The sequence below is a fragment of the Danio aesculapii genome, chromosome 4 (genome assembly GCF_903798145.1).
Source record: "Danio aesculapii chromosome 4, fDanAes4.1, whole genome shotgun sequence".
NCBI lineage: Eukaryota > Metazoa > Chordata > Actinopteri > Cypriniformes > Danionidae > Danio > Danio aesculapii.
In genome coordinates, this window is record NC_079438.1 from 45,359,378 (window position 1) to 45,503,556 (window position 144,179).

Sequence of the window (144,179 nt, forward strand, 5' to 3'; positions counted from 1 at the left end):
AACATTTAGAAACAACTACCTGAGATTTGATCTCTCTTCAGGAGTGTTTCACTGCTAAGGGTCAGTAGCTATGTTTCCATCCATCAATTGTTATGCGCATTTGGAATATTTCATGAAAGATGCTAAATGGAAATGCCAAGATGTGAATACACTTTGAAAATGCGCATAAAATGTTATCCGATAAAAATATTTACATAAACTACAATGGAAACGCATTTACTAAACAAATTCCAGCATGCGATTTTGTTTTAACACATCATGTGATAACAAAAATGGGTTTGACTGGACGGCATTAATGGACAAACCAGAAACCAGTGGACCGACCACATTGCACAAGATCTGAAATGTTGTATTGGTCAGTTTTTGTTAACCTTCAGTTAAAGTCCATCATCAAAGTGTATTTGTTGTTATTACCTTCAAGATCCAGAACTGTCTGAGCGGTCGCACCGCCAAAGGCCACTGTGAAGTCATTGCGTTTCAAAGCGCAAGTAATTTATGATATAAGAAAAAAAAAGGCCCACCATGGCTTCTCCTACCACAGCAAATTCCACTTTTCTATTTCGATATTTCTATTTCTATTACATTTTTGGATGTAAAGAAAAGTTTTGTAAAGTTTTTTCTGGGAATAATATTTCTAAAAGAGCTGTTGACATGGAATTGAACCAGATTTGGGTAAAAACCCAAACAATATAGACATGAAAATAAAACAAAAAAAATCTGAAAAATGAGTTCTGTGTAATAACAAAGGAATTACACAAGGAGAAAGTACTGAACAACTGAATGCATTTAATACTATATCGGAGCTTAAAGATGCTTCTCATATGGAGAATGAAGTCACAAGAATTGCTCAGGAGTGAGTTCTTTAACAGAGTTTAAACATCTTGATGGTTCTGTGGGTTTCGTCTGTCAAATCTGATCTTTAATTTGTATTTTACACTGGGTTCAAGTCAGGTGATTGGCTGGGCCATTCTACAGCTTGATTTTCTTTCTCTGAAAGCATCTAAAGCTGTGTTTTGGATGATTGTCTTGCTGAAAAGTCCACTCTGGTTTCATCTTTATTATAATGTAGATGTTATACTGAAGCAGCTAATATTAATTTACAATAATAAAGGGCAGAGAGTTACTGAAGAACTACTAAGAGATTTCAGCCGCTGTCTGGGCTTTCACTGCCTTTCTACACATTCCTTTCTTCATGTGTTCAATACTTTTCCCCTGTGTCATTTCATTTTATTACACATATCTTAATTTGTAAACTAAGTAGATTTGTTTTCTTTGCATATTTGGATTTCTTTGGTTGTTACCAACATCTGGCAAAAAAATTAAGTCAATGGCACCTAGAAATATGTTTTCATCTAGTGATGAGATGTGATACTCACTTTTCCTCTCTATTAAAATATTAACAAACCATTACGCCATTATAAAATCTAATTTCAGATGTTTAATGAAGAACATGTTTTACAATTCAGAATTCAAAATGTTATTAATCATTAATAAATAGTGATACGGTGAGCTACAGTTATTATTAGAATTTAATATATAAATGTGCATAATAGTATAAACATAATACATAAATTGATAATCAATAGTTAATAATTAGAACACCTTTATGCAACTTTTAAAGAGGGATAAACTGTTGCCAATTTCTACAATCTTGGCACAAACTAGACTTTTCACTATCATGGATTTAAAAAAAATATATATATACTTTATAGCATAGACAGCTAAAATATAGAAATATACAACAGAGAACCATACAGAGAAGTATACAACCTTATCTGCCTTTTTCCTTTTTTTAAAAAAGGAAATTCAAAACTAGAACTATCCAAGTCCCAAATTATTCAAGTACCCACACCCACCTACAAATGTCTGAGGATGAATGAGAATCAAATGAGAAATCTATCAAGAATCCTTTAAATGTACACAACATACACAATGAAACTATATATAAAGTGTAAATACATAAATACAATTCAGGGAGAATACTCAGACAACCAGACGGCACTGTACAACATAAGACAAATTTACCCCTGAAAATCTCAGTCAGAATCTAATGAGGTCAAAGAGTCAAAAAAGGTAAGAATGGGGGTCCAAGTTTTATAGAATTTATCAGTAGAGCTCTGAATTAAACACTTACTAGAGAAAGCAGAGGCAAAAGCTATAAAGAGGGGGAGAAGTATGACACTTCCAATTAACAAAATGTGTCTTCTCGCAACCAGTGAAGTAAATGCAATAACATCAGATTGCTGTTTAGAGAGAAGAGGAGGTAACATCATAGACTATTTTAATGTCAGCAAGGCTCAAACATCTGCGCTCCTGAAACCCAAAATGTCAGTTTGGGCCAGACTGACCTCTCTCTCTCTATCTCTCTCGGTCAGATGTGAGCTCTGCCGAGTTAATCTGCACTTCCCTTTTCTCCCAGCATGTGTATAGTCTTACCTTTTATGCCCCACTGTAAATAGGATTAGTGTTTCAGTTGTCTGTGGGATACATAAAGGCCTTAAAGCGCTGTTAGGGGTCCTTGTCTGTGAAGAGCAGGTGGAAAAAGGGAAAGAGAGAAAACGATCTACAAGCTGACTCTAGGTTTTCAATTGTGCGAGGTGTGCGTGTGTATGTGTGTCGGTTTGCGCGCAGACTTGAGATGAATAGGGGAGATAAGCCCATGAGATTAAAATGTATGGCAGAAAGGGGTTTCTGCTGTCATTGTGTATGTGTGTTTGGGGGCAGCTCTGTGAATTAGGTCAGGGGCCCAGGCCGTCTGCTGTCGAGAGCCGCGGAGCCGGTTCTGTCAAGGTGTCAGAAAAGTGATGTTTCTATACTTTAAAGCTGCAAAGTGAAAGTCTCAGTGCAAACACGTAGAGTAACAAGGTATTGACGGACAGGACTGACTAGACGGCTGAGGAAAGTCAGCTGGGTAGCATTAGCCTGTCAGCGTTCAAGCTAATGCGTCGAACTAATTGCACTTTGAGTGTGGAATTCGGGATATGCAATGAGCCTTTGATTGATATGAATCAAAGTTCTGGTTCTTATTGTAAGTCTTTCCACCAAAAATGGCATAAGTGCACTTGAGCGAGGCAATTCACTTCTGGGAGCCTCATGAGTGCAGTAAATCTCACTTTCCAGGCTTCACTTTTCTTTGCACATGGTGACAAACAACTGGGGTGCTCTTTGCCCCGAAAGAATGGTGTGTCAAGACTTGTCACATCAGGTCTGAAGTCACTGACATGAAGTGTAGTTGGTTTTTGAAAGTCTTGTCATTGAAATCAGGCCTGGTGTGGTAGGTGTTGACAGTCTATAATTAATTATGGACAAGTGTGCATGACATTTGGGAGTGTATCTTACTTGAAGTTCTAAAACATAAATAAATGATGCAAAAATTAACGACATAATAAGACAAATCTTGTTTAATTTTTTAAGTAATAGAAAAAACCTCTAGGTGCCATCTGAAATCTTCTTCTAAAATGAGCATTTTTCCGAGAATCCTATATTTATGTTCACTAATTTCACAATAAAGGCAATGAAAATAACATATTAATTGACATAAAAGAGAAATTACCCAACTTCTACATAGTAGCCTAAGAAAAATGATAATTTTAGGAGGAAAAATTCATATGGCACTTAGAGGTATTTGCATCTGAACTCTTCATATATATTTTTTGTATTGAAGTTTAAGCGACACCAGTGGTCATTAAATCCATGCGAACTAGAAGTTCCTGAGACTTTTATTCCAGTGTGTCAATGTACTTCCAATTGAAAAGGAATATTATATTGTTTACATCCCTCAAAATAGTCTATACTTGCATTGAATTTCTAGATGAGTCTTTAAATATGTGCTTCAAAGACAACAAAATAAACCCAGAAGAACAATGAGAAACAGCAGTTAAGAAAGCATCTGATCAGCGAGTTGGATATGTTTATGGATAGTTTGTGATATTTTGGCAACTCAAGATAACCTATAGATGAAAATTAGAAATATTTCAGTATATCTGAAGTAAAATAAGTGTAACTTCTTATAAATATACAATTAATAGTTGCATGACTACATTTTGTCAAAAATTGTCCATATGCTTTTCAGCAACAAGTAATTTTATGGAAAAGATGTCAATAATGGAAGGATGGACGAATATTGATTTGATTTGAATTGATTTTCATTGTCATTTCAAGTTTGACTGTCATTTTTTTTTTGCTAGTATCCACAATAAAACAAAATAAGTATTGAATTATTTAGTACATTTGTAGTTTAAATTACTTAAAAGCTTATTTATATTCATATTTGCATTAAAAATTCATATATATTTATGTAATGTTGCTAGTCTTCAACACTAATATTAAAACGGACATCTGAACCACTAAAACAAATATTTTATAGTGTATAACCAACAATAGGAACAAGCACTCTCATACATTGTAAAAAAATATCATCAGGTACTCCTGACAGCATGTTTTAGGTCATTGTAACTATTAAACTAAGTTAATCACGTTTTTACTTGATTTGATTAGTTACGCAGGCTATTTTAAGTCAGTTTAACATAATATAAGTTCAATGGACTCATAAGGTTAATTTGATTCAGCTTAAAAATTTAAGACAACCAGGATTTTTTTAAGTGAATATTTTGTCCTCATTGTCCCTTTGTAAAAAAAAAAAAAAAAAAAAAAAAAAAAAAAAGGAATTCTTGACTACATGGCAATGGAACCAATCAATGATCGCTTTTGCGCATTCATTCGTCCCCTGATGTGTAATTTACTTTGGCCCTCTGGAAGTGAGAGAGGAGCAGCAAGAATGCGAGTGAGTGGAGGGACCGGTGGGGGCCGCGCGTCTCAGCCAATCAGCGGAGAGAATCGCTCATGTCATTTCAGCGCACTGAACACACAGGCTCTTTAACTGACTGCACACTGCATGTTTACTCATCGCAGCTGGGATTCAAACTCGCTTTCTGCGTCTCCGCTATGCTGACCCATTGCTTCGCGATATTTGGATACTGAGCCCCTCCACGTCCTTTGCAAAGACCGCTGGTTTACTTTCTGACAGCTGTACTGGAGCAAATGACACCAGTTGTGAATATTTTCTAACAGCGCAACGGGAATAAAATACCTCACTTCGTCACCGTAAGTATTTTTGCGCATTCTCTTTAAACATTTCATGATTTCTTTTTAAATAGTACGATGGTAAAATGTAAAACATCACGGTGTTCAAAAAATCTGCATCATTATTTTTCTACTGCGTAGACATGAATTAAAGATAAACAGCTATCACAGCCTAACAGAAAGGACAATAAATTGGGTGAACCTGCGGGTGTGGGTCAATGAGAAATGGCAAAATATGTACTTAACCACTTGCTGTCAAAATGTTTTTAAAACAACAGTAATGACCGTGACCAAAATTACGGGGTGTAAAGTTGTGCGCTATGTTTTATGGGTTTGATTTCACACGAAAACTAACAGACTTTCTATGTTGGCTGTACTACAGTGACTTTTGAAAAAGACAATAAAAAGTTAAAAGGCCAACAATATATTATAAAATATGCCAACAAACTCGACAAATCTCCAGAGAGCAAAACCGCTCAGGGCTCTTACTTTTGCGCAAATTATAATTCAGAAACTGAAAACATTTCGCATGACATTTTCATGTATTGAATTGGACAACTCTACACATATGGGCATCACTTAAAACTCTAGTAGCCTAACACAGGACTTCTACCAACTAGTGCGTAAAAACGCACGGTCGGTTCCAGCATATGGGTTTCTATAGTGTGCGCCCTGCGGGTCTCCAGATGTGTGTGTGTACACACACACTCAGCTGTTCCTTGTCACTCAGGTCACTACCGACATTAAAGTTTCTCTCTTTCCTGACAGTCAGGGCGCCGTTTGTCTTTTGACATACAGTTCACCAAACCGTGACCCAAAGACTCGCCTTTTCCATAATAAAAAGCAAAGAATGTTAGTTAGATGTTAAAGACTCGCCTTTGGGGACAACCTCCAAATAAGGCAAACGGGACTTAACCTTCTCAAAACTTCCTAAAAGATTTCTAAGCGCCCACATTTGTCTTATTGACGGACATACTCTTTGAATACCTTTCGTGATAGGAGTGTTTTAATAAAATGTACTCTTTGCGAGTATTTTATTTAAGGGGAGAAACTTGCTGTACATTAGGTGTTGGTGTCCCCTAGCGGTTGTTCTGCTAGTAAAGATTTGCCTGACCGTTGCTCAGCAACAGACACAAAGAAAACCTGTTAAATTACAAGATATGCCCAAATTTACATAAGCTACATTCTAGTACAGACATTTGGGGACCTATTTTGGATGAAGTCAGGCTCAAAACTCGCTTAATATATTTTGTATTAATTCTTTTATGAATATATACATTTTTGTAGAATAAAATGTTGTACATAATCATGCAAATTAAATATAAAAATACCTCTGAGTCTGAAAAACATTTAATACTTCAGAAAACAGAAGTGTTTCGGTGTAAGTTTAAGTTCTGCTTAAAATGGTGGTCTTTGACTCAGACCAGTAGGAAAAAACTCTTTGAGAAACAGATTTTAAGATATGTATTGCATTTGAAATCTTCAGACATGCAGTAAATCAAACACTTAAAAGTGTATTTCGATGTTTTCCCCCATTAAACTAAAATAAAACACATTTTAAATGCATAAAACCCAAACATCTCAAAATAGACAGGTGTGGTTTGCCTGCAGGATCTTGCCTTAATATCAGTACATCATTTAAAAAATGTAGCACATACATATTTACCCCCAAAATTTAATGTCATTCTTTTATCCTCATGTTGTAATACACTTGTCGTTACATGCAATAAATAATAAATAAATAAATTTGAACTGTAGCAACACGAGGCTGCGTAAATAACATCAGAATTAGCTTGTTGGATGAACAACCCTTTTAGCAATGCCAGGTATTTTACAAAAGACTCCATGTGGGAGTCAATGACAAACCAGTTAACTAGACCCCTGGGGCTTCTCAGGTGACTTGAGTGGAAGTGGCAGATTTCCAAATGTGGCACCGAACCGAGATCTGAGATTGTTATGAAAAGACTCAGTTAATAGATGAGCCATTACGACCACATGTGAAGCTTGGTTTCAGCTGACTATTAGAGAGCAGAGTAGTGTTTATCCTCCTGGCTTGGTCTAAATATTTCTAAGGACCGTTTGAAGTTGTTGTGCAGCTGACTATTATGGAAATAGTTTCAAAATGTGAGTGCAAGAGATCAGGATGGCATTAAAGAAATAAGAGTGTGCATATGTGAATTTCTATGCCTGTTTATATATGATGTATAACATTTCATCAATCAGATCACAAGAGGATGAAGCTAAATACAGATCTAATATGTTTTGAGCTTGTCTAAGTTTAACCACTCCACAGGTAAATGCATTCAAATGAATGGTTTAAGATTAAATGCTCGTCTGGTTAAACAAACGATTGAAATTTTGATTTAATTTGCATTCCTGTTGACTTGTTAGCTGTATAACATTGTTTCAAAAGCACTAATAAGTCACACTGAGCAAACAATGTCAAATCTGAGGAAATATAAGGGATAGTTCACAAAACTGCTCACAATAATTAAAAAAAAAAAAAATCAAAGGTGGAAATATTACATTATTTAATCACAGAAAATGCATTACCAGCAGTGGAAACAAGTGATTTCAGATGAAAAATCTTTGTCTAGAACAAAAAATAATGTGAAAGCTGCATTTTTAAAGCAGTGTTGTTTAGAGCCATGTTTGCAACTCATATCATATGACAAATAAATTAGTCTAGAATGTGAAACAGAAGGATATTTGTGTGCGAACAAGTGTCCGTGTGTGAGTCTGATCTAGCTGCAAGAGCGACAGAAAGAGCATTTTTAACCCCCGGATCCTGGCCGACAGGATATGCTCAGAGGAGTGCTTGTATATGTATCTGTGTTGATTTACTAGCGGTCAGCAGAGGCGGCTCACAGTGGCCCGTTTATGCTGGGAGGCCCTGACGTGTGCTAACCTATGCAAATCAGCCCACACCTCAAGCACACTTGGCAGCTTTCTATCTGCCGGCCTTTAAACGCTGCCAGGCATCATGGAGACGACGGCAGAGACAAGCTGCTCTTTAGTTGCGCTGAAAGAGTCAAGTAGTCAGAAGCTGATACAGGCCAGCTGCTATTTAAACTAGCAGACCACCTCTTGGACAACTGATATTTCTTTAGATAGCAATGAGAGAAACATTCAAGCGAAGCCAAATAGTCGAAAGCAGAGGTGAAAGTCAATGTTAGAAGCTCTTTGGGACAGTATACAATTAATGATAGCACTGTTCCTTCGTGCCCACCCACTTTTAAAGGTCCCATGTAATTAAAATTACAATTTTTAGATGTTAGTTTCAGTCTGTTAGTTTAAAGGATATCTAATAGCTAGTGTGCTCCAAAATTTGCGTTTGGAATATATAAAACTGATATAAACATCCAAAGCTTTGCAGTTTGTCACTTCCGCCTAAATAGATCAACGATTATTTTCCCGTCACCTCATATTTCAGTTTGTCATGAAATCTTGACCAATCAAATGCTCTCTGGGATATGACATGCCCCGCCCCCTTCAAGACGCTTCTCATTTGATGCACTTGAGCTAAACCATTAGTTATATTTCCATCCAAAAACGTGAATTAAATCTATGCGCAAAACTGGAATATCGCATAAAAGACGTGTGAATAAAGCAGCATTTCTAACGAGCGAAAAAGAACAAAATCGTCACTTCCTGATTAACTGCTACCAAATATCAAAAGCAAAAACGGAATTTGCTGTGGTAGGAGAAGCTGCGTGAATCTTTTCTTTATTAAATAAATGACTTGCACCTCAGAAAACGATGCCGATAAGCAATGAATGCGTGGGGGCGTTTGAAGACATGAGATGGGGAGCACAAGTTCTCTTGACAGTTCTGGAGGTCATTAATAATATATCACTAATACTGAAAAGGTTAGGGCGTTTTAGAATGACCAAAACAGAGTTTCAGATGTTTTACAATGTGTTCTGCCTGCTGGTTTGTGCATTCGTATACATTTTTATCATCATATGATCTCTTATAACAAAACACATGGCCTTTTTTCAATGAGCATACTGAAATTTGTTCGGTAAAAGTGTTTTCATCTTAGTTTGTGCGCATTTTTTTCTTATTGAATAAAAAGATTATCTTACTAAGTTATTACATCCATTTTATATGCACAATTACAAAATTGATGCGCATATCCAAAATGCGTTTAAAAATAGGTGGATAAAAACATAGCATAGGGTAGAATTTGGATTGGGCCTAAAGATCAATGGTGAACTTTGCTTACTGCGACTCTCTTATTGGTGGAGATTTTTTGTACATTTTTTGTACAGCATCACGGGCAATGCTGTTTTTCTGCATGAATTCTACTGTTAAAACATTATTCCTTAAAAATATATATATAGTTTGTCAGAAATCTTTTGAATGGTGAAGTAACAAACCACCCAAAGCCCCTTTGAAAACAAAGGAAAGCCAAACTGCACAGAAACTGAGAAAATGGAAATAATCCACCATGACTGACAGCTCGTAGGTCAACACTCTTGTCTGGCTCAGAGTGGGAGATGCTCGAGTTGTTTCTAATTACTCGGTGCCTGAAAATGAAACACAAATGTCTGGCCTTGGCTTTGCGCGCGAAACCACATCGTGTTCATGAGCATGTTGTGGAACAGCGGCTCGATATTAAAACACATCACATCCCAATGATCCAACTTGAAAGAATACATAAGGGAGGAGACAGAAAACTGAGTTAGGAGGATGAGGTAAGTCAATCTTTTGCAAAGCTAAAGAGATCAGAGCAAATGATTCGATTTCCTTGTTTAGTTTTTTGTAAATGCAAGTGAGAGCAAGTTGATTTGGCACCGCAGTAATAATTACCCACAACAGGCAGTATCAGAGCGTGAGATTAAAGGCAGGTAATGATTTGGCTCAGTCAGACAGACGGCTGCCGGCAGCTGCCTTATAATCAGAGTGTGAAGATGAGAGAAGGTAAACACGTGCGGCAGACGTTCAGCAGCCGGCCGCTTCCGACAGTGTGGAGATAAGGCCATCTCAACCGCTGCAGAGGTGAGCACACACTCATCCTGACAGCTGAAAGGCGGCACGCTGCTTCAATTACCGACGTTTACACTGAGAAGTTAGCACAGATCAAGGCTCCCGCCGACATGATAAATTATTGGCATTGAGATTAAATATACATTTACATTTGCACAACTGTAACTGTTTTATAAGCGCAGGTGTGATATTTCATAAAGAGATTTCTTGGCTTGTGTGCATTTGGATCTCCTGCTTCTGATTAGCTTACTCTCATGTCAGTGTTTTCACATTCCCAGACCTTAAAAAGCCGACGCAGATCGAGTTGCTGAGCAAATTTAATCAAGATGCCTGCGTCTAAATTGCATAGTGAAATCAAATAGGCGAGATATGGCTTAACACATGTTTTCAGACACATCTTAGTCATGATGGCAATATGATTTAGCATGCAACATTCCACAATCCTGTTCATCCCATCTTGTTCTGAAGCTTAAAAAATAAATTGTGGCACAATTTACAAATCCAAAGAAATTAAGGGTGTAATGGCACACACAACATGAGATTTCCACATATACACTACCTGACAAAAGTCGCCTATTCAAGTTTTAGCAACAACAAATAATAAATGACTTTTAGTTGATCATTTGGTATCAGAAGTGGCATATATAAAAGGCAAAGGCCTCTAGATTACGCTCATCTTACCCCAGACATGCTCAATAATGTTGATCTCTGGTTACTGGGCTGGCCAATCCTGGAGAACCTTAACCTTCTTTGTTTTCAGGAACTTTGATGTGGAGGCTGAAGTATGAGAAGGAGCGCTATCATGCAGAAGAATTTGCCCTCTCCTGTGGTTTGTAATGTAATGGGCAGCACAAATGTCTTGATACCTCAGGCTGTTCATGTTGCCATTCACTCTGCAGATCTCTTGCACGCCCCCATACTGAATGTAACCTCAAATCATGATTTTTCCTAACCAAAAAGGCTGATTTCTGTGAGAATCTTGGGTTAATGTGGGTTCCAATAGGTTTTCTACAGTATTTGGGATGCAGTTCAACAGATGATTCATGGGAAAAATCTACATCTGCCACTTTTCCAAATGATCAACTAGATGTCAAGTTATCATGTTTTGCTCTTACAACTGGGTTCCACGACAAGACTTTTGTCAGGTAGTGTACACTGCTATAACAATCGGAAACAAGTTGTTTCATTGACATTTTTATCTAGGTTGAAAGACTTCTTTCAGATTTATTTTGTGCTATAACTAGTTGTAAAGAGCATTCACTCGCAATCCACTCCTGTTGAACTGAGGCACCAATACAATGATCTGTCATTCCATATTAAAAAAAGTGTCAGAACAGCCTTCATTTGATTCATTTCTTGGAAAAATGGCCAGAAATTAAACAAGGAGACTTTGTTTCTGATTGAAAGTAATAACCAATATATTCTTGAGATTATTGGATGGAATCTATGCTATGTGACGTCTACTTACTAGCTCATTAGAAGTGAATGATTTTTAAATGGATTTGGAAACAGTTATGGATCAAATTAAAGTATGTAAAACTAGATTACACTAGATTTTCAGTCCAAACATGGAATGGGTAAAACAGCACTGCATACCAAATGCAGCTGAAAAGTAGAATATGATGTTTTTAACCTTAAAGCTGCAATGAAACTGTTTCCCCCCACATTTATATGTACATTCATGGTCAAACGTGAGTGTGGGAACCTTGTACACAGACAACTCTCTTTGCATTTAACATATTTTACTTTAAAAAAAACAAAGAGATACATATTTCTCCTTTAGGATACTATAATAGCTTTTTCCGCATAGCATGGAAGACACGCTTATAAATTTTCTGTGGTTTGCTAATGAATGCTCGGGGCTTTCCAGCACACCAAACAGAGATTTTATTGTGTGTGCTTGTTTGGGTAGTAAAGGTATGGGGGTTTAATAGCTAGCATTCGAATCAAGTTATAAAGAATCATTCTGTGTGCTAATACGAACGAACCTCGGAAACCAGATCGTTTGCTTTTCTTGGAAACGCAAAATGTCAGGACGAGATTCATTATCTAAACTAATTCAGCTGTGAAACGCAACATGCGAAGGCTTGTTTTGGAGGCTCATCCTTTCTGCTTGCATGATTTTCACGCCGTGCAGCTGCTGAAATTCACACTATACTGTATATATATGTATGCGTATGCATGCAGTTTGCTTTCCTGAGAAAATCCCAAAACCCCCCTCAGAGGTTTTTACCTTTCAATGACACGCTCCTCAGAGAGACTTGATGAAGATTATTATCCTTTCCAGTCCCATGATCCATTTCTTTCGGGCCTAATGAGCTGAAATCTGTTTCTCTCGAGTATCTGCACACAAAAAAGAGGAACAGATTCATTTAAAAATCAGGACCAAAGTAGAACAAATAATCATTATCAAGTGACAAAGATGTGCAGTATCACTTGACAATAACCACATGCCCACAAATAGATTAGGCTAGAGAGGAAGCAAAGCTTCAGCCCAGCTTTAAAGGACAGAATAGCACGACTTTGTCTGAGGGGCCCTTGACACAGACAGGCATTATGCGAGGATTACTATATCATCCCATGGTGTTCAATTACATGTCATCACCACCACCCCAAAACAGCACTATCCTAACAGGTTTGAATAACCTTGCAGTGGAGTAAAGCACAGCCTTGTTTGTGAGTAAAGTAGGATCTGTGATTAGCAGCAGGCTTGTCATGTTACCAGTTTATGAATTATGTGGATTGAATAACAGCGTATATGTGTTTTAAGCCCAAACAATCAACCTGCCCCGGGGGTCTAGTGTCATTACTGTTGCATACTCCCCTCTTTGAGTTTTTTTGGCTTGTATTTCCCTGTTGAGAGAGGAGTAATTACATTCTTAATGGGGATGATGCAAGATAACATTCACAGTTGCACAATTTATCATCAGAATGACTGAGGTCTGTGTTTGGTAGGTGGCCTTCGCTACCCACATCGCTTAATAACACTTGACCATATATGCAAAAACATAGAATAGCTGGACACACTTGATTTTATTTAAGACTAGCAGTGTTTATTTACGTATTTTGACATACAGTTGAGTACAGCCTAATGTATGATTCAGTTTTTATGCATATATTAGGGTCTGTGTACTGTATACATAAATTCTGTCATCAGGAGAGTGTTAGCATACTGTGCCACAAACCCCGGTGCTTTTTGCGATCTTGCCTGCAATGTGCACTTCCTAATTTGGCCACAAGGTGTCAACACACAGACTTTTCATTAATAGTCAGAAAAAAATTGGAGACAGAACAAGAACTCAAGAGAAAAACTATTGAAGATGTCAAAAACAAATAGAGATGTTTGACTTTTGAACAGGAAAATAAGCGTTAGATATGAATATAACTTTGTAGAGTGCAAGTGTCGAGCGTTAGTGCGAGGCTTTGCGTTCTTCTGTCCATTTTAAAAACTATACTTTGGGATTAAAAAAGATTACAAAAATGTAGACATGAGGATAGGGTACTGTTAATCAGTATTGAATAAAAGCAGATATGAATGTGAGCTTTGAGTCAATTGTAAGAAACGGTGCAGGTTTTAATTGGGCAAACGGATTGGGCACCGATTCATTTTATGTTGTTATTATTATTATTTTTTTAAAGTTCATAAAAATTAAATGAAATAAAAAAACATGAGGGTGAATCATTGCAAAAGCTATCAATAATCTACTTGAATTTCCATTTCTTGCCAGTTTTAACTATTAAAAATATGTTTCTGCATGTTTTTGTGACATATAAGGACCTACATTTGTATAATTGCATGAACATGACATAGATATTACAGGAAGAAGGTGACTTAGGAGGACATTGCCCCATGTTTACGTGAATTACCATTTCTGGCCAATTTTAACAATTAAAAATGTGTGTCTGCGTGTTTTTGTGACATATAAGGGCCGAAATTTGTATAATTACATGAACATGACATAGATATTACAAGGAGAAGGGGATTTAGGAGAACATTGCCCCATGTTTACATGAATTTTAATTTCTTGCCAATTTTAACTATTAAAAATGTGTTTTTGGGTGTTTTTGTGAAATATAAGGACCGGATTTTGTATTATTACATGAAAATGACATAGATATTACAAGGAGAAGGTGACTTAGGAGGGCATTGCCATGTTACCATGTTTAACCGAATCCCTACCTTTAACCGAATCCTTAAAACAATGTTGCCTATTTTCCACCAACAGTCAAACTATGTGTACACCTTTTTGACTGTGTCTATCAGTGCCTAAATGTGTGTAATGTGTAGTTTCCTTTACATATTTATTGTCTTTCACGCATTTTTGTCTTTTACGTATTTATTGTCAACATTGCTAATAGTATATTGTTGTGTTTTTGGAGTATGGCGTTGTATTTTGCACTGTCTGGAGCCAGCAGAACTTTTCACCCATCATAGTACATGTTCCCATTTTTTAAAAAGTTAACAAATCATACAGAACGTTTTAAACAAAAAACATAGAGTAGGGTGGTTTTAGGGCAATAGAAAGTACAGATTGTACAGTATAAAGACCATTATGCACGTGAAATGTCCCCACTAATCATAAAAACAAACTTATGATTGTGTGTGTCATAATATCAAAACTTAAAGACAAACTATCAGTAGTAACAGCGGAATTTACTCCAAACACACACCTGTTCATGGCAAATCCAAAAAATAATAACTTTGAAGTTGTCTCTTTATTTTTCCAGACCTATAGATGACTTAATTGTGAGCTGAAATCAAATTATACACAGTCAAAACATACATCGGCAATTTAGTATTTAAATTTAAACGGGACTTGCCACTTGACTGAAGTCAGTGCCATCTTTGAAAACACCTATTCATGTGAACCTAAAACCTGAAACAGTAAGGTAATTTGCTGCTTAAACAAGAGGTCTTTAATTTTAATTTTTATTTTTTTAAAATGATAACTGGAAAATGGTATATGCAGGGTTGTGAAAAATAGATTTAAATGTATTTTAAAATAAAATACAAAATACTTTTTATTTTAGGTGTATCAAAATAAACTACAAAATACTGCAGCCACAAATGTATCAATACAATACTGAATTTAAAAAACTACAAAATGTTTTTACAATAGCGCATGAAATATCTTAGCAAATCTGCCATCAATTAGACTAATTCGATAAATCCCTTCCCCACTGAACTGACTTCATGAAGTAAACAATGTTTAATAGCAAATGTGGCCAGTAAAACTGCCATCGTCTCTGTACAATGATTATTCAACCTCTCAATATCTTTAAATAGAGTTAATTGCAAACTTTTTGTTCACAGAAATATATTTTTTTTCTATTGAACTCCTCAATACTCAATGTAAAATCTATATTACGCGTTTTTAATTATTAAATATTTGTGTTTTATATGGTGCGGCATCTTAAGGCGTACATCTTTCCTCTTCATTGACTATACAGTGGACTTACTGATCAACTACTGCCATTTGAAACAGCCAATGAAGTATTGTAGGAATGGCCACTGTAGGACTTATTTGGTTAGTTTTAACGACAAACATTTGGCATCAGTAATTCATCCAAAACTACTATTATTTGTACAGGATACTCTTTCTCCGAGGATTTTTTCAATTCTACTTTAAATGGTCAATAACATCCAAAGCACCAATCAGGGGGTGCATTTATATGATGTCTTGATGTAGATTTCTTACAAAGTATTTTACAGTATTTTAAAAATGCAAGACACTAAAGTATTTTGATATAAAATATTAAGCCAAATATTAATATTAATATAAAAAAATATTTTGTATTTAAAATACATATTTGATATACATGTATCATAAATACTGCCCATCCCTGGGTATATATTTAGCATTAGTGTAGCAGTGCAGCTGGTTATATAAATGGTGTGTGTTTCTTGCATTCAACTTGACAATTACATTGAATGATCATTAAATCTCATGAACAAAAGTTGTTTACTTAAAGTCTGTATTTCACCAAACGCGCTGCTAGAATATGCTGTGCTATTTTTATTACAACAGAGAGCTTCGTCAAGCACATTAAATCAATGATCTCTTCATCAGCACCTGGTTAAACTGCATGCCAGGTTTCGGAGCCAGGAAAAACCAACTAATGAACTAGCAAAACATATCGAGCTCATTGCTTCAACATGTTGCAGTGTATCCTCGCTAATAAAAACAAATCGCACGGACTTGTACCTCTCCTTGTTATTCCTGTCTGTTGCGCTTCCTCTGTGTGTCGACCCGGGAGTAAAATCTCTTTAATAATCGCAGTCGGCAGCATTAGGAGCAGATGTTGTGTGTTCGTTTGGTATGAAGCAAATGATTGTAATTAGGAGATGCAGAGGTTCGGGGCCATTGCGCTCTGTGGAGTTCGAGGAGGCCTGTGTTTTGGGCTGGGTGGTCTTCGGGGTTCTATACGAGGCCCTCAAGATGTTTTTTTAGACCACCTGTAATTATACATGATTTTGTGGTCGCAGGACTTTAAAAGCGTTACGGGTATTCTCATTATGAGTAATGAAGACGCAGGTGTGTAGCATATACACATACATTTACATCTTGTCTTGTAGTCCATTTAATTCTGGTTATAATCATTTCTCTCAGTATGACTGGGTGAATCTTAAAAATCCAGAAAGTGTATGGGTCCAGTTCCACCACAAAAATCAATCCATCAATCCATCCATCTATCCGTCCATCCATCTATCAATCCGTCCATCCATCCATCCATCCATCCATCCATCCATCTATCTATCTATCTATCTATCTATCTATCTATCTATCTATCTATCTATCTATCTATCTATCTATCTATCTATCTATCTATCTATCTATCTATCTATCTATCTATCTATCTATCTATCTATCTATCTATCCATCTATCTATCAATCCGTCCAACTATCTATCAATCCGTCCATCCATCTATCTATCAATCCATCCATCCATCCATCCATCTATCTATGTCCATCCATCTATCTATCAATCCGTCCATCCATCCGTCCGTCCATCCATCCATCCATCCATCCATCTATCCGTACATCCGTCCATCCATCCATCCATCTAATCTCTATATAATCAAAGAACATAGAAAACATTTTATTAATTCTAATTTTATAATCATAAAAAAATTTATCAAACATTATTTTTACAGTCAAACTGATTGGAAAGAGGAATAAAGATATTTTATTACTTTCAAGCACAAAGAAGTTTTATCGTTCATATCATACAATTATATAATTGATACTAATAAAACAAAGTAACAGTATTATTGTAATTACTGGATAATAATAATAATAATAATAATAATTATTATTATTATTATTATATAGTGCTGGGCCAGGAATAATCACGATGAATTGCATCTAAGTTTGTTTTGTCATAATAAATATATCTAATACACACACATTCTGTATATTATGAATATGCAATACACACACATACATAGAAACCAACTATACACAACAATTTTGTTACATAGATATTAAAATTTATATATAATTTGTATCACATATATTTTAATTCAAATATAAATAAACATTCAATATATGCATGCATGTCTGTATGTATACACACATAATAAATATACACAATACCCACACGTTATGTCAAAACAAACTTTTAATTTGGATGCAATTAATTGCCCAACACTATCTATCTATCTATCTATCTATCTATCTATCTATCTATCTATCTATCTATCTATCTATCTATCTATAATTTTTTTGACAATATGGAGACAATCCGTCAATAATGTCTATAAGAATTTATATTAATCATCTTATCTTATATAACTATGTTGGGATGAAATGAGACCCTGGGCATTATTGTCGCCAACAATTAAACTAAAATTGATGGTTCTGTGCACATCTTTCATGCCATTGTTGAACTTGTAAGAGTGTATATGTCCTGCGGGTAAGCCCACCTGTGTCTGCAGAGGTTAGCGTGACCTCTCCTTTTTTTTTTTAAAGTGGAATGTATCAGTTAACAATATCAAATTAGGCAGGTAAAAGAGGGCACAGAGGCCAGTCATAAAACAGGGCCCATTATAATCTAAATGCATGCACACACGCAGCTGGATGCCTCAAATGAACGCATACATCATCATCACTGCAATCTCCAGCACATTATTCTGTATCCTACAGTCACACCTAAATGCAATAACAGTATTTCAAATTGTTAATTACAGTATTTTAAAGTCAACACGAGTTCAGGTCAGGTTTCCAAGCTGAATAGAAACTCATCCGTCCGCAAAACACAAGATCTTTTTAGCCTACGGTACTTGTTCTTTTCAGTCTGCTGCGATACATATAATTTGTGAGGCAATCATCTAGAATAAATGTTGTTTTTACTGCGCTACGGGTTGAGATCTATCAATAGTGGCTTATCTTATACAATATGCTAGAAATCCTGGAGAGATTAACATAGGAAGATGATGTTTTAGAAATTCCGGGACCGAGTTAGTCATTTGAAACGGTGGCTGGTGTCTAAAGATTTTCAATTTGCTTGTGTGAAAAGCTTTTTATCACTCAGCGTGTCTGCACACATTACAGTGTGTTTGTAATTCCGGCTAATCTGGCCTCCTTTCCTCTTTGCGAACTATTCAGCGACATGACTAGAGCCTTTTTATTGGGCTTTACAACCCTGTGAAGGTGTCTTGCAAACATTCACCGGTGGGCTGTAAAGTTTTGGCACGTATAAGTTTTCCGTTTTCTTTTATGACCAGATATCTCACACCAGCTTGTGTCTTTTTACTCTTGCGTGAGTCTGAATATTAACACAACGGTGAGAAAAGCAGTCGTTGATGGATGTAACGTTTTGACCGTCAGGAACAGGCGAGAGACTTTAAATCGCTTTCATCAGATTGCGATGCCTGTACGGCTGTTCCCAGGTGTGAATAGCCGATTCAATTCAAATTCAGACTTCAGTGGAGAATTCAGTAGCGCTGAATGTGAATGGACTGATAAAGGGTGTGAATAGGGAGTGTGTGATTAGAGGGAAGGTAAATGCTCACTGATATGACCTGTATGGAAAGGGATGAGGTTGAGCTTTAGAAATTTTGATAGTTCGTGAAGGGATAGTTCACCCAAACATTTTTATTTGCTCATCCTCAAGTGATTCCAAACCTTTGTGAGTTTCTTTCTTCTGTTGAGCACAAAATATTATATTTTGAAGAAAGCTGGAAACTGGTAACCACTGACTTTCATAGTTGGAAAACAAATCCTATTGAAGTCAATGGTTACAGGCTTCCAGCTTTCTTCTCCTTTTGTATTCAAGAGAAAAAAAGAGAAATGATTTTTTATTTTTGGGCAAACTATTCCTTTAATGCTTGTGCATTTAAACTAGGAGGTGTTTAGGGTTACAATGGCAGCAATTTTACTTATTTATAACATGAAATAATTTGTACTGAATTCTTAGGAAGTGTTTCTATACCTTCATGTCTCACCTAAATGCCATTAAATTGGGAATTGAAAAAAGAATTGAAAAAAAATAAACCTCTGATTTTGACTTTGATGCAATTTAAAAACAATAAAAATTTCCTTTTCAAAAATCTCTCTCTTCATTTACAGAAAAAAAGATATAATTTGTATTATTATTCCAGTGCTTTCCACACATAGACTTTACTTGGGTGGCCGTTTTTATTATTATTATCAACCGTTTACACTTTTTTTATATCCGCCCTATAGCCAAACATTCGTGATCGATTAACTAGTGGAAAATCTCCTCTCACCCTACATGTTTCCTACTTCTCGTTGTGTGCGCGCAAGAACTGTCAACATTCCCACAGACAATCTCACGTGCTCTGCAGAGACACACAGAGATGTAATTTTTTAGGATTTAAAAATGCATCTGTCCGGGGTTTCTAAAATTCTCCAAAAATGTCAGAGATTGGACTTTCGGTTTCGCTTTCTAAGCAGTCGTCATTTTTATTTTAAGCCTGATTTACTTTCGCTTGGCTTTGCAGCCGCAAGAGCTAAACAAGTAACGTTATATAATCAATTTTTTTTCTAAACGATAAACTTCTATACACTCGGAGAGGACTGGCTGCAAAACATGTCCACCATAAGAAATGGTTAATTAACTCATTTGTCTTATTTACTTATCTACACTTTTTATTCTTGTAATTATTATACTTTAAGAGATTTTTATTCTATAGGTGTTTTTATTCCTTTATGTCATTTATTTCTCATTTGCTGTATATATTTTTTTAATTTGATGTTTTTTTTTAAATATATTATTATTTTTACAGGGTTTTCACCTTTATAGTATAGGACAGTAGAGTTTATTGACAGAAAAGTATGGGGAGCAGAGAGAGGGGAAGGATCGGCACAGGACCACAAGGCGGCAATCGAACTCGGGTTGCCGCGAGTACCGCAGTGCATGTGTCGACGCACCAACCACTACACCACTGGCGATGACTTTAATTTGATGTTGATATATATTTTATACATATGCTAACATGCTTTGGCAATACTGTACAAAATGTCAGCAGCAGATTTTACTCGTCAGTGGGTGCATAAAATAATAGTAAAACAAACAGTGGAATTCTTTTTTTATTTAAAAAAAAAAACCCCAACAACAACAACAAAAAAAACTTCAACCCATTGAAAAGAAACCGTGTATAATAAATAAAAATATTGGTAAAAATGACTGTCGCATGTCGGTAACCGTGCCGTGGGTAAAAGGTTGAAACATGCTACCACAGCAAGTATATTTCAAACCTGTGGAAAGCACTGTATTACATAAAACTTTGTTAAAACAAAGATATAGTTGACTAAAAATCTGACCTGCATTTCTTCTCTCTTCCTTTTTTCCACCTTTTATGCATTTTGGCCATTCATTTACACAACAAGAGTGTTTTCTGGGCCTGAAAGTGCAAACTTTTAAAAGGGTTTTAAAAAAGATCCAGAAAATGACAAGTTGTTTTCTCCATGTAAACTACTAAAACAAGATTTTGTGAAAATTGTGACGTCACACAAATGTGCATTATGTGCACTAAAAAAAAACATGATAACGTGCACTGGCGTGAAGTGTTTCTTAACAGGGACATGCACACCTATTTTGCTTAGAATGCATAATACAGCATTCTCATTGATGCAAACAGTTGTTTTGACAGTGCTGTCATCTGTTTGCATCACTTCTCTGTTTAAGCAACTGTAGTAAACATACCCTAACTTTGAGTTAGCAGCTCATTGCACAAACCATGCTAGGAGGAACTTGTGTAATGAAAATTGATTACACTGTGATGTTTGCCCTGAATAATTTGTTTTAAAACAGACACTAGTAGGTGTTCATCCCACTGCAAAATTAATCATTTGTCGGAAGCCTGTGCTTGATCTTCAAGTCATCATTTTACACGGCCGACCACATTTCTATGAAACATAATGCAATCACATTGCAAAAATGCTCAGACAGGGAAAATATGTCAGAGCGAGTCTGTGTCAATTCACAGCTATGCCCTGAAAGGGTATCCCATGCACCATTGCTTCCTCCTCCGTAATCCTCAGTGTTACTCAAATCAAAATTACTGATCCAAAAAAAATAAAAAGCCATCCAAGAGGCTGACTGGGGTTGTCAAGTGTAAACTGTCCCACATCAGAAACACTCTGATGTGTTGTTCTGACAGTGTGAATGAAAACGCATACGGCGTGAGACACTCAACATTGCATCATTAACAAATCAATAGCACAATCACCATTGTGGAGATACTTCGCCTCCCCCCAAACCCCAAAAAACATCAGATCAAAACCTGAATGCAGAGGAAATTTCCATTTAAAAAAAATTTAGCTTAGCATTCAAAACCCCTTCGATTTACACAAACATGACCTTAGCTGTTTACAAATGTAGTTCTTGCTGTAATTGGAGCAGCTGCGTGCAAACAATTGTGGCATGATCCATTAGTTTGATGCCTTGTCATTAACACTGGAAGGAAAGAGCGAAGCTAAAGATGAGCAGAGGGGACGGGGTGTGTGCAAGGGTTATAGGTCACCGAAAAGAAGTGTCATTAGTTAGGTAGCACTGACATGTGAATGCAGCAGAGCAGCATCCATTCTTAAACACTTGTCAATTGGTGTGGCAATGAGGTGAAATATGCGTTATCGCTTATAATGGCTGGCCAGGGGAAAGTTGACCCATTTTACAATGGGAAGAGGAGGATGTGAACCTTAGGTGTTTAGCACGTAGCTTCCCTTTCCTTTAAGATAGCACAGAGGTAACTGTGCTGAGTAATATCAGGAAGGGTTGTGGTCTTCCTCCAATCACCAACATGTTGAAGAACTTGCTTTAGGAAATGATGGGAAGAGTGTCTGATAATTGCGGTCGGTTTCGGTCTACATCTGGACAAACATTCACAAGGACGCGTCACTTCTCCTGGAGAATAACATTATTCTTTATGCAGCTCGTCAGTTGGTTTCAGATTTCCCCCTTCCTTGGAATCAGCATGGCATTTTCTGCCATTTCGATGGTGTTCCTGATAAACATCTCAAAAAAGTTTCGAATAAAAGGTTATCTTTTGTAGTAAAGTAGTTCTTCGCAATTTCTGCCAACAACAGATGAATCCATCTTGGTTGGCTTGTTCTCTCATCGCTGTCTAAAATGACCTCTCGGCTCTGGAAGGCGCTCAAACTCAAGTTCTAGGATGATTTGGCAATTGCTCAGTCTAGCAATTTCACACAGGCTAAATGTGGCATTTCAGCCGGATCGTGATGAAGTAGCTGTGACCAAACAGAGATGCGTGTGAGGAAGGTCCAGCTTTTGTGTTTTTAGATGACAAAACCAGCACATTTATAATAAGATGCTTAGCCAGAGTGGCATCTTAGAGCTCTCTAAGCAATCCATAAAAGCACAATATTTGCATTAAGGCATTTGGGAGATTAAATACAATGACTTAGATTTTTTTTATTTGAAATTTATAGGGCTGTAAAAAAACAACACAAGTTTATAGTATTTTCTGATAAGTGTGGAGGGATGGCCAATTATATTATGACAAAATTATTAAATTAAAATTATATCACAAAAATTTCTGTAATTTAAAACAATATTAATGATGATCATTCATAGACACAAAAAAATGCATATTTATATTATTTTGTAAGCATAAAGTATATTTATAATACATTGCTAATTGACCTAGCCTATATTGCACTGTTGAATACTAGAAAATAGCATTCTGTAGGTGTGTCCCAAATCGCATACTTATGCACTATTCTACGGCATTTTGTAGTATAAATAGTGTAAGTAGTGCGTTCACACTGAAAACTCTAAAAAAAAAAAAAAATAAATTAAAATGAAGTGTGTAATGTTAGACACTTCACACATTCTACTATCTATGTAGTAACTATATTACAGTCATTTGTTCTCTTATCAGTCAATAATGTTAAGAAAGTTGGTTCACATGGCAAATAAAGTTTTTTTTTACCTTAGTTACAACTTACATTTACAACTGATTTACTTTAACTGAAAGTTAATTTTCGACTGTCCTTTTCCTGAAAACCAATTAAGGTCTTTGTTGAAAACATTCCAGGATTTTTCTACATTTAGAGCACTTATTTGATGTTAAATGTTTTCAACCTCCAGACTGTAGCTTCATGAAACTGCAGTTTTTATTTTATTTTTTTTTAAAAGCTGTTCTTTTCCACTGTAGAAAGAATATAAATATACTGGATGACAAAGGCATGAGTAAATTATCAGTAAATGCTCTTTCTGGGAGTTAATACTTCAGGATATATGCAGGAATCCTAAAGGTAATTTCAATACATTTTTAAGACTTTTTAAAGACCTTCTCAGAATATTTTAAGACGTCATCGCCACTTCAAGTTCTAATCAGTATCAAACCTTTAACTTAATAAACAGTTGTTAATAAAAAGTTGTCAGATAAGAAAGAACTCAGATAATCTCAGAAGAAACAAAGCTTGAAAGAATAAATTAGGCGGTTGTTTTCAGAGAAAGGCTTCAGCTACTGTTTCAACTCGTCTTTCTTCAACCAGGAGAAGCAAACTTACATTTTCCCATTTTGCCGTTTATTTCGCTCTATGGTTTCGCTACATGTGTAGAGCGTCACATGACCTTTCTGCATTTGTCACAAATTACATCACATCACCCGGACGGAGAAGCAAACACTTTGGACAACGCGCTACAAAAAATGAAGACCTCGTAAAACCCTGATTAAGACTTTTTAATATCCTTTAAGTGCCTTAATTTTCTCATAATTGGTTTATCAACTTTTAATACTTTTTAAAGACCCCGCGGACACCCTGTACTTTAAAAGTTAAAAATTCAATTCAGGTTTCTTATGCTCAAGCGTGCCTAAATCCAACTTAAAGACTATGAATAAGCAGCAAATTCTTAAAGTTTTTTGATTGTTTATTGAGCTAAACATCATAGTTAACGATTTGTTAATAGTGAGAATTGTACCTTAAAATAAAGTGTGACCAAAACTAATGTACAACTGATCGCAAACGTAGTTAAACGTACATTTTCCCCTCTCCAAAAGTAACACTAGTCACTCAACTTTAAAACCACAATGCCTCGCTGTTGGATACAAATAAGTATTGCTACAGATTGCACCTGAAATGTATTTTCTGTAAGGTACAGGCTTACATAATTCATTATGCAAATCCCGTATCTGATTCTAAAACGCTAACATATATTTCCTGAGCACTCCCTGTTCTTCCTTCACATGACAAGAGTTGCTGAAATAACAGGAACTCTTGGCCGCAACAAGCCCTTGATGTAACTTACGCAACATTCAATGTCAAATGAAGTCCTCCAGGATGTACTTGACTTTGAATGCTTAAGGAACAAACAAATGGCTGTGCGGATTGAAGAGGGTTTTGCTGTGGGACACGGACGGCTCTCTTTACTACAGGAATGTGGACCAGGGTTGTTTTGGGGTTGGGGGTGGATTGCAGTTTGAAGTGTAGGGGGAGGGATTGAGTGTGAAGGGGGCTGGTCTGAGACGGTGTGACTACAGGAGACATGCTACTTGGCACACACATTGATGCATTCATCTCAACTAGCAGCATTCACACAGACCGTCCAAGCTACACTGGAATTTACCTGAGATCATTGTGGACATGCTGGCTAGATTCTTCTTCCTCTGTTGTTTGCACTAATTTGAGGCTTTTTCTGAATGGTGCAGGATGCACTACGCAAAGGTAAGATGCTTCTTGAAATAGAATCAAGTCTAAACTAGTCTCGGTCTAAGCTTTGGACCTTTGCAGGGAGCACTAAAACACAATCGAATGCATTGAGTGACAAGTATTTGTTGACAGACAGGAAGCAGGAGATGAAATAACATAGCACCAGGGTGGTGGGATCAAAATTGGTCATGTGGAAGAAGATGGGGTAGGCGTTTGGATTATCCAGGGCCCCATTTACACCCAAATTTTGAGATTTGTTTTAGTGTACAGCTGTGAGGTACAATCATTTGAATCAGAATTGAAGGTAGTCTAAATGTAAAATTGGGTAAATTTGAGATTTTTATTTTTTTGGTTTCAATTTTTGCATATTTTTTTAGCATTAGACATCAACAATTGGTAACACTTTATTTTGATGGTCCATTTGAGTATTAGTAGACTGTCTGCTTAAGATCTACTGATACTGTTTCTTCAACAGACATTTAACTGACTATAAGAAACTGTGCAAGTACATATCAACTTACATTAACCCTAACCCCAACCCAACAGTCCACTTAAAATCTAATTAGAATTGGTTGGCATGTAGATACATTGTAACTTAACTTCAACAAACGGACCATCAAAATAAAGCGTGACCCAAAAATTATAGTAATAACGTTAGGAATTTTCATTAATTTTGGAGTTTTATGCAAATTTTGTAATTGGAACTTGCAAAATTAATCAATTTGAAAAAGTAGAATTGTAAAGAAATCTTATATAAATTTTGATACAACATGAATTACAAATCTATAATTGGTAATTAATAAATCTACATAAGGAAACATGCCCCATTTCGTTAATACAATTACAAGGGCAGGTGTAAGCTACAGCAGTTTTGTTAAATCTCCATTTTTATCTAAGCATATATGACACAAAGCATGACTGAACATTTACAACGCATCTTTTATACTATTTAGTTAACAAAAAATACTCCAGTAGAGTATTTAAGACCAAAATAAATGAATAAAGCCTGAATTATTCCTATATAAAGAGTTAAAATATAAGTTTTTAGTTCTATACACTCAAAATAATTATGTTTGCTGTTTATTTAAGCTACTTATTTAAAATGAGCTGAAACACCACAAATCTTTTTTTTTTTTTTTTTTACAGAAAATGTTATTGTTTTATGTTCAATCCACTTAAATTTGTAAAAACTAATAAGTTAACTTAATTCCTTCATGTCGTCCCAACATATTTTGCTGCTTGTTCGAACTACTTAATTAAAAAAAAAAAGAGTTGAAACAACACAATTGTTAAGTTTTCTTTGGGACAACCAATTTTTTTATGTTCAATCCACTTCAATTCTTAAAAATTAATAAGTTAGCTGTCAGTTGTGTGTAACCCAGCATCTTTAGTGTATTTTAAATAAGCTAAAACAACACAATCCTTAACTTTTAAGGGGACACATAATTGTTTTATGTTCAATTCACTTAAATTTGTAAAAACTAAGTTAACTTAATTCCTTCATTTCGTCCCAACACAAATCGATTGTACTGGATGTGTCAATTCTTGGCAAACCTGATGATTGCAGCACATCAAACTCAGTTTACATTAGACCAGAGAAACTTTTACATCCTAAACTTGACAACAGAGCCCTATGAAGCCCAGGCTTGTTGAATCTCAGCCTCAGGTGGAATGGTTGTAATGTAAGCCTCAGTTAATCCAGGCACCAGTCTGTGTTTACTTCATAAGTGTTTCATTTTTGACACAGTAACTCGCGGGCTGGTGCTGAGTGCTCACTTTCCTGTATGAGGTGCCAGTCAGATCAGCGGCATACATCTGGAGTGTGTTTACATTTCTCTGCTGTTGTGACTTTCTTTTAAAAAATGTCTTTTTTGCAGTGTACGAAGGTTCCTTTGAAAACAGGGCAGGGTAGATCCGTTTTGTTTTTGTTTTTGCCACAAAGCCACACATTGTGTCAGTGCCAAAGAGTGACAAGGTGTAACGCGAGTGCTTGTGTATGTTGGCCCTGGAAGCCACAGCAGGCATTTCCTACCCTGCAAGACATTTTTAATGAAAGCTGGGGGAATAAGCACTAAGAGTTTGATTTGCATCTACATATGCATATTATATTATAATAAGGATGTTTTATTTGATTTGTTTAGATTGATTTTGGGGGGTAAACTATCCTTGACAAGTCTTTAGCCATCTATTCCTTTCTCCTCAAAAATCCATACATGGCGACTCTGTCTGACTGATCATTCACTCTCATTCAGGTTTGGTAATTACATTGAGAGGTTACTGGTCACTGGTGTGAGAAATGAATTCGCATTTTAATTTGACTGGGGTCATTGAAGGTGAGCTGGATTGTGATTGAGGCGATACAAATAGCATTTTCCATTAAGAGAACAGGGAAAATGTTATCTGCCCCAAGATTTCCCTATCCATTGATGCCTCTTTGTATTGCAAATCTATTACCTTTGCTTCACAGGATAACTGAAATACACAGTAGGAACTCGTAATATGCGCAAAACAATAAAACCATCACCTACACCTACAATGGACATTCAGGACCTATGATAAAACATTTAATCAGGGATCTACCTCATTACTGGATAAGATTGTTTAGGACTTTCCCTGTGACTCGAGGGCAAGCTGAGAGGGGATTCATAAAGCTTCAACCTCAACCCAAACAGGGGCGTTCACACACTATATCGGGCTCATTTGCAATTCAAAACAACTGAAGCAGGAGAGTTCTTTTCAACACCTTGGGACCAAAGGCATTTTATCTGACAGAAAGTACTCTGAAGTGCTTCAGCATCAAGATAAAGCAGACCTGGAGAAAGAGGCACGAGTGTTTAATCCTGCTTCGTGTACACATTGACATCTTATCTGACAGCCCAAGGGTTGGTCTGAAAGGCAAGACTCTGCTGAGATTTCAAAGCACAACTTCCCTTCAATTTAAGATTCTTAAGACTTTGGAGTTGTTCTCCATTTTCAGACATTGCAAGGACATTCTAACAGCAATTATTATAATGCTTTCTTTTGTAAAACAGATGCAGCTCTACTTACACTTTTAATCAAAAATCAAATCTTTTTTTTCTGAACAGGGCCCCCATCCCATGAGTCTTGAGAGTACATCTGGGATCTGGCCCATTACTCGGGCACCGGACATGGACTCGAGAGGAGCCAAGGCATTTGGGTTTCAGAGGAGTTCAACCTCTGATGACGACTCTGGGTGTGCTCTTGAAGAGTACACATGGGTTCCTCCTGGACTACGAGCTGAGCAGGTAAACCATGACCCTCACATCTACTTATTTGTATAGATTTTTAGGCAGCCTTAACCATCCCATATTTCTAGAATTGCACATGAGTAAAGCCACATTTATTGTGTCAAAGCAAAGATTGTGTGCGTTTTTGTGTGTGTGGAACACAAGAAGCACCAAGTAATATTCTCAGCTTATTTAGGTTAATTTCTGAAACAGCTGCACATGAACTTGCACAGAGGGCAATTATTGAACCTATTCTTTGACTAAGTTTCTATATGGAGACTGGATCCTCTTAACCTTGACATTGAGCACACATGCGCCTATGTCTGACTGACATGGTGCTGATCGGCAGCACAAAGCCAACTTAAACTAGCAGAAAATGACAGAACATCTAGTAAAGAATGACAAAGAATTGATTTTTAGAAGAAAATAATCGTCCCTGTGGTGCACAAACTGTTGCAAGTATTTAGTTCTTCTGAGGACCAGGGCGGGGCCAAGTTGGAGCATTCACTCTAGTCCCCCGGGCTCTGCGATTGGTTGGTGAAATTCCAAATTGAACCAAAAAAAACAAAACCATTACAATTGGCCTAAGATTGGCAAGCAAAATTCAGGACATTGCAATCTGCAGAACCTGGGAAGTTTAAAAAAAACTTAGTTCTTCTGAACATGCCCAACAAACATTTTAAACCAATAAATACTCTTGAAATTGTTCACCGTGATTTCAAAGTTATCTAGTAGGCTATATAAAATTAACCCTAGTTCGAGTTTGTCCATGTTCACTGACCTCCAAAGGGAGTTTGAAACCCTTGAACCGACTGACCAAAACGCATCTTAATACCAGGTATAAACAGGGCCTTAGTGTGTTGGCTTAAACTGCCTGAATTGTACTTGTGTGGTTCAAGCACTAGTCCCAACAAAACAGCCATTTAGCAAACCTAGTTTCTTGCTCTGCTGTGTGCAGTAAGCAAACAGACCTGAGCTTGTGTCTAGGGGCTGGTTGGCACCTTCCTGAAACGAAGGCAATACACAAACACAGATGCAGAATCATTGGGGTGGAGGTGGGACTAGAGTGAAAGGGGGTCTGGAGTGAAGTTGAATGTGTTGTTTTAACCCCCACCTTCTCCTCGTTTTTCAAAATGTGGAGTGGGAGGCCTGACAGCCTCATGAAATCTCTTTGACCAGTTCTGTGGAAAGCACTGCAATCAGCTTCAGAAAAAGTGTTACTTGAAGGCAAAACATAATTCCAGAGGTTTAGAGAGAATTTAGGGCAATTTGTATGACAGCTCCCCATATCAAATCCCACATACACCCAGTCCCACTGTTACAGAAATAACAGTCTGTCTTCTGGATAGTAACACTTATGAACATTCCAGCAGGCATCTATCTTGGTGTCTTTAATGGCGTACCCCCCATAAATATTCTTCAGGGTCACCACTGACAGACACCACTGTTTAAATGCTTTGTCTTGGTCAATGATATACCCACTTCCCCCTTGTTGGGGGAGACAATCGGGAGAAGTCTGTATGACAGGTTGAATGATGTAGCACCAAATGAGGCTGGTGTCTTGTTTCAGCTTTCAGCTGTTGAAAGCAAACCCTAATCCTCTCACTCTCTGTTTGCCTTTTCCCCCCATCAGGTTCAGATCTACTTTTCGTGCCTACCAGAAGAGAAGGTGCCATATGTCAACAGCCCTGGAGAGAAGCACAGGATCAGACAACTACTCTATCAGCTGCCACCACATGACAATGAGGTACGAGGGAAAAACTAAACAATGAAAGTGATAGAGATGCAGCTATGTTGCTAGAATACACAAGGCTTTATCCTCGTACAAGTACAGTTGCATACAAGCACTCCGAGTTGCATGCAAAAAATATTTAGCGCTATCACAGAGGGGCATCTTTCTCCTCTAGCTAGCAGCAATAAAATGTTCCTCTGTAACTTTTATGGTGCTTGCTGTAGGAACTAGAACTGTGTACTTTAGCGAATTCCTGGCATAACTGTGGGTTATAGATCTAAAGACTCATCACGTGTGGCATCATTGTTTATCCCTCCTGCGGGGCTAAACAGAGCAAATTGTTTGCCTTTATTACGTCTTGTATGAGTTCCACAAGTCCATTGTAAACTTTGAGGTTGATTTGTGTAGTTTTCAACGTAGCCCCCATCCCTCCCCAAAAAAGGGAAAAAAAGGAACTTTTCTGTTTCCACCCATTCGAATGTGAATTAAGCCTTAGATAAAAAATATTGAAGATATTAATCTGTTATTTCCTTTACCTTTGCTTCAACACAGATTCGATACTGCCAGTCCCTCAGTGATGAAGAGAGACGAGAGCTCCACATGTTCAGCATGCAAAGAAAGAAAGAGGCACTTGGGAGGGGGACCCCAAAACTGCTTCCCAGAGCTCTGCAACATATTTGTGAGCATGTACGTATGAATGTTCCTGCTCTTATTCTCACCATCTGTAAACATTTTAGTAAAATCTAACTTGCAAATATCAGAGTTCAAGGTAGGCCACATTCAAACTGTGCACTCATTTGATCAACTATTTCTAGTCATAGCAAATCTACTTACGGTTATGAAAATGAAGTTTCTGCTTCATGTTACATTCCCTTGGAAGCTGTGTTGACTTGTCATGGCAAATCAGACAACTTGGAATCAGGCAAATGGTCCAATTATGGCCTAAAGTCAACCAAAGCACAGAGAAAATTCATGGAAAAGATTAAGTATTACAACACAATCTTTGGCTGAAGATCATCTCCTTCAGGGGCTGGAGTTAAGCACATGAGAGCCACTGCAGAGAGTCGCTTCCTGTTGGGTAGACTTATAAACACTAACCAAAAAAAAAAAAGGTTTAGCATCATAATACCTCTAAAAAACAGATGTATCCCTTCACCACAAATTGCCACTTGAGACACTGTAGAGCAGTGCTAATCTTGGGTCTCTGGTTTCTGCTGCCTAAAAAAAATTGCGAGACACTCAACACCCCTGTTTCCAAGGCCAACAGCCATGTAGTAATAATGGGAAGCAGCTGTGAAATGAATACTTTGGCAAAAGTACTTATAAAAAGACTCATGATCATGCATTTGGTCATGCTCAGTTGGTCTTTAGAAGAACATTTCAACAGAGTTGGGGGTCCATTTTAATTAAATCTCTTTTTACCGAAAAAGAACCCAGAGCAAAATCCAGTACAATGTACGATGACTTTGACTGGCTAAAGCAGTCATTTGTCAGCCATTGGTTCTCATAAAATATCCTCTTTGAATTTTAGTGTAAAGAGAATATCAACGGTGGAGAGATGGCAGTGTTTGCTTCGCGAGCAGGCCCCGGCCCATGCTGGCACCCTGCATGCTTTACTTGCTACACCTGTCATGAACTTCTGGTGGACCTCATCTACTTCTACCACAATGGCAATATCCACTGCGGCAGACATCATGCAGAGCTTCTAAAGCCACGGTGCTCAGCATGTGATGAGGTGAGAATATACACTTGTAATAACCAATACACAAAAAAACAAACCTGTCCAAGAAAGAAAAATAATTCCACATCTTTTTACAGATTATCTTTGCTGATGAGTGTACCGAAGCTGAGGGTCGTCACTGGCACATGAAACATTTTTCATGCTTTGAGTGCGAGACTATTTTAGGAGGACAGAGGTACATCATGAAAGATGGCCGACCCTTCTGTTGTGGATGCTTTGAGTCATTGTATGCAGAGTACTGCGAGGCCTGTGGGGAGAATATTGGTGAGTTTCATAAGGCAACACAGACACTGAGCAATCCATCTGAAAGGCCACCTTCTTGCAAGGTTTTGCTCCAATCTGGTCCAACATACCTGCTTAAGAATATAGAGTAATCCCAAACATTTGGAGTAAAGTTGGAGCAAATATCTCCTAGAGCAGTGTTTCTCAACCACGTTCCTGGGGGACCAACAGCTCTGCACATTTTCCATATCTCCTTAAGCAAACACATCTGATTTAGATCATCAGCTCACTAGCAGAGACTGAAAGACCTGTGATGGGTGTGACAGACAAAGGAGACATCCAAAACATGCAGTGTTGGTGGTCCTCCAGGAACGTGGTTGTGAAACACTGTGCTAGTGGATGGCTTACCAGTAGCAGTAATGAAAACCTGTTGCATAAATATGTAGCCGATATATTACAGCTTTTCTCACTTCTTGATTTACCTTCATACAGGAGTCGACCATGCTCAAATGACGTACGAGGGTGTACATTGGCATGCTACTGACAAATGCTTTTGTTGTGCCCAATGTAAAACCTCCCTGTTGGGCTGTCCCTTTCTTCCAAAAGATGGTCGGATCTACTGCTCTAAGGACTGTAGCCTAGGTGAGGATGTCCATGCTTCTGATTCTTCAGACTCAGCTTTTCAGTCCGCAAGATCACGGGAATCTCGACGCAGCATTCGAATGGGAAAGAGTAGTCGCCCTACAGAGCAGTGCCAGCAGACAAAACTGTATACAACAACAGATTACAGGACCTCTAGTCTATGTGGCGACAACACGGAGACAATGTGTCATCAGCTGGAGAGAATTAACTTTACAGAGGACAACTACTGGAGAGAGCGAGATGAGCAAGAAGCCCCTGAGGACTCTGTGGAAGATTGGGCTGAGCATGAAGACTACATGACTCAGCTGCTCCTGAAATTTGGAGACCGTGGTGTCATCCACACGGAGGACACCAGGGCAGCAGAGCCATGGATGGTGAAAGACACTGAAACCAACAGAACCAAACCAGAAATAAAGATAAGTGGCCACAATTTGGCAAGTAAGAAGCACCACACCGAGATGTATTGGGCCCAGTCTCAGGACGGACTTGGAGACTCTGCCTACGGTAGTCACCCAGGCCCAGCTAGTGCCAGAAAGATACAAGAGCTGGAGATGGATCAGGGAACAGTGCCTGGATTCTGGTCTGAGCCAAGGCAATGGTATGAAGACTCATTAGAGTGCATTACAAGTGAACTTCGGAAGGCAGAACACAATATTGGAGATTCAATGGATTCTCTAGCTCTTTCAAATATTACAGGTAAGAATGTCTTCTTTAAACAGACTCTACAAGAGTCTCGCAATTTTTGTTTCTTCTTAAATTTAGATTACTCACAACATGTCTTTCCTTTTTTCAGGAGCTTCAGTGGATGGGGACAGCAAGGACAGACAGACCATGTACTCTCTCCAAAACATGAAAGACCAAGAGAGAGAGATGGAAGAGTGTGATAACATTAGTAACGTGGGCACACTAAACTCCTCAATGCTCCACAGAAGTGCTAATTCCCTGAGGAGTTTAAACTCTGAGCTAGACCATGAGGAGACACTGGGGCAGGGAGCAAGAGAAGATGACGAAGAGGACAGAATACCACCATATTTTGGAGCAGAACCCCCATCTCCACTGAATCTTCCAGTGCTGAGAAGGACCAAGTCACAATCTCAGCCCCAATCCAGACCTCAGCAAGTGAAGTTCTCTGATGATGTTCTGGACAAAGGATATTATGGTGCACTGGGCTTAAGGCAACCACCAATGAGCGAGAGGACACGCAGGAGGACCTATCACATGGAGGAGGAGGCGGCAGCAGCAGCAGAGAGACGTCCTGCTAACAGACATCACCACAAACGCAGGCACAGTCGGAAAACGCGTTCAGAAAATGCATTGCACCTGCCTTCCAAAAATCGTGGAAAACTGCATGTTGTGCCTCAGGTAATCAGCTCAAACATGCCAGAGCCCCGGAATGGTATTCTACTAAATCACTCAGCACACAGTCAGCACCCTTATCATCAAGCCACCTCAGACTTTCCTCAGCAGGGTATGGTCCGACTGGACCAATTCCAGGACTTTTGTGATGATGATGAAGAAGATGATTGGTGTTCAACATGCTCTTCTTCATCTTCAGAATCTGAGGAGGAGGGATTCTTTCTTGGTCAGCCAATCCCTAAGCCCCGATCCCAAAGTTTTCACTATTATACGGAGGACTATCCGACTCGGGTCACGGCTTTAACGCCTCCTTTTGGCTCAAGGACCAAACTGAAAAAGAAAGGTCACAAGGGAAAGAACTGCATAATTTCTTAGACTGAAGACTGCCTCTGTTGCAGCTGGAATAAACTCATGCCTGATCCTACAGAAGATGGAAAGTTCTCTTTACAAACACTGAGAGCCAGTTATGTTGCTGTTGTACAAACAATGAAAGTAACATGTAAGATTTCCTTGTACATTGTATTCCCAAAAGCAAAATAAGAGTAGCATGTAGACTAACTAAATAATTATTTAATAGTGCAAGCAATGTATATTTGTTAAATTAAGATTGGAATACTGATATTTTTATATCCAATTATGTAAAATGAGTAATTTCCACAATTTACTGACCTGAGATGGAGTTTTTATGATTATTAATGAACTAATTGAGGTTTGCTGACCAGGGATTTGCAAATGCAAAATATATATGCACTATTCATGCGTGATGCCCTCGTTATGTTACTCTACAGGTGTAATAAGTGCACCCTTTAAGATTTCTCTGTCCATGATGTGTTTATGCGCTTAAACAATGTTAGGGGAATCTTTCCCCTAGTATATACACAATACACCACAGGTAACCATACTATCCTTTTTATCGTTGAGATGTCAATAAAATATTTCAAGAGAGATTTAAAACATTCCCTTGCAACTTGATTTTTTCCCCCCAATGGCTTCTTGAGAAATAATACTAAAAAATGTATCACCAAACAGCAATTTTATTTAATTACAAACATGAAACCATAAAAAGGGCTCATTAAATCAAAAGGAAACATGCACTGTGGTAGTTTCAACACTCTTTAATACTCTACAAAGAAAAAAACTACATAAACACTTGTGTTGGGGTTTCATAATATGATGACTGGAAAGGTTAATAATAATAAAAAAAGGTGAAAATGTTTTACTGTCAGTTGCACAACTTAACATAACTACAAATAGCAGCAATTAGCTGAACCCATAAAGATTATGTTTCATAATTCATCAAATTGTCATTGTGACTTTAAGTGTCTTGATTGGCAACATCATAGAACCCTTTCGATTTAACCATACTTGATCATGACAACAGTCATCATTCAATAAATCTCCCCAACGGGTTAATAAACCTCTTTAGTTTCCGTAATGAACGAGAGACAGTGAAAACCCTCCTGTGTCATTACTTACTTTATGCTTACCATCTCATTTTTTTTATTTTATCCACCTCCTCAAAGGTTACAAAGAGTTTATACAACCTAACAACTAATTTCAGTGGATGAACGGGACTGCATGAAGGAAATATTTAAAGATGTTTTCGTTTGTTGTGTACCAGGAAGTGTGGAGACAAAGTACACATTGTACAATGGCTTTCACATAAATGACATCCTTTCACATAAATGAGATCCTTTATATAAACAATAAAGGAGTACAGGTTCAGAAAAAACAAACTTCAGGAAAAACGAGGCCACCTTAGACAGCAGGTTCGGGCTGTCGTACCACCTCGTCGAGTTCAGCAATGAAGTGTTGCAAGTCCTCAAGACATCGCTCACGGATCTCGATCAGGTTCTCTTTCAGTGGGTTTTGCAGGTGCTTCTCTAAGCTAGGTTCCTTGGCCACCAGCATCTTCACCACCATGCCAAACGTCTCGCAGTCCTGACGATAGACCTATAGAGCATACAGGGCAATGACATAATTAGAATTCAGGAAAAATTTACAACACGATGACTTGAGAACATTCATAGTAAATCAACATATAACATTATATGTTCATGTCTCAATGATCTTAGTGGAGTTTACTCTACTAGTTTATTCCCATTCCCATTTGTTTTGTCTGTGTGTTTTTTGACTCTCAAAAGAGTCTGTTATGAATGATCAAGGACTACAGTTTCATCAAAGAAACATATTAATTTTCTACTGAACATAGAAAGTCACCTACATCATTGATAGCTCATTTTAATTCTGAATAACATGACTAGGGTTGTCAAAACTATTGACTACTGACATTTTAAAAGCATCCACCTTCGGCTAACATTTAAATTCTTAAACAGCTGATTGGCCACATTCATATCCGTTGAGCATGTAAACACAATCAGCAGTCTTTCAGAATATGCTCAAGAGTGCACAAATGCTAGAAGAAACTGGTTCCGAAGTCAATACTATTGACAACCCTACACACCACTGAGCAAAATGTTCAGTTCTACACACTTCATTGGCCCTAGACAAAGATGAAACATTAATCTAGCAATCTATTTAATCTTAAGTGTTGCCAGACATGACATTGGTCCAATCCCAGTTCTGTTTTTGTACCCCTACCCCTTCCTCTTGGCCCTTGAAACAAAGCGTGAAGAGCTTCAAAATTTACCCCTAAGAAATGGGACACCACTACACCTGCACATGTCATCGTGATCTCTTGCTTCGTATGAGATCGACGATCGCGACTGCTGTAGTTAATCCAGTTGTGTTATTTTGTTTGATATTTATTATCAGGAAATCACTGAAGGCGTAAATCATGTTATAATGATATAATGTGGCAATAAGCTCGTAACTGTACTGTGCATTTACACCATCACCATATCTATGTAAACACACAAAAACAACATTAACATTATAGCGGACATTGTAAAAAGCTAATTGTGGGACTGCAATACAGGAGTTATTATTACGCATTACAGAAAGAGAAATTTAGCTATATTTAAACTTTATTTTTTTTTAAAAAGCATGACGGTAAAGCATGAACGCTGTTATGAATGTATTAAAACATATGCTTGTTTGTCATAAAGATTCGTAATAATGATAAAAGATACAAATTTTTGCATATCCTGACCTCCGTGTGCAGCCATGCTGCTGTTGTAGATGGTGCATTGTGGAAAATTTTCTTACCCCTTGGTTTCGAGTGTGGTCTTGAAAAATCTCCCTTTCGAGGGGCATCTGGTCCTTCCCCTTGCCCCTACACCTTCACGCTAAAGAGAATTGGGACACCCCTACCCCTTCACGTGAACACACAAAACGAGGGGTAGGGGTAAGGGGAAGGGCTAAGGGGTATAACTGGGATTGGGCCATAGTATGAAAATCTCATAGAACCATCGATAAAAGCCTTTTGAATATTCTGTTTGGAGAAGACACGGATGGAGACAAGGATGGAGAGCAGTTTTGTTGTATATTTAAGTGAAGGCTCTGTCTTTCTGATCTGCCATTCAGACGACAGAACAAAGCCCCAAACCAAAACTCTCAGAGCTCGGTTATGTTTACTGTGGTTGGATAATCAAACACTTCTGGACATCAAAGCCATGCTTCAGACCCAGGGGAGTCTGCATAACCTCTGCAATTACCTTCACTCACACACAACCCTTAGGACATGTAACTTATAGCAGCAGATGATATCTTAAATTTACTCTACAATTTACATCAGGAGATATAAATCAGGCCATCACAACTTTACGATGGCATAGAGCAACACAATATGGCCAACTAATGAGAAACTTAAAAGAATCTGATGCTTTCTCAACATAGTTTCCGACATATTGCATAACCATGAAGTAACATCTGGAAGTACTTAAAATATTACAGGAATAGAAAACTTACACAGTATAATAATAATAATAATAATAATAATAATAATAATAATAATAATAATAATAATAAAGACAATTCATATCCTCTGTGATTCTCACTACCTGCCTTCACAAGCTTTTTATCTGAAAAGAAACGTGCCCACCCAACTAATTGTGCTGACTAAGAATTTCTCTCTTTTTTTTTTTTTGCAGCAAGCTCCTCATTAGCTTTTCACATCAGGCCTCTTTCCCATGGCTGAGTCAGGTTCTAGTAAAAATGAGATCACCTGGTTCCAGGAATCACCAAAGCCCACACACAAAGCCCTGAGTTCTTGTGTGAGAACTGCCTCTAATAGTCATTAAGCCGAAGAGGTTCAGTGAGAAGACTCTAATAGTCAATTAGAACATTCCAGAATAGAATGGATAAATGATGTAGAAAGGAAGCTCTTAGGAGCCTAAGGCTGCAGGTTAAGCAGACTGCATATAGAGTGTGTGATTGTTTAAACTGCATTAATGTGCAACCAAAAAAAATGGTTTCTGGAGCAAGAAACTGAACGGTAATGATGGAATGGTACAATATGTATTTAGGCTTCTAATGCATATTATGTATTGTACAGTTGCAAAATTAGTCCAAATGATTAATCGTTAATTTATAACTATTGAATTCTTTTAAAAATATTGCACAAGTGTTTCTTAGCAGAGATCTAATAACTAATTCCTTTCGTCTTTGTCATGTTGACAGTATGTAATATTTTACTAGTTATTTCACAACTAATATTTAACTTGAATTGCAATTTTAAGGCTTAACTAGGTTAATTAGGTTAACTAGGTAAGTTAGGTTAATTAGGCAATACAGTCATTGGACAACAGAGTTCTGTTTGTTCAGTTGGGGCTAATAATATTGACTCTAAAGATTAATAAAAAATTAAAACAATAGTAATATTGACCTTGGTGGTTTTTAATATATTAATATGTATTCCAGCTAGGGCTGAACGATATTGGTAAAAAACATGACATTGCCATATTTTCATTCACTGCAATATACATTGCGATATAAATGGAATTTCACCAGATGACTTGAATAGCATGTAAAAAGTTCAGAATTTTAGATAGATTGAAATGATTGTGGATTGATTTTGTATTGAATGTATCTGCATAAAATATAAAAAAAATAACAAGCATAATTTAACACAACAGACAAAAGATGCAAATAAAAAGTGATTTATAACTTTCTGGGGAGTCAAAGAGTATTCAGAAGCAGAAATTAAACAATCACTGTATAATAACAACACTATATTGTTTTAAGTACAAATGTACAATTAACCTTTGAGCTAGAAACGTTTAATTCATTGTGCCCAAATGTTAAGTTTGCTCAAAATTCTTACAGTCAGGCCTTGCAAATAATAAACTTTCCCTCAAAAATACCTCCACTATGTTGTTAACTGTAATGTCTGGTCAACTATAATCCCAACTACATTGCAGATCCCTGCGATATGACTATTGCGGACTCGCACATTGTGATATCGATGCTGAAACAATATATTGTGTAATCCTAATTCAAGCCAAACTAAAAGGGCTTTCTCCAGAAGAAAAAAAAAATGTACACCAGTCAGGAAATAACTGAAAATTAATCAAAACTTCATAATATTTAGCTTCAACTGTATTATTACGAGCTTTAAAATAGCATGCTAAAGAAGGGGGTAGTGATGAAATTGCAGCAAATATTTCCCAACATTCACCAGTTACAGTGTAGTTATACACAAAGCAATACTTAAAAATAAGTCTGTCATACCAAGCAGCATTCTGTTGCTCATTACAGTAAATCTATCTATAAAACCACATGAGGTGAACATTTTGTCCTTCTAACAGATTCCTATAAAAATAACATGACTTCAACTATGAACACCGGTTTAGCTAGAATAAAATTAACTCTCATTTGTCTACCACAAACAAACATCTCAATTTGTTGAGCATTAACTGTATAAACAAGCACAAACCCTTAAAATTTGAGGTGCCATTTAGGCATTTAACACAAATTGTCCGGCATAAATACTGTAAGCTAAGAGAAGAAACCAATAGCTGCTTATGCAAGAGAAAGTCAGGTAACACTTTATTTTAATGGTCCATTTGAGTATTAGTAGACTGTCTGCTTAATATCGGTTAACACTGCTTCTTTAACAGACTTTTAACTGACTATAAGTTACATGTCAACTTGTTCTAACCCTAACAGTCTACTTATAATCTAATGAGAATTAGTTGACATGTAGATGAAATGGAACTTAAATTCAACAAACGGACCATCAAAATAAAGTCTGACTGAAAGTCGGTACATAAGACTACCCTGAACAACTGCCCGAGAGTCTGTGTGGGCATTAACTATATGTGTGGCCTAGAATTCAGTTCAGATTAGATGAGAAGCGGGGGTTATGGTATCGTTATCACAATGTCATCTGAGTATAGTGAAAAGAAAACACGCCTAAGCTAAAAATAAAGCACCGCTAAACTCCGTGAGGAGGGCTAACTTGAAGCAGAGGCTAACAGGAAGCTCTTAAACAATCAAATTTAGCCCCTGCTGCTTTATAACAATTCGATTAATCGTTTTTATAGCATTAGTTATGATTCATGAAGCTAATTTTAGGGAAAACGTTCACCCGCCGCTGTGTCCTGTTATGAAATGTTTTAAAAACCTTGTGCACACAAATCCACTCAGTGATTTAATAATTCATAACAATGCCAAGAACGCTGGGAAGTTATTTCCTAGAGTTAGTTCTAGTTCCATACGCTTCCTGCGAACCCCACCTCTGCTACCCCATCAAACAGGAAGACTGAATGGGACCTCGAGAGAGTGTGTGTGTGTGTTATTGTTAAGCCTTTCATGTGTCATTTTTGTACTCTGGGAGGCTGATTCAAGATAGCAAAGAATTATTCAGGAAGGGTGGGACAAGGAGGGAAAACTGGGAAAGCATCTTTAAGCTAATAACTTTCAGAGTGGTTCTCCTAAAGTTCAATTCGAGTTTAGCATGATGAAAGTCCATTTTATTATAGAAAAATTTAAAAGATTATATTTTGGTGTAGGAATTTTAATATAATCAGCTGTGCCGAAAGCAAAATAATATTAGACTAAAATAATATTAGCTATAATAAGCTATACACAAGCTAGCTCAGCAAACAATTTTGTGTTTAATAGTCGTCTAATAGACATCTAAACTTAGACAGCTTGGCAAAAACAAGGCTAAACTTGGGCTGTCAGTGAAAATCCGTCTAAGAATAGCCCAAAACTAAATTAAAGTTGTCAAATAGACAGATTGGACAGACTTTATATGTGTAGTCATTCTGTTTATTTGATTCTTAGACTTCTATTAGATTTTCACTGACAGTTCAAATTTAGCCTTGTTTTAGCCAAGACGACTATGTTTAAGATGTCTATTAGACACCTATTAGACATCTAAGAATAGTCCAAAACTAGACTAGTCGTCAAATAGACTGATTAGACAGAATTTGTATGTGTTAGTCATCAAATAAACAGAATGTCTACACATATTAAGTCTGTCTAATCGGTCTATTCGACGACTAGTCTAGTTTTGGGCTATTCTTAGATATCTATTAGATTCACTGACAGCCCAAATTTAGCCTTGTTTTAGTCAAGATTACTACGTATAGATGTCTATTAGACATCTATTAAACCCAAAGAATAGTCCAAAACTAGTGTATAGTCGTCAAACATACAGATTAAACAGACTTTGTATGTGTAGTCAATCTGTTTATTTGATGACTAGACTAGTTTTGGCGTATTGTTAGACGTCTATTAGATTTTCACTGACAGCCCAATTTTGGCCTTGTTTTAAGCCAAGTCGACTATGTTTAGACGCCTATTAGACATCTATTAGACATGTTTTATAAACAAAAATTGCTTGCTGGGAAGCTAGCTATAGCTAACATCAATAAAAACAATGACATTTTCTAAATTAGACTGTATTCTATCAAATAATTGGCTGCACATCCATAAACCCAAAAGGCATTCATTTATAATTTGCTAGCATATACATTTAACTTTAATGGGGGGGAAATAGGTCTTGGTAATGCCTGTAATCTGAAACAGGAGCATCTAAAACATAAGCATGAAAACACAGTCGTTGGGGATGACTGTGTATGAGTATTTTATTTTATTTGATCTGACATATTTAGATCAGAAACATCAAATAGGATTAAAGAAAGATGGAATCAAACATCCCTGACGGACCTGAAAGCTTTGCTTCAGACCCAGATTAAGCCTCACCGTGGACTGCAGAACTATCACAACAAAGATGCCCTACTTACAACGCTTTAGCAGTAAGGAATTCAGGCTTGTTAAAATCGCACGGGCTCATCTGTAAAATAAACGTCTTGCTGGTCAAAACAAAACATTCGAGAGCCAACTAGATTCCTCTTTAAGCATGACTGGAACTCAACTTGTTTGAAGAATATGCTCACTGTTGGGAGGAAGTTCATCAAAAAAATAAGAGCATACAAACAAATGGATAAAAAAAAAAAACAATAAAAGCTCTTATAGTAATAGCTCAATAGTATATAGTTAGTAAAATGACACTTCATTGCAAATCTATATGACTTTATGTATAATATAATACATTTGAAGAATTGTTAGACACTCTTTTCCATTTAATTAGTCCAAATGCAGATAAAAACGTGCAAATCTGACAGCTAAAAAGATGCATATTCATATCGCATGTTTTTAATGTATTAGGAAAAAACAACATGCTGTATAGTATCTTCATTTCGGTCACTTTTTCATCTTTTTTTCTCAGCACTTCTACTGAAGTGTTTAGATTTGCCCTGAATGCACATACTTCAGTGGCAGTATGTGGATGCCTTTCAGGCCAAAGCCTGTTATTTTAGAGTGTGTTTTTTTCTGTTTAAGTGTCCACCAGATGTTTAGCTTTTCCCTCAATCTGGTCTAGCCATCTCTGTACTCTGCACCCTTTTTCAACAAACGTTTGCGGGCATTCACTAAGATATGTCAATAATTTATGTACACTTTCAAAAATGCTGGGTTTTACACAGTTCAAAACACAAAGTAAACAAATTTAAGTGGATTGAACGTAAATCAATTAAGAAAAAAATCTCAAGAATTGAGTCGTTTCAGCTCATTTTAAAGTATCTTGAACAAGCAGCAGAAATATTTTTTTTTGCATAGAAAAAGGCACCCAAGTTCAAATTCAAACCATGTACTCAAAACTCTAATTTGTTTTCGATATGTAAATAACCCAATAAAGTTCAAGGTTGTGTCAAAAGCCGACAGTTAAAATCTTGCAGCGTCAGCAGCTATTGAGCCGAAGGCAAGCGCTCAATAGGAGGGCTGGTGCAGCACTCCTGGGGGATCTCATCTCTCTTTTAATAGAGCCAGTAAAAAGACAGAGGAGAGAGCAGGAACTTTATTACCATCGTTTTGAACTTGTATAGAAAGCAGAGACACTAAGGTGCCTATTTATCACCTTACTAAATGCAATGGCCAAACAGAGGTCAAGAGCAAAAATACATGAAAGTAGTAGCACTCAAAAGTACTTCTAGCCCAACATGAAATCAAAATTTACAGTTTGCATTAGATATGTTTTCATCCAAATTTTTTATGCGCATAAAAATACGCTTGATGGAAAAACGGCAAGATGGGCATAAACTTTGAAAACGTGCATAACTGAGCGTTTGCGCATAACTGAGTAGGATAAACTTTTAATTCGATAAAAAATGATGTGCATAAACTAAGATGGAAACACTTTTACTAAACAAATTCCAGCATGCGCATAAAAAAAAGGTAATGTGATTTTGTTATAAGAGATCATGTGATGATGAAAATGTGTGTAAATGGACAAACCAGCAGGCTGAGCACACTACAAAACATCTGAAATGTTGTTTTGGTCATTCTAAAATGCCTTCCTGTTTCAGTATGTGTTATTTTATTATTAAATACCTCCAGAACTGTCAACTGTCCACACCTCCAATCGCCACCATGTGTTCATTATGTGTCAGCATCGTCTTTTGAGGCGCAAGTCATTTATTAAATGAAGAAAAGATTCACGCAGCTTCTCCTATAACAGCAAATTCTGCGTTCACTGTTGATATTTGGCGCCAGTTTGTCAGTAAGGGACGATTTTGTTCTCTTTGACTCGTTGGATGGAAACGCTGCTTTATCTTTTATGCGATAATCCAGAACCAATTGCGTGGATCAAGGAAAATAAATATATTTATGCTTTTTTGGAGTCAAACACTTTGAACAACGCTTGAACAAAATTTAAGACCTCGTAAAAATGCGATGAAGACTTTTTTAAACCTTTTAAGGGCCTTTTTTTCCTCCTAATTGATTTATCAACTTTTAATACCTTTAAAGACCCCGCAGACACCCTGACTAATGATTATTTCTAATGGCCAGGTTGGGCCAAAGGATTTTATTTTGTCTTGCCACCAAATGTAATTATTTCTTAGAAATGAATGTGTGAAAACAAGAAAAATCTAGTTGTGCACACTTTTTTTCCACATAATACGCTCTTTTTGACAAAAAAATGACAAGTTTAACATTAAAAGCATATTTATTGTGGAGGCAATCACAATCAAAACTTTTTAATAAAAAAAAAAAAAAAATTAATAAAAAAATAATCAAAACAAATTGTTGGCTTTTGGTCCAAATTGATTTAGCATAACTTCTAGTCAACCTATTCAAGACTATTTATAAATATTATGTCTAGTATGACTTCTGTAAAGAGTTTTTGTACGAATGGAAGATAACGTAAAGGGGTATATTGCTCTGTTATTATTATGAGGAACTGTGTAATTGTTTTTAGTTTTCTTTCCCTGGGAATTGGGCAATTAATTTGTGGAAACTGCTGTAAAACATTTTTAACAGCTATTGTAAATTCTATCTCTTTGCAATAAATAAAACTTTAATATAAAGTTAAATATACAAAAAAAAGGTTTTATAAAGATGGATTGTTGGTGATTGGATGGATGTCAGCCTGATTATGTAGCTTTACTTGGACAGAGGAAAATTAAGACCTGTTTAAAATGATTTAAGGCACACAACACAATATTTCAATAAATTTAAGACTTTTTAAGACCTAAAAATTTGTTTTTGAACTTTAAGACATTTTAAGGCTTTTTAAGACCCCGCGGATACCCTGCTTATTAATTCGCCTAAAAAAGAAACCGCTACTAATAGCTAACTATTTCTTAATCTCTGGCAGCCCGATTAATAATGAACAGCCATTAAAATAAGTGATTGTTTAAAACTAAAATGACAACACACACTTCCCACTTACTTCAGACACTATGGAAATTAATGAACAAAAGCAAAATAAGGTATTTCTCACCTTTTCAATTTCACGAGCCTTGGCAGCAATAGCTTGAGCTCGTCTCTCTTGAAAGTCGTCCATGACGGAGGAAGCTTCATCCACGGGGGCTGGGACTTCCTCTGTGGGTACTTCCACTGAAGTTATGTCCTCCTGCAGCACACAAAAATCAAGCATTTTTAATGATTAGTTTAATACAGAGATACAGTCAAGGGAAAATACACTGATATTAAATTATATTAAACATCACCTGAAAATAGTGCCCATCACAAAACTCTACACTTGCACCACCAGTTAAAATCCACATATTATGATTGCGCTTCCTGCAGCCATAGTACGGCAGCAAAGTTCCTTGATTATTACGCCAGAATGAGAGTATAGATCCATCGGTCTTAGTGCATGATGTAGCCACAGAATAGTCAAACATTAAATTGTTAAATTATTCAAAACTGGACATTTTTAAGCTATATACTAATGGTCTAATCCGTCTCAATGATCAATGCTCAGCTATGCTAAAAATACTCCCACCAGGAGAATGACTAAATGGATTCAAATGGTAAAACTCTACTTTTTAACTAGGGGAGTTTTCCTTTAAGGAACGTCGGAAAGAGGGATGCTTTTTCCAGCTAAAGAGAAAGGAGGCAGATTGTTTTCACTATGTGACAGAATGGAAACAAGGCTCTGTCTATTTTCATTCACAATTTGGACCTCAAGATATTTGGCTCGGACTTATTAGTCCAACAACAATCATTTGTTCTATTTGGGGCGGAAAATATATATGCAAGATCTCCACAAGCATTATAAACAAATATGAAGCCACCACAGCGAAATGCACACACTGCATCTGTTCTTTGTTCTTCAAGCAATGAATCTCCAAAACAAGCGTGTTTGTTGAACTTAAGAGACCGCCTATCAGGCCTAGTTTACACTGGAAAAGCCTTTTCATCTAAGGCACAAGGTTATGGCTTATGCCCCATGAACAGAGCGATGGAAGAAGATCAAAGGCTCAAAGACTGAGACGTCCACCAAGCAGAAACAACTTTCATCAGCACATGGTTCAGAGGTGAATCGAAGTGATCAAACAAATGAAAGACACGCAGGTTCTTTAATAAGGCATTTCATGTTGCTTCGACTTGGAAGTGAAGCTTGATACATGCGTTCAATCAAAACACTGATGACTGAAAACCGAGACAAAAGAAACAAATATATAAGTGTCTTCATATGACGAAACTTTTGTAAAAAAACAATGTCAAATATGTATACAATTATAATATTTCATTAATAACAAAGACTTTAGAACACACAAGACATGCCACTCGTATATTTTTGAATGGGGAAAAGTGTAATATAGTTTGGGTCAATATAGTGAATAAAGCCCCACCGAGTCCATCATCGATCACTATATGGGGAATAAAGCCTGCCTTCTAGTACAGGAGCCAATCATCGATTGCTTAACTGACGATACTCCAGGGGAGGGGCTCGGACCAAACAAGTTCCTGCAGATTTTGTGTGATTTGGATGTTTAGAAATTAAACTAAAGACACAGTTTTTTCATTTTATATGCTAGATTTATATTGGTAAGCTTGGCAAGCAGTTTTGGAGAATTTGATGTTTGCCTGAGCATACTGCCCGAGAGGTGTTTAAAAAATGGCCACAGAGTGAAATGACTTGCCTTAAAGGCACTTTATTAATAACCACTTGTTTAATATCCATTATGTAATATTTTATCATACATTTCTGTTTATATAACACATTCATTTTATTTGAGTCCATCATCGATCACTATATGGCGAAGAAAGCCTGCCTTCTAGTACAGGAGCCAATTATCGATTGCTTAACTGATTACAAAAAAATCTACTGAAATCTATGGATTTCTATGGTGTGGGCCTAACTATGAGTAAGTTCTTAAGTAAGGAAAGCAGTTTTATCCCACATATCGCTTGATTCAATAAAAAAGTTAAAAAAAAGTTCCTAACAGACAAAAGAATAAAAATGTGTTTTCACAGAGGAGACTGTGATTATTAAAATTAAACAGATTTGTTTGTGGAAAAACAAAAATCATTTTGCTTTGATTTTGTTCCACATATTCGCTTCACCCGATCCCAAAAATAGTTACAAGAGAGGAGCGCAAGAGAAAAACAGTGAAACAAATTTATTCTAGGCTCTCAGTGCTCCCTAGAGTACTTCCAAAGTGCTCAGAGCCTCCGATAAGATCTTATGATAGAGCTGAGAGTTGAGCTAATGGATTTCACCCTCTTTTTTTAGCTAAGCACGGCCTGGGTGGCCCCACGACGTCCACAAACTCTGCTTCAGCGACCCACTGTGCTTTGAGTCAGAACCGTGCTTACAGTGTGAATAAACACGGAACGGACGCCTGCCTTTTATACGCCAAACAGGACCCTTTAAAACCTATCATATGGGGAAAAAAAACAGCAAAGCACAAGCCAACAGCTTTTCAAAATTACTAAAAAAAATCTCAGTTACTAGTGGAAATATGAAGTGTGTTTTTTCACCATCAGCTGAAATGGCAGGCATGTCACACATATTATTATTTTACTGGATGAAAGGGAGTGTTCTGGTAGGCACATCTGTTTGAGAGCTCTGTATATGTGTGTGAGTGTGTGTGGCTCACCTTAGTGGCAGATACGGAGCTATGGGGCGAACCATCTCGTGATGCACTCACGGAGGGGCCGGGGGGCCTTTCCTTGTCTGCAGGAGATGAAAGAGTGGAATCAGTAAGGAAGAAACAAAGCATCTGTTGTAGGACGCTAGCCAACAACGCAGCTATAGTTTGGATGTGGATCAACATCCCCCAGAAAGCCACAGAATAAGGCCTTGCTTGACTCATTTGGTGCCGTAAACGTTTTCGCATGCTGGAACGGGTCCTGCTTGCTTTCCGAACATCCAGCTGGCGTGCAGAACCAGGTGGTTCCCTGACTGCCGATCAGGGCTCTTCCCTGCAGGCAAACCACAGCCAGGTGCCGGCAGTGTCACCCTATGACCCCCTCCGTGTGAGATGTGGGTTCGACACCTAAGGATTCGCTCGGCGAAGGATGAAGGAAAGCTGGCCAAATTGATTTGGAGTGGAGAGAAGCCTGGACCAGACCGTTTAGATTTAAAGAGACTCAAATCCAAATCTCCTCATACACATGAGGTGCTATCTAACATCTGGCAATGGGAAGTAAAAAGGAATGGAAGGAGGAAAGGTTTAACAATCAGACACTCGAACACACGCCTGTGGACGTTTACGATCCCCAGCCAAAGGAAGTGAGAGAAAAGCAGACAAACAAAATGAGGCTCTACGATGGTGCGATTAGCAACGCTTTCTCTCAAGTTACTGTGACTGCAGGCTGACCTTTAACTCGTAAACCCAAGCGAAACAAAATCTCCTTGTGGTGAGCCGTAAAACTTCCTTTATCAGGATTCAAAAGGAGTATGATTTTCCTCTTCTGTGTTTGGGTTTTTCTAAAAATATTAAATTGTACCTCAGCCAACAATTCCCTACAAACTTTAAAAAGCTTGGGGGCGGTTTTTTTATTTAAAGGATGTTATAAAACCCACAATAAACCGATCAAAGGTGACAGTAAAGACAATCATAATACAAAAGTAACAAAAGGTTTCTATTTCAAATAAAATGTGTTTGTTTGGACTCCATGTGCATTAAAGTACAAAACAAATTCTAAAAAAACTATTAAGCAGACTGAAGACTGCAGTAATTTAATTCATGTTTATTTCTATAGAGCTTTTAACATGTAGATTGTGTCAAAGCTTAACATTCTAAGTTCTAGTAAACTGAAACTGTGTCAGTTCAGTTTTCAGAGTTGAAGTTCAGCTTAGTTCAGTTCAGTGTGGTTTTTAATGGCTAAAGCAGCTTCAGCTTTGTCATGAAAGGGATTTATTCCATTTTGTAAATATATTAAAATCAATTTTATAAGATATTTGTACAAAAATTTCTTATGATTTATGCTTTACTGTATTTTTGAATAAAATAAATGAATTGTTGGCAAGCGTAACGAACATATTTTAATGAAAAAAGACAAAAATTCAATCTAAAGTTTGAAGATTGTAGTGTAACCTGGCATGGGATGATAACCATATTCCAAGTATACCGCGGTTTGGAAAAGTCAAGGTTTTAAAACCGTCAAAATTTCCTGCAATACTGTTCCTAAGGTATGTCCATGATTTTTTTATTAACTTTTTTTTTGTTTGTTTTGTAGGACAACAGTATCTCCAGCAGAAAAGTAGATATCCAAAGATGCTGTTTTAAATTGCAAAAAAAAATCTGTTTTTGAAATAAATGAAGACAGCAGAAGTCAATGACTCATTTGAATGATTTAGTCTGACATGTTTACTGTTACAAAATATTTCAAATGTTGCTTACAATAAAATACATCGTGCTTAAAAGGGAAAAAAAGTTATTTTTTTTAACCAGACATTTAAAAATAATATTTTTTGGTAGTAATTACAATACTGTGAAACCGTGATATTTTTATCCAAGGTTATAATACTGTCAAAAGCTCATACCGGCCCATGCCTAAGTGTAACTGTGTTATGCATCAATTTTTCTTTTATTTATTTTGGCAGATATCCATGTAATATCCAGAAAAAAAGTCAAACCATGTGGTTGTTTACTCTGTGATCAGGTCCACCTGTACATCAAGTTCAAAACATACATATTTATGATATTTTCTCCCAAACAAGGCATTCATAACAAAAGAGACAGTCAAATGGAGCTCATCAATGACTATATCTACATAGACATCAGTAATTGAATTATTTGCCTTAATCCGAATAAGCCAATAATATGATTAAGGTGTTTACATGAGTTGCTTTTTGAAGGTTTCTTTCATTATCCCGTTTAAACGTTATAGCAAATAATTCAAATAACGTCATAGCGTCACCAGGCTATCCACATTTCCTCTGGAGATTCATGTAATTTCGGGTGTTTTATTTTTTTTATTTGTCAACTTTAACTGCAGTTTGGCAGTTTCCCTTTCATTCAGGCCCCCCGTGACAAACGAGATATTAGATGCGAGTATACACTGCTGGAAGTTTTAATGGAATTTGATACCACACACTGTATGGGGAAAAAAAAACCTTTGCATTTCGCGATGCAAGTGTCTGTGGTCCTTCACTGACTCAGAGAATAGTGTCAAACAGCTGTGTGTGTAGACTATCCAGATGCAAAATGTGACGAAAATCCTACATGACGCTAATAGTTTAAGGTGTTTACATGTCTGTACTGCACTTTAATAATGTGACTAAAATCGGCATACTTCACATCTTAATTCGATTTTAGTTCTTAATCAGATTACATTAATCAAAAATCGCTGTTTACATGGTAGACTCTTAATCAGAGGAATGTCTTAATTGTATTAAAATTGGATTATTGGTGTCCATGTTAACATACTCAGTGATGCTATAATACCAGGTGGAAACACGGTCTTTTTGACTGTCAATCCATACAATTCCGCAAGCTCAAATTACATGTGGGCCTTCTAATGCATAACAAATCTGACCAGGTCATCTGTCCCCCTCAAAAGGGTGCAGTTAAACTTACCCGGTGCTCTGCCTGGCCCAAATGGCTCCTCGTATCCTGAAACACATAGAAAAAAAAGAAAATAAGCATTGTAATTTTTAGTGAGCAATAATTCAGGTGTTCCTGATGCACTTCTTTCATCGGCATTAAAGGTTAGATCATATGATCTCATGCAAGCCGTCTCCGTCTTTTCAGGACAGCATAATCTAAAGACAGCCCAAACATGTGCATCTAATATTGGCCGCTCGAAGCGCCTCTCTGGAGCTCATTGCTGAGGATCTCATTATAGAAACAGAGAACAGGGAAACAAACACAGATGGGAGTCTTTATTAGGACAGACTTTGAGTGACATCATCTGCGATCGGAGGTCTGTGGTGGACGCCTGGGTGCAGTCATGTCCAAGCCTGTCTATTTTCAAATACGACGACTCATATCAGACATGTCTGGGAAGCATTTAGGACATTTGTCTAGTTTATATGAGGAATAAAGCATCCAGGGAAAGTCTTTCCACTCCGCAGCTGGGTGCATTAAAATGCGCTCGCGTGCAAATTAGTCAGGAAAGCCTTTAAATCAATCAGCACTTTTCAAATAATCCACGTCAGGTCAAAAACTACAGCGCAAGCTGTGCACTGACCCTTCGCACAATCTACAGTCGGTGTGTCTGGAGGATCCCGCCAATGCAAATTCTCCATAGGAAACGCAGAGAGGCTTGGCAGACTGTCTAGACCTGCAAACACCACTGGTATTAAATCATTACAGAAGCTAGAAATTAAAAATAAATAAAATAATGATTATATATAGTAAAGATTTGTAAACAGTTTACGCAATTAAAGTCTCTGCTCATTTGAACTTTTAATTAATTAAAAGAATGCATCACTGTTTTCATATACAGTGGTCCCTCGCTATAACGCGGTTCAGCTTTCGTGGTCTCGCAGTTTCACCGATTTTTTTTGGTGCAATTTGACATGCTTTTTCTTGTTTACAGCGAATTGTGTTCTGCGTCCTGATTAGCGCATTGTTTTCTGCATCCTAACAGGCTGTAGACCATTGTCAATCAATCTTCTCAGTGTCATGTCTCCTATACACTACAGAATGCATTCAGCTGGCCAAATTTACATAAATCTTCAAATCGCTCGCTGTGTGACACTGAAGTGTTGTGCTGTGTGTTTGCAAGCTTTCTCCCCACAGCATTGACGAAACGTTCTGCATCCTCAAAGACACCTGCGGAAGCACCCAAAAGGCAGAGGAAGATGCTATCCATTGCACAAAAAGTTGGACTTCTGGACCTGCTAAAGGAAGGTAGAAGTTACCTTATTACGTAGAGGTGTAAACCTACACTGGTGTCATGGTTCAGTTACGATTATCATGCCATCAGTTCAATTTGATATCTCAGTGCATTGACTGTGCTTTCCATACACGATTATATTTTACTTCACAGCACAAGAAAAATGTATAAATATATTTCTATTTCTATATTATTTGTAATACAATTTTGTCCTTTAATACAAACAGTCAGAAATGTGCCATTAAATACTCAAGTACATGCACAGAACAACAACATGAGCATTTACAGCAAATAAACAAATGGAAATATCCTGCTTGCTTTATGAGCCCTGACGAGCGAGTTCTTACACCACTATGATTGGTCACGTGCTCAACAGAAAGGGCTGCAATTGGCTCTAACGCTCTGGTGCGGTTCATCGATGAGTGACGCTGATAAATGGCAGTAGCGATCACAGCTGATCCATGATACAACCGGAGGAGAAAAGTCACTCTGCTGACACGCGCTTGTGTCTGGATGCACAAGTATAGCAATAACAGCCGAGAGGAGAGGAAACTTTATGCCAGCAGGTCAAATAGGCCACAGTGAGAGAAATGGAGTTTTCTTTCATTTTCTCAATCGCAGTGAAAGACTGTCCAGCACACACAGTGAATCTGTGTTGTCAAGTAGTTACAGTGTTATAATTACTCGTGCTAGTCTCTCTTGCCTTATGTAAGCTACAACGACATGGCACATATGAGATAAATGACATCAGTACATAATAACCTACTCTGATAATTACTGAACCAATAACGAATTGTCCGCGTCAGCATCGTGGTGCACCGAAGAAACAATTCATTTTGACACCCCTACTATTACGGAATAAATAAATGAAGATCAAATGGCTTTGATCTTTGGTTTCATTCTATAATATTGGACTTATTTTAACCAAACCTTGGACTTTTTTTAAACCTTATCTCTAAGGTTTAAACTTTGAGTGTTAATATATGAGAAAAAAGTGAAAATGTTCAAATCTGTCTGAGAAAAGTGTATAGTAAGGCGTTTTACAGCCTTTAAACATTCATAATAATTGTAAAAAATTAAGATTTCACTTACTGCGGGTCATTTTTAGAACGTAAATCCTGCAAACAACGAGGGACCACTGTAACTATTAAGTAACAGCTGTTTTTAGCATTTATAATATGATGTATTTCTTTAATGCCAATCAGCATCTTAGAATTAATTCTGAATGATCATGTGAAAACTGGAGTAATTTTACATTTATTAGATTACATTTCAAAACACACACACGCACGCACGCACACACACAAAATCTTTCAACTGTGAATAAGTGGAATAAAACAAAATTTAAGGCCCCATTTACATCTAACATTGAGATATACATTCATCAATCTGATCAAGTGAACAACACTAAATCGAAGTGTAAATATGGTCTAAAACCTTTTGAGCGTGTCCACTGTCAATGGATTTGATTGAACTGCATTCATAGTATAAATGCTCATGTAGTTGAATGCATTGGAACATCCACAAAAAACCCATACTCTTTCCCATTGTCCGAACATGTGGTCCATTATGTGACGTTTTGTGAGAAAAAGCACCAAAAAGCTACACACATACTTCGCTACTGCACCAAAACATCATTTCATTCGCTGCTGTTCTGCTAGCTGCATTCAAGCTGTGGATGTGTTCATTCAAAAGTACTCAAGTGTCACACGAATTCTCCTGTGAAAGTGATTTAGAGCATGACGAAATAAGAAAGAAGGGTCTAGATAAAAATCCAAAGACAAGTATAACAAGATGCATTTGAATGAGTGTTTATACAAGGCGGAAACCATTATGCATCTCTGTTAACAATATATGATCAGATCATATGTGAAAAGAAAGAGTAAACATAAGCTTCATACTTTTCCCCTGCTGTGGCGGGAAGGGATGGGCTTTGCTCCGCTCTGGTGAGTAGCTGCGGCTGCTTATGCTAGACCCCGACCGACTGTGAGGTGAAGGTGGGATGTCCCGTCTGGCAGGAGAGCGTTCACGCACAGGAGGAAAAGGAGCCTTTCGTCTCACGTTTTCACGTTCTTCCCTGCAAGACATGAGACTTTTGAGTTTCTGTTGCGTTTTATAAAGTAATATGGAGCATTTTAGATATAAGGATGTGAGTACAAACCCCCGGTCCAGGTTCATGATGGCCTGTATCAGTGTGTCGTCTCCTGCATCAGGGCCAGGCATAGACCTAGGCCCGGGGTACGAACCCTGGACTCGAGCATTCGGTGGAGGACCTGGTCGATTACTGGGTCTAAAATGAAAGGAAAATTAAATAAGCATTAAATAAGACATATATTTGCATTTGCATATTAGTCATTAAATATTTTTACATAAATACCAAACCAAAGCACAACAAAATGAAAATAGCAGAATTAGATTAGATTATTTGTATATAGTGAACAGAAAGACTTATCTTAAATAGAATTTTTGTATTCTTTCTCTTTAATTTACTTAAATTTTTTGTATTTATATTCCTCTCGTAGTGCTTTAGTATTATCTGTATGCACCCGGTGTCTCAGAGGAACACTTTCAATTCTTTCTATGACTGAATATGTGGCAGAATTGACAATAAAGCAGACTTTGACTCACTTACAGAAATAAAATTATGGTAATACTTTACAATAAGGTTGAATTACTTAATGTTAATGCATTCACTAACATGAACTAACAATGAATAATACATTTATTATGAAATTAAAGTTGTTTATTGTTAGTTCATTTTAACTAGTGCATTAACTAATGTTAACAAGCATGAATTTGGATTTTAATAACACATTAGTGAATGCTGAATTATGATTAACAAATACTGTACAAGTGCTGTTCGTTCTTAGTTTATGTTAGTGAATGCATTAACTAACTAACTAATAAAACCTTATTGTAAAGTGTGACCAAGATTATTGGTGATACTATTCAAAGTTAAATGAAGTTTGTGTGGTTAAACTAGCTGTTCACTGTCCTCTGACAGGTTTAGAATGGGGTTAAAGAGGGGACAATGCATTAAATTCATGACACTTGTTTATATGAACCATGCCCTATAGGGTCAGAGACTGAGTGTACTGGGAAAAAGGGTCAGGAGAGAACAGACGAGATGTTTCCGCTGGCCTTAGGACTGGGATGATCACTTCATATGTCTAAATACTATCATTTTACTGCTTATAATGCACTGATGGTCAATTAAATGCCAGGTTATTAAAAGCTTTTTTTTCTATATTACCTATCAGTCATATTGATTTTATGCTGTCATAAACACAAAAACAAGAGTGTAGTGAAAGTAGCAAAGCTGTAATGTTTATCACTATTTTCTGTTGCTTTGCAAAGAAAAATAACTCTCAGAATACATCAGTTTAGGGAAATAGCATAACATATATGAAATTACATAAACAATTTTAGACACATGTACGCATACAAATTCTACATTTTAATTTAGATATTTTATAAACATTAAGATATGATAATACAAAATACTATTTTAAAGAGGGGGAGAAAAACAATGTATACGCATATCATATTATGTAAAGAAAAAAACAACAAATACAAGTATGTGAATACACTGAATGTATTAAAAAAATATATTAATAATAATAATAATAATAATAATAATAATAATAATAATAATAATAATATATATATATATATATATATATATATATATATATATATATATATATATATATATATATATATATATATATATATATATATACACACACACACACACATACATATGCATATAAACATACACACACACACACTAGTTGAAGTCAGAATTATTAGCCCCCCTGTTTATTTATTTTTTTTCTCCAACTTCTGTTTAAGAGAGAAGATTTTTTTTTCAGCATATTTCTAAACATAGTTTTAATAACTCATTTCTAATAACTATTTCTTTTTTTATCTTTGCCTTGATGACAGTAAATAATATTTGGCTAGATATTTTTCAACACACTTCTATACAGCTTAAAGTGACATTTAAAGGCTTAGCTATAGTTAATTAGGTTAACTAGGTTAGGGTAATTAGGCAAGTTATTGTATAACGATGGTTTGTTCTGTAGACTATCGAAAGAAGATAGCTTAAAGGGGCTAATAATTTTGACCTTAAAATGGCTTTTAAAAAATTAAAAGAAAAAAATATTATCAGACATACTGTGAAAATTTCCCTGCTCTGTTAAACGTCATTTGGGAAATATTTAAAAAAGAAAAAAAAAAAGAAAAAATCTAAGGGGGCTAATAATTCTGACTTCAACTGTGTGTGTCTGTGTGTGTGTGTGTGTGTGTGTATATATATATATTGTGATCCATAAAAGTGTTACAGTCACAGCCCTCCTAAAACATATCCATAAAAGTGTTACAGTCACAGGCCTCCTAAAACATTTTTATTTTTATATTATATATTTTATTATATTAAATAATTATAATCCGGAAACAATATTGCGTATACTCGCGATGTGACTGTTGCAAATGATCACATTGTGATATCGATGCTGAAACTATATATTGTGCAGCCCTAATAATAACGATACATAATATGGATTGTTATTATTATTATGTTACATGTGTGAATGCTCAGGTCACTGGCTCATTTAACATTAACTAAAGACCTTTATGAAACTCATTGGTCACACAGGACACCTCTGGCTCTGATAACACAGAAGAGACTCACTTAAATTAGACTCCGCATTGAGCTTCATTTCAGACTATCCCTATTTGTGTAAGGACCCTGCCAGAGGCTTCACATCCTGCTTGTAAAGCGCAACTCAATATAAACTGCACAAAGAGGAGGGCAAAATGAGGCTTGTAAAAAGCTGCAGCGCTGCCTAACAGAGCAGCACCGCGGCTTTGCCGAGTTCACCCGCCAACCAAGACATTCATTAACACACATCTGTTCTAGAGGCAGTAAAACCCCCTTCAGTTTACTCTTCTCGGTTTCCCTGCCGGGGCCCTCCGGTCACGCAGGCCGATTACGTGCCACTTATATGGCGAGCGGGGAGGACGTAAAAGACTCACAGGCACCTGGTCTGAGTGACCCTGGCCTGAACCCCAGCCAGGTTCCCCTCTCTCACAAACACACACGACTAGAAGTCCGCACACAGTGACCTCGCAAAACTTTAATGACCCTCACATCTGTTTGAAGTGCAGGTGACCCTGTCTGCCCTGGACTAACAGAGCAAATTACCACATGTCTGTCTTTACTGCCAATATGAAGCCAGGATATTACCCCAAGTGAAGAACAAAAAAAAGAAAGGTTAACCTCTCGTTCCCAATCACAGCAGATTAAAGCACAGAAAAGGTCAGTGCAGGTACTTTAAAAGCATGTTTGACATGCATGGTTATTCGAATTAGCAGGACAATGCTTTATGTGGTCGTATAAAGGACATTCTTCAAAACTGAATCCTAGGAATGTCTGATTTTAATAACAAGAGAGGGCTTAGACAAGTAAGAGCCATAGACTAGACTCAAAAGCACCACCAAGTGGCAACACTGTGTTCTGACTTTAAGTCTATGCATGTAAATAAATAAATAATAATAAAATATACTGTTTGCAAACAATTTATATAAGCTGAGCACTGCAAGTACACCCCTCACAAATCTATCTTTTAAATTTATATTTTTAATAGGAAGCTATACAATATTATATTTGTGCATATACATCAGATTAGTCAGTACTGAAGCCAAATCTGGAGCTAATCTAACAAAAATTCTGAAGATAATTATCCAAAAAGTAGTACACCCAAATTTATGTTATAGAAAAATATTAAATAAAAAAAAAAAGAGGAAAGAGGCTTAAAATTCATTGTATATTCTTTCAATTTTTAAATATGTTTGGTGACTAAAATATTACTTGAATAAATATATCTGTTTAATAAATCTGTTTTGTTTAAAATGCACCAAAATACATTGCCTATATTCACTCATTTCCCAAACTGGGTGTACTTAATTATGCTGAGCACTGTATTTTTATTTTATTTTTTATTTTTTTGTTTAGTTTATTTGTTTACAGGGTCAATGCACATTAATAAACATTACTGTAAAATGTGCCAGAATTAGCCAAAAAAGGCTATTTTTCATCTGTAGACCCCTTACAGAATGTTAAAAAGTCACACCTAAAGTAGAAGCAAAGCATAATAACATAGAATATGGACAAAGAAGAGAACAGAGAGGACAAAGTAAGCGTCTGTAAGTGTCAAAAATACAGTACTAATGCTGACATGAAACGGAAAAGATTCTAATTGTTGGTGGGATGGAGTTCCATCCCTTTCACTGAAAATACCGACTGACTGAATTTACTTTTTTTGAGAGGAATATTACAATCCCCTATTTCACTTTTCCCTATTTTATTAGTATACACACACAGAGAGATTTAGTTTAATTAATTTTTAGTTCATTAAATGTTCAAATTTAGCAGATTTAAATAATTACAACATTTTTAATTAATTACTGATTGTACATAATTTCTTAAGTTAAATACAATCTACAGTTGAAATCAGAATCATTAAACCCCCTTAGCCTTTTTTTTCTTTTTTAAATGTTTCCCAACTTATGTTTAACAGATGAAGGAAATTTTATATGTCCGTATGTCTGATAATATTTTTTATTCAGAAGAACGTTTGTTTTATTTCAGCTAGAAAAAAAGCAGTTTTAATTTTTTTAAAGCTATTTTAAGATCAAAATTATTAGCCCCTTTAAGCTATATTTTTTCCGCTAGTCTACAGAACAAACCATCATTATACAATAACTTGCCTAATTACCCTAACCTGCCTAGTTAACCTAATTAACCTAGTTAAGCCTTTTAATGTCACTAAGTTGTATAGAAGTTTCATAAAAATTTCTAGTCAAATATTATTTACTGTCATCATGGCAAAGATAAAATAAATCAGTTATTAGAAATGAGTTATTAAAACTATTATGTTTAGAAATGTGTTGAAAAAAATCAGAAATTGCGGGAAAAATAAACAGAGGGGGCTAATCATTTAGAGGGTTTAATAATTCTGACTTCAACTGTATATAACATTTTTATTTTATATAAAATCCAAAACAAGTTATTTTTAGAATGTTTTTATAAAAATAATACATTGAATCAAGCAGATATATGAAACAATGATATATTTTTATATATTTTTTTAAACTATACTGCTTGAAAAAATGGCACAAGCTAAAACAAGCAATGTATAAAGATTTAAAATAATTATTTAACACTTTTGGTGTTGCACTGTGATCATTAAATAAAGTCTGACATTTGTTTTGGTAAATACTGTTACACTGAGTTATATTTTAGTAGGTGCTAGAGCTGCACAATATATAGTTTCAGCGTCGATATCACAATGTGATCATTCGCAAGAGTCACATCGCAGGATATGCAATGATAGGTTTGTATTATAATTCAGCATTTGCATGCGTTTTTGATGCCTGTGATTATATTCAGGCATAAGAATTTGCACCATTTGTAACTTTATTAACGATTAATTTTATTGAATTATTTTTATTTTCATCATTCAGTTACTGTACTTGGATACTGTTAGACTTGGAAAGCAATAAAACACTTTTTTCAATTGTATCTCTTGCTTGATTGTATTTATAGATTGTTATGCATGAAAATACAACACATGCAAATACAGAAATGCACTGCAAATAGCACGGACCACATTGAAAATGTGCGGGGGACCCCAAAAAGCTTATAGATTGTTAATTCGATTTAAAAGAGATGCACTCCCACTGCAGAATCATCCCAATCGATCTAACTTTATAAATTCTTTCCAAATAGAGATATTAAGTTATATTTTGAAATATTCATATCGCAGTACTACATTTTTCCAATATCATGCAGCCCTAGTAGGTGCCATAAATAAATGAGGGTAACTATTTTTTGCTCATTCAAAAACAAATAAATAACAGACAACACAAAGTTCATCCAGTGGCCTCAAATGTCTATGAAGAAATGTGAATCTCAAGCAAACAGTCTTCTGTTTTTACTTTCCTGTAGTAAAAACAGACTCTCCATGTTTCATTAATTTGGCCAATTAAGAAAAGCATGAAGTCACCGTTTAAGTGTTTTAGTGACGCTCTCTCGGTAGGGGTGCACCAACACGAAGTTCATTTGGCTGCTCTTCATCCCTGCTGTGAACTGTTGCAATTAATTACCGGAGAGAGTCAGATTAAGAGATAAGGAAAACCACAGTTGGCAAAATGACTGTCTGTGGGTATTTCCATACGAGCTGACAACACACAAACCAAACAGAAAACGTAAGACAACTCAGAGTTTGATTTATGTTTCTTATTAAGCAACTTCGTTTCTTGGCGTCTCTTATTCTCTCAGTCAAAGTATGAAAACAAGACATTAAAGCTGGAGGGAAAAGAGGTTGTTTTCAAGGAACAATTCTGCCATCTGCTGGGGGAAATGACTTTTTTACCCTGCTTACCATTCATTTTAAAACCCAGAAGGGGTCAGCAGTGAATAAAAGTGTTAAAAGGATGGTAAATGTTTCGCTTAAAGCACATTTGAAGCTTATCTGAAATGCATGTGACTCAGGGTAAGAAAACTAGAGTATTTATAGCAAGGAATACTGCAGAAAAGCTTTCCATTTTGAATCTGGGCCACATGAGTTTCAGATAAACTTCAAATGAGTGATCTTTTTTCTTCTCTATTCAGTAAAAGCCTTGTTCTGGGCAATGCAATAAACCAACTGAAACTAAAGCTACCAGAGTTTTAGCCTGTTTTGACTTACATTGAAGTATAAAAGTAAGAATGATTGGTTAATGTTTCATTGATTGGATTTATTAGTCATAACATAAAAGAATTGCTTTGACATTTTAATATGCTGTTCAGCTTTAAGAACAAGATTCATATGATGCTTAGTGCTATTTGAGTTAAAAAAAAAAATCTATAAGAGTACTGTGAACTTCCTCCATTTAAGTTGAAGTAACGAGTTTATTTAATAATAATTTGTAATAATTTTGAGTTAACTACACTCATTTCATTTGATAAAGTTGACTGTTGGGCTTTACAGTGTATAATAATGTTAACTGACTCACGTTAACCTGTTTTAATGCACAACAAAAAAAGCTTTAGTAAACAGTTCATTTTGTTCCAATCCAAGTCATGATTATTGGTTGCTAAGAAAACAGAACATAGTCACTTCCAAAAAGTCTTCTAATACTAAAAATCTATACTTTAAAAACCTTAATCTGGTCTAACAATAACACTCTCAATTCTATTTAGTATATCTAATATGTTATTTGCAGAAATATTAAATGTAAAAGCAGTTATTAAAAGTATTTTGCGGCTCATTTTGGGGTTTTTTTTTTTGCCACAAGTCATTGGTCACTCTGATTCTGAAATTTCCTAACACACCCATCATAATTGCAGGAAAACGCCTTTCTTCCCTAATAGAAAGTTCAACTTAAAATATACCTAAAATCCATTTGGCGGCCACCATGGGGTTCTTCTCTTGGTCCTCTGTAGTATGGAAAGTCTTCTTGCTGAAACACAAATGCAATGACATTAGACCTGCTCGATATTGCAAAAAAAAAAAAAAAAAAAAAACTGACATTGCTATATTTTGTTTTTCTGTGATACATATTAAGATATTGAGTATTCTGTCACTAGATTCAATTATCTATTAAATTTAATGAAAATAGATTCATTAGGATGACTTTGTATGGCAGTGCATCTGCATAATGATAATAAACCAATCATAAGCACTGATAAATGCAATAGAGCAAAGATAAAAACAAAATAAACAGCATTTCCAGATTTTCTGGAAGTCTAGCAGTATTCAGGCACAAATTGAATAATCAAATGTAATATAACACTGTATGGTAAATCTTCATCATATTTGCACATAAATATAATCTTTCCTAAAGTTGCAAACATAATTTCCTAAAAATTGCCTAATAATCCTAATTTTTGCTATCTTAATGAAATCCTAAAAATTGCCTAAATTCTTTAAAGTGGATTGAAATGCTTAAAAACACATGCATATCATAAACTAATTGGTAAATTGTTGGTTAATATTGGCAATGACTCCACAAATCATCTTCTTGAATTGTGGCTCCTGTTAAAAATAATATCATCTTGACATTGCACATCCTGCAACGTGACTATTACGGATAAACACATTGCGACATTGATGCTCAAACGTTATACTGTGCAGCCCTAAATGACATGATGCAAAGTGACATGAGCGTTTTCCATATATTTCCTTTTTTTTTTTTTTTCATTAAACTAATTGAAAAGAGTCAATTCAGGACATCCAAATAATAATAATAAAGAAGAAAATGAACATGATTAAATGTAAAACTAGAAGTCTGTTTCACTGAAGCTTACTCTTCGTCCAGGAGGTCCACCCCTGTGTTCATTTGGAAAATTGTGATGGCCATCTCCATGGTAGCCTCTCTGATCCTCTCCATGGTAGTTGCGAGGAGCACCGTTTGGGTAAAAGCGAGAATTATCATATTCAAAACCACGGCCGAATTCCTCATCAGGCCGTCCGAATGGAGGTCTTCTCTCTCCTTGTCCTCCTCTTGGATATGGACCCTAAAACATAAAAAAAAAAGAGTTAAATTTGCATCATAGCAGGAACCAAATGTCCGATTGCAGACAAAAACCAAACTGTCAAATGAGTATTTACCGCTCTATCTGGGGGAAACCTGTCCTCGTAAACCTCTCTTAAATTTCGTTCTCTCCTAAAAGCCACTGGAATACATAAACAGATGACATATTAATACAACGTAAACTTAAGAACATACACAAGCTTTGCGTTGGATCAAAGACAGGGTTTCCGCAGGTTTCAACAAATCAAATTTAAGACTTTTTAAGACCATCAAGGATGAAATTTCAGACTTAAATAAGGCTAAACACCAAGGGTCTTTTAAATGGCCCAGCAGAATACTTTCACCATCAAAAGACTAATTCTAAATAATTATTTCTTACCCACATATTTCAAACAACGTGTCAAAACAAACAGACTCCAGTTCTATACATACTATTTTTTAAAAACCTCTTTAAAAACTTCAACTAACTAAATGTATGCACAACAGTCTCTTATAGTATTAATTATAAATATAGTTTTGCTTAAAGTTTTATGGAGATGTATTGTTGGTGATTGAATGTGTGTTGGATCAATTGGGTAGCTTTGCATAAACAAAGGAAAATTAAGACCTGTTTAAAATGATTTAAGATTTACAAGACAACATTTCAGTGAATTTAAGACTTTTTAAGGCCAAAAATTTTGTTTTTTAAATTGAAGACATTTTAAGACTTTAAGACCCCACGGTCACCCTGCAAAGATGACACACTCCATTTTGGCATGCAATTAATTTAAATTATAAATACATTTTATATGCGTAGCAAATGAAAGCATATTGTCTACTTTATTTTTAAATAATTAAAAAATGTTATAGGTCAGTTTTTACCTTTATTTTAACTATAAACTATGCTTCAAACCGCTTAGATTTGTAGTGTGTTAATAGATATATTTGTCAAAATTAAACAACAAATAAATAAGATAAGTGATCACACAAACTGGTATTACATTTTAAATCCTTTAAAAACAAAGTAAATGCTTTAAGCATCGTTACAAGGTATAAACAATGTATTGATCTTTGATTTTAATTTTTATTCTAAACATTCCCTGACAAAATTTCGATATATAAATGAATGAAATGAAGCATAAATCATTAAAATCAAAAAGAATTATCAAACATGACACATGCTGATGTATGAAGGGCATCATTAAACCAATAAATACATTTTCAAGACTGTACAATAGACAAAAACAACTGATATAAATGATTTCTTATTAACATTCATGTTTTATAATCTTCTGCATTACAATGAAACATAAAATAGAACATATTTCTTAAAACCACTTACTTTTAGTTTCTGAATTATTAATCTCTTTCTTCAGCTGTGTTGATCTAAAAACAGATATAATAAACAGATATTCACATTTTATATCGCACTAAAAACTTAAAACCAATAATTACTGCTCATTAATATGCATTTTAATAAACAAAAGTGAAATAAAAGTAGAACTTGATAACGGTTTAATGTATTGTAGACCACATTAGTCTTATATACTAGTCTGGAGGTGAGGGAGATTGTTTAAAACACACATTTGTTTATTTAAGTCTAGATGTCGTTGTTAGAAACACAATTGTGTAAATAACATTGTAAATAAATAATAGAAAGTAGGTAAGTTAAACGCGTTTGAATACTGCTAACGTAAGAAACATATCAACGTAAATGAATGATCCAAAACAACTGACAAGCCAAGCACTGCTATTAGTATAACCAATCAGTAACCAGAACTAAAACTATCTGCTTAATGATTTACTTCAAACAATAATAGATTATTATAACACCACATTTTAACATAGTGTAACACAAAAAGCACACACTTTAGCGTTAAACACAGATCTGTTTGTTTGGTCTGCAGTCCAATTAACGTTAATAAATCGTCAATATTGATTTATGCATATCCACATGTATGAATCTCTATTGAATAAACTCATTTACAATAAAATAAACTAATTTAAATAAGTGTAATGCCGTTTTCCACCAGTACATACTGAGAATTCACATGTATAAACCCAAAACTTGGCGTTCACATACCGCTCATGTGCTTTGCTCGACGTATCCCTATCAATCTAGCATACTTTAATCGTTTGCATACACTTAATTATCGTGAGGGGAAAACACACATTTAAGCCCAAACGTGGAGAAAGGTTAAGCGCGCTGCAAACAAAACTCCACTTCCACAAAACACGGTTTCCGGGTCTAATCCGAATTCAAAATACCAAACAATTCACATCTCAATAAAATGGCTGCTAAATTAAACTTGAAGCTATTGTACGATGTATAATAAGTTGGTTACCTTTTAAAGAGTGTTTGTAAATGATATACATGTAAGAATGTAAGTTGTGAATGTATTTTTTTGATGGAAGGTGTTTTATTTTGACAGCGGTAAGTCTTGATCTTCCGGGTCGCGGTACGTTGAAGATGTTTGGCGTCGGATTTATAAACATAAACGCAGTTATTTTCTTGGTCATAAATAATGTCCTTTGTGTATAATACATCAATTCATGCATAGAATTATTGTCGGTAAGTTTGAAATGTATATAACCTTGTAGTAGTTTACTTTTTTTGTACTTTAAGGATCATATTTTGCATGTTGATGACAAAGTGATTTGATCTTTTTCAGATCTCAGGGATAAAGATGAGTGGTGGTTTAGCGCCCAGCAAAAGCACAGTTTATGTGTCTAACATCCCATTCTCTTTGACAAACAGCGATATGCACAAGGTGCAAATTGTGTTGAAATGATCCCATTAACTGCCTGCTCTACCCAATGGATGACCATATTTTTTGATTGTTTTAAAGTATTACTGTTTTAAATAATGGTTTACACACACAGCATTGTTGGTTTACAAAATAATCAAACAAACAATCCTGTTGCACTACTACACTTGATTTTAGTTTTATTGTAAACGAGAAAACCTGTTAAATGAGAACCTGAAATATTTTATGGCATACTTAAAAAAATGAAGATGATTTAGTATTCAAAAATGTCTTATTTTGATTAGGTTTTTAAATAAATTGGTCTTACACTTCATATTTTCCTATAAATGTATTAATTACGGTACTTTTACCATAAACCGACATAATTATTTGGTAGAGGCTGATATTTTACAAACTATTGGATGCGTTGGGGGAAAAAATGCATTGAGCGTGTTAACTAGCGACATTAGGAGTAAAGAAATGCAAATCCAAAAAAAATTCTTACTGTTTTCATGATCTATTAAGATAACTGGGTGACGCGGTGGCACAGTAGGTAGTGCTGTCGCCTCACAGCAAGAAGGTCGCTGGTTTGAACCTCGGCTGGGTCAGTTGCCGTTTCTGTGTGGAGTTTGCATGTTCTCCCCTCGTTCGCATGGGTTTCCTCCAAGTACTCCGGTTTCCAGCACAGTCAAAAGACATGCGGTACAGGTAAATTGGGTGGGATAAATTGTCTGTAGTGTATGAGTGTGTATGGATGTTTCCCAGAGATGGGTTGCAGCTGGAAGGGCATACGCTGCGTAAAACATATGCTGAATAAGTTGGTGGTGCATTCCGCTGTGGCGACCCCGGATTAATAAAGGGACTAAGCCAAAAAGAAAATTAATGAATGAATAAATGAAGATAACTAATAGTCATTATTGTAGTTTCAGTTGATCCTAAAAGTATAATCATTAAGCTAAGCAATCATATATCCGTAGACAATATATATTTCAGGCCCGTAGCCAGCCTGGTTAATGGGGTGGTTGTTTTTTTCCTCAAAAAGTGGACCTTATTGCAGTTAAACGCCTCATTTTCTATTAAATTGTGACATTAAAATACTGCATTTTAGTGACATTTTAAAAGCACTATTTTTAGCTGGATTAGCTTGTCGGATGGTCAGCATAACCAAACCTTTTGATGGACCAAAAATGCTTCCTAAAGATTCAGAATAAAGAAATATGAACAATTTTATTATTTTATAAAAAAAAAAACAGGAATCTGTTAAAGTTTAAAAATAAATACTGTAGCCTATTGTGTCATTTATTAGGCAAATAAACTGGCCAGCACATTTAACTTTATTCAGTCATATTTGAATAATAAAAAATAAACTTATAATAATAATAATAATAATAATAATAGTTATAATGTAGAGCGTCACAATTTTTTAAGCTCTCTTGTAAAAAGTAGATTTGAAAATTCATGGATAACAACAATAGACAAATTATTATTGAAATTAATTTTTATTTGGGCTGCTTTTGATGCATCACACCTTTTTATTGGTCTTTTTTTATTTCAAGAATGAGGTTTTCTCCATTTAAAAACAATGCAGTACCGAAAGATGACTTTACTTTGGTCAGATTGTCTGTTTTCTTGCACAGCTGGATGTTGGACTTCTGAAAATAGTTTGCATTGGCCAAAACTGAGCTGATTAGACAGCCAACAGAGGATTCTGCTTGGTCTTAAAGCCTTTTTCGATGAGTTATTTCGATGAGTTATTTTGTTAAGTGATGTATAAACTATAATGTTAATGCAAAATCGGAGTCCTTGTGGAATACCTGAGGAATTTGCATTTTATCTAAAATAATAAGATAAAGGAGTTTTAAAAAGAATAATACATTCTACCATTGTTGATCTTTTTAAATAAACATATCCACATAAAGCAAACATTATTAATTTGAAATTGTTGAAATAATGTAATAACAGATCATTTTAAAACTAAATATTATAATTTATATTTAACAGAACAAACTTGGTGGTGGTTCATTCTGCTGTGAAAAGCCCCTGTCTAATAAAGGGACTAGGCAGAAAAGAAAATGAATGAATGATCTTATGGTGCTTAATGCCTCTTTACCACCACACATTGTATCGGTGGACACTGTAATCATTATAGTGATTTCACTATAATTAATATCAAATCTTACACTGAAGCATGTCACATTATGATGGACTCTTTCTAATCATATGTGCACACATCAAAATCTGTTACAAAAAAATACAATGACAAAGTATATGATTATCTTCGTAACATACTTTTCTCCATATTTTATTTATATTTGAATGAAACTCAGAGATGGTGTTAATATTTATTGTCCCTTTCCAACAGTTATGCTCAAAATATGGCAAAGTAGTCAAGTAAGTACCCTATAAATTTTATTTCAGTTGTATTATACTTCTATCAACGCATGGCTTGATCACAGTCCCAATGTTGTTTTCAAAAGGGTGACTATTGTCAAAGACAAGCATACACGGATGAGTAAAGGAGTGGCGTTTGTGCTGTTTCTGGACAGGGAGTCTGCATATAACTGTTCTCGCTCACTCAACAACAAACAAGTATGCGCTTGTTTTATCTAATACTTACAAATGGACTGTTTGAACTGTTCAAATAAACATGTTGGACTATTCCAGTTGTTTGGGAGAATGGTAAAGGCCAGCATTGCCATAGATAACGGGAGAGCTGCAGAATTCATCCGAAAGAGAAACTACACAGACAAATCCAAATGTTATGAATGTGGGGTAAGTCTGTGATTTAGTTTATATTATAAGTATGTTTCATGTGTTAATTTGTCTAATATGTAGGTGATAATTAATGATAGATAGATAGATAGATAGATAGATAGATAGATAGATAGATAGATAGATAGATAGATAGATAGATAGATAGATAGATAGATAGATAGATAGATAGATAGATAGATAGATAGATAGATAGATAGATTGACAGACAGACAGACAGACACTTGTATATTTTAAGATAAACGTTATGGGAAGAGTTTTAATGTTTCTTACAAGTTGCAATGTTATTTGTCTCTATTAGGAAGAAGGGCACTTGAGTTATGCCTGTCCCAAAAATTTACTTGGAGAGAGAGAACCTCCACCTAAAAAAGAAAAGAAAAAGAAGAAAAAGATCCAGCAGCCTGAGGAGGTGTAAGTGCTACTTAATAGTATTTCAAAATTAAAACCCTCTTCTTATAGTATGTACCTACATTTAACCCCAAAAATACAAATTTACTCACCTCAAGTTATTACAGACCTTTATGAATTTCTTTCTTTCTGTTGAACACAAAACAAGATATTTTGAAGAATGTTGGAACAAGAAAAATAGCCATTAACATCCATAGTAGGTACAAAAAAATATAAGTCAATGGCTTCTTTTCTTCAGTTTATCAGTTTTCAATTTTGGGTGAATTATCTTTTTAAAGCATTTTGTAAGTAAATGTTTACTATTTAACACAGTAATTACATGGGTATATACATAAATCTACCCCTTAAACCAGCATTTCTCAATTCTAGTCCTCACACGTTGTATGTTTGTCTGATCACCTCAGATGCTTGTTCTAATTTAACAGCAAGTGCCGTGCCATAATATCCTGCCATAATTCCAATTCACGATTGTTTCATTGGAATGGCAATTTTTAGAGTGCGATATGTGAATTTAAATTGTATTTATTTAAATGCTGCAGGAAGTGATGTTTGGAAAATCTGTGAACGAACAACCAAAAAAATTGTGCTCATGTAGGGAGCTATGAAGGAGGGAGCAATGAACACTGCGTAGGAACCCTATCAGTCAGAACATAGGTCATGCATGGAGCTTTTCTAAAGAGTTAAATATCTGAATCAGGTTATTATTAAATAAGTGATACATGTGTATAAAATGGGCTATATGCACACAGACTTTATTTTTCAGCCAGGCAGCCAAAGGGCTTCCGGTGAACTGTCTTTTCATTACAAAATTGTCACGTTTAAGATGTGATTTCTTTAAAAAAAAAATCAGCGATCCTCATGGCCTGTTAGATATACGATATGAAGTGGGTCTCAGATTGTACAAGAAGCACGGCATTACATTCCATTTCTCCCCGCCATGTCTTTAAAATATGACAGTTCATTTTACCTTAGTATTTTCAATGGAATTTCTGTGCTAGCCTGTTGCTTCTGACGGCACTAGTTTTTACAATGGTCTTTCATCTCGTTTTACACTTGAACAACTAGATGAATGTTAAGTCTATTTAACTGAATGGAATTACATTACAACATTGATGCTGTAAAAACAACCTTGTGAAATTAAAAATTGTCATATTTAACTTTCACCGAAAGTTTATTGTTGGCTTTAAAACTCTAGCTGTGCATAGAGCTCTCTAAGTGAGGACTGGGATTAAGAACCACTGCCTGAACTCAACCTTAAAGGCATAGTTGCACGCAAACCTTTGAGATTCTCTCTTCTGTTGAACAAAAATAATAATATATTCTGAAGAAAGCTGGTAACCACTGATTTCCATAGTATTTGTTTTTCTTACTATGAAAGTCAATGGTTACCGATTTTCAGCTTTCTTTAAAATATCTTTCATTAGGTTTAGCAACAAAAAAAAAACCCATAAAGGTTTGGAACCACTTGATGGTGACTAAATAGTAGGGCTGGGTGATTTGGCCTAAAATCAAAATCTTAATTAATTAAAAAATTGTAACTCCTATTACGATTAATGAACGATTATTTTATTTATTTAATTTAGTTGCCCTCAAAAGTTCATTGACAAGTTTTGTACAGTAAATATGCTCACATATTGAGAGATGAAGGGTGCATTACTTGATTTTAAAATAAAACACGCACTATCTGCTATCTAGGATTATTTACTGAATATCAGCGTTGAAAAACTGAAATTAAAACACACAGTGCCTAAAATTAACTTACTTTTTTCTTATAAAAAAAAAGTGAAAATGAATAACTTCTTTTGGAAACAAAACAAATTATTTTCAATGTTTTTCATATTAAAAGTACAAAATAAGCAGCAGCTCTTCTAAATAAAAAAACTCTTGTATATCCTGTAAATAATATTTTAAACAGTGCATTGCATACTTGCATCTTCTATAAACAAATATTTTAATGTAAATAATAATTTGAATGTAATGGAAAATATGCCATCTCAAGGCATCTCTGGTGTAGCTTCCAATCATCAGAGATCAGATGTGGCCGCAGAAGTATAAATCAGCCACAGCATTTAACAGAGCGAAGTCACGTAACACATAGGGAAAGTAATTTAAAAAATCGTCCTGGAAAAATTTGATCGATTATAGGGTCAGAATTTAGATTACCAGTACTTTTCGATTAATTGTCCAGCCCCACTAAATAGTGAATACATTTTGGGGTGAACTATCCCTTTCGTATGTACAGTATATATATATATATATATATATATATATATATATATATATATATATATATATATATATATATATATATATATATATATATATATATATATATATATATATATATATATATATACACTAGATATAACATACGTACCCTGAGCATGCGTCAATAGCGCTGCCACATTTGTACAGTGCTCTCAGGACAAATGTCATTCAACTGCACTAGTTAAGACTAAAGCCAGTCTGAATATGCTGGACTTTAGCGCTGTGTATGAGTGTAGTAATGAGCAAACAAAGAAAACAAAGCACAAAGGCAGAACATTTCATAGGTAAGATTCGGTTTTAAGTTTTTATATGTTACAAATGTTTGTCCTCAACAAGTATTGATGATAATACAGTCTCTTACTGCACTGACCATAAGGAAAGTAGCACCAACTAGCACTAAATTCTAGGCTTATAATAGTTTTGTTAAATAAAATGAGGAAACGATGTAAATGAAATATGATAAGATGCTGCACTGCTAGAATGTACATGAATTGTAAAAATAGTAAAAAACATATGTAATTTTTTTTCAGAGAACCAGAAGACAGTGAGGAAGAAGGAGAGGATCCAGCACTGGACAGTTTAAGTCAAGCTATTGCTTTCCAGGTAAGTTGTATTTATATACTCTACAATTAAGTAATCATTAGTGTACGTAAAAATTGGGTTCAGTGACAAATATACCCGTTTGCAAATGATCATCAGCAAGCACGCATTGAGGAGGAGGAGAAGAGAAGGAAGCAGGCTGCAGAAGATGCGTCTCAAGCATCAACATCAGAGGACACCCACAAACCCAGGATCAAAAAGAGCGCATACTTCAGTGACGAGGAGGAGCTCAGTGACTGACTCACACTTTTATGTGCTCAGAACACATCGCCTCTTCTCAACCGCTTTTACCTGTTAGGAAGACCACATATTGATCTAAATTTATCATTTTGTCAGACTGTGTTGCAGTACATTAAACTCTTGATCTGAATTTTTAACAAATATTTATTCAGATATACACAACTATGATTTTTGAGAATATAGTTTATTTAAACATCCTCCAGCAAACTTCTGTAAAGTTTTTTTTTATTAATATCATTTTGTAAATATAATTTAGTCTTGTTTATTTTACAGTTACATGATTGCTTTTGTTCCAGGAAAATAAACTCTTTTAAATAACTTCCTGTCAACCCTTTTCCTCCACTCTTGACAGTCATTTGAAAGCTTCCAAAGTCATTTCACTCACTGACATAACTGATTCACGCGGATATGCATTTTAGTTGTACATGTTCGAATCAAGGTTTTAAATAGCAGTATCTGCATTCTCAATTAGAAAGTAGTGTAATAAGTGTAAAAAGGTTAATTGAAATGAATTATGTAACTAGCAAAAGAGTGTTTTTTAAATTGGGGATTATTTTAGCAGATTTAAAGGCATAGTTCAGCCAAAAATTTAAATTCTGTCATCGTTTACTCCCACTTAACTTGTTCCAAACCAGTTTGAATTGTTTTGTACTGTTGAACACAAAAGAAAATATGCTGAGGAATGTTAGAAAACCGGTAACCAGTGACACCTTTAGTGCGGAAAAATAAATATTATAGAAGTCAATGGTTACAGGTTTCCAACATTCTTCAGTATATTTTCTTTTGCATTCAACTGAACAAAAAAGTCCATCATGTTCAAAATTTGATATTTGACCCTCCTTTTTTTCATAAATTTTAAACTAGGTACGAAAAAACACTCAAGAGCTTTAGGACAAAAATTTCCCAATTCCATTGACAATTTAAATGAAATGTCATACAATCTTTGTTAACAGGCTTCTATTTGAAAGAGTGTAATTTTATTAAATGCTACATTTTTAATAAATGCAAAATGCACTTTTTTTTCCAGGGTCTGGAGAAAATAAATGCTTTTGAATATCCAACTATTGAGCAGTACAGGCCAAATTATTAAAATGATAAAAATTATGTACAAATATTGGTGTGAAAATCAGATTGTATCTATAATTGGGGTTTCTGCAGGTTTCAGTAAGTCAAATTTAAGATTATGAATGAAATTTTAGACTTATACAGGGCTAAACATTAATGATTATTTCTAATGGCCAATGGAATTTATGCTTGCCACAATATATATATATATATATATATATATATATATATATATATATATATATATATATATATATATATATATATATATATTAGCGACATACTTTGGTAACTTAGTTTAGGTCACAGTTCACAGTATAAACCAACCATTAACTAACTTTAACAAAGATGAAAAAACACTGTTCTAAATATATTGTTCGCGTTAATCATGTAGTAATACATTTGTAGTAATGCATTAACTAGAGTGCCATATTGTAAAGTGTTACCAACAATTTGTAATTTCAAGCATTTTTTGGTAGTTATCGAGAGGTTATTCTGGTAAAGAAAAGTGAAAGTGTAACAAAATTAAAATATACTTAGGTCACACTTTACAATAAGGTTTCATTAGTTAATGCTAGTTAAATGTATTTATTTAACAGTGATTTTTTTTCAAGAGGACAGAAAGACGTTTAAATAAGTGGATAAAGTAAAAAATAGATATATTATATTTTACACACACAGACACACACACACACCTAGATGGTTTATGTGCAATATATGCATTGATGACTGTTTTAACTGTACAGAGAAGTAATAAAAATATAACCACAAAATAATTTACAAATGAGTGGCATTTAGTTTATAGAAAGCATAGACACAATAATGACATATTTACTATTAAATAATAATGAACATTATGTATACGCCATTTATTAATCCTAGTTAAACGTTTACTAATGCATTAATAAAATCCAAATGTCATGCTTGCAAACTTTATTTTAATGAACCAACGTTAACAAAGATGACTAAACACTGTAATAATTGTTTTGTTCGCGTTAATAATCGCGTAGTAATACATTCGTAGTAATACACTAACTATAGTGCCATATTGTAAAGTGTTACCAACAGTTTATAATTTCAATGGTTAGGTGACTGTAAATGAAAGAAATTTTGGCTGACTCTGATAAAGAAAAGTGACAGCGTAAAAGAATGAATATGATAGGCCTACTTTTATTATGTATTTTTTTTTTACATTTGACATTTCTGTCCTCTATCGACCTATATATAACTTTTTTATTGACTTACAAGGGCTATGAAGGGTGCAGTTAGTGACCTCACCCTCACAGTTGATTCGGGGTGAAGCAGAAGCACGACTCTTCTTATGTAAACCCCACGACCCCTACTTTTGAGAAAATAAAGCCCGGCTTTTGATTGGCCGAGTCCGGTCACGTGGCCACCGCTGCGCTGGAGTTTTTCTACGACAGCTGGGAGCCGCGCGAGAGGAGGACAGAGCGAGCGCGAGAGGCGGCGGTGCCTGCAACGCTTCCCACAAAACTTTCTGCAGCATGGGAGACAAGAGGAGTCCGACGAGGTAAAAACAAACAGAAAGAAACTCCCACAGCCGTGGCTTCAAGAAGAGGTCGAATCAGGGCTCGCAAACAGACCATTAGACTGCGCGCGTGAATGAGAAAGACGCAACAAGAGTGGCCACCATGGCGGACTGGCTGTTTTATCAACCTAAAGTGTCAGTTCATTAAAAAAAATCGCGTCGCTCGCGCGGCCGTCCGACTGACTTTGTGAATGGATAAGATCTGATATATGTGTCGGAGACTTCAACAGTCCGTGGTGTGATTTTCTCTCTGTTTGTTTTGCTTTTTGAAGGCCAAAAAGGCAAGCGAAGCCCTCCTCTGACGACGGCTATTGGGACTGCAGCGTGTGTACATTCAAGAACACCGCCGAAGCGTTCAAATGCATGATGTGCGATGTCAGGAAGGGCACGTCAACCCGGTAAGTGATCAAACATGCATACATGTATGTACACGAGCTGCTTTTCAAATCTTGTAATATTACTGCCTGGATAGTATGTTTAGACTTGACTAGATGCCCTGAAATGCTGTCCGGATAGCCAGCTCAGTAGGTTGCCAGAGTCAGCCATTTGTCTTGTGTGTATTAATAATTACACAGTTAATACAATGTTTATAACCCCAGGAGCAAGTGTGTGCAATCAGTATCGCATTACTGAACAGCTCTGTTGGTAAAACATCCATTACGTTCAAAGCTATTTCAGGAGTCATTTAAAGTGCATTTCAGTTCATTTGTAGTTATAAACAAAGCGTTGTTTATATGTACATTAGCAAGGCATCACATGACCTCTGAGCAGATTGTTGTAATAAGCATACGTTTTTCTGCATAGTTTCAATAAATTGACCAGTTATCATTTTTTTAACTGCTTCGGTTATGTCTCTCTACTGTTTTGATCCAAGATCCTGTTTACACTTGATATGCATTTTCATTGAATTAAATCAAATCGATTCGAGTGAGACATTCCTGATTATACCTGATATATTTTTCTACTTTTTACTAAGATTTCAGATGGGTGGGTGTATGAATTTTTAATCAATATCGAGAAATAAGCTAGCACAATTATTTTTAGCATGTGAAAGGGGAAATGATTCAAAAGAAGCAGGTTTCAATGTGCCCTTAAATCAGCCAAAACTATGCTGAATGTTTCCACTTGTGATTAGATTCATATGTAACGTTATGGCACAAACTGGAGGATAAACACCTTGAACTTGGTGTTTGTATCATTATTTAATAGTTGCAAATATTTTGACATAATAATGTGGTTTCTAAATGCCAAAGTAATTTGGGAGAATGAAAAGCTGTTAATTATAATATGTAGAATTGAATGATTTTAATAGTATGATTTACAAGTATCCAAAGCCAAGTTGTCAAGTTTGAGTAGAAAATTTGAAAAGCTAATGACATTTTCAATGTGATGTATTCATGTTTACTGATGATTGATGTTCAAAAGTCTATGTACTATAAATAGGAATCTCTGCACATTGGAGTTTTGCATAATGGTGAATGATTTCCACACATAAATATAGCAACTGGTTCACGTTGGTCATGCTAATTTGGCATGTTGATGAACAGAGCAGGTTGGCCTGAGGGACTTCTCTTTGAGATGTGCATTGTGTGTGCTTTTTGCCTTGTATTAAATCAATATTGACAAAAAATGTTACTGCAACATAATTGGGCATTACACAACACACTAAATATGGAAAACTTGGTCCACTTTGTTCATTAATCTACACAAAACAGCCTCTTTATGGCCAGAAGAAAGTGTCAACGTTTTTAAAATGATAGTTATAGGCATTTGTGTGTACTTGACAATGAAAACGCCAATAGTGGACCAAAGGACTGTGTGTGTACAGGCGTACAGTGTTTTTTGATAAAGTAACGTCACCAATTACTGGCTGGCATGCATGTTACAGCTTTTTAGTAATTTTCACAGGTTCGCATGTCTTCATTTTTTTTAAAGATTTGAAGATTTGTTTGACTTTTTGCCTTTATTGTGATAGGACAGTAGCTTGATATGAAGCTAAGAGAGATAGAGATGCAAAAGAGGATGAGATCAGGGAAAGTCTTTGAACACTAAGGGTCCTTTCATACACATGGCGCAATAAGGCGCAAGACGTGTTTTGCATGATTTGCTGCTATTTTCAGACCAGCGCAACTCTAATTTTCACACTTTCATCACGTTGTCTAAATAGCAAATCCATTTCCACCACTTTGTGGACTCATGGGTGTTCCGGTCTAAAAAGGAGGTGTGTTAAGGCGCAATGTTGGCGCGTTGCTATTTTGAGAAACTGAAATAGACTGGGCCATTGACCAACTGAAAGCTGGTCTAAAGTCCAGCAGAGCACGTTAGTTGTGCACCTATGCAGGTCCAAATGGCTACACTTTGCTTAATACACAAAGGTTGTACAGCAATACACAAATATCTTTACATATTAAAAAAAAAAAAAAAAAATCAAACAATTTAAATGTTATTATTTTCTACATTAATATAAAAACCACTACCTAAAATGCCTTTATGTCGGGGGGCTTTTTTCAGTTTATTCATGACAATTTGCATTTGTATAATGTTGTTATTATTATTATTATTAGTATTATTTATTATATGCATATTTATATTTGTTTTAATAAAAACAAGCTTAGATTTGTCCAGCTATGAGGATTTGGTGACGTATGCATCACCATATGGGGCATAAGAATAGGACATGTGTTTGGATATAACTCAGTCTTTTGACCACACTTCCTTATTATTGTTCATTTATTCGTTTGCTGGAAATGAGATCTGAATTTAGAATTATGTAGGCTAGTGAATGTCTTTAGTGGAGTGCGTACAACACCGTTTCCCTACTCCACGAAAGTAAAGGAGTAAAGTGAAGAGTAAAAGTAAAGTAAAGAGAAAGTAAAGACGCCGAATGGTGGAGGCTCATTCTTTATGCTCGCTGCAGATGGTCTGTTTAACTGTTTTCTCGCTAATATAAATATAAAATAGGAAAAGTGGATTTGGACTCGCCCTTCATGCTTTTACACCACGCGCTTTACACTTTGCGTTTAGATTGTTACTTGGAGCCCTAAATGTCGCTATAGTGCTCACAAAGCTATTTGTGCCGACAAACCGGGATCTTTTTTTTCCAAGCTTAGGTTACAATCAATAATATTCTTAAAAATTAAACGGAAATCCATTACGTTTTTTGATGCATTTTTGTTACATAATCTTACTCTTGTTGCAGTCATTTTATTGGAGAAATCTAGAGTTCGACGACAAAAAAAATTGTTGTTTTTTTATTCATAACCGCAGACGAAAGGTATATTTATATTACTGTGCTTGTATGGGTCTTCTAGATAGCATCTATCCTGTCCCATGGCAGCGATCCAGGAGAGAGCGTTAATGACCTCATCAGAGAAGACATTTAATGGGCTCGTATTTTCTCACCTTCATCTCATCAGTCATAAAAACCCTGTTTCGGAACAGTCAGCGACTGAGTCGGCAGTCAGTTATTTCCCTTATGTCATTAAGATGAGATCAGGTCAGGAAGTAAAACATTCCTCATCTGCGTTTCGGAACATAAATGCACGCTCACTAAAAGCAGATGATGATGATGATGACAGACCTCGGCGCTCAACAACAGCACCAGATAATGATCATCTTTCTTTAGGGAGACTGTTTATAAAAGCTCAAGTCTTTTTCAAGTTTCATATCTCATTACCACGGCTGAATTAAAGTATTACAGCAGCTATTTGATGCTTACAAATGTTCATTTTCACTGCAAAAGTGCGTGTGGGAAGGCGGAGGGCTTTTATGTGGGGGTGGGGTGCTGTCACTCGTCCAGGCCACCGCAGCAGCTGGCGTCCAGACGGCTTGAACTCATTTGCATTCAACGGCTTAATCAAGAATTCTGTCATCAGAGGAGGCATCATCACATCAGGATACACACACACACGGACAGACACTCGTATCCATAAATAAACCCATGATTGCACATCTGCCCTGTGATAATGCCTCAGAGACAACCACAAATGATGGGTTTTAATGATGATGTCCGCTTGATTGCACGATACTCGCAGCTCATTCATTTATGATGAGAGGAGAGCTTCTTGACTCTTGTCACTTTTTTTTCTAATGGTGCTTTTTTTGTTTGGCAAACAGTGCAGAACTGCTACAGCAATGCATGGGTGCTGATTGCCGTTTTCAGCTTCATCCTCTTCCACAGAAAGAGTCAAGTGTGAATGACAACAGGGTGTTTGCTTAGATGGCGGTCGTGTGCAGCGGATGGCAGATGAATGTTTTATACAGCTACGGTTTAGCTGGAGGACAACTGATGCATGGTGGATGATACTTATGAATTCAGCATTGCTATTTTCTTTTGTGAGTTATTAAAATGTCTGATTTGAGTTTGTTTTATTTCTAATTGTTTTGAGTCATGTACAGTTTCATTACTTTGCAAACATATAGGGGGAAAAAGCAAATAAATAATCTTTTTTTGTTTAAAAACATATTTATATGATATTTTTGCCCCGTTGACTTCCATAAGGACAAAAAAAAATCTCTTTTTTGCACTTCACATAGGCCTGCCCAATATATAGTTTCAGCATCGATATCGCAATGCGTGTATCCGCAATAACCACATCACAGGATCTGCAATGTGGAGTAAGAATTATAGATAACCAGGAGCCACAGTTAAAATATAGATAGATGCATAGATCTCGATCTAATGTATAGACTATCCTAATAATTTAATTAATATCCATGTTTTATACTGTACAATGAGCTATTAAAATGACTGGTTTTAGTTTGTTTCATTTCTAATTATTTTAAGTGTTGAACGGTTTCATTATTCTGCGAATTTATACAGTAAAAAAATAAATAAATAAATAAAATTTTTGCCTCATTGACTTCCAATGACAGAAAAATGTTTGTTTTTTTGCACTTCACATAGGGTTACACAATATATAGTTTCAGCATCGTTATCAGTGTGTGCATCCACAATAACCACATCGCAGGATCTGCAATGTGGAGTAAGAATTATAGCCACAGTTAAAAAAACATATCATTTGTGGAGTCATTGCGAAGTGTAACCATAAAGTTACCAAAAAAGTTTATTAATATTTGCATGCTCTACTGTACTTATCAATGCTTGTAATCGGTCTATTATATTTCATACAGATACACTGCCCTACAAAAATCATCCATTAATCCACACTAAAGAATGAATCCACATCCACACTTAAACATCGAATACTTTCCAAATAGATCTATTCATTTAATAGTAAAATTATACTTCACATTGCAATATGTATCGCAAAACAATAAAATATTGCAATGTCAGTTTTTCACAGTATGAGGGTGAACAAAAAATGGCTACTTTTATCTTGGGCTGCATTTCACCTTTGCGAGCTTTAAGTGAATGGGTTTTTAATGCTGCTTCAACACTGGCTATATTTGCTCCTGTTCGTAGAGTGATTTGTTTCTTTAGTTGTTACCTTTCGCTGACAGACTGACAGTTAATTGATGAAGCTCTGCTGTAGCTTCTTTCAGGTTGTTCCCCTGTTGACCTCCCGAACCCGCGAGCAATCCTCTAATTTCAGTGTACCGACACTTTTTGCCCCTCAGCAAAAGCATTCGCTCTGCAGGAGAGAGTATTATACCATTCAATTACCACAAACAGAGAGAACGTCCCCTCTGGACCAAGCCATTTTTGTTTCTCACGCAAGACTTCGCACAATGACATACTTGAGAAAAGAAAAGCTATATTATGCTTTGTTTTTATGTTGAAGCTCTATTTGACTTCACTCTAATGCATGTATGTGCTGTCACAACAACCCAAGTGCAGGCGATTATAATTGGTTGACATTACCTGTGTGTTCTATAGGGGTATCGCTGACAGAACTGGATTCATGACAAATGGAGGATTTAGATGGCGGATGATTACTGGGCCAAGCATAAATCTAACCTTCATATTTTCACTCAGAGTGACGTTTTTATGTTTATCGATGCGAGAAAAGATGCACTAGAATTGTGCAAAATTGTTCAAATCATTCTGGGAGCCAACAATGCGCATTTTTATAAACAAATATTATCATTAGTATTATATATTATTAATATTATAATGACATATATTTAACATTATTAATTAGTTAATCTTTTTTTAATAATTATTTTTAGGGGGTTTCACTTTTATTGGGAAAGGATAGTGGAGATTTTTACAGACAGGAAAGTGTGAGGAGCAGAGATAGAGTAAGGATCCGCGAAGGATCACGAGCTGGGAATTGAACTCTGGTCACCTCGGTGCTATGTGTCGATGCGCTAACCACTAGGCTATTGGTGCCGACAAATTAGTAATCTTTAACATAATTTTACTCTGTTAAACACACATCACACACACATGCGTGTTTAATGTAAATATTTATTTTGTATTATATGGTATTTAAATGTGTATATAACCATTTATAAATATTCTATATAAAAACAAAATTGGTTTTAGTATGTATATTATTCTAATTGAATTATACAATGTTTTGTTATTGTATAACATTATTGTTATTATTATTATTATTAATAGAATGTTTTAATTGTATTGTAGATATTAGTTAGTTACAAATATCCCAAATAAACATTAAAATATAGATTTTGTTTGTTTTGTGTAGAATTAGATTTAAATTATACATAAGGTGGTTTATTTATTAGAATGTTTTATTTTATTGTATTCTCTTTAATTTTATATGCATAGTAGGGTTGTCGTGATACCATTAATTCATGTCATGATACTATACCAGCTAAAGTATCATTATACCAAGTAGTATTTTGATACTGTAATTCATAACTCAAATCCATGAAATAAAGAAAAATGTCCTAAATACTATATTTTATTTGTTATAATAGGTCTACTTAAATTGAATGAATAATTCCCTTATTATTGAAAAAAGTATTTGCACGTCTCTTCACCTAAAATGTATTCATACCAACAAAAATTCATTAACATAAAGATACAAATTATACCAAATGAAATCCGTTACAATAAGATCATTTTTCGAACAAACTTAAGGCTATTGACTTTATTCTTCAATGCGGAAGTGCGCTCGTTTTTGCTATTGTTTTACAACTTCCGATTCAGTCGTCTATGGGAGTCTATGGGAGAGTCTATGGGAGAAATGACTTAGAATAATAAACGGCAGAAAACGGTCAAACTACTTGCTCTACAAACAAGCATTTGCATGATTATACAGACAAAGCAGAATCATATAATAAGAAAATGTCAGTTTTTAACCTCTAAAAATGAATGGAAGTAAATGAGACTGGAAGTCTTGAGTCAAAATGATTCAAAATTCTCATACGCGAAGAATAAGGTGAATATGAAGTGGTCAAAAATTGTTTCAATGTTTCCTGTTGCTATTTTGGGTTTTTCATCTATTGTTTATTTTTTCAGTCTTTTCAGGAAAGAATCCAAAGTAGTTCAAAATTTCATTTTGTGAGTCGCTCTTTTTAAGAGACTATCATGGCTGCTGTAGCTATTAAATCATATTGACAGGAGCAGAAATGAATGGATTTAGATTCGAACAGAAACATTTGAAAATATGCAATAGACTACCATAAAAGGTGCGAATTTTACAGTTTAGCAATCTTAGAAAGCTCCAAAGACTATTAAATAAAATGGTCTATTGTTGCACAAACATGTGAGCATTTAGTGACTTTTCCACATGCAACATTATGTATTGTAGACAGACCGTTACTACGACTGTTACTACGTTATGACAATACTACCGTTTGCAAATTACAGTGGCACCGCCAGTATTTTGGAGCCATAGTATCAAGATACTAACATAGTACTGGTAAACCCTGCAACACTAACGCATAGACCTATGTGCAATTAAGCTATTATTATTTTTATTATGTTGCAATAGGATATATGCAGAATGACTTTTAATTTTCAGTAACCCAGTTAAAGTGCTTCTGCTGAACTATATGCAGTTACAAAATCGCCACATTTAAGGCCTGTTTTCATAAAAAATAATTGATCTTCACTGCCTGATTGATACACGATATAAAGTGGGTCTTCGAATGTACAAAAAGCGCTGTATTCAATTACATTTATCTGTGCCATGTCTTTAAAATATGAACATTTATTTTACTCCAGTATTTTCAATGGAGTTTCTGCGCTAACCTGCTGATCCTGATGGCGCGTGCATGTATACAGCATTTTATCTAGTTTTACACTTATACAACTAAGTGAATGCTGAAGTCTATTTAACTGATTATATTTTAATTGCATTATAACATCGATGCTGAAAGGAACTGTTTAAAATGGACCAAAAAAAAAATAAATCACATAACTGTTCACCGGATGTTTATCGTTTACGGTAAACTGTACATATATACCAAATTTCAAATGATAAAATTTATGCCATTTAATAAATAATGCTAATTATATAATGTTTTTATTTTAACATGACAATCTGTAAATGTTATTGAATAAATTATTTAATGCATGTGTATAGCATCAGTTAAAGAGGACTAGTGGACTTGCAGAAGAGTCTAGCAGCATGTGAAATTTTCTCTAATTGCCTATGTGCAGAAACCCAAAGTGCTGCACAGCGAGTTCTCATCTCTTTGCCCAAAAAGGCGAAACTAATGCAGTCTTGCAGAAGCCTTCCCAGCATGCCTCTGCCAAATAAACCAAAAGCCACTGAAAACATCCACGTTATTTAGTAATTACTAGAGCCTGCTATCATTTATTAGCTACATTTTGCAAAGGCGCATGCCCACACCATCTCAAACGGGTTGACCTCATTTTGATTCAGACAGTTATGGGCCTTTGATGAAAAGAGGAGAAAACTGGATACTGAAGCAGTGTGGGATTTTGCAAAGCAGCTAAAAGGAAATGCAAGCGCTCGGAAAGAGGGACGTGTGGTGTGGAGAGGTGGGACGGTGGGAGGCAGAGGGCCATCTGTCAAACAGGGGGCTTGGCAGTGGAGCGAAGGAAGGAGAGCAGTATGGAGACTGCATGTTCACACAGTGTAGCGCATTAATCATGGCGTCCCTTCCCATCACTCAAGCCCATGAGTACACATGCCTCCCCGGTACAGTCATTACGCCATTACACAAACATGCAGATATGAACACATCCGAGGGATTCTTGGCTTAGTGGAAAGAACGCAGCTTTTGTGTCTGGAGTTTACAAACTATTATGTGCACTTCAGTAAGTCAAGACTGCTTTGTAGACACATTTGGTTATTGTGTTTGATGCAGTAGCTGACATTGATGCTACTATGAATAAATATTCAAAGTAATGGGTTTACTTGACTGATTATAGAAATATAATTATAGATTGGCAAAAAAATATGGGATGAAAGGCCAGGTTATATTGTGAAAGACTTTATTTATTTATTATTATTATTTTTTAATAGAAATACACTAAATCAGAGGTCTTTTAACTCTGCTCCTGGGCACACACTATCCATTATTAATTTAAAGCTGTTGATAAGTATATATATTAAATAATTTTATATATTATAACGTAGGGCTACACAATATATAATTTCAGCATTGATATCGCAATGTGATCATTCCTAATAGTCGAATCGCGAGTATATGCAATGTCGAGTCTGGGTTATAATTTACGATTTTGCAAGTGTTTTTTTGAGGCCTATGACTGTGTGAGGGTTTTAAAAGCATTCAGGCATAAGAAATTGTTCGTTTGTAACTTTGACTAATTAATAACAAATAATTTTATTTAGTTGTTTAATTTGATTATTCAATTACTATATACCTGAATACAAATCGACTCCTTTGAAAACAATAAAACACTGTTTATTTAATTTGTATCTTTTTCTTTATCGAATTTCTCTATGCTTGTAGATTGTTTCTTATATTTTATGCATATGCACTCTCCTACTGAATTACCCCAATTAATCCTATCGCAATATATATATATATATAGCAGAATAACAAAATATTGCAATGTTAGATTTTTCCAATATCATGCAGCCCTATTGAAATGTATTATATATTTGAAGCAGGCCATAATTAACACCTTAAGCAGCTAATCAAAACGTTCAGGATCGCTAAATTACACAAGCAGTCTTGCCAAACCTAATTGGACAAAATATTTGCAGGACAGTGGGTCTTTAAAGACCTCTGCACTATGTTGATGTCATATTTGTTATTGCAGATCTATTATTTATATTTTGAATATTTAAATATAGGGAGATAGATCTAGATCTAATGTATAAGCTATCCTAATAATAGAATGAACATCCATGTTTTATACTGTACATCGAGTTATTAAAATGACTGATTTTATAATATTTTGTGTGGAGTAGGGCTGCACGATATTGGAAAGATTTGACATTGCTGTATTTTTTTTTCTCTGCGATATATATAATTTAATATATTGAGATATAAATTCACCAGATGACTTAACTCTTTTTTGCAAGGACTTTAGATTAATTAGGATGATTTTATAGGGGAGTGAAATATAAATATATTTTATGTAATTTATTACATAAAATTTTATATATATATATATATATATATATATATATATATATATATATATATATATATATATATATACACATACACAAAATACAGTCATAAATAAACACAATGAAGCAAATATTAATGTGAAACAAACAGATTTATGGTTTTCTGCAGAGAGTCTAACAATATTCGGTTACAAAAACGGAATAATCAAATATAAATTAACAATGCATATAAATTGTTCAATAAAATTAAATTCCTTTAGCTCTATTAAAATGCTTAACTTTTACTTAATGATTAACTTTTACTCTATTATGCTTAAATTGTTCAGAGTCTCCACAAATCTCGTGTTTTGACCTGTAGTTCCCGGTCATCTATAAATCGATGTGACTATTGCAGACAAACATTGCGATATTAATGCTCAAATCATATATTGTGCAGCCCTAGTGTGGAGTACATTTTCATTTGTTCGCTAATTTATAGGAAAAATAAGCCAATAAATACAATGAGTAATTATTAATACAACTATTTGCAGGATAAACCTAATATTGTTAACTTACTTTATCAAGAATGCCTTACTTTATCAAGACTCCATTGCACCATTAAATGATTTATTCTGTAAGTTCCTATATCATAAAGTGGATAATATACATTCAGTGAGTCATTATTACCAAAATAACCCAATATTAACTGGTTTACTTTGCATTTATGCATTATAATAGCCCATGAATGCCAATTAATAGCTCTGTCTTTTTCTTTTTAGCTCTATTAGGTCATTATCTTATGTATTCAATAAGTAGCCATATAATAAACTGGATGGTAGACAATCCATTTTTGCCAAGTAAACCCAGAGTATTAGTCTTACATTAATCTCTTTCAAAAGCACAAGGCGGCCAGCAAATAGCTCCGATTATACAAAGCGTAGTTGCAACACATATGCGTGAGACTGAGAGTGACTAATGACTGAGTAATTTCATGACCAAACATTCAGAACAAGCAGGATCAGCAACGTTGATGCCGATTTACTCAGTCTGAGATGGAGGAAATGCATCTCAAAGAAAATGATCGATTGCTTTACTCTGAAAAGCGCGGAGTGTGAAAGGTGTTAAGAGGCCACAGCAAGCAGCCAGGTCTTGACATGCAGCACAGAGCGAGGAAGGCAGACAGCTAACAACAACAACAACTAATAATGGCCGTTTTAACTTGCCTTGGGCTCGGGATCAATGCTAATGACCGCTTCTTGGCTGCTGCGCTGTAAGGCTCTAGATGTCCTAATTTCACAATGTGTAACTTCATTAGCTATTCCCAAAGCACCCGGGGGTTATGGATGAAAGCGTAAACATTGCACCAGTGCACAGATACAGAGAAGCTGTTTTTTTAATTCGCTCCGTGTGCGTGTTGGTAAAGCTGACCGCCTTAATTCTGCTTGGTTGTAGACTGTTTTTGGTGTAACAGCTGCTGTTCTTGTCATTAGAGCAATGGTCACGGTACATCTCTTTTGCTCTAAACGCTGCACTATTGATGGGATTTGACCCTTAGATCAGTATGTTTAGATGAGCTCTTAAGCCTTGATATAATCTGTAATTACTGCAGCTGTCAGGTCGTTAATTAGGGGTGCAGCAACCGATGTGTTGAAATGATAAAAGCGGTACAGTATCTGACTTACAAGCATTCGCAGGGCTGTTTGGGCAGCTGCTGATTGGGCATCTGCATATTGTATCTTTAGATTTTATCTTTATTTTATACAGAGAAACACAATATTAAATGATATGATGTGTCTTTTCTCACTTTATTTGGTGTAATTTAGTTGTTAGTCGGTTCTTATTCTTCAATGTAGTGTTTGTATTTTTGGACTGCCAAAGACATTGTGTTAAGTAGTATTGTTTTAAATTGATACTACATTTTAAATATATAAAGGTGCTGTATGTACGTTTTTGACTCTTTTAAAGCATAAAAATACCATAATATGTTTGCAGATATTTAAACAACGCTGAAAAACAATGCTGAAGTCAGATATTCTGCTTTGAAAATGGGCGTTCTGTGCCGGACCACTGCCTTGTTTTGGGTTTTTTTAACCTGCCCAATGCCAGCTGACCCAATTATAATACAGTACTCCGGGTTGCCTTGTTGGAAAACCACATATTTCATTTATTCAGTCAGAAAGACTCTCTAAGCATGCGTCCGTGACAGAAATGCGACCTTCGGTGGAAAGTAGCAGATTTCGAAATGAGACTCAGATTCAGAATTCCACATGATGTTATTAATTGGTAAATAATGCAAATATATTTTGAGCGTAAACATTAGGCGAGCAGGTTATATTGTAACTGCGTGTCCCAACAACACGCTACCTGACACAATTTGCAGTGATGAGCAATTTGGTTGTTTGGACCAGTCAAAACACATTTAGAAGCACAAAATATGCACTCACTCACGAAATGCTAGGGTTTATTATCTAATTAATACATATTAAACCTCTTTAATGTTATTAAATGTAGGTGCTGAATCACTGATATGTGTTGGTTTGCATTATTTCACAATTCTAAAGTTCAGTTTCAAATGGTTTATTTTTTTTTCAAGACCTGAGGTGAACTCTGATACTGCTTTTAGTAAATGGCAATAAATGTCATGTAAAATGGCTTTAAAACTCACATTGTTAGCATTTAACGCTGAATAAAGCACATGAGGTGTGATCGTTTTATCCTGTTGTTCATTTGTGAGAAATAGAAGCCGTTTCTAATATATCAATCTGAGGTGTTGGTTAGGACAAAACTTTTTAATATGGAAAATATTCCTTCTATCGTGTGCTGTTGCTTTTATTTAGAACACGATTTAAATCAGCATTTAGGCTCTATAATCTCGCTGTTAGTCGTCAATCTGGCAACCTGCGTTTGCATTTGTTTTGATCCAGGAATGCAGTACCTAGTAGATTTTCCAGCACAGCCTATTGTTATTGTTGCCTGTAAGCGTTTGAGTTTTATAGCATTTGAAGCATTTTATAGTGTTATAAGTGTTTGATTTATATCATATAGTATAAACTATATGCTGAACGATATTAGAAAAATCTAACATTGCAATATTTTTTTTATTTTCGATTTTATATATTGTGTTATGAATAAAAATTCACCAGACGACTAAGGGGACAATCACATCGAATGCATTTTTTGCATTGAGAGGCGTCTTTTTTTAATGATTTACTAATGGCCACGAGTGCTTTGCGTGCTGCTTATACGCCCTGAGTAGCTCGCATTTTATCCACCTGCTGCGCTTCACATTTTTCCCCTTGCGCGCCGTGCACTCGCAGTTGAAAAAGTCAACTCTGAGCGAAAAAAGCGCTACATCACTCGTGGATCCAATCAAATGAAAGCAGAGGCAGATTTCTGTTGAGGTGCCTGCAGTGTTTGTGTTGTCAAGACTAGAACTGAGACTTTTGAAGAGTGAGGAGAGACTATATTAATATCAACAGCAACACTCTCCCACAATACCCAGCTGATCCAGTCTTTGCCTACTAGCGACATTAAAAAGCAAACAACGCTGCTTTTTTTCTTGTTTTTTTGACAACAAAAAAGGCAGTGCGGTGCACCCTGCGTTTTTGGAATGTGAAAGTTCGTTTGGTGTGATCGGCCTATTAATATCTCTATTTGGAAATCATTTATAAATGTTACATTTATTGGCCTGATAAATCATTGGCTAAGTGCATTGTTGTCAGGTTGTACAGCCTACAGATGCATTTATTATAGAATTAATTTCACGTTTAAACACAACCACATTTAGACACGGAAAGCTATAAATTAGAGGACATTAGATCATACTAGGGAGGTAAATTATTGGCCTGCTGTATGAAGGAAAACCAATGAGTAAAACTGTGGCCGTTTCTCGACTGTTGAGAAAACACATTCTTCTCAGATTACTCTGTGTAGGCAGGATTTCTCAACTGGCTTTAACACTTTCCTGTTTTAACTTGCTTTTCCCACAGAGTCCTTTTCACCAGGCCCTAGTGAAAATTTCTTATTTGAAATCTCTCACTTTCTCGCCTCTCAGTCTTACCTTGTTTTTTTCTTTAAATCTACAGGAAACCTCGTCCTGTTTCCCAGCTGGTAGCCCAGCAAGTCACACAGCAGTTTGCTTCAGCCACTCTGCCCAAGAAAGAGAAAAAGGAGAAGACGGAGAAGGATAAGAATGAGAGAGAACCCACACTGAAAAAGAACAACCACAAGAAAATGAGGTGAAACTGCAATGCACTGCCTGTCCCCAAACAAATTAAGTGGCGGTGGTTTCCGTGCTTTACATAGCAGGTGCCTCACCCTGCGGAAAGTGTGTAATGGATTGTTAGTCTCTATTTGGAAATTGTTTTAATATAAATGATATTTTCTCCACTGCAATGCACCAGGAATTATAGAGCACATTTCCCTCCCCTTTTAGTGGCCAAGATTTGATTAATATTTGTAACAAATAATAAATGCAGTGTTGAAATTACACACACATCCTAATGAGGACCAGTGATTGAAGTGTATGCTCCTCTGAAGGATTGTAAATGCAAATGCACAACCCCTAAAACGTTGGGACTAAACAACATATGTTTTTCAAGGGAATGCATGCGTGTTATTCAGCAAGAATGTGATGGTAAAGGCATTTACAATGTTACAAATTCATTTAAACAAAATCTGAAGCAAATTTGTACTTTGCACCTTTCATAAAGGATTCACTGCCAATTTTATAGACAGCTGCATGGCTCAATTTTACACTTAAATATAATATAAATCACGTCATTTTGAGCACTTTATGCAATACATATTGCTCTAAAGCAGAAATCTGCAGGAAAATATGTTGTAAAATTCTTAAATTGTTTACAATCTACAGACAACAATACATATTTCAATTAAGCCTATCACAATTATTGACTTATCGCACAACACATGGACATGACGTCAATCATTTTTGGTGATGCAATATATATCGCCCATACATAAACTATTCTAGCAACATTTTAGCTGATTGTGCAACATCTCTATCTCTATTGGAGGTGTCCGTATGGTTAAAAAACACTAAAGTATTTACTATAAATTACTTTAGTATATTTTCATGTGGGTGTCTGACAACTGAAAATAAATTTGGTAACAGATATCGCAGAATCTGTTATTTTTTACTTTGAACTTTTTTTGTTAACATTTAATATTTTTTTATTTAGGATATGCGTTTTCACATTTTGATTCCAATGCCTAATTATTAAACCGTTACAATGCCTACAATTAGATTAAATACTCTTCAGAATAAAATATTTTGTGTTTTTGGAAGTCTAATTGCATTGTGATGATATTATATTGTTATTCTGGCATTATATAATGAGCTTAAAATGACAATAATATTGTTTATCGCAATATAATTTGGTGCAATATGTTGTACAACAATTGTGCGATGTAGGTTGAGCCTAGGATCTAGGAAGAACAATGGGGTTTTCCTCCAGGCTGTGGTACACTAGACCTGCTCTAAACCCTCACCAGGGTGCTAGAGGGTTCATGGGAGTATGCCCAACCAGTCCACATGTGTTTTGTGGATTTGGAGAAGGCATTCGACCGTGTCCCTTGTGGCATTCTGTGGAGGGTGCACTGGGAGTATGGGGTCAGAGGTGCTCTGTTAAGGGCCGTCTCGTCCCTGTATGAACAGAGTAGGTGTCTGGTTCGCATTGCCGGCAATAAGTCAGACTTGTTTCCAGTGCATGTTGGACTCCAGCAGGACTGCCCTTTGTCACCAATTCTGTTCGTCATTTTTATGGACAGAACTTCAAAGCGCAGCCTTGGGCTGGAGGGGGTCTGGTTCGGGGACCACAAGATCTCATCTCTGTTATTCGCAGACGATGTTGTTCTGTTGGCTTCATCGAACAAGGAACTTCAGCATGCACTGGGGCAGTTTGCTGCCGAGTATGACGCGGCTGGGATAAAAATCAGCACCTCCAAGTCCAAGGCCATGGTGCTCCACCGGGAAAAAAAGGTGGTTTGCCATTTCCAGGTTGGAGGAAAGTCCTTACCCTAGGTGGAGGAGTTCAAGTGTCTTGGGGTTTTGTTCACGAGTGAGGAATGGATAGAATATGAGATTAACAGGCGGATCGGTGCAGTGGCAGCACCGTTGTGGTAAAGAAGGAACTGAGCCAAAAGACAAAGCTCTTGATTTGCCCGTCAATCTACGTTCCTACTCTAACCTATGGTCATGAGCTTTGGGTCATGACCAAAAGGACAAAATCGCAGATACAAGCGGCAGAAATAAGTTTTCTTTGCAGGGTGACAGGGCGCACCCTTATAGATAGGGTGAGGAGAGAGAGAAGTCAGCTGAGGTGGTTTGGGCATCTGTTTTGGATGCCTCCTGGACACCTACTTAGGGAGGTGTTCCAGGCTTGTCCCACCAGGAGGAGGCCCCTGGGAAGACCCAGGACACGCTGGAGAGACTATGTCTCTCAACTGGCCTGGGAACGCCTTGGGATCCCTCCGGAGGAGCTGGAGGAAGTGTCTGGGGAGAGGGAAGTCTGGGGTTCTCTACTTAGACTGCTGGCCCCGGAAAAGCAGTAGAAAATGAATGAATATCACACAACAGTTGAAACAGTTCAATTTATTTAATGTTAAGCGGCCTAATTTAGTTATTGCATGCGTCATATTTGATGCACAAGTAGCTTATGTAGATAAAAATAGAACAAGAGTGGCTTCCTAAGATGCAGCAAGTTCCATTTTAACCCATGATAATATGCATCAACTGGCCGGAAAACAGAGATTTTTTAGAAAACATGGAATTCCAGTTTTCATACAAGTTGAATGTGCGGCATTGGATAGAAGCATCGTCTTCCAAGGCTTATCAACTATTAAAGCAATCCAGCAGATCTATATTAGCAGATCTAGAGAAGACTGCAGTGTTTTGTTTTAGCTTAAGTCAAGACTACCAAGTTTGATCAATTTGCCCTCTATCCTGCAGGCCCAGGTTAAAAAATGTGGACCGAAGCAGTGCACAGCATCTGGAGGTGACGGTGGGAGATCTGACAGTTATCATAACAGACTATAAGGAGAAAACAAAGCCCTCGTCCAGTTCATCCTCCAGCGCAACATCTGCAGATCACCACAGCCAGAGTGGGTCCAACTCAGACAACACAGAGAAGGGCATTTCCAGATCCTCGTCCCCTCGAGGAGAAGCTTCCTCACTCAATGGGGAATCTCACTAGAAAACCGTGGATTACTTCCAAAAATATATCCATTTTAAAAATCAACAGGACCACGCTTATGTATGCCAAGACTTACAGACTTAACCCAGCAATATAAGCCATCTCTCACTACTACCACAGTTATAGGATCTGGAGACATAGGATTTGACTCGTCCTCGTTTGTTACAACACCCAGTAGGTCAGCTTGAGATGAGCTGTAGACTTTGTAAGCAATTTTGATGATTGAATTCGATGACATTTTTGGCAATTTTATTAACATCGTAGTATTATGAATCGAATAAGTGTTGTCTGTTTGGATTCGGACATCATCAACAGTCATTCTTGTTTGTTTTTACTGCCGTGACTAAACTATTTCTTCAAACAACAATCTGTAATTGCTTCAACAGCACCTGAGGCTTACAAAACATGTTGATTCAACTGGAACGCTGTCAAAAATGTATTTGCTTTTACATGAATGAAATGTCAGTTGCGGTTAATATACTTTAAATGCATTACAGGGTGGGCATCAAAAGGGTTATTTTAACCCAAAATGAACGTTTTATACTTTCAAATCCATAAGACTTTTGTTGATCTTTAAAACAGAAATGAAGAAATTTTGAATAATTCTGTAAGATTTCTTTTCATTCAAAGTCTGTTCATCTAAAACTCTGATGCTACCATCATAAAGAGATCAAATTTATATGATGAACGGATTTAATTTGTGCTTTTATTTACAAACTTTGAACGGAGGGATTGACATCTTTCATATTTTATTAAGAAAATCTTCTTTCGTTCCAAAGATGAGCAAATGTGTTATGAATATTTGTTTTGGGGCCATCCATGAGTAACTGTGAACGAAACGGGATTTCCTTTCTTTTTTTTTATTTTGTTGTTGCACCTGCTGGTACTTTGTACGGTTTTAAGAGAAAATCTTGAAATTGTTTGTTCATTTGTTCTCCTTCATGCCTTTTTTTAAAACATTTGTCATGGTAGATTGCATCACTTGTTCGGCTAGTTGTTCTTCCAGCTGTTTTATTTTAGATTGTCTCTATAATTCTGTTAAATTCCACATGAAACAAGGTTTATGACTAAAAAAGATGGAAGAAATGTATTTGTAATGATGATGATTCATCCCTTCCTTTATGATGGTAATGGTGGTATATAAATATATTGCAGTATAGGAAATATCTCTTAATAAAATTTAAGATTTAGACTCCTGTCCTCACCCAAACTATTTTATTTCAGAGCCAACAAAGAACATGATGAATAATTCACCACAAAATATTACATTTACTAACTATTTACCTAAAAGTGTATAAGTTTCTTGTTCAGTTGAGCAAAAAAAAAAAAGCAATTTTAAAGAATGTTGTTGGTTATCAGATTTTAACTACTGAAAATTACTACTGAAATTAACTACTGACTTCCATAATAGGGGGAAAATAACTGTCATCAACTAATGGTTACCAACCTTCTTCAAAATATTTTCTTTTGTGTTTAAGAGAACAAAGAAATGTATACATAGTGGAACCAGATGGAGAATGAGTAAACAAAGCAATTGCCTTTTTTTGGGTGAACCGTCTCTTTAAGGTGATGGAATATGTGTGGTTAAATGGGTCGGTTCAGTTTTGTGTGGAAATGCATATGAATCACACAAGGGTGATAATCACAGTGAGCCATCAAAGTTTTGTGGTTTTACGTCACAACCACAGGATATGATGCAATGGCATACTGTTTCAAAGGAGACAAAAAAAAAAAGAGAAAGAGCGAGAGAGTATTGTTTCTTACTTGACAACTAGCAACAGTGTCTTAAATTAAGCTCTAAATTGGCATAGCCTTATACAGCAGTAAACAGGTATTATTAATCTTCATTCTATATTAATTCATGTTTAATCTAATTGAAATGCAAAGCTGAAAGTTTTACTGATAGACAAGACCACAAAGACCAGTTCCTCTATTCTCCTTTTGGGTTCCAATCAAATAGCATATAGAAGGTAAATCACATCATAATGAACTACGTCAAGACACGGGTGACTTATAATTGCAGCAAACTCTTTGGAAGCATTAAAAGTGTCTAAGAAGATGTCCAAAATCTTTACACCCATTGACCCAGATACTGTTTCGATGCATGTCACTGATGAGAAGATGATGGATGTTTACTGTATGATGACTGAAATGGCCTTAAAACACCCAGCAGACACAAGATGTTAACATGACGTTAGATTGACGTTGTGCCCCATAGTCGTGGGGATGTTGAATTTTGATTCTAAAAGAAAATCGGTTGACATCAGAACCTCACATCAGGCCAACATCAATGTTCAATGATCAACCATATATCAACGTCTAATGTTACAGCTTGATGTTGTGTGGACGTTACCAATATGACGTCTATCAGATGTTGGATTTTAATTGCCGTACCTGACGAATAAATGTCAGTAATTGACGTCAATATGACGTTGGTTTAAGATGTTCGCTTAACGTTGGATTTTGGTAACTTTCTAACACAACCTAAAATCAACGTCATTTGACATCGTTATTGGACGTCAAAATAACATTGTCCTGCTGACTACTTGAATTTTGGTCACCTGACATCACAACCTAAATTTAAACTAATATTAACGTCTTATGACGTTGTGTGCCAGCTGGGTAATAACTAAAGGCACTACAGAATGTTACGTTTACACACATCCACAATATACATATAAATGCATCAGCTTTTTACAGCGTAATGCTCACTACTCTGGAGTACTTTTGAAAGGTCTACTTTTTACTCATACTTTGAGTATATTTACAGCAGATACTTTCACTCTACTTGCACTACATTTTTGGGCAAGTGATGATACTTTAAAGTATGATTTTTCAGTACTCTTTCCAACGCTACTTAATATATTACTAGTAGATAGATAACTAAAAATGACTGTACTGTAATTACTGTACACCTAATGGTTAATAATACAAGTCCAAATGCAAGCTGTAATATGAAAGCATACGAGTTGCAGTGTTAATTTTGAAATGTAGCATGCAAAATGGCAATTCGCTTTTGTATTTTAGTTTACATTCACCATGACGTGCAGACTTGTCACATGTTTAAGAAACAAAGGAAATGTCATATGCAAAACGCCAATGCAATATGAAAAGCAATGTATTTTCAATTTGCATTTTGCAAGACGTGTGCAAAGTTTGGTGCAACATGAAAATGAAATTCTGTAATTTTCAATAGCCATTTGCAAACATAATTTCAATATGTAAATTACATTCTAGTTTAAGTATGTAAATTAAATAAAAAAATTTAATTTAACATTTAAGCATATCTTTTCGCTACAGTTTCTGCTTGCACATTTTACACACGTCATTTAAATTGGGGTAATACATTTCCAATTTAAAAATAGCATGGAATTTACAATTTAAAATTGTGGTTGTAAATGGTAAATGCTATAATTTAATTTTTGCACCAAGGTTTGCACATATGTCATGGGGAATGTAAATTGAAATATGGAAATATTATGCCTTTTAACACATTGCAATGCCGTTTTGCATATTACATTTAATATAAATAATGTAAAGGTACAGTAGTTATTTTAATAGATAAAACCAGAAACCTTGAAATAATGTTAACATAACTGTAGGTATTTAAAGATTTAATCTGAAAGGGTTTGTCATAGCAGGGGTCTTTCCCACGCCACCGGGGAAAGAACTTGTATGTGGGGGGGATGGTGGTGGTCGTTAATGATATGAATGCTGAATCATTTTGATGAGTCGATTCTTTCGAACAGTTTGTTTTGAAGTAAACACGTCATCACCTCAGACTCTTCTAGCATCTCTAAAAGTTTTAGTGGCGATATATATTAGGTATATTTTTTTGAATAATGCATTTTTATTTATTCTAATTTACATATTAATGTTCAGTGCCTAACCTCCATGATTTAGCTCATAAATCATATAATAATCACAATTTAAATGTCAGTCATTCAGAATCTAAATATATATACCATCTAAATTAAAGACTACTAAATTATTTACAAAGATATTACGTAAATTATGGTAGAATTTGTATTATTGAGCTATTAAAGTGTTTTTTGTTCTGTAAATCACTTCAACTGATTCAAAGAAAAGATTCGACTCAGAGCGACTCGTTGAGGAAACGGACATCACAAGTGGACATTATTGGGCGAGTACACTTGTGTGCACTTTTCAAGTGGAAAGTCAGTTGTTCTCTGTATAATGCGTATATATCTTAGGACATTTAGTTTGTGCATAGTTGTCGCTCTTTTATCTTTGGTGTTTTTGTTCAGCAAACATGACGAAGGAAGTTTTTCGGCTGGGTTTAAGCAAGTTCGAGCGCCGCCCCAACATAAGAGCTTCAATGGAGTAACGTTAGAAGCAAACAACGACCCACCGTGACCACATCACACCGGTAAACTCTTTTTGTTTCTAAAAATATCTGTTTAACAGGTTGACTTTATGTTTAAGAAGTCTGTGCGATGTTTTTAAACAAAAGTATGTTTGAATTCTAGTTACAATGACAAATAAAACAATGTATCACAGGATGGGGAAATATGACATCCAATATGTTAATCCTGCAGCTGTAATACATTTATCCAGAAAATATCCTAATTAATTCTTACAAAAGCAGTGGGAAGTTGCTAAAGGAAGCTCCTAACATTCACTCAAAGACCAAGCAATGCTCATGACAACAGCCTGTGTGATTCCACACCGACTCGAGAAACTCTTGTTCACACTTACCTGGCCTGATTGATTGTGAAGGAGCGTGTTGTTGAGATGTCGACCACCGAATGAGCTGCAGACAACACCACGAGCTGCCTGCAAGATCACGCCTCTATTACACACACATACACACACACACACACCTGGGTTTCAGCTGGATCATTATATTATACAGGCAAACAGGTCGTGCAGCCTTGGAGAATTTGTGCAGTTGATTTCAGTCAACTCTTGAACCTAAATGAGTAACGAAAACATTATTTGAATAATAAATTATAAATAAATAAGTAATCAAAGCTGATCTAGATACAACACTTACAGATGGTACATTCCATTCAGTTGGAACATTGTACCAATTAATAAATACACAAGTAAACGAGAAATGCCAATTTTTCCTTTTTAGGCATGCGTAATAAACAGTTGTGTATTATGTGTTTGGTTTAATAAACTGTTATAAAGGAAAACACTTCATTTATTTATTTTTATTTTAATGTGTTAAGAAGAGAGCTGCAAAATTAAAACAGCTAATTTCCCAATATTGTTTCAATACACACACATTTAAAGACTAGTTACAGACATACAATCTTTTTTATTTATGGGATTTATTTACATTTAAAACAAAATGTGTGTGAGGTTAATCCAAAATAAACAAAGTAAAAATATTGCTAATTATTAGTTTATAAAAAAATCTGATATGCTTTGGTTGGGAATGACTATAAACAGAAAAAAGAAAAAGAAATATATATATAATGTAAAGTTTTAATTACATAAAAAATCTATATTATTTGGAAATAATGTTTGCAACAAAAACAGAATTTAACAGCCAATTACAATATATTTTACATGCCAACTAATTCTCATTAGATTATAAGTAGACTGTTAGGTTGGGGTTAGGGTTTGTGTAATTGACATGTGCTTGCAAAGTGTTTTTATAGTCAGTTAAATGTCTGTATCAACAGATATTAAGCAGACAGTCTACTAATACTCAAGTGGATCATCAAAATAAAGTGTTACCAAAAAAATCCCCTTTTTTCTTTTGTTCTGAGAACTAAATATGACTATTTTTAAACATAAAATATTCATAAAATATCACGTTATCAATCAAATGACCATTTGAAAACTAAAACGAAAACCACTGCAAATTATTAGAAGGTATAATATATTTCAAATATTTCCATTTGTAGGAAACAAAGTTGTGGCCTTTATTGAGATCTCTGTGTGTGTCTGTGTGTATGTTCATCAATGCTTTCATTAGCTATTTATCACCTATCATTGGGGCCAGACAGAATCTGCGAATATTTTTAGTTATTTCTGCGCAGAATTTTGTAAAAAAAATCTGCAGATTTATGCGGAATGATTTTGGGAGCATCATAAAACATAATATGTGCAATACAAAGTAATACCTTTTTAACTTTTATTTAATGTTTACAATGTAATGTAAACTAAGCAAGTCTCTCATGTGGTATATCTACTAAAAGACAGAAAATATTACTTTACAAACTGTATTGTACATAAATCATTTGAACATTTTCATATTAGTCAATAATATTACTGAAATTAATTTAAAAACTGAATAAATATAAATTTACACACAAGTAAATAAATAGACTCAATGATCAGCTCAAAATCTGCAGATTATGTGTGGGCCTACCTAACATGTTCATTATAAAGCCCAACGTATGCTTCAGTTTCTATAAAGTAGGCTGTGCACATAAAGTACTTGCATATTGTCCTAATGATGTACCGTATGTATATTTTAGTATACACATAAAAACGTCTGGTGTTTACAGAGATGTTGTCAAGAAGCCGAACTCACCTGTTCAGCAGGAGGCACTGATGCATCTGGCAGTGGTGGCCTGTGGAGAGAGACAAGGAGAAGCGGTCAACATGCTGAAGACTGCAGTCACGCTCAGCCAAAGAGTCTTGACATTTCACATCTTTGCAGAGCAACAGTTACACACCAGCATTAAAGCCGATGTTAGTATGAGCCACTGTCATTCCTGACATACATACATTATCAGTCAAATGTGTCAGATCCGCAGGATTTTGTAATGGCTTTAAAAGAATTCTATTCTGCATTTATTTGATCAAAAATACAGTAAAATTTGTCAAATTGTGAAATATTACAACAATTTAAAATAACGTTTTTCTGAATGAATGTAGTTTAAATAGTGATTTGATGTTGGTGCCAATGGTGTAGTGGTTAGTGCGTCGACACATGCAGTCTGGTGTTCACGGTGACCCGAGTTCAATTCCCACCTCAAGGTCATATGCCGATCCTTCCCCTCTCTCTGCTTTTCTGTCAATGCTCTCTACTGTCCTATGCATTAAAAAGGTGAAAACCATGGAAAAAAAATATTAAAGTAATTTATTCCTGTGATTAAAGGATTGAATACAGGAATTTTTATGCATTTTAGGATTCTTTGATGAAAAGAAAGTTCAAACAACAGCATTTTCTTTAATTATTTTTTTTCCATAATAAATGCCTTTACTCTTGAACAATTTAATCTGTCTTTAAAAATTGTGTTTTTTTATGGTACTTTTGAACAGTACTGCATCACAGTTTCCACCAAAATATAAAGAAAAAGCATTATTATTAATAATAATAACAATAAATGTTTGCAGATCATCATATATTATGGATTCTGACAGACACAGATGATGCTGAAACATTTAGCTTTAAATCAACAAAATAATTATTATTGAATTAAATGACTACATTAAATTAAAAGATATAACCATTATCTAATAATAATATTTAACAGTTTTACAGTTTTTAACTGTATTTTTGATCAAATAAATGCAGCCTTGGTGAGCAGAATATTTTTTTAATAAAAACATAAAAATAATTAAACATTCAACCACTATACAGTTGAAGTCAGAATTATTAGCCCCCCTGTTTGTTTTTCCCCCAATTTTTGTTCATGTTTCATCACATTTCTAAACATAATAGTTTTAATAACTCATTTCTAATAACTGATTTATTTTAGCTTTGCCATCATGACAGTAAATAATATTTGACTAGATATATTTCAAGACACTTCTATACAGCTTAAAGTGACATTTAAAGGCTTAACTAGGTTAATTAGGTTAACTAGGCAGGTTAGGGTAATTAGGCAGGTTATTGTATAACAATGGTTTGCTCTGTAGAATATCGAAAAAAATATATAGCTTAAAGGGGATAATAATTTTGACCCCAATTTGTTTTTTAGAAAAGTAAAAACTCCTTTTATTCTAGCTGAAATAAAGCAAATAAGACCTTATCCGGAAGAAAAAATATTATCAGACATACTGTGAAAATGTCCTTGCTCTGTTAAACATCATTTAAGAAATATTTTAAAAAGAAAAAAAAATTCAAAAGGGGGGGAGCTAATAATTTTGACTTCAACTGTATATTCACATCTGCATTGGTCACGTAGCGAGAACAAATTTTAGCAGTGTTATACGTGTCATTTCAGATAGTAAAATGTTTCTCTGTGAACTCTGTGCACTTTAATCTGCTGCTGAGGCATTGAGAAACAGTAAAGAGATGAAAGATTTACCCTTTGCCAATCCATTTTTCCTCTTGTACAGCTGGATTCCTGGCCGGCTTTCATCCAAGGGAAATTCAGCTATGTTCTTCACCCCATTTCATTCCCCCATGAGCACCATGAAGAGTGGAGTCAGCTTTTCAAACCTTGTGCTTCACAGAGACTCTTTCTGCCCGTGAGTATTTCTGCAACTGTTTAAGGAGACACACTGCAGGTAAAAACACTGGTTTTCACGCACCTGTCAAAGGTTTTCTTCACATTACACAGAAAAAAAAATCTATTTCAATCACATTTTTTGTGTTTAGAATTCATTTATAATGCATATTTGTTTCTCATGCATTGAGCCATAAATCTCCACTTCAGGATTACACACGAAACCATCTTTGTTTTATTAATATCTAGATTTTACAAAGCCCCTAAAGTGACATGTTCAAAATAATAATAATAATAATAATAATAATTTTTTGTTTGTCTTTATTTTTGCTATTTTTGAAAACTGTATTTAATTTTTTCCCTAACATATGAATTTAGGTGTAGTAATTTTTGAACCATTATTGTTAGTTATTTTGTTAAATTAGCTCCAGATTTGGCTTCAGTACTGACTAAACTAATGTATATGCACAAATATAATACTGTAAAGCAGTGTTTCCCAACCCTGTTCCTGAAGGCACACCAACAGTACACATTTTCAACCTCTCCCTAATCAAACACACCTGAATCAACTTATCATAACATCAGAAGAGACTCCAACACCTGAAGTTAATGGGTCAGAAAAGGGAGACATCCAAAATATGTACTGTTGGTGTGCCTCCAGGAACAGGGTTGGGAAACACTGCTGTAAAGCATCCTAATAATAATTTAAATGAGAGGTTTGTGGGAGGTGTACTCATATATGCTGAGCACTTTATGTCTATGTCATGTGCACGTGAAAGTCTTCGTTATTATTTTGTTGCACGTCACTTTAGGGGCTCAGTAATATTCTGAAGGTTTTTTTGATGATGGATAAATTAATACAAATAATGCATAATTAAATCCGACATTTTGTTTTACCAGTAATTACATTTTCTATTTCCCCTATGGCTGTTTTGAGTGTATTCTGAATTATGGAGTGAAGTGTATGCAAATGAGTGCAAATAAATAATGCATCATTTGCCTATTTAAACATTTTAATAACAATTTACAAAACTTGTAATACAAAAAAAATGTATCATGAAAACTTCTATGTATTTTATTTACCCTGTGATTTTCTTTTGCTTTAACTGCATGTTTAGTTTATGCTGTACAGCTATTTTAAGCAATAGTTGGTTTTGTCATCTTTATTACTATACATTAAAACCTAAACAGATATAAAACATAAATAAAAACAGCTAAAGGGGAAAATACACCTTAATTATATAATTATCTAATAATTAATACAACAATATAAAATACAAGGACAACAAAACAAATATTATTACTATATTATATTATACTATATTATAATATACTATTTTAAATTATAATAATATTATTGTAATATTATTAAATATGACTAAAAATAATATTATTTTGCTTGATTAATCATTTAAAATGTTTGAAAAGGTTACAGTTATTACACAATGTTGTGCTTTTCTTTTAGTAAAGTTAAAAATATGCATAAATTGCTCATAACTCTTTCTTTGTGAAGTCATGGTCTAATTTTTAAAAGCAGAATCTTTCTGAAAACAGTAAGATTATATATGTTGTATTCAAGCAAAGCATCGCACCTTTTTTCTGCGCACAGATGATTCTGAGGGACCTGGACTCCTTGCTGTATGTGGACACAGATGTGCTCTTCCTGCAGCCTGTAGAGCTGATCTGGGACACGCTGATGCTCTTTAACTCCACACAGTTAATAGCAATGGCTCCAGAACACGAGGAGCGCAGGATCGCCTGGTACAGTCGCTTCTCCCGACATCCCTATTATGGGAAAACTGGCATCAACTCTGGCGTCATGCTGATGAACTTGACCCGGATGCGAATCGCACAATTCAAGGTGAGATTTTAAGAGGGATTATGTGAGGTCTAATGTTTGTGAAAAAAAAAGTGTTTATTTTAATAGGAGCACATGCTGGAGCTCATGACCTGGTCATCACCAGCTTTGCTTAATGGGCAAACACTGATAAGTGTCAGGTGATATCTTATATTAAAATTTTAATCTTCATGGTAGCAAAAACAAAAATACTAATAATAATATAAAAAATATTGTGAAGTTTTATGTAAAAATAACCTTTTTAGTTTTGATAGTTTTATTAAATTTAATGATCTTAAATTGGTTTTTAAATGTTTTAATAATCATGTACCAGTGCTGTTTTCTGATTTAATCAGTAGGCATCAAACCTCTCACAGAGTCAACAGAGCAACTGCTAATGGTGACTGTCTAGTGCCAAAGTGTAAGACCTCTTTCGGTCAATCTGTTTCTTCTGTTAAGGGAGCCAAACTGTGGAATGATTTACATGTTAGCATAAAATTAGAAAATAATATAAATATTTTTAGTAGTGTTCTTAAAAAGTGGTTAAAAACAAAACAATTGTGTTTGCACAAATAGTTTACTATTAATTTGATCATGTAGCCTTTGCTTTTACCTTTCAGCAATTTTATGTAAAGAATTATGATGTTGTGTTTATGTATCAGTTTGTCAAGCCTCCTGTGGACAGATGTTGAGAATTAGCAAGTCTGCTAAAACACTTAAACGAATGCATTTGGTCGTCCAGTGTAATTGTGATGTCCACGTCAAATAAATAAATAAAAGATGTATTAATATAATTACTAATCTAAAGTATTAAAAATCATTAATTTACAGTTTTATGAAATAGTAATAGTATGTGTTAAGTTTGAGGCCAGTCACATTTCTAAAAATAATATATGTTTGTTATATTTTGGAAAGATGTTTCTTGTGCTTAAATGAGCTAATATTGTTTTAATATAAGCAAATATATTTGAATATATTTTAAAATGTAATTTCTCTGTTGCAAAGTTGAATTTTCCAATCAAAAGGTCACATTTTTCCAGAAATCATTCTAACAGGATGATTTGTGCCATTAAATAATATTCTTTTATTATACAGTATTATTAGTAGTAGAAGTATTAATAGTAATACAGTGATTATAAAGTAATAATATATATAAAAAAAAAGAACCATCTATTTTTGACTATTTTAACAGGTTTTGAACATGTAATTCTAATTTAGTCCAGAAGAGGGAAGCAAAACTCCCTTTTTTTTCTTGGCTTGTGAATGAATATCAGCTCTTTTTCTCTTTTCTCCATGCACAGAATGACTTGACCCCTATCGGTCTCCATTGGGACGAGCTCCTGATGCCTTTATTACAAAAATACAAGCTTAACATCACGTGGGGTGACCAAGACCTCATTAACATCATTTTCCATTACAATCCAGGTATATTTTTCTGGATGTTCTTTTCTTCATCCGTTACTGCCTTTTAAGTCTCAATAACAGACATGTGTCTACATCCAGAAATGGTATTTACATTGCCCTGCCACTGGAACTACCGTCCCGATCACTGCATCTACGGCAGCAACTGCGCTCCTGCTGAAGACGAGGGTGTTTTCATGCTACACGGCAACAGAGGAGTGTTTCACAGTGACAAACAGCCTGCCTTCAGGGCCGTGTATGAGGCTTTCGAACAGGTGATCAGTTTATTCAGAGTTTTGTTAGTAGCTATTAGTGTTGTCACAATACTGGAATTTGTAATACTTTAAGAAATACTGATAATCAATACAGTTTTAAATAACATAGGAACATATAGCCACAGCATTCATTTAATTTGAAAAGTTTATTCATGCCTTTATTTTCCAATTTTGATGTTATAAATAAAAATACAGTTGAAAAAATTCTAATGTTTGTTATTTTAATTGTTTTGAACCATGTAACATTTTTATAAAATAATCTAATCTCAAAAATGTAATCCAATCTCAATATTACAGTAGAAACTACAACACTGACTTATATAAAATGATGTAAAACATCATTAAAAACAACTGAGCTGTCAGTAATTACCAAATTATACCACAAATGTCACTTTAACACAGCTGATTAATTGAACTTTTAGACAAAACAGACTTTCTGAAGTATTTGTCATAGTTAGTAATCAATTTAAGCGCATGATCATGTAGAGAATTCAGAATTTGTGTTTATTTTCCCTATCGCATCTGGTGTGTGATCTTTAAACTGACGAAACATTAAAAAAATGCATGGATAACCTGTAAAATGAGCCACTGAAATAAATGGATAAATAACAAAAAGCATAGTGAGAGCATGGCATGTATCCATACTGCCATTTGATACATTTAGTATCAATACGTATAGAAATATCAGCACTTTTGACAACACTAGTAGCTATTTTTAGCCATCCTGCTTGTCCAGAGCTAAATAAATGCCTGTTTTTGCAGTACACATTTGGCGAGGATCTCAGACAGTCACTGCTGTCACCGCTGGAAGTGGCATTGAATGAAACGACACACACATACTGTGGTAAAGTCAGTCATTTCTTTACTATGGGACTCCTAAAGTCTGTCAGGAGGCTCCAGAGAGCGACTCCACCAGGTGACTGAGACGTGATTCTGTCATGGTAGGTGAATGATGACTGAAATATAATCTCGGAAACTGGACATGAGCCGCTCTTCCAGTCGTATCTGTGCAATGTGAGCGCTGAATGTTCAGTTGGAAAACTCAGAGATGATGAAAGATGGGGTTGAATGATGAAATGCACACCTACTGGGATTCTTCTCAAGGGGCCATTTTTATTTAATTTTTTAACTTGGTAATAAGATCTCAAATATAAAAAATGAAACTATTTATTAACCTTAACGTCATTCCAAATCTGTATGGCTTCCTTTCCAGGAACAAAGGAGACAATTTTTGTCTCATACAAATTATACAAAAATACTGTTGCACACAAACCATATTGACTACTTTGATGATTGTTTTATCGTGGTTTTGGACGTACTGCAAGATGTTATGGACCTGGAGATACTTGAAAATGTAAATATGCGTTTAGATATTTGTTCTTAGTGACGTGATTTTCATATGAAATAAAATCACGTATCAGATTTAAACCTTGTGAACATTGGTTAATCGTTTTAAACAAAAGGAGAAAAGCAGAAAAGTGTATTTGAACAAACTATGGAAGGAGAAAAAAAAAAAAAAAAAAAAAAAAATATATATATATATATATATATATATATATATATATATATATATATATATATATATATATATGTATATATATATATACATTTTTAGATAAATGCTTAAGCTTTAAATATAATGGATTTGCCCAATAAAATTTTTAAATTTTATTGAAACTAAATATGTGAAATTATATATAAAATAAAAAAGTAATAACAATTACAAATGCTACAAATTTAAATTGTGTAAAATAAAATTGAAAAATGATATATAAACTACTTTCAAACTTGAAAACGAGTAATTTTCTCTGAGAATATATGTGATTGTAAATATTCTTGACTGTATTGTTTCTGATTATACAGAATTTGTGTTTCTTTCTCTATCGCATCTGGTGCGTGATTTTTAAACTGACGAAACATTAACAAAATGCATGGATCTTTCAGTAAAATGAGCCAGTGAATTAAATGGATAAAGTAAAATTAAGTATCCATACTGCCATTTGATACATTTAGTATCAATACGTATAGCAATATCAATACTTTTGACTACGCTAGTAGCTATTTTTAGCCATTTGGCCTGTCCAGAGAGTCTATGTAAATGTAAATATTCTTGATTGTATTTTTCCTGATTATAAATGTTCTAAAATAGGTGTATTATACACATACAGCGGAGTAGATGAGAATTGAACACGTCATGTTTTTTATTGGGAGTAATATTTCTAAAGGAGCTGTTGACATGGAATTAAACCAGATTTTGTACTGAAACCCCAAACAATACACACATAAAAATTTAATAAAACAAATCTGAAAAATTTGTTATGTGTAATAACAATGAAATGACACAAGGAGAAAGCATTGAACTAGTCTCGTTTATCAAATCTGATCTTTAATCTGTATTTTATATTGGGTTCAAGTCAGGTGTTTGGTTAGGTCATTCTACAGCTTGATTTTCTTTCTCTGAAAGTGTTTGAGAGCATCCTTGGCTGTGATCCTTTTGGATCATTGTCTTGCTGAAATGTCCACCCTAGTTTCATCTTCAACGTCCTGCTAATGTTGATGTTGGACTGAAGCAGCTGATATTAATTTACAATGAGTAAGGGCAGAGAGTTGCTGAAGAACTACTGAGAGATTTCAGCTGCTGTCTGGGCTTTCACTGCCTTTCTACAACTCCCTTTCTTCATGTGTTCAATACTTTTCCCTGCGTCATTTCATTTTATTACGCATTTCTTAATTTGTAAACTAATTAGATTATCCATATATGGATTTCTTTGGTTGTTACCAACATCCAGGGAAAATTTCAAGTCAACAGCATCTTTAGAAATATGTTTTCTGATAAAAATAGTGACATGTTCAATATTATTTTCCCTGCTGTATATACTTGAATAATATATAATACAAATCCTTATTTTATGTTTGTAAATATGCTGTTGTTTGTAGAAATGGACTACATTACAACTGCAAAATTCAAAAACTTCATTATATTTAAATTATGAAGCATTCAGTGAGAAAAAAATCTCTTAAAATGGAGGTCATCATGCAATTCAATCTTACTGAATGTTCAATGCTATTAAATAAATGCATTTGAGGGTTAACTGCCACTTATTTTATATGGACAGCATTTCAAAATCCAAATTGAACTTTTTATGTATTAAAAAGGTAACAGTTGTCCTCCAGCAGGGTGCAGCATTGATTCAGCCTTTTGGTAACATCACACACATACACACACACACACCAGTAAATACTGAACCACTTCACAATAATATCATCTCATTACAGCCTAACTCTTTCTTTATTCTGAAAGTGAACATTTTAGGTAATTTATATCGCTACTTAAAGCTCTTGAACCACACAAAAAGGAGGAAATGACCCAAGGAAAATCTCTAATGGGATCATCGATTAAAATATCATTACATGTGAGCCATTAAAGCAGTAGTAGGTGTTAAAAATGATAGAAAAAGGCCTCATTCACTTCTAATCCATGTAAAACCTGCATACAGTCAGTCTGAAGGATCAGAAATCTGTGTCATTAAGTAGATTAATGGCATGTTCATACTCACATCCCATGGATGAATGTGGCAGAAAATTCTCCTGTGTGAAGCAGATTTACAGGTCAAAGGCTAGACTTCATCCAGCGGTAATGAGGGGCTGCAGGTGGTCTTCCTCACGTGTCTGATCATCATGATATTTGGAATCGATATTCAAACATCTAAAGAAGAAATTAGTGAGGATTTATATATCTGTAAAGGTTCATTGATGCATTCATCTTGTTAAAGAAAATAATGACTATTTACACAGACTCTCTAGAGGACAATGTTGTTTATATTTATATATGCTCACTCACTGGCCAGACTGGTTTCTTGAACATGACAATGAGTTCACTCTACTAAAATGGCCTCCACAGTCACCAGAATTCAATCCAATAGAGCACCATTGGGATGTGGATGAACGGGGGATTTGCATCATGGATGCATAGCCAACAAATCTGCAGCAACTGTGATGCTATCATGTCAATATGGACCAAAATCTCTGAGAAATATTTCCAGTACCTTGTTGAATCTATGCCACGAATGATTAAGGCAGTTCAGAATGCGAAAGGGGGTCCAACCCGGTACTAGTAAGTTGTACCTAATAAAGTGGCCGGTGAGTGTATCTTTTATGCATTTATTTATTTAGACCAAGAACATGCATCAAGCAAGAACATATCTATTATATAATACATAATAAAGCATTACAAAGCATATATTGAACTAATTATAAACATTTATTTATTTCAAGACTGAAAAAAGGCATTAATCAAGCAAACATTAAATTATGTAAAGCGCACTTTCATAATAAACCATTCTACTCTTTTATCACTGCAGTTCATGGACAGGACATGAACATAGAGGCTAAAAGTAAAAAAAATCATACAGTCTATTGTCCATTTGCTCATCTTGTGTGTCCTCCATCAAGCAGCGGCTCTCTGAATCGGCCCCTGGTTCACAATGGAGCCTCTATCTTTGCTTTCCCTTCCATCATTTCTCCCTTGGACAATATTTACCTCAAGTGGCAACAAATAGATGTTTTTTTCAGCCACACAAAAAAAAGCAGTGAAAGGGACCTTATCTCTTGCTTCTATTTCCCCCCAGTGAGTTTTTCAATTAGGTAATTACAGCCATGTGAAAGGAGACCCGGCACTGAGCCCCAGTGCATTGTGGGAGCACCTGTCCCCCATAGACGCCAATTACCTGGCACACGAACCGTCTCCATTGTGCTGGCGCTCGAGGGGTCCGAGTCTGCAAACACAGCCAATGTGGCGTCTGATCAATGGAAGAGCGGCGTCTGTGAAAACAGGTACATGCACCAAGAGGAATAAATGAGCCGCCGCTTTCCTCGCTTGCTTATTTATGCATTTGTGTTCAATTTGGAAGGCACAAAAACACTGTGAAGCTTGAAATGCATTTTCAGGACTGGTATCAACATTAGGCTTTACTCTTGCTATTTTCGTGGTGTCACAGTTTTAAAAGAATGCAAAAATGAAAGCCTTGACAGCGGTCACTTGCTTTGTTACAAACTAAATTGAAAATAGTTCATGTAATGTAAGTCAATGTGGCGCAAAGTCACTTCAAACAGTTTAACTGAAAAGTTCTTTTGCTTTATAGATGTCAAAAGCATGTGAAGTAAATATTGTGTATTACAGTATATTAAGTCTTTATACGTTTAATTCAACTGTACTGGGGCTTCTTGTTTGTTTGTTGTGTGTGTATAGGTATATATGTTTTCCCAGTACTGGGTTGCGACTGGAAGAGAATCCACTGCGTGAAACATGCTGGCTGGAATAGTTGCCGGTTCCCGACAAAATAATGGGCTAAGCCAAAGAAAAATGAATGAATCAATGTACAAGACTTTTGTCTAAGCAAAGTCAGACCTTACTGTCCTAATTAAATTATTAAAAATCAAGACATGGTCATATTTTAATTTGGTAAAATAAGCGTAATCTAGAGGCCTTTGCCTTTCATATAAGCCACTTCTGATACCAAATGATCAACTAGAAGTCAAGTTATTATTTGTTGTTTCTAAAACATGGATAAGCAACAAGACTTTTGTCAGGTACTGTATATGTTTTCCCAGTACTAGGTTGGGGCTGAAAGGACATCCACTGTGTAAAAACTTTGCTAGAATAGTTGGCGGTTCCTGACAAAATAAGGGTCTAAGCCAAAGGGAAATGAATGAATGAGTGTGTGTATATATATATATATATATATATATATATATATATATATATATATATATATATATATATATATATATATATATATATATATGTGTGTGTGTGTGTGTGTGTGTGTGTGTATATATATATATATATATATATATATATATATATATATATATATATATATATATATATAAGAATGGGTACTTGAAATAGGCAGTAAAAATACAAATTTTGATGATTTTTTTATTTTTATTTATGCAGTTCGAAGTCTGATTTTTGAGAACAAATAAAGGGTCACTAACTTTGTGAATATGTCCTATGGTGTGTCTTAGCAACAAAAAAAAAAAAGTAGATAAAACAACTCTTAATAAGATACAAATAGAATGAACATGATGAATTTTCTTTATTGCTGGACACTTCATATAGTGCTATTCATTTTATTCAAAGTTATGATTAATATTTTCTTCTCCATGACTTTTTGGACACTTTTTGTGCACCAGTGGACAACAAAGAGTAGCAATGTTTTAGTGGTTCCAAAAAAGTTTCAAAACGATGTGAAAGACAAAAACTTCACAGCGGGATTCAGTCACATGATTTTTAATGGAGTCCTTCAACTTATTAAAGCTTTCAGTAAAGTTGCAGATTTAAAATTAGCATATAGCGTCACACCAGAGGACAGTTTTCAGTGACAAAATGTTCATATATAGCAAAAAGGGGGCACTTAAGACATTTGTTAAGAAACTGAATAAAATTTCAAGCTTACAACTAACAATTGCAAATATTTTTTCCTAGTAACCACTGTAATAAGTGATAAAGATACATCCATGTGTAAACGTATTAATAATAATAATTTTTTATATTAAATAAATCAAAGTGATTTCAAAATAAAAACAAGGAGGAACAAAATTTCCCCAAATATTTTATGCATAAAAAACAGTGATAAGTAATTATTAAAGACGCATCAGATTATTCAGTTAAACCAAACAAGACTCAGGTGGACACAGTTATCATGGCAGAACAAGAAACAACAAACAGTAAAAAAATCATTCGCAACACACAAACCTGCATCGTACTGCAGAAAGCACTCTTATCCTACAAGAAACTCATCAGTGATGAAGCCATTTTCAGTGACGTGCCTCACAAATGTCAGTATTCATCACCATGCTACTGAATGAATATATACGCTTATAGTGACCTGAATAGTTGTCTTTCCTTACTGTATGTGGAGCTAGAGATGGCTTCTGTCTCCCAAGTGAGCCAATTTAAGCCCAAGTCCACTTCATTGTGTTCTGTATCGATTCAGTTTGAACTCTTTTCCCTGATAAAGAAGCCTAGTGAGCTGGATGCAGATGTCCGCAGGGGTGTGACTCCACAAAAAAAGAGAGAGAGAGAAAATCTCATTCAGGAAATAAAAGCAAAACCCAACTCGTGGGCTTCAAAGTGGCAAAACATGTCACTCAGCTGTCCTTGCACATAGAGCGATTCAAATCATTAGTTGAGTGGATGTCAATGAAGAGCACCTACTGTTTTGAGATTAAAAGTCTGCAGGAAACCCGCAATCACTTCATTTGGTTATGTTAATGGCAATTATTTTGGGATTTTTTAATTATTTTTAAATGAAGGTCATTTTTTTAGATGGTAAGGATCTCTTCAGACAGACACACTTTGATCTGAGTTAGTGCTGAGAGACAGTACGTCTGACAGGTTATATAACTTTCGCTTTGCTTCGTGACTGGCTGAAAGTTAGAGTTGGGAGAAAGGAGAGGAAAGATCAAGGGGAAAATGTCATATAAACAAAATTACAAAAAGTAAAAAAAAATACATTCACACTAAACAAATTAACACAGATATCTATGTATTTATGTGGGTATTTAAATAAACGACAAATCATAAAGGAAATATTAAAAATAAAATGTCCGTGCGGATGCTTTTATATAGGAATGACTAAGAGAAAATAAAAATTTAGATTAGCGGAGCATAAAAATGCGATACGTACCTGTAATCCACAATATCCTATGGCCCTGCATAAAAAAAAATCAAGGTCACGGCAACCCAAGTTCATTCAAAATAGTTGGTATTGAACATATTTATAATTCTACATGAGGAGGAGACAGGATAAAAAGATTAAAACAGAGAGAGACTTTTTGGATTTATACATTAAAAGCAACAAGATTTCCAGGTTGAAATGGCGAATTAGACTTCTCTTCATTTTTGTAAAACAGTTTTCCTATAGATGCTTTACAGATTATCATCATATATTGCTGAATATGAATGTGTTTGTATATGCATATTTGTGTGTACATGTTTATATATATATGTGTTTATATATATATATATATATATATATATATATATATATATATATATATATATATATATATATATATATATAAGCACATGTATATGCGTGTGTTCGTATGGGTGTATATATGCCATGTTTAAGCATATTTTTATGTAAATCTTGTTTATTAGTTTTATATAGATATTGTTTTTGAATATATGCAAGTGTATGTCTTTGTATGTTTATATGTCCCCCTCTATGCTGAATTAATGATGATAGTTGACCTTGTTTGTTAAATTTGAGTCATGTGACCGTAGTACTCAAAAGAGGCTCTAGACGCACCTGATCACTGTTACCCTGATGAAGGCAGTTCCTTGCCGAAACGCGTAGGTTTTTAAGATTTAGCCATGTGAATAAGGGCTTTTTAAATTTTCCACATTTTTGAGTGCCTTAGACTGATTTCTGTTCTAATATATTTGGGGGGGCAGGGGTCTTATAGACTATATAAAGGTGTATAGTTTTTTTCTTTTCACTATATAGGGTAAAACTGCAAAATTATTTAACCTTTCTTGCACTGGGGAACAGTGTTATTACAGTGTACAATAACAGTTTTGTTTATTGATGTTAACTAAAAAATAGTGTTAAAAGATTATTTTAAAAATGCAATGTATATTTCACTCACTCCCTATGCTTCAGTCCATGATTTTTCAGCGGTCGCCACAGCAGAATGAGCCACCAATTACTCTGGCATATGTTTTATGCAACAGGGGTAATAATTATTCATTCATTCATTCATTTTCTTTCAGCTTAGTCCCTTTATTAATCAGAGGTCGCCACAGCGGAATGAACCGCCAACTTATCCAGCATATTTTTACAAAGCTTCCAGCTGCAACCCAGCACTGGGAAACACCCATACACTTTCACATTCACACTCATACACTACGGCCAATTTACTTTATTTTATTCACCTATAGTGCATGTCTTTGGACTTGTGGGGGAAACCGGAGCCCACGAACACACATGAACACATGGAGAATAATCCGCACAGAAATGCCAACTGACCCACCTGGGACTCGAAACAGCGACCTTCTTGCTGTGAGGCAACAGTGCTAACCAATGCCACCGTATCGCCTTGATAAGTATTATATATTACAATATTTAAATATTATAAAACATACAAATATATTCTGGGAGTTGCCAATGAAACAATTTTCATTCACTAAATGTACACTAAATGTCTTCACTAAATGTACATTTACCTTATGCCTCATTCACACTATAGCAGCGTCTTTGCAGCTGCCTGTCGCTCGAACTGCTGCAAACGCAGGTCAGTGGCCTTTGCAGGAGTTTAATGAGGATCATGTGAGCTGGTGTTCCTATTGGCTGTCGCTCAAGAAAGTTGATCTTCATTTGCATAAAGTTGAAGGATTCTCAACTTTGTTGCGTCGCTTGACACGCCCACCTGGTCGCCAAAGATCGCTGTCGCTCACGTAGATGGAGGTCGCCGGAAGTCGCTCACTCTCCAATAAAATGAGCAGTCGCTTTTAGTGTTGCCAGACATACGATAATTATTGTATTTGTACGATAATTTCGACCTCCGTACGATGTCCGATCAATAATGGAAAAAAATCCTACAATATGTGATAATTACAGAATTTTATGGCATTTAAAATGAATTTCATTGTAATCTTAGGGCTTCTATACTTATTGATCTAGATGCTTCTTTTGTTTACTGTCTGTGAGGACAACATGGAGTTAGACATGTTTTCTATCTCATCTTACTCATCTTTCTATCATAATTTTCTCAGCCAATCAATGTTGAGAATGGCTCTCTCTCACGAGTTAACATTTTAACATTCCTGCAGTTGACGGCTGTGCTTAGATCAGTAGTTTTTAGGTTGAGGTTGATCAGTATGCAATAAAGTTTAAAAAAAAATTGTACTGAAAAGGAAGGTGAGAAGGACAGGGGAGTTTGCCCTTGTTTTAATTTTTCCCCATTCCAATGCATCATGTGAACGTGTTTTTCCAAAGTTAATCTCATCAAAACAAAGCCATGAAATCAGCTCATTACAGGTACACCGAATGGGCTCGTGGACACCTCCGAGTGTGTTAAAAATTCAGAAGGGTGCACTGCTTTTAAGCTAACCAGCACTATGTTGCGGTCCTTGACGGCATCCAATTTGTACCGCAAAATGAATCCCTCATCATCTGATGACAGCAACCTGGAGGTGAAGCTTGAATTTTTTTTTTTTACGTATTGTGGTAATTTACACATTGTGTCAAACTGATATTTGTCTAAACAATAGCTGTATACCCTGTGTTTGACTCGTGTATGATAATTTTGAGGTTCTGGTATGATACTTTGACATTTCCAATCTGGCAACACTGGGACGCTTGTTGCTTTGCCGCTGCAAATCGCTGGTAGTGTAAACCCAGGTTAAAGGGTATATAGTATTACCTTTAAAGCAACAGTTCACCCAAAATGGAAAATTCTGTCATCATTAGCTCAACATTCACTTGCCACAAACCTGTATGTGGTACTTTTTTCTGTTGAACACAAAAGTTATTTTGAAGAATGTTATAAACATGTAACCACTGAGTTCCATAGTATTGTTTTTACTTTGGAAGTCATTGACCTTAGTTTTTTTTAACATTTAAACAAATAGAAATTGTGTGTTCATCAGAAAAAGTAAACTCAGAAGGGTTTGGAACCACTTGATAAGTAAATAAGTATATAATTAATAAAATAAGTAATGATGGTTATTATTATTAATAACTATCCCTTTAAGGTACATAGTACAACCTAATTTGAATTTTTATTATTAATAAAGTCAAATTGCCTTCTTGGTATTACATATGCCTTCTAGTTAGGTAATACCTACGTAAGAGCTGTAACATAACTTTGAATCACATTGAAGGACACTGCTATCACCGTCCCAAACATCAACTCCCCAACTGGTTTACAAACCATTAAACCTCCAAACGCACTTTTGATAAAAGCAACATCATTTAAACACGAATGGTGTTATGAACACAAAGTCTAATGATGTCTGATTTCAGCTGTGGATCCATGTGAGCGATGAGATTCAAAAAGTGCTGTGCTTGCCAAAACGGCGAGCCTTTGCTTGATTCATTTGATCATTTAAAAGAAAAAACCTCACTGTAAACGTACACGTGCTCTCACAGAAGCTCGGACCCTTTCCATCTTCACTTTAGGCGAAGGTAATTAAACTGTCACGTTTGCTTTGCGGGGAAAAAAACGCAGCAGTCACCACTTTCCCCCTCAACGTCGAGGAATATCTGTCATTCGCAAATGACTTCTGAATGGTTCATTTCCTTATCTGAACCTTTGATTTGTGCAGGGACCCGTGTCAATAAAGCATCTCCGCTGATGTTGTCTCTAAATGAACATCTCCAATTAGACACAAGCAATCATTCATTTGATGACTTACTGTTTATGCTCTTTGTGGCAATCTGTGCAGACGCATGCGAGACGATTCGTGGTACCTTGAGGGAAATCTAACCCTTAATCACTGTATGAGAATAATTACTCCTCCTTTGTAGTTATGCTGATAAACTTCATCATAATTTGGCACCAGGAACCACGGCTTCATCATATTTTAGACAAGACAGATTACAAACAGATAAAGCCACAATCGCGAGGAATAATGAACTCGCTGCTGTTCCAAACACTTCAGTTAGCGGTTAGCATTAGCGTAGTCTTTTGTTTCTCAGTGTGGCTGCTTCTGTGTTTATGCTGATAACTTTATAATTTGATGGTAGAAACTACAACTTCAGCAAATTTTAGACAAGTTAGGTAAAACTGATAAAACCACAACTGGAGAAGTGAGAATTCACTAGCATTGAAACACTTGAGTTACTGGCTATCGTTGACTTAGCTTTCTATTTACTGTAGATGATGAACCCACAATTTCACAGCTTCAGGAAATTTAAGACAGATTAAAACTGAATAATCCTTAAATCAAAAGTCTTGAATTAACGGCGAGCTTAACTTCAAAACTACAGATTAAAAACAGATCAAATAAAAATACTTGAATAAAAGTGTTTGCTAACATGTAGCTTAGCTTCACTGTTTTAAAAACTACAGATTAAAAACAGATAAAATAAAAACACTTGAATACAAGTGTTGAATTAATGGATAATACGTAGCTTAGCTTCAGAGCTTCAAAAACTCAAAACAAATAAAAAGAAAGATCCTTGAATCAAAAATCTTGAATTAACGGCTAGCACATAGCTTAGCTTCAAATTTCCCAAAAATACACATTAAAAACAAATAAATAGAAAAACTCTTCGATCAAAAGTCTTGAATTAGCAGCTAACACATAGCTTAGCTTCAAAGTTAAAAAAAATACACAGGTAAAAAGCTAAATCCTTGAATCAAAAGTCTTGAATTAGCAGCTAACATATAGCTTAGCTTCAAAGTTAAAAAAATACACAGGTAAAAAGCTAAATCCTTAAATCAAAAGTCTTGAATTAGCAGCTAACATATAGCTTAGCTTCAAAGTTAAAAAAATACACAGGTAAAAAGCTAAATCCTTGAATCAAAAGTCTTGAATTAGCAGCTAACACATAGCTTAGCTTCAAAGTTTAAAAAAATACACAGGTAAAAAGCTAAATCCTTGAATCAAAAGTCTTGAATTAGCAGCTAACACATAGCTTAGCTTCAAATGTTCCAAAGTACAGATTAAAAACAGATAAAAAGAAAACCATTGAATCAAATTAGCTGCTAACACATAGCTTAGCTTCAAATGTTCCAAAGTACAGATTAAAAACAGATAAAAAGAAAACCATTGAATCAAATTAGCTGCTAACACATAGCTTAGCTTCAGAGTTTCAAAAACTCAGATTATAAACAAATAAAAAGAAAAATCCTTGAATCAAAAGTCATGAATTTACGGCTAACACATAGCTTAGCTTCAAATTTTCCAAAATACAGATTTTAAACAGATAAAAAGAAAATCATTGAATCAAAAGTCTTGAATTAGCAGTTAACACGTAGCTTAGCTTCAAATTTTCCAAAATACAGATTAGAAACATAAAAAGCAAAGTCCTTAAGTCAAAAGTCTTGCATTAACGGCTAACACATAGCTTAGCTTCAAATTTTCCAAAAAATACAGATTAAAAACAGATAAAAAGAAAAATCCTTGAGTCAAAAGTCTTAAATTAACGGCGAACACATAGCTTAGCTCAAATTTTTCAAGGAATAATGAATTCACTGCCATTTAAAAGACTTAAGACCACTAGCATTAGCATTTACAGTAGATCTTTTGTTCCCCAATGCGATTGACTCGAGCGCACAAACAATAACACTAGTCTTGAGGAGCTTTCTGTGTTCAGGATACTAATACATAGTGCTTTGTTTCCATACTATGCGCTACTATGCTAGCATCTCCACCCTCATTTAATTATAAATGAATAGGAAACAATTGAGCCATAATTGATAGGCCTCTCCGTTCGTTCTCCTCACAGACTCTCTTTATCAGCCATGCAGTGACAAAAAAAAAAAAAAAAACACAATGACTGTCGTCTCTGCCACCTTTTCAGCTCATTCAGACCCGGACTGGTACCATTGTTCTTGCCGCGGGCCTGATAAGGCAAGGATAATGTTAACCCCGTTATCACATTTGCAGAAAAGAGGGCAAAATAAAAGACCCGAGACAGCCGGCGAATTAGCGACTCTGATGAATCGTTGGTTTGAACACGAGAGATTAGCATACTGATTGGACTGATTATTTGTAATTGCGGTTGGAAGTGAAAGCAGGCCGCGCCAGATCGTGCCGCTTTCGGTTCCAACCACAGCTTTGTAATGATGTCGAATTAATCTTTTCTTATCCTCCTCACCGGGTTCATATTATTGCAAATCAGAGGTTTTCCTTTTGAAAAATTGAATGGTGAAGCGGCAGCAGACGGTTTTTCCCCAAGTATGTACTTCAGGGGTGGACACGCGACAGAATCGGAACATGTGCGATTTGGGAAATCCACGCAAATTCTGCGCATCTTTCTCCTCCTGAGGTAGAGCGAGTGTCCTTCAAAGCCATCTGCTAGCATTTGCACCAGCTAATTAATTTGTCCTTCACAGGATGTGTTGCTACAAGCAGGGGAATACAGATCCTGACAGATGCCGAACACAAGACAGTCCTGACGCTCTAGGGGATGCTATCAACTGTCTAGAGGGTTTCGAGACACCTAGCAAGATAAATCAATCATGATAGTGCATGAAGTTGTTTTCAGAGACGCTCAAGCTGAGGTGAATCTGGGGCTTCAGCACTGGCTACATTAACATAATATAGCATGTTTTTGTACAGCAGCAATCATTTCTTTGTAAAATCGGAATGATTGATGTTCGGTTGAGGATGTCAATTGAAATCGCAGCCCCATCATCTCAGATACCACAAGGGAAACTGGCCAAGAGCATTATCATATTTTACGTTCTGTAAACAAGCTCTGCCTGAAGCACAAACCAGTGCCGACTGTTTTCCAGAATCCATTTATAGACTCTTCCACCTGCAGTACTTGAAAAAGGACCACGGCGGATGACACTAGAGACGGAAAGAGTGGAAAAAAACAATGTCTGCCAACTGCGAGTTGTTAGAGCAGGTTCAGTTCTCCACAGGATTTGGTAAGCATTCGTTTGTAATGTGAAATTCAGGAACGGCTATATTTCCGAATGTTTGCGCAGACACTGAAATTCACAAGTGACAACGTTCTGCAGTATACTTCATCAATGAAGTTAATTAAATGTGTTCAGCGTGTTAGCTGCTAGCTCAAGCGTTTGGAATGATAGTGGGTTCATTATTCTTTAGACATGTCAATTTTTATGATTCAGATTGTGGTTTTATCTGTTTGATTATGGCGAGTTTTAAATTAGAATAATGAGTCGATCAGCAAAAACGCAAAGGAGTTAATCATAATGAGTGTGAGTATCAGGTTGTTCAGCATAAAAGCAAAAATGTTAGTCGGAACATTTGTAATAGGAACAAAAGATTGAGTAAATACAACATTTAAGCTTATGTTAGGTGTTAACTCAAGTGTTTTAAATAACAGTGAAGTCTTTATTCCTCATGTACACATTTTTATGATTTAAAGTGAAGCTTTATTTGTTTAATCACTAAAATAAAATGTGATCGATGTGTGTTTTTTTATTTTGTTTGAAGTTTATTTCTAAACTAATTTCCAGAGAAGCATGTGATTATTATATATAGCATTAGCTAACGCATGATTCACCAATCAGATGATTCCTAACTCACTAGAAGACCTACCTAAGCTCAAACTCCCCTCTCTTCCTGCAAACGGGAGGGAGGCCCGTGATCAAGAGTCTTATGCGTAATCATTTGGGAATTTTAGTGACTGGCTGAAATTATTTTAATATTATAATCATTACAATATGTTCTTACATGACAAATATAGTAAAAGTGGAATGCTAATATTATTTAGCAAATTCAGCTAATGTCCTTGAGGTGGTCACTATAGGTCATTTATTTCATACACTTGCTAATTTACTTAATTTGTTATAAAGAAGAAAAGAAAAAGAGGATTCATTTACCAAAGTCAAAACTATAAAACAAATCAAATTAGTTTTATTATAAAAATCTAAATGTAGCAATGCAAAAATGAATTAAATTACCAAAGTCTAAAACAGCTATATGGTAGTGTTATTGTTAATATTTCGCCAATTCTACGCGTGTTCAATAAAAAGTCCAGGAGAGGATTTTCTTCAATGCCACAAATATTAGTGATTTATTGCATACAAATGAATAATACGAGGGCAGAGCTCTGGGTTACATTACACCAATGCAATACAAGAAATACATTCAGGAGTTTCGCAACAAAACTACATTTCTCTTCCAATATTTCTACACAACTGATATGAAAAGGTGGAGTTTTGGTGTAACATCACTTGTCAATCATTCTGCAGTCCTTTGGCGGTTGCACCCAAACATACTTCCTCTTTCTGCAACCCTTCCCTGCATACCAGAATTGAACAGTTAAGTGCACCTTCAATATATTTCACATCTTCTACAAGCATCCAGCTCCTTGTGACAGTAAACAAGTCTAGACTTCTTGTGACAGGAGGTCTGGATCAAAGCCCCCCCCGCTGTTTTCCTCTTGTCTTTTAGAATGCAACACAATAAGAATGAATAAGTTTGTTTGGTTAATATATCGTATCATATAAAAGACGAAGATTGATTAATCTGTTGTTAGTCTGAATTTTTTTTAAATGAGGGTGGTGGGGGGGGTGTTTTTGTGTTTTTGAATACTAATAGGGCTGAATGTGTGCAGTTTTATTAGTTATACAAACTGACATAACCAAATATTGGCTTGCCATGCATAATACTGCGTTTCTAGACATTTTTGGTGTCTATCAGTACTCAAATCTTTTAAAAACTGCAAAAAGAAAACATTTCATTGTTGTGGAGTAAACACACCCTTAGATAGCAAGGATATAAATATTACACATTAGACATGCAGAAGTGTCCCTGTTTTGCTGCATTATATCATTATCACATTCAGAATATGGAATAACAGGATTAGTACGATTAGCAATACACGAATCAGTAAAAAAAATTTCAAGTCTGTTCCCAGTGGTGCACTTTTATGCAGCTGCGTACCCGCACACACACACATATACGCTAGTTCTCCATCTCTGTATCTAGGTCTTGCTATATTTGCCCAGTTTTGCTTTCCACAGCACTTTCTCTGAATAATTACTCCCTTTCGAGTTATGAGCAATACTCTCAGCCAGCTCACGGCTTCTAGGAAGGAAACACTCAGCGTATTGAGGTCAGGGAAAGCCTGGAGATTAAAATCTATGCAGATACATTCAGTTTTGCATAAATAATAGCTACAATTAGACTAAAACAAATGGAAAAGAAGAGCACCTTAATACATCACTAGGGCTGGTTTTGTTTGAGTGAACAAAAGACACAATATCGCAGTGCAAAATGCGTGTATTTAGTATAAAGTGAGATAATACTCACTTTAATAAATAAAAATTGAGCAAAAAGTGGAAAGGAAGTCAAAACATTTTACCTCAATCTTTAGTTCAACCAAATTCTAACAGCCCAAGGTCATAAAACACGAGCAATATTGCTTACATTGCTTTAAATGTGTTATCTAATAATATAATGAGCATATGAATAGACTCATCTTGCCTCAGGACAATACTGAACCAACGTCTCATTGGGAAAAAAAATTTAAGTATCAGTTATGGGGTGCGTTTACTGGCTTCCCAGGAACCATTTATGTTTAAAAGACATCTAATAGACATCCAAACACAGACATCTTAGCTAAAACAATGTTAAATTTAATCAGTCAGTGAATATTCTGAAATAAAAAAAATTATCCCAAAAATAGTCATCAAATACACAGGAACGAATGACTTCAAATGTGAAGTCTGTCTATTTGTTGACTGTATTTTTGGACTGTTGTTCGATTTTTCACTGACAGTCCAAATTTAGCCTTGTTTTGGCCAAGACTTCTATGTTTGGATGTCTATTAGATGCCTTTTAAACACAAAATTGCTTGGTGGGACCATTTGATAATGAAGTAAATGAACGACCTAATTGGGGTAAAGTTGGTTTTATATTTGCACATTCCGACTTTCTCCTTAATAATATCATTTCATTCTTTGCAAATCCTAAATGGGGGATCATATTAGTAGGCAATAGTACAATAGTCAAATAAATACTGCTGATGTTGTTTTGAAGTCATACTTACATGCTATTTCAGACTGAATATTCAATCTAACATGGCAAACAATATAGTGACCATGTCAAAAATGAAGGAATGTGTTAATAAAAAAACACATTCTCTGTTCATGAAGCATTTGAGTAGGAGAAACAACATATTGAGTAAAAACATAGACATTTGTAGCATTTTCCAGTTAAACAAGTAGAATTTCAACTTACCTATATATAAACTACATACACATGACGGAAGATATGCCTCCTCTCCAAGCGTTTTCACTTCATTTATAGTCCTATATTGGAGCAGGTGGTGCAGCAACACACACAATATTTCTGTGGCCTGAATCCTTCCCTTTTTGCTCGGTTTTCCTTTAAAAAACAAATGACAATTGGCCTTTTTCTCTAAATGAACTGTCATTGTTTCTCAAGTTCACACAGAAGTTTAGCAGACAAACCACAGGTGTAGCTTCTGGCACGGTTTAACGAATTACTCAAAGTATTACTGCCACCAGTGGACTGGAGTGACATATTCATGGAATGGAGAAAAATGTGTGCAATATTTCGGTCTGTATTTCTTTGGCCTATAAGGCACAATGCAATATATCTGCTAGAATGATTTTGATTAAACCTGTAGCTCCTGAATGAATTCTTGGTATTTTTTTTATTTATTTTTGCTCTCAAAGGGATCAAAATGAAAATGTACTCACTTTTTACTCTCCCTCAAGTTGTTCCAAACTTTGATGAGTTTCTATATTCTGCTGAACTTAAAAGAGGAAAGCTGGAAACTGGTAACCATTGACTTCCATAGGATGAAAAACAAGTACTATGGAATACTATGGAACGCAATAGTCTGGAAGTGAAGCAATGTGGCGCCAAACAATCAATACATCAGACACACACACACACACACACACAAATGTAACAAGTCTCACTTGCATCGACTGACTTTTGGTTATGATTCCAATCCCACTCACAACTTTCATTGAGTTTAATTAGCCGAATCAATATCTCCACGTCGGACAGTTCATCTTTCTGTCAGATAATCTGATTAGTGCGACTGGCCGTTTACTTATTCACTCGCATCCTTTTCCCAAATGAATCTTTTATTGATCCCAGAAGTGCACGTCTGACTCCGACATTATACATCCTGCACTTTTAGACTCATCTAACACTGTATTTATTGAGGAATAAAGTGGCACATTTATATCATTCCTTCTAGTTCAGAAGAAAAATGACGGCTTTAGGGTTCATTATATCTGAACTCATCTCAAATGTTGATTGCATATCAAACAATGAATGTAAGATAAGTCAATAATCTTCTACTATATGAAATATCAAACATCTTTCTCCAATAGGAGTTTCCTGTACGGTTCAATATTCTTGAGTGGACCTCTTAATCTTAATTCGCTCTTCATTTTTCATGGCTTCTTTGGGATTTCAAAGGGATTTCTATGAGAGGGCGCCATCTGTGCTCCTCAGTCAAAACCGAGAGCGTGTTGTCAGACAGACCTCACACCTCTATAAAGTTGGTGAGAGGAAAAAGAGAGTGGAAGACCAGCCACATTCATGTTTTTAAAATGAGTCCCACTTATTTTACCTAACAACAACAACAACAACAAAAAGATTTAAAATGATTGTTGGTGCTTGAGGAAGAAAGGAAACTCCATATGGCGGATGGGCATGTGCCATTTTGTGTTTATTAAATCCAGCACTCAGAATATTGAGTGAGTGAACAATGTGCACCACTATAGTGATTTCAATTATTTTAAAAGAAAGAAATAGAATAAATTAGATGTATTTTTACTACTACTGCTGTTATTATTATTATTATTATTATTATTATTATTATTATTATTATTATTATTATTATTATTATTATCATTATTGTTATTTTATTTTAGGTCAGAAGAGATGTCCCATTTTGGTGTGTGCATATTAAATCAATTAATTCGATTTTATGCATGTTAAATGCAATTGTCTGCTTTATTTGTGAAAGTTCAAAAGTTGAAAATATAGTTGATTCACTCATTATTTTTAACTAACAAAAAAAGTAATAATTAAAAAAATGCATATGAGGTAAAAAATTACAGCTGTACTATTCTTTTATAATTTTGAAGCTCTAATAATAATAACAACAACAATAACAATAATAATAATAATAACAACAATACATAATAATAACAATAATAATACATAATAATAATAATAATACAACAACTACTACTACTAATAATAATAATAAATAATACATAATAATAATAATATAAATAATAATAATAAATAAACACATAATAAAAAAATAATTATCAATAATAAACAATATATATTAATAATAAATACATAATAATAATAATAATAATAATAATAATAATAATAAACAAATAAGAAATAATACATAATAATAATAATAATAATAATCAATAATAAACAATACATATTAATAATAAATGCAAAATAATAATATTAATAATAAATTAATAAATAATACATAATAATAGTAATAATCATAATAATAATAAATAATACATAATAATAGTAATAATAATAATAAATGATACATAATAATAGTAATAATCATAATAATAATAATAAATGATACATAATAATAGTAATAATAATAATAATAATAATAATAATAATAATAATAATAAATGATACATAATAATAGTAATAATCATAATAATAATAGCTTTAATGACCCATCAGAAAAAGAAAAAAAAACTGAAATTGCAAAAAAGAAAGAAAGAAAGAAACACACTGAACTAAATGGGAAATAAATAGAAATGTGATACTAAATAGAAAACAAAAATTCTACTCCATTTTATAAAAACACTAATTCAAAAAGTCAATTTACTGTATATATTCAGCCAATATTCAAAAAAGTAGTTGAAAAAAATCCCACAGAATTAGAAAAATGCTTAAAATACTGATTACACACTGAAACAAATCATATCCAATCTAGACTTTACCAGTAAATAAGCCCATTCATCTTACCTTCCTCATCTTCGTTTTGAAGAATCCCGCATACACCCCATCTCCCTCTTTTCCTCCTTTACTAGGGGGAGCTCTGGAGACCTACCTGATCTCAGCCCCGAGTTCAGGGTTTTCTCCGGGGACAGCATGCCAAATCTGCAAATTGTAGCAAGCATAGTTAAGTGTGAACTCTTGACATGTAGAAAACAATACGTTTTAAACTATTTTAAAAGCCATTTTAATCTAATGATTAAAAACAAAGTTATCTGTTTTTGCTAATGAGCTCTTCATATATAAAAATACTTAGAAAATGCATTTGTCTGTTAAATAGATTATTAACTCTTCAAATATAGATGCTTTTCTACTCTTACTTTCATTTAAAATGGCTCAACAAATGAGTTTTAAAAATGCAAATATCCCATTTAGTCTCTCAATGTGCGCTCATAAAGCTGCATGCATAATAATTACAATTAATTAACAGAATGGTGTTTAAATGGGGCGCAGCATGTCAAACTGCAGGACGTCAGCAATCGCACTGCATTCATCTACAGTAACAGCATACCTTGATGCATGTTTTCATCAGCTTCGAGTTACACCATCTGGACCTATAAATCAAAATAAACAGAAGACGAAGCCCTCAATTAATCGAACCCAAACCTAATTATTCCAAGGAAATCGTGTTTTAAGGATTTAAGCAACAGAAAGAAACAAGCTCTGTGTGTTGCCGTTCTTTGCTCTCTGCAAGAGCATATCTGGAGAGCATTGTGAAGGACTGCCGAGTTACAAAACAGTCTGACAACAATGAGAGGATCTATGAAACGTGCCAGCAAAACATCTCACCTGTGCTGGATCAATACAGCGAAATTGAGCAGATATTAAAGACAAGAAAGCCTTTAGCTTAGCGTCTTCACCGATTGGATAAAACACTACGTGCTTCCTTTGTGAACCAACATCCTTTAAACCGGTAAACTACTCTGGAATATGACCTATTAACAATAAAAAAATACCCAAAATACTGTAATGTGTATTTTTAAATAAGTAATTTGTATTTATATAGCGCATTTATCGTGTATGGCCATACACCCAAAGCGCTTGACAATCATGAGAGAGGGGTTTCCCCACTCCACTAGGATGATGCAACGGCAGCCACAGGACAACAGCACCAGTGCGCTGACCACACACCAGCTAAAGTGGGAGTGATAGAGCCAATTCAGCAGATGGGGATGATTGGGAGGCCATAATAGGTAAGGGCTGATGGAGGGAATTTGGGTTACACCCTTACTCTTTACGAGAAGTGCCATGGGATTTTTAAATGACCATAGACAGTCAGGACCTCAGTTTAACGTCTCATCCGAAAGACGGTGCTCACTGACAGTATAGTGTCCCCTTTACTATACTGGGGCATTAGGACACAGACCGCATGTTGACTGCCACCTGCTGGCCTTACTAACACCACTTCTGACAGCAACCTAGTTTTCCCATGTGGTCTCCCATCCAGGTACTGACCAGGATAAGCCCTGCTGAGTAACTAGTCATGGGCTGCAGGGTGATATGGCTGTGGCAATTATGGAGCAATAATTGGTCAGAATTACATGTTTGCATTTGCTGTAATTAATGGTTAGAGTTATTTTACCAAATATTATTCTTTTTTTATGTTTTTTTTCACCTTTATTATGACAGGACAGTAGAGAATTCAGACAGGAAAGCACTGGGTGCAGAGAGAGGGGAAGGATCAGCAAAGGACCTCGAGCCAGGAATCGAACTACTGAACGGGGCTACTGTTGGCATGTTGCTGTTTTAGCTTGGCTGAAACTAGATTCTGAATAGTGAATGTCAATTACACTCAATCTTTTATTACTATAGTTTTGACTGGGGTCATTTGTTATGCTTGCATTTCTTCCAATGTTCTAATATATATGTCCCCATTTTTTTCTCAAATTTATTATTATTGATATATCTCAACCTCTCCAAAGCAAGCATGTTTATGAGATCTCAACCCCATATACCAAACTTAGGTACTGTGCTGTAGTTTTACAGCCCAATTTTAATTGCTAATAATTTACAGTGCACTTGAAAATTTTACAGTAATACCGGCAAGCAAATTTTTTACAGTGTAGTTAAATTGCATCTGTATAGTATCTTGAAAATGTGTAGTAAAATATTATGTCCTGTCATCATGGCAAAGATAAAAGAAATTTCATCAGATGTAAGTTAAAACTATACTATATTTAAAAATGTGTTGAAAAATAATCTTCTCTCCATCAAACATCACTTAAAAAATATTTAAGACAAAAGGGTGGCGCATTGAGTGGATGTACCTATTCCCGCTCCTACCAGCATTCGTGAAATGTACTTTCAAACAGCCACAAACTGAACAAAAATATAGCTAACAAACCACTGTAACGTTACATCACTCCAAGATAAAATGACATCACTCACAACAAAGAAGAAACACGGATATCAAGATGATGCCAATGCAGAGTCCGCCATTAACCAAGCTAGCGCAACATACGAAGCTAAAGAAACCAGCGCATACATCGATAAAACCAGGAGAGTACCATTATGGATGCAACTGCAAGTATAAGAGAAGACTTCTCAATCAAATTTACAGGGATTTTCTCTGGAGGTAAAAAAGAGGTGAAAAATATTTGAATGAGAATAAAAAATTCACAGGAGGAATAATAATTTTGCTGCATTTGAAATGTGAATAAAATGGCCTATTTTTTTTCCTGTTCTGTTATAATTTTTTGCTTGTTTCGTTATTAACTAAAATTAGTCTTTTAAATTAGAAAGAAAAATCAGAAAAAAATGAATTTACAAGTGGTCTCTTAATTTTTTTTCCATGGCGTTTTTATGACATGGATCTAAACCTTTAATATTTTGAAGGCAATAACAAGAAAACAAAATGAGACTAAGTGTGTGTGTGTTCATGAGTGTGTGAGTTAGCAATGCTGGCATGTTGTCAGCTCAGCTAATTATTACTGTGCTTCTCCTCCTGTGCTCTCTCACATTTTTGGCTGCCAAAACTTGCCTGTGCTAAAAACTGCACCTTAACAAAGCAATGCGAGGCGAGGGAAACAGGAGGGGGTTGATTTGAAATGCGTGGCGCACCTGCTGAGATCTGAACACAGAGGCAGAAAGGATTTTCAATAGGATTTGCACTACATGAAAAGTTATAAATAAACCGTCTTCATCTTGCATTACACCACTGCTCATTTAGACAAGATTAATGACTTTCTTCAGCTTTGTCTTTAGTCACTGTTCTTCAGGTTACATTAATCCAGATACTTTTTTTTGTCCACATTTTGGCCCAATGTCAACACTGAGGTGCATGTATTTTCTAAGACAATGTTTTCAATTGAAAGTGTTCAAAAGAATTCTCCATCTAAAGTAGTGTGTGCCCAATATTTGTCATGCACACCAAAATGTTTAATTATGGATTATTTTCCCACAATGAAACGAGATTTACAAAAATAATTTGACAAATCTTTGTATCTCACAATTTTGATGATCTTTTTAAAGATTTGTCAATTTATATTTATGGTAAGTTACAAAAGTGAGATATAAACTTTTTTTTTTTAAATTATTGAGAAAGTCAGTATTCAAGATGTAAACACCAGATTCCAAGAAAAACTAAGAATTCTAAGAAAAAAAAGTCAGAATTCTGAAGAAAAAAGTCAGAATTAAGAGACATAAACTCATAATTCTAAAGAAAAAAGTCTGAATAATGAGACATAATCTCCGAATTACTAAGAAAAAAGTAAGAATTATGAGGTGTAAATTCAGAATTCCAAATAAAAAGGTCAGAATTATGAGACACAATGTCAGAATTCGAAAGAAAATAGTCAAAATTAGGAGGCATAATCTCAGAATTCCAAAGAAATAAAATCTGAATTATGAGACGTTAATTCAGAATTCCAAAATAAATCTAAATTATGAGACGTAATATTAAAATTCAGAAGAAAAAAGTCTGAATAATAAGACATAAACTCTGAAGAAAAAAATATGGGACATTAACTCAGAATTAATCTCAGAATTAAAAAAAAGTCTAAATTATGAGACGTAAACTCCAAGGAAAAAAGGTCAGAATAATAGATGTAAACTCAAAATTTACAAAGGAAAAACTAAGAATTATTAAATTATAAAAAAGTCTGAATTGAAACATAAGCGCAGAATTTTGAAGATAAAAGTCAGAAATTTGGGCCGTAAACTGAGAATTCTAATATGCACACTCAGAATTCTAAAGAAAAAAAGTCTGATTACATTATGTAATCTCAGAATTCCAAAAAAACTCTGAATTATGAGACGTAATCTCAGAATTCCAAAGAAAAAGTTAAAATTATGACGTAAACTCCAAAGAAATCCAAAGAAAAAAGTCTGCATAATGAGACAATCTCAGAACAAAAAAAGTCACAATTCTGAGATGTAAAAACTCTAAATTCCAAAGAAAATAGTCATAATTATGAGACGTACACTCAGAATTCCAAAAAGTCTGAATAATGAGACCTAAAAACTCAGAATTCCAAAAAAAAGAATTCACACGTAAACCCTGAATTCCAAAAAAAAAACCTGAATGAGACGTAATCTCAAAATTCCACAAAATAGTCAATTATGAGACGTAAACTGAGAATTATAAACAAAAAGTCAGTATCTCAAGATATAAATTCAGTATTGTGAACGACAATTTTTGAAGTATTACTAGATGTATACTCAGAGTTCTGAAGAAAAAGACAGTATCGCAAGATGTTAAAAATAACCCCCCAAAAAAATCTGTATTTCTATATAGACACCTTCAATTTACTGTCCAATTAGGTGTTTTAAAATGTATCCAGTTGGGACAGCATCTTCATAACACTATTTCTACAACTTGATATTGCTGAAAATATTTATAATAATAGTGTTGTAGCCTTAATGCTTCATCTATCTGCATACATTTCCACTTCAAAAGTTTTCAAACAGCCTAAAATAGCCTTTTCACCTTCATCCAATCCCCATCCATCATTGCGAATGGATAATTTCAGGTTGTTTTGTCGCTTCCTACGCTGTCAGTTTGAACATTTGACACAAAATCAGCAAACCTGCCAAGATCTACAGCTGTCCTTATCTATTTTCTCTCTGACTTCTGTCTATACAATTATCCCTCCTTGCCTGCAGAAAATTATTCCTTTTGTTCTCCATGCACGCGAGTGTTGTTTACCTGAACGTGAAGCATGCATCTGTAATGCCGCGTGGAGGATTAGAGTCGCTGGTTGTTTGTAGGAGCAGTGCTTTAGTTTGAGGTTGACTCCATCTTTATGCACAAACAGCTGCTTATTGTGGGATTAACAAACACTGTTCAATGAATCTCAACATGGCCACTGATGTCTCGCAGTATAAGCCTTTAATTACGCCAGACACTGTTTCTTGTCTGCTTTAAGACTTTGCATTCAAATATAGTGATTTTGAAAAGCTTTGCAGGAGGATACTGGGGTGCACAGGAAAATGGAAAGCCTGGAAATTGTTGATTTGCTTGATTTATTTTATTGATTGCTTATTCATTTATTGTAAAGAGGATCTAATTATTTACAATTTGGGCATAATTTAAAGGGGGGGGGGGAGTCATTCGTTTAGAATTAGTGCAAATTTTGTATTATATTTATTTCCTGTTGTTATATTTTTTTCATATAGTCAAATTTGCTTTTACATTTTCATATTTTTAAATTACATTTTGAGCAGTTGAAATTTGATTAATATAACCCCCCATAAATGATATGTACAACAAAAAAAATATAATGTCAAGATTATATAATGATGAAGCATGCGCAAGACATACATATACATTTCCAGGGTTGGGGAAATTTACTTTGGAAAGTAGTGCATTACAATATTGAGTTACTCTTTTAAAAGGTAACTAGTTGCGTTACTTAATTACTTATTATAGTAAGTAATGCGCTACTATACTTTTGAGTTACTTTTGTGTTACTTTTTCTTACCAGGCTGAGGCTTGACTTGCAGGGTTTCTTATTCTTTTTTTTTTAAATAGAGGAGCAATCAACAACACACTGTATAACCTACACCTTTACTAACCTTAAAAAAACACATCGAAAACTAATAAAGTAAGATAATGTTATCTTCTGAGAACTTCCTGAGCCCAGAGCTCTACATGCCGCAAATATACAAATGAATGAAAGTTTAAGGTCCACATGAACTAGAAGTTGCGATCGTTATTTTTTTCATATTGTGACGCAGTTCCTAAAATACAGAACAGAACATTAAATGACTCAACAGTGGGCGTGGCTTCTTTTCAACTGTGAGCTGAATGGATGTAGTAGGCATTTTATTCAGAAAGACGGGGAAAGGGGTTTGGGGAGAGTTATTACAACCTAGCAGACACCTCTTCCTCATCATTTCTGTTTGTTGTCAAAACTGAAAATTGGAGCAGCGTGAATAAATATGTTAGCCACGCCCATATCTGTAGATATACGTATATGACAAATTAACTGAAAAAAATAAACAGAAAGTGCTTTTACAGATTTAAATGAAAGATTAGAAGGGCAAACTAATTTTTTGACATGCACCGATGAATTATTCACCACAAAACTAGCAATGTGAGCTAACAAAACCACATCGTTAGTTTTGATTCCTTGGGGACTTTGAAGCAATGTGTTTGATGCAATCATGATGCTTTTTGTCTTATTAGTGATGTACAAACCATTTTCAAGTGCAATTCCTTTTCATCCATGTGTTAAAAATAATAAACGCATTCTCTCATCTCTATTGTAATTCAGAAATTCACTTTTTAAAAGCAAATTAATTAAACAAACAGTAACTTGTGTTACACTTTGTAAAAAGTAACTCAAATATTATTACTTAATTTTTTTAAGTAATGTGTTACTTTAAACGTTACTTAAAAAAGTAATATTATTACGCATCTCGAGTTACTTGTAATGCGTTACCCCCAACACTGTACGTATCACCTGTGAATGACATAAATATGCATATCTAGTGCTAACGGCATGGACATGTACCTTTTGGGGCTCAGTAGATTTCTGTATATATATAAATATACACACACAGAATGTTTGTTTGTTTATTTATTTATTTTCCTCTCAGGATTAATAATTTTATTACTCCAATTTATGTTTCTGCAATATGTTTTATTTATTTAATATTTAATTGCAATTAACTTGTTTTTTGAACTTAATACTTACAGCCTGATAAATATTTATTTCAAATATGTAGATATAAAAATAGAGACATTTTTATTACATAAATAATAATAAACTTTTTCAGCAACCATATAGTATTTAATAGCATGTTTTGTATATATTTGAAAGATATTTTATTTCATTTACCAGAAATAGTTTTGGTTATTAATAACAGCACTGCTTAACTTGAATCTACCAACTTTTCACCTCCATATTATTTCTTAAAAACTCTGTTCTGCCTCTGACAACTTGTTAAAAAGACACCATAAATCTGTTCACAGAGCAGCTTCATATCCTGCGTGTCCATCATCAAAATCAGAATATGACCATTAAAAACACCCCACTGTTCCCCTCCCTCCCCTTCAGCTCTCTGTTCTTTTGTGTTTTTATCTGCCCTTGTTTTTGGATTCACCCCATTATTTTTTATCATGCTCTCTCATGTCTCTGTGTTCCCAACAGGCTTAGAGAGCTCCGAGAGCTGGAGCTTCAAAAAGCATGAAAAAAAAAAAAAATACACCATCAAATAATGCTGAGTTCAGCTCAAGTACACCAAAAACTCAAGAGGAGCGTGACACTCCACACCGCAGAAATGAAAAGCTGCTACACAATGTTGTGTCAGGACTTTTTTTACTCTGTGTATTCATTCTGTCTAGACTCCTCTCTCTGTCATCATTTACTCACTTTCATGATGTTCCCAGTCTGTGTGTGCTGTTGCTTTTTAGTGGAATACTGAAACCATAGATACATAAAGGTGTATATTATATATTTACTGTTAGACAGACTGATAGATAGACAGAAAATTAGAACTATTAATGGTACAATATATGATAAAATAACCATGTTAATATGTGATAGAAGTAATGGTATGACAGAAAGAACTATAGGTAGAAGTAACAATAGAAGGAATACCAGAAAGGCAGACAGACAGAATGATAGAACGACAGAATGTACGATAAAAGAATGTTGGAATGCGCTTTAGAATGAAGGATACTTAAACTATCGAAGGAACATTAAAAGGAATGGCAGAAGGAATGATACAATGAACAATAAAAAGATGATAAATCCAGAATGATAAATATTCATTCACTGGCCTTCAGCTTAGTCTGTATTTCAGAGGTCACCACAGTGGAATGAATCACCTACTATTCCAGCGTATGTTTTATGCAGAGGATACGAACAAATGATTGTACGAATAAAAACATTAATGGATGGAATCCGATGGATGGATGGAGTCAGACAAATGGAATCTGATGGATGGATGATAAATGGAATCGGACGGAATCGGATGGATGGATGGATGGAATCGGATAGATAGACTGAATCTGATGGATGGATGGATGGATGGATGGAATTGGATAGATAGACTGAATCTGATGGATGGATGGAATTGAATGGATGGATGGAATCGGATGGAAGGAATCAGATTGATGGAATCAGATGAATGGAATTGGATGGAATCAGATGGAAGGAATCAGACTGATGGAACCGAATGGATGGAATTGGATGGATGGAATCGGATGGATGGATGGAAGGAATTGGATTGATGGAATTGGATGGATGGAATCAGATGGATGGAATCAGATGGAAGGAATCAGATTAATGGAATCGGATGGATGGAATCAGATGGAAGGAATTGATTGGATGGAATCAGATGGAAGGAATTGGATAAATGGAATTGGATGGAAGGAATCAGATGGATTGAATCGAATGGATGGAATCAAATGGAAGGAATCGCATGGAATCCTATGGAAGGAATCAGATGGATGGAATCGGATGGAATGAATCGTATGGAATCATATGGAAGGAATCGGATGGAAGAAATTAAATAGAAGGAATCAGACAGGAGGAATTGGACGGACGGAATCAAATAGATGATGGATGGATAGAATGAAAGGAATGTTGGATCGCGATATAGAATGAATGACAGCGTATACAAAGAAATTTATAGTATCATAGATTGAATTATAGATAGAATGATAAAATGAATAATAAAAAGTCAATATAAAACAGAACAATAATACAAGAATGAATTACTATACATACAAATAAATGAATGAATAAATGAACGAATGAATGAATTTATGTATGTACAAAACAGACAGATAAATAGACAGACAGACAGATTAGCTAGATAGATAGATAGATAGATAGATAGATAGATAGATAGATAGATAGATAGATAGATAGATAGATAGATAGATAGATAGATAGATAGATAGATAGATAGATAGATAGATAGATAGATAGATAGATAGATAGATAGATAGATAGAAACGAATGAACAAACACAAGATGACAGATTGATCAACAAACTGCAGTTTAAATGAGCGCTAAAAAAGTCCCCAACACTTGTTCCAGCTGTGTTCTGTGCAAGAAAGCAAGCTGTGTGTGGGTTATGAATGACAGCAGGGTGAGTATAAATGATGAGAGTATTTTGGTTTTTTGGTGCACTATTACTTTAAAACAGATGAAGCTCGTCTCTGAGGTGAAGTGTGAATATCACAGAGACTGACAGCAGTGCTCTCCATTACTCTTTGTAGTAAAGTGGAGAGAGAGAAACAGACAGACAGCGAGGAGAGAGGAAAAAAAGGCATTTGCTTTGATATCTCTTCTCTCATTTCACAAGTCTCCGCTCTGTCAGTCATAACGAGCGTTTATGAATAAATAAAAGTGAAAGAGAACCTTAACGAGGTAAACGACTGGCACGCATACATAATACAGCGTCTTCTCTCCACGTTCAGTCCATCCACATCAGGGCCATAATGCGAGACGGGAGAAATTTCTGCAGCTCGTAATGAGGAAAACTTCATAAACCTGAGATTTCACATTGTAAAAATGGGAAAGATGGAAAGGATTTAATGATTAAACAGATAAAAATGAAGAGGATTTATGATGAAAAGAGGGATCCACACACACCTCCACATGATGAAATATTCAACATATTCTTGAGCTCCACCAGCATGAATTTGTTAGCTCTCCTGTAAAACAAAACTCTTGTCACACAGATATGTATTGATATGAACAATAATGCATTTTCTAATTAACTTACCTGCCAACTTGGTAAAATAGTATACGGGTTATTCATACCGAGTGCTTAGTCTTACTATTGGACACTGATGGTACAATAATGATGTGTTCAAAGGGGTCTCTGTGAAATCAGCGTTCAAGAAACTCAATGCATTGAAGGTTTAAGGCATCCGCGCATGAGATCTGTGCTAGTGTTATCACTTTGAAACAGAAGCAGACAGGTCTTTACATGCAGCACACATTCATAGCAAAGATGAAAAACATTAGACTTCAAAAAAGCCTCCAACCTCCATCACACACAAACCATCCTAACAACCGCGGGCAGCTTTCATCCAGTCAGAACCATCTGTGTAAGAATAGTCTGTACAAATTACCCAAATAATACCAAAGGGTGTTTTTTTACGCCATCATATACAATGTTAAATCATTAGTTTAACCTGTATTTGTTGTCATACTGTACAATCAAGCATAAAGATGTACAATAAAGACATTTATGCACAGATGCATCAGGTTTTTGGTGATTATGCAAAAAATAAGACTAATTTGCTTATTGTGAAACAAAGTGAACCTCGTGAAATCCAGTGTTGGGTAAGTTTCTAGAAAAAAAAAAGTATAACTATGTACATCATTACAATACAACACACTCTTTAAAATCTCTAAACTCTCTAAACTGGGTTTCTGGTAGTACCCAGAATAGCAAAGTCTACTAAAGGAGGTCGAGCCTTCTCATTTATGGCCCCTAAACTCTGGAATAGCCTTTCTGATCATGTCCGAGGCTCAGACACGCTCTCTTAGTTCAAAACTAGATTAAAGACCTTATCTTTTATAGTAAAGCATACACATGGTGCAACACATAACAGTATGATGCATGAATGTACTCCATGCAGGTGAGTGGGCTTGACAAACCACCTGTAGGACTTAATTAATGCACCAGACATTCTGTTAGTTTTTTTGTGGAACTACTATTTTCTTTTATGGAACTAACTTCATTTTTGCATCTCTTGTTTAAATACACTATGAACAGCAGCTACGCTAATTATTTTCTTTATTTCCACTTGGGGATACTCATTCTGAGGCCTCTAGAGAATATGCAGCACCATTGATGCAATCCAAGACCTGTGAAGAAATGATGCCAAGGTATCCATAATCCTGGACCAGACCGTATCCTGAGCAGATGCTGTGGCAGTCATGGAGGAGTGGAGAGCATGAGACTGAATCCTGACAGACCACAGTGACAGACAAGTCTTCGCATTGATCCCATAGCCCAGCCTGAACAACCGCTGGTGACCTACTCACACCTGTTTCTCCACGATCGATGTGTTCTCCAGCCAATTTACTAGAACTTCTATGTTAAGCTGCTTTGACACAATGTACATTGAAATATCGATATATAAATAAACATGAATTGAATCATTACAACTAAATAATAACTTCTAAATACTTGACTATATACCACTTAAAATCCGTATAAATCTCAATTCAATATTTGCTTCTGTATCAACAAATATACTAATTCTGAACATGAAATACAGACCAGTATTAGAAAGAAAGCAAGACGACCATCTAGTTGTTTTATGCAAAGTGTTTCATCCACTTACAATCAAACTGATCTGATTTTAATGCTACTGTTTGACAGGATGTCAGTTTAACAATGACAGCTGTGGTATTTTCGTGAGATGCGAATCGGACAAATGCCAATGTTGTCTGACTCTAATGATATAATCACAGTTTATCTCTGCAGTGCAGGTCTTGATCTTGAGCTTAATTAGTTCAAGCAGTCAATCAAGACATGAATCGATCAAAGTTGCGATACCCGTGTCTGCCTTACAAAACTAGAAAATCATTATTTGAGCAAGGATTATAAACCTTTTTATGTTTTGTAAATAATTTATTATTCTTTTTTTCCCTCATGTAGCACACCTAGAACACGTAGACTTGGCTACAAAGTTGTCTTACACATCAAAAAGAGACCAAAACCATGACAGCAAGATTACTCAGGGTGTCTCTTCACAACCCGTGGTAGAAAAATGAGCCTCTGTACAAGGCACAATGAGTGGTAGAAACTCCATGTTTAGCGCTTGAGTGAGATACAGACTGGGTCATTTGGCATTAGAAAGATGGAATAACTTATTAGACTCAAAAAAATAAATAATGTTCATACAGAAGAGTACAAAACTTGTACGTATTGTATACAATACTATTCAAATGGTAACATCATGTCAAATGACTCTTGTAAACCCATTAAGCTGCAATGAAGACCTTTATCCATGAAGGTCTTTGTAAGAACAGGTACAGATATTTACATTTCGGATTTAAAACATGTAATGGCAGCAAGAGCCGAAATTCAAGTACCGTATTTTATATCGCATGAAAACTTGCAATTTATAAAATACAAATGCATGGAAAGAAACACTACATTCAAACCACCAATGTAGTGTGTAAAATCCTATTAAAACCGCTTCGTATACATTCTAGTATGAAAACACAGCGAGGTCTGTAACGGTAGTGTCAACGGTAGGCAAATATATCAAAAGAGTTCACATTCACATTTCTTGAAGTCTTGAGTTTAGTTGAAATGAGTTGTCACAAAGTATTAGTTCCACAAAACATGAAAAATATCTGCATCTTCACCTTTATAAAATGGCCACTTGGAATGAAACAAGTACAAGGGTCACTGTTTCCACTAAACTGTAGTGACTGAAAGGAAGGCATTGTGAACTTTGGTGCCCTCGGGTGCTCGTGCTCCATGACTCATGAGTTCTTGAATGGTCATCCAGTTGTCAAGGATCTTCTTGTTTCGTTTCTTCAGCATCTTCTTATGGCTGAGCTCCAGGATGCTGACCTCCCCGCTTGCCGTCCCCATAGTTTCCCTGAGGCACTCAAGTCGGCTCTTCTGCATGAACTCCCTCCTGCGTCGCTGTTCCCTTGCCCTTGCTAGCTGCTGCTTGCGTTCTTCTTTGCTCCAGTATCGCCCCATCTTCAGCTCACTGACTGCATCATCATCCGTAGTCATCCCGCCACTACGTTCCTCCCTGATTCGTAAGGCTCGTTCACGTAGGATACGATCCCGCGCTGGACGACGTGCTACATACCTGGTTCCGTCTGCCCGGACTTTGACCTTCCATTCAAGTCTGCCAGCTTGCGTAGGTCCAGGCCGTCCGCGGAGGCTGAGCAGGCTAAGCTGACTCTGGGAGTATTCCAGAGAAGAAGAGGAATGTTGTTGTAGGAGCTGAAGATAACTCTGGTAGTGGCGTGTGCTGGGAGGCTGGGTTGTTGTAGTGCTGGTGTGGTAGGGCGAATGATATTGTCGAGCGGCTGCTAACCTATTCCTGTTTCTTTCTTTCTCACAGCGCTCGTCATCAGCAGGAAGTGCTGGGTCTGACTCCGAAGGGTTGCTGGGACTTTGCTCCAAACTGCTGGAAAAGGCCTGACTGGGTCCTTGAGATCCAGGACTAGTGATGGGGGTCTGTAAGGGAGGTGTGGTGCTGGTGTAGGTATGGGCACGGCTGCAAGTAGAGCTACTTTGGCTAGGTAAGGACAAGATGGGGCTACTGTAGGGACTCTGCATACTTCGAAGGTTCCTCTGGTTGGTCAGGTGAATTCGACGTTGTAACGAGTGGTCGGGTGATCCTTCTGTTCCCAGGGGAGTTGAGCGGGAACTTTCAGCTGTATTGTAGGCACTAGAGCTGTCTTTATCTCTGAGCTTCTCACTTTGTAGTCTTTCAGGATGCTCATTAATATCTGCAAGCTTGCCACGTCGCAGACGATTTTCCTTATCCATTCGAGGTGAGTCATGCTTGCTCCTGCGCAGCTGATGAGCTTGCATGATGCTCTGACACTCACGTTCAATGCTGCGCAGCTCTTCGTTCAGCATGTGCAACTCCCTTGCTACTCCACTTCCACCTTGCTCTGTCAGGCTACACTCGATAGTGCTGCTTCGCCTATAGACTAACCCGCATTCTCCACCATTACGGATCTGGCACTTGAGCTCTAGAAGTTGCTGAAAATGGTCACATTCCACCCCATTTTCACTCAACCTGCTCTCCTGACCCTTCTTCTCCTGCCTGGTGTCAATAGGAACTAATTGCGAGCTTGCTTCCCACCTGTCCCGAAGTTGTTTTTGAGTCCGGGGATAGGACAGAAATTCATGTTCAGAACTGTCCTCAAAGCTACATTTAATACCACTGTCTTTCTCAAGAATGGAGGAGGAGCATGTTGCTGTATCTGTACTTGCATCCTCATGCCTTGTAGACTGCAAAACACAAACAGACACTATTGCTTAATGCCTGACAGAACATGAGGAGTTTGAGCTTTGACAAATATGATCGCACTTACAAGCTTCATGCAACCTGCTGTTTGAAGGATTCCCTCTTTTTTCTGTTCCTCTAAAATCTCCATCTTCAGCTCCTCGAGGAAATCATGATGGTCCTCGTCAAGCCAGTTTCCATCCATCTAAGAAACAAAAGCCCAATAGGGTTCACTCTTATTCAAATGAACAACTCAACAGAGCATCAGAGCTTATTTTAATCGAACCTAACAATGCATTTACAGAAAGGTCATGACATGAGGCCAAGTATGGTGACATCCTCTTTATTTGTGCTCTGCATTCAACCAATTCAACTGCACACACAAATCAGTGCGCAGCCACTGCTGTGGTGCCTGGGGCACCTTGGGTTCAAGGGACCCACCTCAGCCATGGTATTGAACATGGTAAGAGTGCTGGTTATTCACTCCCAAAACCTACAATCTGCCAGTTCCAGAAATCGAACCTGCGGTCTTTGGGTCACAAGTTCTACTGACTATTAGGCCAAGGCTGCCCCGCAGATGCTTTATCCAGGGGCATAGTAAGTGGAGGGGAAAGAGGAGCAGAGTGCATAGGGCCCAGAGGCTAGAAGGAGCTCACAGTGAAAGGGGGCTGAAGTATTATTTTTACAGAAGGATACTAAATACAACCTTAATGCAAGGGAGACCTGAGGGGGCTGGGGTGTCCAGAGTGCAAACCTGTGCATTGGGCCCATAATTCCTAAAAAAGCATCTTCTGGCATCCATTCAAAAATATGTGAATTATGATATTTTTGTAGACAAAATGAATCAGAGATATCTCGTTATACTTTGGTAGTCTATATGCATTATATGCTCTTCAAAACATTAAATGTACCTACGTTTTTTCAGTTGAGTTTGTTCAGTTTTTTGTACATTTACTTCACAATGTTGTCACTAGTGGAGTACTTGCCTTCGTGCCATAGTAAATGGGCACACAGTGTGTCAGAAGCATATGATCCTGCAATTGAAACCACCCCTCACCACTAGGTTATTTCTGCTGATGGGAATCCAGAACCACATTTACCACAACACAGATTCTATCGGTGGGAGCCACAGACTTTCGTTCATGCTACTCCACTGGTTTGGCCCATTCAGATTTGTATTGTAGCTCTACACCAATGATCTCAAACTCAATTCCTTGAGGGCCGCAGTTCTGGATAGTTTAGCTCCAACTACCTTCAACTAACACCTGCTTAATAGTCTTGAGTAGTTTTGAACACCTTGATTAGTTGGATCAGCTGTGTTTGATTAGGGTTTGAGCAAAACTGTGCAGAGCTGTGGCCCTCCAGGAATCCAGTTTGAGACCTATGCTCTACAGCAGGGGTCACCAAACTTGTTCCTGGAGGGTCAGTGTCCTGCAGATTTTAGCTCCAACCCTAATCAAACACACCTGAACAAGCTAATCAAGGTGTTACTAGGTATACTTGAAACACCCAAGCAGGTGTGTTAAGGCAAGTTGGAGCTAAATCCTGCAGGGACACCACTCTACAGTATCTATGGTGATTGGCGGCCAAAAAGACTATGTTAGTCTCACCTGTCCTTCAGGTCTGGTGACAAGTAACACTATGGATCTTGAATTTTCATTTGAAAGGAGTGCAACCGCTTCCTCCCTGTTCTGCACATCACGACCGTTTATCTAGAGGAAACATGGACACAGTGAGACAATTACATACACACAAAGATAATGACAGAGTGTCAGGATTTTCAGACCGGAAGCACACTTCATCAGTGACAGAAGTGGAGCAAAATTGCATTTCCTCACCCTCACCAAAACTAGGCCCCCCTTGCGAGATAACAACCTCCAGTCAATTATGCATTTACTGGAGGAGCGACTTTGCATCGATTACTAAGACTGCCGACTGGGCTGCAGGAGCCGCAGCATTTATAAAAAGCGTTGTGGCGGTACACGCCCAGACACACAATTAAGCAGCCTCTGACAGGTGCCGTTCATCTTTTCTTCTATAGAGTAATGGCACTGTCAAAAGAAGATAATAGGGGTGGAGAGAGTGAGACAGACGCGCACTGAACCACTGTATTCATCTCCCTCACTGTTACATCCACAGATGCCTTGTGTCCTTTGTATCTCGCTCTCTCTTTATCGTCTTTTGCTCATAAATTCTGCAAACCTTTAACCCTACCGTCTCTGCTGAATGTCACACTGTCTTGGTGTACATTCTACAGAACCAGAGCAATTTTAAAGCTGAATTTTACCTATTTTTCTCCTATGCATTAGAAAAAACTGTGACTATATAACACTATCATTCATTTTTTTATGATTTAAATAAGACACCACCTATATACAACAACATTTAGAAAATAATCATTTGAAATAATACATTTATCATTCATTCTTTTTCTTTTCGGCTTAGTCGCTTTATTAATGAGGGGTCGCCACAGTGGAATGAACCACCAATTTATCCAGCATATGTTTTACATAGCAGATGCCCTTTCAGCTGCAACCCATCACTGGGAGACACCCATACACTGTCATTCACACATTCATTCATTCATTTTCTTTTTGGCTTAGTCCCTTTATTAATCAGGGATTGCCACAGCGGAATGAACCGCCAACTTATCCAGCATATGTTTTAAGTAGCGGATGCCCTTCCAGCTGCAACCCATCACTGAGAAACACCCATACACTGTCATTCACACATTCATTCATTTTCTTTTCAGCTTAGTCACTTTATTAATCAGGAGTTGCCACAGCGAAATGAACCGCCAACTTATCCAGCATATGTTTTATGCAGCAGATGCCCTTCCAGCTGCAACCCATCACTGGGAAACACTCATACACTGTCATTCACACATTCATTTATTCATTTTCTTTTTGGCTCAGTCCCTTTATTAATCAGGGGTCGCCACAGTGTAATGAACCGGCAACTTATCCAGCATATGTTTTACACAGCGGATGTCCTGCCGCAACCCAACACTGGGAAATCATTCACACATATACATTTATATTTTGCAACTGTTTTTGATGCACCAACATTTTTGATTTGATGTATTTCGATGTGTTTATTGTTAATTTATTGCGTAAAGGAAATATCTACATACAATCCATTGTTTTTACCAAACAATGCGTCAAAAATGGACAACCCCAATGTTGTTTTAATTCAATTTAAATGACACTTTTTATTCAATGGTTGCGTTTGTCCATATTTGACCCAACACAGGGTTAAAACAACCATGTATATTTAATTTGCACACCATATTTAAAAATACACAGATATTTATTATTATTCTAGACTGGTTTTAGAATAAATGTTTAATTTATTTTTAATAAAAATCAGAAAAATAATGTAAAAGATTCAATTTGCCAAACACTGGATTCATATAATGGCAGAAAATTCCATTGTTTGAATATTAGGTAATATGAGTGAACTAATGTGTTTGTGTGAAACAGAATTAAATGTATATCTCACCTGTAAAATCCGGTCTCCCTCTCTGATGCGTCCGTCCCTCGCAGCGATGCTGTTGAGTTCGACCTATCAACAGTACAACAAACACGCCATCAGTATGCAAATTGTCATAATTCATCTCAACACACTAGCAATATTTCCATGACTTATCACAAGAAGAATTCATTATTGTAATAGATTCATTTGCATATCTGTCCAAAAACGTGAACAAATCCATTCCTTTCAGACTATTTAATAAAAAAGAAACCAATTTAACATGCACACAAGTGAATGCTGCATGGAATATATAAAGATGTGACAATATGTTTTTTCTCTATTTATATATAACTTTTGAACATAAGACACACATGTGTAAAAGACTAATAGAATTCTTTGCAGTACACTGACTAACATTATACGCATAAATGCATTGTTAGTTGCTAATATTTGCATAACATACGCCCACCCGCCCCCCTCCTCCACAGTCATGTATTAATAGAACATTTCTGTAGGTTGTTTAAGATATATTTTCTGAAGATGATGCGAAAAGGAGTAGCAGTTGCCAGCGTTTGATGTCAGGTGCTCCTACATTTACATATCTCTAGGCGAGGAATGGTGTAAGAACAGGCAATGTCTGTACAATGAGGTAAAAATTCTCCCCCTGTTGAAATGCAGCCCTTGTTTTGAGCCTTTGGTGAGTGAAGAAGGTGAGAGCGAAAAAAGTGCCATTTTACACTCCACGGGAGACAGAAGGGGTGCCACTGCCTGCTAATTAAAATCAGCAATTAAAACATTGAAAAAGCACTGTCTGTATGCGGAATCATTTTCCAAACTCGACTTGCTCTCTTCATGCTTGGATCAGTCGACTTTCGTCTGCCATTTGAACTTTGGAAAACAAGAACGTTTTCCACATTGAACAGTTTTTAATTCTAGTGAAGGAATATAGTCATGTGGAATAATTAGGATGGATCAAACGCGGCTTTTATCTTTTAATTACTTTTCAGAACATTTTTAATTGATGTTAAAAGGGGTTTCGGTCTGATTAAATTGATTGCCTGCTTCAAATCTGATGTTCGCTGTCACATCTTGCAGGTGACTTTAACATGTGTTGATGAATTATACACAGGTCACTTAATTAGCATTCTTTGTTCTAAAAGTGTTCATTTTCAGTAGATCGCTGTTTATTAAACTGAACTTCTGCAAGCTAAACCACAAAATAGAGTCGGTAGCTATTCTAAAAAGTCATCACATGGTCTGTGAAAGAAAATGTGGTTACAATGTGAGTAATGAATAATGTTACAATGAAAGAAAATGTGGTTTTGAAACCCTTTTTCCCCAAATGTTGGACATGTAAATTGTAAATTAATTTCAGAAATAATATTCTAATAAAATGAAACCTATACAAGCAAACATAAACGAAAGGTAAAGTAAACAAAAATAGAATAAATTAGGAAAATAACATGACAATACAAAATCATAAAAAATAAATAAATAAAAAAATGAAGAAAATAAAAAATAAAACAAATGTAAAATAAAAAATATATATAAATACTAAAATAAAATAAATAAATATATATATAAATAAAATATATATAAATAAAAATATATAAAATAAAAAACAAAAATAAAATGAAAAAATGTTATTAAATTAAAAACAAAATAAAAATAAAATAAGAA

General features: G+C 35.5%; 6 protein-coding genes across 13 annotated transcripts in view; 4 read left to right on the forward strand and 2 right to left on the reverse strand.

The window, feature by feature from the left end:
• The first annotated feature begins 4,884 nt into the window (after nt 1-4,884).
• prickle1b (prickle homolog 1b) lies at nt 4,885-35,116 on the forward strand. Of its 2 annotated transcripts, none has more exons than XM_056455793.1 (8): nt 4,885-5,103; nt 28,304-28,483; nt 30,099-30,212; nt 30,750-30,884; nt 31,729-31,932; nt 32,016-32,202; nt 32,653-33,498; nt 33,596-35,116. In XM_056455793.1, the coding sequence occupies exons 2-8, from the start codon at nt 28,316-28,318 to the stop codon at nt 34,531-34,533; spliced, it is 2,592 nt and encodes an 863-aa protein (XP_056311768.1). In that variant the 5' UTR covers nt 4,885-5,103; nt 28,304-28,315; the 3' UTR covers nt 34,534-35,116. The 2 variants fall into 2 exon arrangements, with proteins under 2 accessions (XP_056311768.1, XP_056311767.1); XM_056455792.1 differs by lacking the exon at nt 4,885-5,103 and adding an exon at nt 25,057-25,232.
• A 58-nt stretch (nt 35,117-35,174) lies between these two features.
• On the reverse strand, nt 35,175-96,820 carry pphln1 (periphilin 1). Of its 7 annotated transcripts, XM_056455798.1 has the most exons (14): nt 96,731-96,820; nt 88,858-88,946; nt 68,738-68,774; nt 64,061-64,104; nt 62,817-62,881; nt 62,513-62,722; nt 61,598-61,665; nt 54,317-54,445; nt 54,057-54,232; nt 51,505-51,597; nt 50,892-50,927; nt 47,964-48,040; nt 45,353-45,484; nt 35,175-36,111 (listed from the first exon to the last, which is right to left on the reverse strand). In XM_056455798.1, coding segments are annotated over exons 4-14 (1,182 nt in total). In that variant the 5' UTR covers nt 64,062-64,104; nt 68,738-68,774; nt 88,858-88,946; nt 96,731-96,820; the 3' UTR covers nt 35,175-35,916. The 7 variants fall into 7 exon arrangements, with proteins under 7 accessions (XP_056311773.1, XP_056311771.1, XP_056311776.1 ...); XM_056455796.1 differs by lacking the exon at nt 68,738-68,774; XM_056455801.1 differs by lacking the exon at nt 88,858-88,946 and having other exon boundaries at nt 96,731-96,779.
• zcrb1 (zinc finger CCHC-type and RNA binding motif 1) lies at nt 65,165-72,050 on the forward strand. Its single transcript, XM_056455803.1, has 8 exons — nt 65,165-65,290; nt 65,391-65,489; nt 67,828-67,856; nt 67,943-68,054; nt 68,130-68,237; nt 68,539-68,648; nt 71,444-71,516; nt 71,613-72,050. The coding sequence occupies exons 2-8, from the start codon at nt 65,406-65,408 to the stop codon at nt 71,751-71,753; spliced, it is 657 nt and encodes a 218-aa protein (XP_056311778.1). The 5' UTR covers nt 65,165-65,290; nt 65,391-65,405; the 3' UTR covers nt 71,754-72,050.
• yaf2 (YY1 associated factor 2) lies at nt 74,237-93,204 on the forward strand. Its single transcript, XM_056455804.1, has 4 exons — nt 74,237-74,349; nt 74,640-74,765; nt 88,883-89,035; nt 91,768-93,204. Exons 1-4 carry the CDS (start codon nt 74,324-74,326, stop codon nt 92,009-92,011), a joined length of 549 nt encoding a protein of 182 aa, XP_056311779.1. The 5' UTR covers nt 74,237-74,323; the 3' UTR covers nt 92,012-93,204.
• On the forward strand, nt 96,126-105,404 carry gxylt1b (glucoside xylosyltransferase 1b). Its single transcript, XM_056455794.1, is given in 8 exon segments — nt 96,126-96,355; nt 96,358-96,401; nt 98,500-98,686; nt 100,283-100,414; nt 102,002-102,253; nt 103,531-103,654; nt 103,733-103,905; nt 104,668-105,404. Coding segments are annotated over 8 exon segments (1,221 nt in total). The 5' UTR covers nt 96,126-96,208; the 3' UTR covers nt 104,830-105,404.
• A 31,283-nt stretch (nt 105,405-136,687) lies between these two features.
• The window catches only part of pdzrn4 (PDZ domain containing ring finger 4), a 52,093-nt gene continuing 44,601 nt past the window's right edge, over nt 136,688-144,179 (reverse strand). The window contains exons 5-8 of the mRNA XM_056455084.1: nt 142,527-142,589; nt 140,636-140,737; nt 139,114-139,230; nt 136,688-139,030 (exon numbers count right to left, since the gene is read on the reverse strand). Coding sequence (XP_056311059.1) covers nt 137,462-139,030; nt 139,114-139,230; nt 140,636-140,737; nt 142,527-142,589 — 1,851 coding nt within the window. The 3' untranslated portion in view covers nt 136,688-137,461. The remainder of the gene's footprint in view (nt 139,031-139,113; nt 139,231-140,635; nt 140,738-142,526; nt 142,590-144,179) is intronic.

Bases quoted from the DNA above. Each gene is read 5' to 3' on its own strand.
- prickle1b (XM_056455792.1), top strand. The intron at 28,484-30,098 runs GTAAACCATGAC...TCCCCCCATCAG, and splicing joins CTGGACTACGAGCTGAGCAG to GTTCAGATCTACTTTTCGTG. The intron at 31,933-32,015 runs GTGAGAATATAC...ATCTTTTTACAG, and splicing joins GGTGCTCAGCATGTGATGAG to ATTATCTTTGCTGATGAGTG.
- yaf2 (XM_056455804.1), top strand. From the start codon at position 74,324: ATGGGAGACAAGAGGAGTCCGACGAG. The intron at 74,350-74,639 runs GTAAAAACAAAC...TGCTTTTTGAAG, and splicing joins GACAAGAGGAGTCCGACGAG to GCCAAAAAGGCAAGCGAAGC. The intron at 74,766-88,882 runs GTAAGTGATCAA...TTAAATCTACAG, and splicing joins AGGAAGGGCACGTCAACCCG to GAAACCTCGTCCTGTTTCCC.
- zcrb1 (XM_056455803.1), top strand. From the start codon at position 65,406: ATGAGTGGTGGTTTAGCGCCCAGCAAAAGCACAGTTTATGTGTCTAAC. The intron at 67,857-67,942 runs GTAAGTACCCTA...TGTTTTCAAAAG, and splicing joins AAATATGGCAAAGTAGTCAA to GGTGACTATTGTCAAAGACA. The intron at 71,517-71,612 runs GTAAGTTGTATT...AATGATCATCAG, and splicing joins GTCAAGCTATTGCTTTCCAG to CAAGCACGCATTGAGGAGGA.
- pphln1 (XM_056455796.1), bottom strand. The intron at 62,723-62,816 runs GTAAATACTCAT...TTTATGTTTTAG, and splicing joins GGTTTCCCCCAGATAGAGCG to GGTCCATATCCAAGAGGAGG. The intron at 54,446-61,597 runs GTATATTTTAAG...CTTTCATTTTAG, and splicing joins GGCCGCCAAATGGATTTTAG to ACCCAGTAATCGACCAGGTC.